Genomic DNA, 144,179 nt, shown 5'->3' on the forward strand with positions numbered 1-144,179 from the left:
GCTACTATTGTTAACCAATATTTGTAAATTGTTGTTATGGCTCATATATTGTTGAGGACTGAATTTTACAGACTTAATGTTCTGTACTGAAGATGAAAAAATGCATTTGAATTATTTAATCCATTCCACTTATGGTATTCTGTAATAGCCAACTGTTCAGGATAATGTAGGTTTTGATATTGTGATGGGAGATTTTGCTAAAACAAATACCCAAAAGCAAGGAAGCAGTTTTGGAACTAGGGAATGAGTAGAAGCTTGGAGAACTTTGAGGTGAATTCTAAAATAAACCCTAGATTACCTTGAAGGGATCATTGATAGAAATAGGGATATTAAATAACATTGAGTAAAACCTCAGAGGGAAATAAGGAAGAGTTTACTATAATCTATAGGAAAGGCAACCTTTGTTATAAATTGGCAAAGAACTTGACCTAAGTGTATTATACTATTTTGAGGAGGACAGGATTGTAGAACTTGAAAGACACAGAATTAGATTTTTCACTGAGAGTTTTCTAAGCAAGGCATTGATGAAAGGGAATGGTTTCCTCTTACTGATCATGGTGAAATGCGAGAGAAGAGTGATAAATTATAGGAGATGTTAAGTAGAAAAGAACCAGAAATGGACTTTTGGAAAATGTCCAACTAACCATATTGGGGGGAAAAAAAGAAAAAAAAGGAAAAAAATAATATGTTTCAAGAAAATTGTTAACATGGTGATTAAACAAACATTTGATAATGAGATTAGTATGGCTGTGGAGGCCAGACCTAATAATCCATATCAACCAAAGCCAGACAGAGCAGTAGAATTATCCCCCTTGAAACACTGCCAACAGGGAATAAATAAAAGAGAAATGGGACAGAATGATGGAAAGTTTTGAGCACATGTTTAAAGAAAAGGGAAGAATAACTATAAAATGTGGTTAAAAGGACATTAAGATTGATATTTCCATCACAGGCCAAGAGGACAAGACTGTTTCCTCTACAGTTTCAGAGAGTAAGGCCACCTCCATGGTTTCAGCAGAACAAGGGACCATCATGGCAGACTACCTTGGTGGGACTGTGAAGAAAGCAGTGAAGGCAGGAAGTGCTTTATGAAAATATGGGATGATGCTGCTGCCTAAGTGGACCAGGAGAGAAGGGCATTAAGCCAAAAGGGTTATTCTCCAGACTTATGTTCTAATGAAATTTTCCTTGGTAGATTTAGAACTCCCATGGTTTTCACCTCCCCTTTCTTCTTTTGAATTTCTTCCCTCAAAAATGAAAATGTCTGCCCAATGCTTGTCCCAATATATTAAAGCATATAATCTTCCTGGTGTATCAGATTCTAAACTGGGAAGGAATGTTACCTCAGGACAAATTATGTCTCAAGTTTCACTCACGTATATTATTTAGAGTAGAATTTGGCCTTTAGACTTTAGGGTTCTTGCTGTACCAAGTTAAGACTTGGCTGCCATTGAGATGGAATAATTGCATTTTTTTATTTGTTCTAATTAGTTATACATGAGAGCAGAATGGATTTTGACGCATTGTATACAGATGGAGCACAGCTTCTCATTCCTTTGGTTGTACATGATGCAGAGTCACACCAGTCATGCAATCATACATGTATATATGGTAATAATTTCCATCTCATTACACCATCTTTCCCACCCCCATACCCCATCCTTTCCCCTCACTTCCCTATGGCCAGTCCAAAGTTCCTCCATTCTTCCCTAGCCTCCACCCTCAATATGGATCAGCATCCACTTATCAGAGAAAATATTTGGCCTTTGTTTTTTGGGGATTGACTTATTTTGTTTAGTATGATATTCTCCAGCCCTATCCATTTACCTTTGTATGCCTTAATTTCATTCTTCTTTAAGATTGAGTTGGAAGGAATGTATTTTATATGTGAGAAAGACATGCATTTTTTGGAAGACAGGAGCAAAATGTAATGAACTGAATGTTTGTTTCCCTAAAATGTATATGTTGAGGTTCTATCCTCCAGTGTAGCTATACAAGGAAATGGGGGCCTCTAAATAAGTAATTAAGCTTAAATTGGGTATTTCAGGTAGTGTCATGATCTAAAATAACTAGGGTCCTTATAGGAAGAGACACCAGAGAGGTTGTGTTCTCTCCTCTCTCCCTCTTTCTGCTAGGTTTGGATACAAGGTGTCCTCTCAAAAACCAGTAAAAGTGGAGATATTCAGAAATGAAATGATTTTGAGAGCTATAATCTGATAAGTCCATCCTAGTTTGAATAAGCTAAGTGGTAACTCTAGGCAGATAGGACATGGTTGGAGGAGGTGGGTCACTGGAGGTGTGCCCTGGAAGAGTTCTTCTTCCTCGGGACTCCTTCCTCACTCACTCTGCTTCCCTGTTGCCATGACAGGAGCTGCTTGTGTCTACTGTACCCTTTACCCATGATATTCTGCCTTACCTTGTCCCCATAACCATGAAGTTTGCCATCTATGAACAGAACTCTGAAATCATAATCTCCAAATAAACATTTTCTCCTTTAAGTTGTTCTCATTAGGTATTTGGTCACAGCAATGAAAAGGCCACATTAAGACACAAGAAAGTAGTCATCTGCATGTCAAGAATACAGTTCTATCTAGAAACTAAATTGACTAGAACCTTGATCATAGACTTTTAGCCTTCTGTGTTAATACAGGACTGTTCAGAGATAAAATAATTGGGTTGTGAAAGAGTGAGAAAATAAATGTGTTGTGTAAACTTGTAGTCTATTTTATTTTCTTCAAACAGTTCCAGTAACCTAATGCAACTTTTTATAATATTTCTCATAAATGTTTTTGTAAAGATTTTATAAAAAACTTGAAAGATCAGAACTAAGTTCACATTTTATGTAGGGGGAATTAAAACTTCCATTAGTACAAAATCTTCTTCATAATGATATGGATTTTTCCTTCCTACCTTACCTGGAAGAGAAATGCAAGAAATTTCCCAGAGGAAAAGAATTGACAGGGGTGATGTGTTTGTCAGTTTTCCATCACTGTGACAAAACACCTGAGATAAACAAGATGATAAAATATTTATTTTGGCTCACAGTTTCTGTGGTCACTTTTCTCCATTACTTTGAGCCTATGGAGAGGCTAAATATTATAGTGGGAATTGTGGTAGAGGAAAGCTCCCCATATGATGGTAGTTAGGAAGCAAAGGAGAAAAATATGAAGGAGCTGGGGGGCCCAGGATACCCTTCAAAGGCATCTTCCCAGTGACTTAACATCCTCCAATTGGGTCCCATATTCTATGATTTCCAAAACTTCCCAGTAGCATCATAAGCTGAGTTCCAAGCCTTTAATGCATGAGCTTTTGATGGACATTCAATATCCAAACCATACCAGGTGGCAATATTGTGAAAAACAAATTTGGAAGAAAATTGACTCTCAACAGGAACAAGATGCCAATTAATTCCTCCATGTTTAAAAGTAGATTTTCTGGCTCCTTGGTTTCTTAGCAATTATCTTCAGTGTATCAGAGAAATTTATAGCTAGCAAAGTGGGTGGTAATGTTAGTGTTCTAAAAAACTACTCAAAATAGAAAAATGACCAAGAAATTATATAGAAATTTTGAATCATTGATATTAAGGAAAGTTTAGACACATCTCCAAAAAGTTCACATCAGAGAATACCATAAGGAGAAGAGGCAGTTATCTTATTTTAAAACACCATGAATTTCAATTTTATATTTTATAAAGTACCAATTCAAAATTATATAGAACGAAAACCAATAGAGTAGAGTTAGGGGATCAGCAGGGAGGAAGGTGCAATGGGAAGCAGGTAGTGATTGGGACTGAAATGGAGAAAACAATTTGTCATGGTTTCAATGTGAGTTGTTCCTCCAAAGCTTCTGTGTTAATACAGGATCATAGAGAGAGAAAATAATTGGGTTGTGAAAGTTGCAACTGAGTCAGTCTATTCTAGTTTGAATGCACTGACCGGGTGCTAGCTATGGGCAGTGGGGCATAGGTGAAGACTGGTGAAGGTATGTCATTGGGGGACATACCATGGAAGGCTTGCCCTCCCCTGGACTCTACCCCATGGTGTGCTGCCTCACTTTGAGCCCATATTTATGCTGTGGATTGAGACCTCTGAAACCTTGAGCCCCAAATAAACTTTTTCTCCTCTAAATTGCTCTTGTCAGGCATTTTGTTCACCATTATTGAAAAACTTACTTAAACACTATGTTATATGCATTTATGAATATGTCACAATGAATCCAACTATTTTATATAACTATAATACATACACATACACACACACAAATATACATGCACACAAACAAAAAAACAGCATTTGACAGTAGAATCTGTGCCCTCAAGTTGGTCCCATTTAGTAAGTATTCTGTTATGTAGGTAAGAAACCAGTCATGGGAACTCACTCCGGTGTACCCTTCGGCTGTATTTTGTGGAATCTTAAAATTGGGTATAAAATGTATGCTTTGTCCTGACACCTGACTTCACTTTCCTCTATCCTGTTCTCTGCAAGTAGTTATTTGTTTTTTTTTAATGTACACTTTATTATGAATCCCCACAAAACCAATTCTATTGTATAGATATTATTAGTATCCTCATTATTTAAATGACAAAATACAGTTTTAAGTTAGTCACAAAAAAATAAATGACAAAATTGGAATTCAAAAGACTGTTCAAAACCTACTTTCTCATTTATAAAAGAGTAGCTGAGAATGGTACAGTAAATCTTCATAAAATAAAACAATACAAAACAAAACAAAAAACTTAAATTTCACCTGCGTTCATCCAAGTTTGTCTCTGGTTTTCTTTGAGCCAGCTTTACACAGTCCAAACTAGATCAGCCCTAAACAACATCATTAAGTAAAGGTTGTTTTCTTGCTTTCTTAAAAGTCTTTGTATTCACTTATTTGCTTTTCCCTATCTATAGAAGATATCTGCTCTACTTCAAAGCAAGTTGCATTATGATTTAATTCTTATCCTTCTCTTTTTCTTGTCCAAGTATATATTCAATTTGAGAGCTAAAAATCGATACCAGACAATAAAGAGGACTGATATAAGCCTATGGTCTTAACTTTGCAAGAAATATTTACATTTGAAAGTTTCAAACCCATAAAACAACAATGAATTTATAGGGAAATCAATCATTAAGCTTTGGATGGAAATGATATTTCAGGATGGATAATAGCAATCCCCTCAGGCAGTCCAGAAGTGACACAATTCATTATAGCAGTCAATATTTCTGCACAAATTAAAACAAAACTGGGTTGTCTCTTTGGGTACTTCAATATTCTGATGGAAGTATGTCAGCTACACTGAAATTACCTCAAATCCAAAATATGCAGCTGAATCAAAAATTGATGTGAAATACCACCACTAACTGGATTAGCTGGACTCTTTGGTGAAGCATAGTGTAAAAACAACCCCCCTACAAATTATTGTTTCTTGGCCTGATTTTATCTTATCTAGATCTGTTGTAATTTTTCTAGTTGACTGGCATTCCCTTGATCACAATAGCAAATTCTATAATTACCTGCAGCAAAATCTTATCTGTATAGCTCAAATTGGAGATAGCAATGTGAAATTAAAATGTTTCACTGCTCTTAATTCCTATGTATTTGTACAGTCTCTAAAAACATAAGGAAAGGTGCCCAAAATGGTATCTGCGACTTTCTTGAATGTTGAACCTCAGTGTAAAACAGGGCAGCCTTCTCACTATGCCAGACCTCCCAGTTGAGTTTTTCTGATGACACATTGATGAGGCTGTTATCCATGCTAACTTGCAGTTTTCTGAAATTGTGTACAGAATATTTCATACCCCCATCATTCACAGCAATGCTGCAACAGGAAGATTATAGGAACACTGCTGTACGCTGCCTAACCAGTAATTAAACCTCTCTTAAAAATGAATAGTGCATTTTTAATAGTTTCTCTGGAGGTTTCATGAACAACATATGTTCTTTTAAGCAAGAGCTCATCTTTCATCAACACCTCAATTCACACCAAGACTCAGCGGCTTTTTTCAGTTGGACGCCTGCACATTATATCATCCATCATCTTGGCACAGCAGCAGTAGTGGAACAGAGGTATTAACCTGTCACAGTGTGATTCACTGATTTTCAAAGGAGCTTCAGTTTGGTTACCAGATCAGAGCTATAAAGTGTATGGTGTATGTGTTTGTGCATGTACACAAATATATGCCAAACAAGGCTTTAAAATTCACGTTGACAAAAAAATCTCAGAGTATATGAAAAACAGCTCAAAGCAGAGCTAATATTTAAGCAACTTAAAACAGAAACAGGCATTTAAGTAATAATATTTCAACAGACAAATATAGTCTAAGGTGTGCATGTGACTCAGGAAGCCATCCTTGGCTTATAGCAATTACTAGTTATTTCGGCCCAGGTTGTGATGTATTTTTATTCTATGACAGAATATATAAGAGTATGAATATGGGTGTCAGGGAATCCGGTTTTGATATACTTTTAACTAGCACAATTTTACAGAGAGTTTTGAGAATTATTTCTTCCAGGGACCTGGAAATTTATCCATAAAACAACTACACTGATTATAATCCTGGCCCTTCCTATGTGTCTTTTTTTTTTAATTTATTTTTTTTATTTGTTGTTCAAAACATTATAAAGCTATTGACATATCATATTTCATACAATAGATTCAAGTTGGTTATGAACTCCCAATTTTACCCCAAATACAGATTGCAGAATCACATCTGTTACACATCCACATTTTTACATAATGCCCTATTAGTAACTGTTGTATTCTGCTACCTTTACTATCCTCTACTATCCCCCCTCCCTCCCCTCCCATCTTCTCTCACTACCCCATCTACTGTAATTCATTTCTCTCCTTGTTTATTTTCCCATTCCCCTCACAACCTCTTATATGTAATTTTGTATAACAATGAGGGTCTCCCTCCATTACCATGCAATTTCCCTTTCTCTCCCTTTCCATCCCACCTCATGTATCTGTTTAATGTTAATCTTTTCTTCCTGCTCTTCCTCCCTGCTCTGTTCTTAGTTGCTCTCATTATATCAAAGAAGACATTTGGTATTTGTTTTTTAGGGATTGGCTAGCTTCACTAAGCATGATCTGCTCTAGTGCCATCCATTTCCCTGCAAATTCTATGATTTTGTCATTTTTTAGTGCTGCGTAGTACTCCATGGTGTATAAATGCCACATTTTTTTATCCATTCATCTATTGAAGGGCATCTGGGTTGGTTCCACAGTCTTGCTATTGTGAACTGAGCTGCTATGAACATCGAAGTAGCAGTGTCCCTGTAGCATGCTCTTTTTAGGTCTTTAGGGAATAGACCAAGAAGGGGAATAGCTGGGTCAAATGGTGGCTCCATTCCCAGCTTTCCAAGAAATCTCCATACTGCTTTCCAAATTGGCTGCACCAATTTGCAGTCCCACCAGCAATGTACAAGTGTACCCTTTTCCCCACATCCTCGCCAGCACTTGTTGTTTGACTTCATAATGGCTGCCAATCTAACTGGAGTGAGATGGTATCTTAGGGTGGTTTTGATTTGCATTTCTCTGACTGCTAGAGATGGTGAGCATTTTTTCATGTACTTGTTGATTGATTGTATGTCCTCCTCTGAGAAGTGTCTGTTCAGGTCTTTGGCCCATTTGTTGATTGGGTTATTTGTTTTCTTATTGTTTAATTTTTTGAGTTCTTTGTGTACTCTGGATATTAGGGCTCTATCTGAAGTGTGAGGAGTAAAAATTTGTTCCCATGATGTAGGCTCCCTATTTACCTCTTTTATTGTTTCTCTTGCTGAGAGAAAACTTTTCAGTTTAAGTAAGTCCCATTTGTTGATTCTTGTTATCAACTTTTGTGCTATGGGTGTCCTATTAAGGAATTTGGAGCCCGACCCTACAATATGTAGATCGGCGCCAACTTTTTTTTCTATCAGACGCAGAGTCTCTGATTTGATATCTAGGTCCTTGATCCATTTTGAGTTAAGTTTTGTGCATGGCGAGAGGAGGGGATTCAGTTTCATTTTGTTGCATATGGATTTCCAGTTTTCCCAGCACCATTTGTTGAAGATGCTATCTTCCCTCCATTGCATGCTTTTAGCTCCTTTATCAAATATAAGATAGTTGTAGCTTTGTGGATTAGTCTCTGTGTCCTCTATTCTGTACCATTGGTCCACCCTCCTGTTTTGGTACCAGTACCATGCTGTTTTTGTTACTATTGCTCTGTAATATAGTTTTAAGTCTGGTATCGCTATACCGCCTGATTCGCACTTCCTGCTTAGAATTGCTTTTGCTATTCTGGGTCTTTTATTTTTCCATATGAATTTCATGATTGCTTTATCCATTTCTACAAGAAATGCCGTTGGGATTTTGATTGGCATTGCATTAAACCTATAGAGAACTTTTGGTAATATCACCATTTTGATGATGTTAGTTCTGCCTATCCATGAACAGGGTACATTTTTCCACCTTCTAAGATCTTCTTCTATCTCTCTCTTTAGGGTTTTGTAGTTTTCATTGTATAAATCTTTCACCTCTTTTGTTAGGTTGATTCCCAAGTATTTTATTTTTTTTGAGGATATTGTGAATGGAGTGTTTTTCCTCATTTCCGTTTCAGAGGTTTTGTCGCTGATATACAGAAATGCCTTTGATTTATGCATGTTGATTTTATATCCTGCCACTTTGCTGAATTCATTTATTAGTTCTAGTAGTTTTTTTGTAGACCCTTTTGGGTCTTCTAGGTATAGAATCATCTGCAAATAGTGATAATTTAAGTTCTTCCTTTCCTATTTTTATGCCTTTAATTTCTTTCGTCTGTCTAATTGCTCTGGCCAGTGTTTCGAGAACTATGTTGAATAGAAGTGGTGATAGAGGGCATCCCTGTCTTGTTCCAGATTTTAGGGGGAATGCCTTCAATTTTTCTCCATTGAGAATGATGCTAGCCTGAGGCTTAGCATAGATAGCTTTTACAATGTTGAGGTAAGTTCCTGTTATCCCTAGTTTTTCTAATGTTTTGAACATAAAGGGATGCTGTACTTTGTCGAATGCTTTTTCTGCGTCTATTGAGATGATCATATGGTTCTTATTTTTAAGTCTATTGATGTGGTGAATGACATTTATTGATTTCCGTATATTGAACCATCGTTGCATCCCAGGGATGAATCCTACTTGATCATGGTGCACAATTTTTTTGATGTGCCTTTGTATCCGATTTGCCAGAATTTTATTGAGGATTTTTGCATCTAGGTTCATCAGAGATATTGGTCTGTAGTTTTCTTTCTTTGAGGTGTCTTTGTCTGGTTTCGGAATCAGGGTGATGTTGGCCTCATAGAATGAATTTGGCAGAGCTCCTTCTTTTTCTATTTCCTGAAATAACTTGAAAAGTATTGGTATTAATTCTTCCTTAAAGGTTTTGTAAAACTCCGCTGTATACCCATCTGGTCCTGGGCTTTTCTTGGTTGGAAGTCTTTTGATTGCTTCTTCTATTTCATCTATTGTTATTGGTCTGTTTAAGTTGTGAGTATCCTCCTGACTCAGTCTGGCCAAATCATATGACTTAAGGAATTTATCGATGTCTTCACTATCTTTTATTTTATTGGAATATAGGTTTTCAAAATAATTTCTAATTGTCTTCTGTATTTCTGTAGCGTCTGTTGTGATATTGCCTTTTTCATCCCGTATGTTAGTAATTTGAGTTCTCTCTCTTCTTCTCTTCGTTAGCATGGCTAAGGGTCTGTCAATCTTATTTATTTTTTCAAAGAACCAACTTTTAGTTTTGTTAATTTTTTCAATAGTTTCTTTTGTTTCAATTTCGTTGATTTCTGCTCTGATTTTAATTATTTCTTGCCTTCTGCTACATTTGCTGTTGTTTTGCTCTTCCTTTTCTAGGGCTTTGAGATGAAGTGTGAGCTCATTTATTTGTTGGTTTTTCCTTTTTTTGAGGAATGACCTCCAAGCGATGAATTTCCCTCTTAAAATTGCTTTCATTGTGTCCCATAGATTCCGATATGTTTTGTCTGTATTTTCATTTATCTCTAAGAATTTTTTGATTTCCTCCTTTATGTCTTCTGTAACCCATTGATCATTCAGTAACATATTGTTCATTTTCCATGTGATGTAGGATTTTTCCTTCCTTCTTTTATCATTGATTTCCAGTTTCATTCCATTGTGATCAGATAAAATGCATGGTATTATCTCCACCCCTGTATATTTACTGAGGGTTGCCCTATGGCATAATATATGGTCTATTTTTGAGAAGGATCCATGTGCTGCTGAGAAAAAAGTATATCCACTTGATGATGGTTGATATATTCTATATATGTCAGTTAAGTCTAGGTTGTTGATTGTGATATTGAGTTCTATAGTTTCTTTATTCAGCTTTTGTTTGGAGGATCTGTCCAATTGTGAGAGAGGTGTGTTGAAGTCACCCATAATTATTGTGTTGTGGTCTATTTGATTCTGGAACTTGAGGAGAATTTGTTTTATGAACGTTGCAGCACCATTATTTGGTGCATAAATATTGATAATTGTTATGTCTTGTTGGTGAATGGTTCCTTTTAACAGTATATAATGTCCTTCCTTATCCCTTTTGATTAATTTAGTCTTGAAGTCAATTTTATTCGATATGAGGATGGCCACCCCTGCTTGCTTACGAGGACCATGTGCGTGGTATATTTTTCCCCAACCTTTCACCTTCAGCCTGTGTATGTCTTTTCCAATCAGATGTGTCTCCTGGAGGCAGCATATTGTTGGATTTGTTTTTTTAATCCATGTTACCAGCCTATGTCGCTTTATTGGAGAGTTTAAGCCATTAACGTTTAGAGTTACTATTGATATATGGCTTGTACTTCCAGCCATGTTTGATTATTTATCTTCTTCTTCTTTTTTTTTTAATTTAGTTTGTTTCTCCATGGTTAGCTTTCCCCCCACCCTCTGTCTTTATAGAGGCACTTCCCACTGATGGTTTTGGTTATTGTTTTTCATTTCTTCCTCATGTAGTGTTTTGCTCAAGATGCTTTGCAATGCTGGTTTTCTGGCTGCAAATTCTTTTAGCTTTTGTTTATCATGAAAGATTTTTATTTCGTTGTCGTACCTGAAGCTTAATTTTGCTGGATACAGAATTCTTGGTTGGCATCCATTGTCTTTCAGTGTTTGAAATACATTGTTCCAGGATCTTCTCGCTTTCAGCATCTGTGATGAAAAATCCGTTGTTAACCTTATTGGTTTACCCCTGAATGTAATCTGCCTCCTTTCTCTTGTAGCTTTTAATATTTTCTCTTTGTTCTGTATATTGGATATCTTCATAACAATGTGTCTTGGCGTTGGTCTACTGTGATTTTGTGTGCTCGGTGTCCTGTATGCATCTAAAATTTGTATATCCGTTCCCTTTTTTATTTCTGGAAAGTTTTCTGTAATTATTTCATTCAGCAGGCTACTCATTCCCTTGGTTTGAATCTCTGTACCTTCTTCTATCCCGATGACTCATAGGTTTGGTTTTTTTATGTTATCCCATATCTCTTGGATGTTTTTCTCGTGGTTTTTAACCAGCCTTTCTGAGTTGGCTAGGCTCCTTTCAAGATGATATATTTTGTCTTCATTATCTGATGTTCTGGCTTCTACTTGCTCCACTCTGTTGGTGATATTCTCTATTGAGTTTTTAATTTGGTTTATCGTTTCCTTCATTTCTAGAATTATTGTTTGGTTTTTTTTTATAATCTCTATCTCCTGATAAAGATGCTTAACTTCTTCTTTTATCTGTTAATGTAATTCATTTTCAAAGTGTTCTTTCACTGTTTGGATTTGCTGTCTCATATCTTCTTTAAGGTTCCATTCCATTTGTCTAAGGTATTCCTTGAGTTCTTTATATGACCATTTTTCTGCTGACTCTAGGTCCTCCTGAATATTTAGGCTGTCCTTCATTGTTTGTACTCCTTTTCTTCCTTGCTTTTTTATGCTGCTCATGTTACTTCTTGTTCTGTTTGACTGCTGAGTTTCTGTTTACTCTTATAGATTTATTTGATGCTTGGGAGGAAAGATATTAGAAGGGAAGGGAAGAAGTCACTAAAGAGAGTGAGAGTAGGCAGGTAGAATTCAAGGAAGGGGGAATAAGAAAATTGAAAAGAAATGAAAAGACAAAAGGAACAAAAATAACAAAGATTAGATAATAAAGAAAGAAATAAAAGATGAGAAAAAAAATTTAACAAAAATAATAATGATAATAAAAAATGAAAATTAAAATTAAAAAAATAATAATAATAAAATAAAAAATTTAAAAAAATAGAAACATTGAAAAAAGTAAAAGAACATCAACAAATAAAAATTGAAAATGAAAGAAAAAGAAGGAAAAAAAGAAAAAAAAAGAAAAAGAAAAAAAAATGATAATAATAATAATAATAAATGCAGTCCTAGAGTTCTATTAACTTCTCTTCCAGTAGGTGGAGCTGTGCCCACTGGGCCAAGCTTCTCCTCTCAGTAGGTGGGAACCATTCACTGTGCAGCAGCTCTTTCTCCTAGACTGGGCTGGTCTCCAATCCTGAGTGTCTAGGGCCTTGTCTTGTGTTTCCTCAAGCCAGGCCGTGCTCACCTGTGGCGCTCACCACAATACTGTCTACACGCCAGGTCTGCTGCTCCTGGGAGCCCTGTTTTCATGAACACCTGGGCTCACTCTCCCTGTTTGCCTCCCTCAGACCCTAAGTTTGTAGAGCTTGGGGCTGAGATCCCCCAGCGAATTTGCTTGCCCTCCTGTAGCCACGCCCCTGGTAGCTGGTGCAAGAGCCCTCAGTTGTCAGCACTGGTGGGAGCGGTAGCCGGGAGTTCTGCGCCGCGAGTCCCGCGCCACTCCTGATTCCCTCGGTCTGGTTATTGCGTTCACAGGAGAGCTGGGAGTCGCCCTTAAGGTTTCCCCGCTGTGTGGAGAGAGATGACTAGGGGATTACACACCTGTCGCGCTGGTTTCAATGCAGTTATCTCCTCCGCCCGTGACGCCATTTCTCTGCCATGGTGGTTTCCCATGCAAGTGGTGACCGTTCGTTCCCTTTGCCGGGTGACCAATGCAACGGGTGGGTCCTGACTGTCTCTCCCAATCCCTGTTTCAGTCCTGTGGCCACTGCCTATGAAGGCTCGGTTGGCTTTTACCTCTGTAAGTTCCTAAGGGCCTACCAATTATTTCAGTGGGATCGTTAGTGCTGAGTCACACGAAGCAGGCGAACCGGAGCTTAATTGCCTCCGATTCGGGCTCTGTGTTTGTGCTCTGAGGGGCCCAGCCTGTACACCCCAGATCCACGTCAGCTCAGCATTGCCTAGTGATCCTGAGCAAACAGCATTTAGACAGTTTACGGCTCCCTATGCCCGCGCAGTTGAAGATGTCAGAGACTTGATCTCTCTGCGCCTGCCACCATGTTAGATCTCCTCAGTAATATTCATGTTGCCCTTACAGCTTCCTGGCATAAGCAAGTTCTTGGGATTATACAAACTGCTGCTTCTGTTTCCAGTCCAGATTTCTAGGAATGAAACCCTGCCGCCGTCGCCTCCGTCTCTGGGCCACGCTCACGGGCGCTGCGCTCGTGTGCGACCGTAGCAGAGCCGCCCTGGCCTCCGCAGCTCTTCAGCCCGGTGCCCAGCCCCTGGGGCCCAAGCGGCTGCCGCTGCGGCTCTCCGTCCCCCTCCTCCAGAGCACGGGTCCCCTAGCAGGGGGGTGCAGAACGACCCCAGAGCAGGCTCTGCCCGAAGGTGCAGTGGCAAACAGGCCACCGAGGCGCTCGAGGCTGCAGTCCAGCCTTCGGAGGACAGGGCTCGGCACACAGCCCAGCTCCAACCTCTAGGTGCGGCTGCCGGACAATGCCATCAAGACAGCAAGCAGAAAGCAAATGGCGGCTCCCGCGGAGTGGATTTTTGGCACAGAAACCACAGCCCCGCCAACAATCCCAATCCACAAACTCTCCCTGTATAAAAAATATTCAAAAAAAAAAAAAAGAAAAAAAAAGGCGGGGCGCACTGAGCTTTCTTTGCCTCGGGTACTTACAATCCACTGCTGATTACACACTCAGCTTCTCTGCCCGGAGCGAAGCGAAAGAGGAAGCCCCTATGTGTCTTGATCAATTTACCAAAGTTGTCTGTGTCTCTGTTTCCCCCTCTTTAAATTATTAATAATATCAGAGCCTAATTCATATAGATATTGGGAGGATTACATAGTTCTCTTTTTGGGAGGATAGGACATATATAGTGTACCATACTCAAGATCATCAAAAAGGAAGCAAAAGTAACTCAATGTGTCATTTCATATAATAGTATGAACCAATCCTTTTTCATTCTGGTTACTACACATATGTATTTTGTCTGGGGATGTGGGTTGTTTTGGATTGAATTTTGTCCATCAAAAAATAGTTGAAGCCCTAATCTACAGTTTTTTTAGAATGTGACCTTATTTGGAAATAGAATCTTTTTGGAAATAGAATCTTTAGATAACATAAAGTTAACTAATTAAAGTGTCCCTTAATTAAATATGATTGGTATTCTTACAAAAAGAGAAGATACATAGAGAGAAGATTGCCCTATGAAGATAAGGCAGTGATTGGAGTTATGCTGCCACTGGCCAAGGGATGCCTGAGGTTATCAGCAGCTGGAAGAAGAAGAAAATGGTCTGTGCATAGAGGACTCAGAGGAAGCTTGCTTCTGAGGACACCTTGACTTTGGACTTCTGGTTCCCGAATCACGAGACAATAAATTTCTGTTGGTTACCTACTTAGTTTGTGGTAAGTTATTACAGCAGTCCTAGAAAACTAACACAGGGAAGTTTCTGTCTATTTGCTAGTGATTTAAAGAATCTCACAGCAATGTAGCAGCCAAATCAGCCCTTAATTATATCTTAGCTGTATTGTTCCTTTAACATAATGATGGGTCCAAATTGTTAGCATTTCATTCACCTTCGTGCTGTATTTTTTGAGATATCATATAACCTGAAAAGACATTAAAATGTATTATAGAATACAAATTTCCCTACACTAAGATATTTGAAGAGATGAAAGTGTTTGTTATCTTGATTTGATTATTACACATTGTATATATGTACTGCATGACCACGTGAAACCCCTAATGATGTATAAATATTATGTCTCAACAAAAAATGTATTAGCAAGAATTTTAAAGATAGTGCTCTTTTGATTAAAATTAAAATTATAAATATCTATGTCACTTATCTGTGAGGCTGTGGTCTTTCTCTTTCCTAATGATGTATAATTTCATGTTTTGTTTTATTTTTAATCTTATTTTTATAGCAGTTACGTTTTATGTTTTGCTATTTTGTTGTAACTCTCAAAAGTCTTAGGCTAGGGCTGGGGTTGTGGCTCAGTGGTAGAGCACTCCCCTAGCACAGGTGAGGCACCCGGTTCCATCCTCAGCACCACAAAAAAAATAAATAAACAAAAATAAAAGTATTGAGTTAACCTACAACTAATTTTTTTTTAAAAGAAGTCTTGGGCTCGTTTTTATGTATAACTTTGTTTTTAATAGTTTTAGTCATTTTTTATTTAGGTAAACTTACAGTAATAATAAATAAAAATAAACTTTTAAATTGAAATACAGTAATTTTATTTAAATATTTAAACTAATTGTTTTAAGAAATTAGAATTTTTATGAATCTTTTGTTTAAGAATCAATATGCACATGTATATAAATGATATAGACTTTGTTGTCTTTTAAATAGTTTATATATTTTATTGTCATTAATTCTAAATGTCCATCAAAAATTGATTGAGTATATTTCCAATGGAATTTTTCTTCATTATTTTTGATAATTTGTCAAGTTAAAGTATGATTTTCTAACAAATTATAGTGTGAAATTTTTAAATATTATTAGGTTGTACATTTTAATAATATAGAAAATTTTATTTAATTTTGAAATATGTTGGTTTTTAAAATTTTTTAATTAAAATTATGAAAAAAAAAGTTCAGAGCTAAATAGAAAATGACTTAATTTTATAAAAATAAAAAAGAAATGAGAGTCATCTACCTTAAACACTATGGCCTTAATTGAGAGAAGTCTTCTTTGTTCATTTTTTTATTAATACCAGAGAAAATTACAGAAGTCATTTATGCTCTGTGGTTGTCAAACCACAATATTTGTTCTCAAGATTCTCCATTCTTGAAGACTGAAGATTGTTTGCATAAAACATTTTGCTTCCAGACCACTCAAATGGGTTGAAGAATGGCAATGCTCATATTTTAATTATAGTCATACTTGTATGCATGAATAATCTAAGATGTTATAATCTTTTTAAATTTCATAATGCAAACAATTTTCCCCATATTTTTTTACATTCATTTTGCCATTGACTAAAAATTTATTGACAAATAATGAGCATAGAATCAGCAACCTGATTAAATTATAAAATTAGAGAAGTTTTGCTTACCTGTGAAAACATCACCATCATTAAGAACATATATAGTAATTAAAGATGCATCACCTCCAAACTTTCTTTGTTTCCTTTTGTTTCTGATCTTATAGACCTCCTTGAGCCTCCTCACTCCAAGAATTTCCTGATCTGCTTCCCATCAGCTTGGGATACTTCCTTTATTAAATATTATTAGAGTCATTCAGTGTACACTCCATGTTCTCCCTGTTTTTTCAGAATCTCTCTCCCAGCATAACTGTTTCAAGCTTTATCCAAGTTATCACTGTTCAGTGCTTCATTCCTCTTTGTATTAGTGAACGCAATTTATCAATTCTTCTTTTACCATTCATTTTACTTGATCACTACTTGTGATTACATTTAAAGCTATAATGAAAATTAACATGGAAAATGCTCTCCTCTTGAGAAAGTACCTAGGAGTGGGATGGATGGGGCTATAGTTTGAATATTTGCCCCTTTAAAACTCATACTGACATTAAATTTATATTGCAACAATATAAGATGTGAGATATTTTAATGTGCAATTAGACCATGAAAGCCTTGCTCTGATAAGTGGTATTTGTGCCATTTTAACAGGATGAGTTTAGCTCCTCTTCCTCTCTAGTCCCTGCTGCCTTCTGTCATGTGATGACAGCAGGACAGCTCTCACCAAATGCCAGTGTCCTGTTCTTGGACTTCTCAGCCTCCAGAAGAGTGATAAAATACATTTATTTTCATTATGAATTACTCTCAATCTTTCTGTTATACCAGCACAAAATGGAGGTAGTTTTTCAAATGTTTGTAACATTCTGTATTTCTACTGACAGAATAGAGATTCAGAGTTGCTCTACATCCTTGCAAAAATCAGATAGAGTCAATCTCTAATCACATTCTAATTGATGTAAGAGAACATATTTGTATCAAACTTAAAATCCTTTATATAGGTTAATACTTTTTTGTAGTACAGAAGATGATCTATCTTGGTAAATAATCCATGTACATTTGATGAGGATGTGTATCCTGGTGTTGATTGGAATGTTTTATACGTGCCACTTGGCTCAAGTTGGTTGATAGAAGAGTCAAGCATTCTATATACTCACTGATTTTCTGTTTACTTTTTTTTATCATTTATGCACAGGAGTTTTTGAAATATTCAGCTATGGTTGACAATTTGAATGTTTCTTCTTATACTTTTATCAGTTTTGCTTAAATATTTGGAGCTCATTTATTCATGCATGAATCTTTACAATAATTTTATCTCCTTGACAAATTTACATCCTTCCACTATAAAATGGCCTTCCTATTCCTGAAGATATATTTTGCTCTGGTGTCTTCTTTGTATAAAGATATAGACATTCCAAAGCTCTCACATCCATCACATTGCTGTTAGTGTTGGCATGGTTTCTTTTTTTCTATTTCCTTTTGCTTTTCACAGATTAATGTCTTTACATTTGAAATAGGAGTCTCGTAGACAGCGTATAATTATGGCTTGAGATCTTGATAAGTGCACAACAAATCAGTAGCATGTGCTAATTAGTACTCAACTGAATACTTGAGAGGTACTTTGAAAATCTCCCAGGTCCTCTGTAAAGTTTTGATTATTTCCAGAATTCTGCCTTGTAAACTTTCCAGATCTATCCCTACCATTTGACTCCACTCTTAGCATCTCACAATTCTTTAATAGTTATCTCTTGAGGAATCTTCTAGGTTTGTAGTTGTAGGAAAAAGCAGGCCTATGCCATATTTTCTGGCTGGAATTCAGAATCAACTTTTAAATTCAATACAGGTTAGGCAAGCCACAGAAGCAGAACCTTTACTGAACATAATTTGAGAAATGACTTTCCAAACCTTCTTAAAGTAATGGAGCAGCCATAACAGTATATATCAAGAGTCAGAAACATATGAGAAAATGAAAAGAAGAATGATGGAAAAAGTTATATTCATAAACAAAAAGACATATACTAGCAATGTACAGGGAAAGTTGATTTACCTAATAGTGGTCCTTATATCAGAATATCAAATCTTCTAATTTCATTTAATGCAAGATACATTCTACTTAGACTTCCAATATGATTTTATTAACTGCTGTACTGTGGAATTAGGATACACACAGATTTTAAAAAACAAAAATCCATTTGTTGTAGGAAAAATTTGACATAATTAGTGCAATTAAAAAAGTAAACATAATGTGTTTCTTTATTTCCAATTATCCCTCTTTTGTTAGTTTTCTAAGAAACTGAGAAGAAACTTATTACCTTTGTCAAAACAAGGCTTATTTTGTAAGCATCAGTATCTTAAGACTAATGTAAACATATTTTTATTTTTATTATTGATTCCTGGGCCCCTTCTTCTAGAAAGGCTAGTTTCTAAGAAATCCTTATGAAATCACCAGAAATGCAAGTCATGACAAAATCTTTTACTTGAAAAGTCAAGAAAAGTGACCACATACTTAGCACTCTAAGGCAATTATTATTTACTTATATGAAACTACAAATGGAAATTCTGTAAGAACTATACTTTGAATTTTAGAAGCAATCAAATAATCTTGGTTCATTTAAAGATATCTCTTCTTATTTGAAGATGTGCATGAATCAGTAAAACCAAATGAACAATGAAATGAAGCTGATAATCCATGAACTTACTCCAATGGGAAGTTTGTTGCATTAATGCCAACATTGCTAAATTTCTCTAAATAGATGTAATAACAGTGAAAATATAAACACACAATATTTATTAGTTAAAGGCCAGATACTGATAAAAGTTTTAGGAAATCATAATATAATTCTTGTCATGTGTGAGCCTACTTGTGAAGTAATTGAGCTTAAACTACATAACTGCTGAGCTCCCTCCATGGGCATTGGCCCATGTACACTCTGAAGCACCTCATATTTAAGCAGAGCATGTTGGGTGGTAAGATGCCTATTCAGTGCTGGCATCTGAGAGAGGATGCCCAGATAAGTATGCTAATTCATGAGACACCCTCACAGTTCCTGATGTGAAAGTGAGCATTTGACTCAGTGGACAAGGTTTCTTTATGAAACAATAATTTCCTGAATTAAAGTGAATCACAGGGGGAATATATCAAGCAGGTTCTTATGTGTCCACAGCACATTCTAATTTCAAATCATGCAGTGTTCCTTTCATTGTAAGTGAAATAACATAGCAGTTATTTCATGGAGCAATGAGTGGAGTCTCCATAGAAATGGCTATTGTTATTAAGTAGAATATGCTAAAAAGTTCACTTGACCAGTATAAAATATCAAAAGTTTTGTTAGAGCTTTATGGCATACTTTATTAGCTTGTTCATCTCATTTCATATTGTTTTTCAAATTATTTTATATGCTTTTTACTAGATTTCTCAATATACAAAAAGTGTATTTTGCTATATTGGTTAGGTGCTCATTTTTCTTCTTTATTGTGAATTGAGTATTGAATTGAGTATTTAATTGAGTATTGAATTGAGTAATTCTGAAAGGCATCTTATATTCACTGACTTTTAATAACCCATTAAGTCTATGTCTGTCATGTGATGCACTGTACACGTGTGCTACATTTTCATGTGGAAAATGAATACAAAAAGTAAAAGATCATCCATGTTTGTGTTTGTGTGTGTATGTGTGTGTGCATACTTCTCTCTTTCTCTCTGTATATAATACTATAGTGTTATGTCTTAAAAAGAGACAATTAAGAGTACATTATATATAATTATGTTGTTCATAGGTATGGAAGATAAAGCCCAAGGGTCTGATTTTGGTCTCCTGATATGTCTACAATTTCATTTCTTCGTCTATGGCCCAGACCTGTGACTTGTTCTCAACCATAGAATAAGGCAAAGGTGATAGACATCACTACCACCAATTACATCTCTACATGTATAATCTAACTTCCTGCAAACACATTCTCTCCTTTTCTCCTTTTCTGACCCAAAACTTCTGAGGGAGTCTTGAAGTAAGTGGTTGTGTTTAGATGCCCATCTGGCAAAAGATGTAAAGCAGTTGCTGGACCCTGAGGATAACTTCTGGAACAAAACTAAAATCCTCACTTGTAAGGAAAATAAAAAGAGACACAGAGACAAGATGCAGAGGCAGGAAAAAAACGATGGAAGAATGGCAGAAAGGCCAAGATGCCAAGCTTTATTTATATCAATAGGTTACTTGAGGTCATTGGCATCATTAGTATATATTGTTCATTGTATTACTAGGCAGATTACAGACTTAGCAACATGCAGCTTATTCCTCAGTTACATACTAAATTGCAATGTGCAATGTTAGGAACTTTGTGTAGCTCTTAAGAAAGTACATTGTATAAAGTTACTGTTCTGTGGATGGGTTTAGGCTCAGTGAAACATTGTCCTTGTCTAACAAGAGAGTTCCTTTATTCCCAGGAGCTGTGTGCCTGAGATCAAGGTCAAGGATGATAAGACTCTAATATAGAGCCACATCATGAAGAACATTGTTATAGCAGCCAGGCATTCTGTGTCTTTGCACAAAACTTTTCCTAGCAGCAAGGCATTCTGTGTCTTACACAGAAACTTCCTAGCCACCAAGCATGCCACAGTCATGAAGCTATCAGAGACTTCAATTCCAAACACAGAACACCCTAGACTCACTCATGCAGTCACAAGGGAATTAATTCTATTAACAATTGAGGGTGTCTGGAAACAATTGAGCCACTGATTACCCAGTAGCCACAAACAACGATTGCCAAATATCTCTATTTCTTCCCTATTTTATCTGTTCTTCTCCCTGTTTCATGAAAATGTCAACCACAATTATAATTGAAGGTTTTGTGGGATAAATCTCATGTGGGTTGCTTATAAGTTTTTTTTGTATTGCTTGTTTTCTTGGGTTATATGTCATAAGATCCTTTATGGTGGAATGTGTACTAATCATATTAAAAATGTGGAACACTATTCATAAAAAATAAATAAAATACTGCAAAGGCCCTCTTCCCAAACATAATTCAGCATTTTAATAGGTGGAAAGAGAATATTAAAATCTCCAATGATTTATCTGTTATTGTGGAAAGACTTTTGCTTGGTCCTTTGTGTGGCTTCTGATTTTATAATTTTGAAACAGTAATAAAAGCATTCTTACATTGATATAAGTCAATCAATGCCCATCTCCTGAAACCTGGAAAAGATTTTCTAATATAATGTTATGAATAGGAATAAATTTCAACTCAATTTACACAAATATCTCAATAATTTGGACAAAGCTGATGATATTTAAATACTGTTTTAATTATATTAAGAAATTATTTCCTTATTAATTAACAAAGAGAAATTATAAGGAATGCATTTTTATTTTAAAAGATCTATTTTCAGCATCTAGTAGCCTGTATGCATTTTTTAACTTAATATAAAATACCATTAATAAATATTTTAATATTAAGATGTTCTTATCTTTATGAAAATCATTTTATTTGGCCATGATATATTAGTGATTCGTTAGAGCTTTATGGCATACTTTATTAGCTTGTTCATGTCATTTTATATTTTTTTCAAACTATTTTTATATGCTTTTTACTAGATTTCTCAATATACAAAAAGTGTATTTTGCTATATTGGTTAGGTGCTCATTTTTCTTCTTTATTGTGAATTGAGTATTTAATCTAATTTTAATTCTGCTTGTAAGTTTGTATTTGAAACTACATCTATCTTCCAAAATCTAGAATGAATTAGTAATATAAAATAGCATGTTACTTTTATCCTTAACTCTCTATATTTTATTGGAAAACAAAATAATTTTAAATGCCAATTGCCACAATAAATTTGTTTTTTTCTAAAATTATGTACCTTACTTCAAATAAATTATATAATTAACATATGCATTAATTATTGAACTACAAAGAATAGCTTAAATATCAACCCTAAGTTTAAGTAATTTCAATATTCACCATTTCTTTCATACTTCAAATTCTTGAGGTCCCTTTGTAATTTATTTCTCAAAATGCCAGAATGCATATTTGATAAATTAATTTAGCAGAAATGAAATACGTTCTATCCCCTTCCATCAGTTTCTTTCATAATTGTGCATTAGCTGACTGAATATATATTTTTACAATATTTTTTGGAATTTATATGTGTGTATGTCAGCACATGTATGTCTAACAACTATTCACCATCTCAATTTTATACTTTAAAGATATAATATTTAGACTGCAATAGTAGCAGTGATACAAACTGACACTAAATTTTAAATGTTAAAGTGTAGATTAAATGTTCTGTCAATTTTGCTTGTACCAGAGAAATCTGATTCCCAGTTAAAGTTTGGATGTGTGGAGAGAGGTGGATTTTGTTATTTTCTATGTGAATTCTTAAAAAGGTTTCTCTTTCATTCTTAAAGAAAGGGAAAATATCTGGTATATTGCAAATATGGGTTGGTAATTTTTGGACTTTTCCAGTTTAAAGAATTTTTTTCTGTAATTTTAAAAGTAATTACTTCGTTTATATTTCCATGTTTTCAGATACAATTATTTTTATAAATGGCTGAGTTTTTAAATCAGTTCTTCATACAATTTCATGTTTTTGCACATCTTTTAACCTCCATGAGCTTTGTTATAAACTTCTACTGAACTCATTTTCTAAATCACTGCTTCCTTTTATATATTCTTCACCTAATTTACTTGATATTACGTATTGCAAAAGATTGAATGATTATATAATCTTTTTTTTTAAAAAAAAAAAACAGCCATTACCCAATTGTGTCATCATTTGTGACACATTGAGAGTTACTTCTGGTATGCTATGAAGGTATAATATAGAAAGAATGAGGTTGTGTCAATAGGGTCCTGCAGATTGTGAAAGCATTCCTGCAGATACTGATGGCAGTCTCTTCATCTTCTATCACATACCATTCAGTTTACTTTTAGCTTCATCCAGTGTTCCTCTGTGGATGCTGTTTTTGTTGTGGTTGTGATTTGGGGATTGAACCTTGAGGGAAATCTCATAGTTCCAAATCCCTATCAAGTCTTCCCCCAGAAAATGGCCAATTAATATGTCTTTAAGTTCCATTTGAACAGTATGAGAACACTTCTGGTACATTGTATCACCCTTCAATATCCTGCTCTAGTTTTAACTGGAAATGAGAGGAGAGAAATATATAGATGCAAATAGAAATTTTAAAATCTAATCATACTCCTTTAAAATAAATATTGATAAGTATCCCCATATGCAGAGTTTATTTTAATTATTAGATTTATTATCAAAAGAGAAACAAACAACTCATTCTAAAAGAAGAATGATCATGTCTTTCTCAGGTTTATGAAAAGTTAGAAAGTAGATTTATGACTTTGAAAGGAATAAAGAAAAGAAATAGTGATTTTTTTTGACAAGAATAATTGCTCTGAAGATTATAAAGCATAGATACAGAATTGACTAATTTTACTGACATTTGTTATATAAACTTTGTATGGAGCACAATATAATGTGGTGAAGATACAATGATAATGTGATCTTCATGACTAGTCACAGCACTGCACTGTCATTCAATATGCACTGTTCATTGTCTTTTAACTAATTCCTCCATGTATTCTAAAATTTTAATTAAGACTTTGCCATCTGAATGTTATAATTATACTAAGAATATTTTGCTTAATATCCTTTATCATTTTAACAGCTTTCTTTCTTTCAAGATTAAAATGATTTATTTTTAATACTATCTGGTTGAAACTCCAGTGACATTCTGTGTGACTGTTACTTTGAACATTACTTGCTTCACTAAATCCAATGAGATCTCAGCAGATGGAATCATTTTTTTAACTTTCCATGTCTAAGTGGAATAGGATGATTTTTTTTTCTGAAGAAAATTTTCCTCTACTGGAATTTCAGAGACATCGAATAATTAGAGCAAATGAGTTATTTTATGCAATATTTTCACTGTTCATAGCTATTGAGAGATGTTGAAAATGGAAAGTATAAGTACTGTAGCATAGGATTAAGAAATAATACTGAGTTATTCATCTGCAGTTCAGAGTAAATCTAATTCTCTATAGTAATGATTGCCTGACTAATATGGGATTATGCATGGTGCCATCAGGTAGACTGAAATATGTTTCAGAAAACCAGGGCAACTGCATTTCACCAATGTGCCATTTTGAGGGAGATGGAACAAATGGGTGAATGTTGAATGAATGCAATTAATTCCATAGGAAAATACATTTTAGCAAAAAAATAACAGTAATAAAGAATCAAATGGAAAGCAATTCATGGTGATGAAGTTTGAATTAAAGTGCATTGTTATGGCAAAATGTGGAAGACTAAAAATTGTCAATATTTGTGAATAAATGTCAACACATCCCTAATGTCTGATAAATAATCTTGGAAACTTGAAAATTTATGAAGTTGTATCATGAAAAGTCCCAGTTAGGTGTGAAATATTTTACTTTACTTACTTCAAGTTTCATTTCCAGGATTGGTAGAGATCCTTTTGAGCCAACTGCCAAAAAGATCAATGATAAATGGACCAATAAGTTACTCATTCAAAAAATCCAGAAGATATCTTTATACCCATCCTACCTTCAGTAAATAGCTTAATGAGATATTTCAACATTCCCTTTCCATAATATTTCAAAACACTACTTTCAGTCTTTTCAAAAGGCTATGAAATTCATAGCACTTTAAAATTCTCATACCACCTCCAGGATACCACCCTTACAGCCATCTTGAACTTTGTGGTGTCTAAGAGTGCAATTGTAGTAGCAATAGGATGATTCCAGAATAAATTGCAGATCAAACTTTGCCCAAGATTTCTCCAGATTATTCCATTATCCATGTTACATTATCTTCTCTATTTAGTCACCAAAATGATCATAAATCCTTATGGAATGTGATTCTTATAGATGAAACAAAAGAAATAAATCTAAAAGTTCCAATTCTTCTTCCCTTCCTTCATTTGTGGGGAAAAATACATTTATGGAATTATATACCACTTCAGTCTTTTTAATTAGCATTGGTAATTTAGCAGTAAACAAAAAACAAAAATGAACTGAGCTCATGGAATTCAAATTGTTTTAGAGGAGATAGAAAATAAATGATGAAGAACATAAAATTTTTAAACACTAAGGGATGAGGAGGAAAGGAATAAATCATGGAAGGAATATGTATGAACCTGAAGTATTAGAATGTATAAGGAAAGCTGCTTTACATATGGGGCTCATAGATCATGGTTAGGATTTTGACTTTGACTCTCAAAGTAAAAGAAAAAAACATTAGTAGGTTTTGTGCAATGAGTGACAATCTGAAATACATTCAATACTGATATTGTTCACAATACTTGTTGAGGATTCATTTTATCTTTATTATGAAACCTACAATTTATAAAGTTAAATTTTCAGATGTATATTGTAACTCCAAATTTTGGATGTACATTGTATAATTTAAATTTATATAACATTTCCATAGTTTCTAGAACTTACATTCTGAGCCAAATGTGGTAGTGTATGCCTGTAATTGGAGATTGGAGCAGGAGATTGGCAAGTTCCAGTATAGCATTGGCAAATTAGTGAGACCCGTCTCAATATTTGACAAAACAAAAACACAGAAAAGAGTTAGGCATGTAGCTCAGTGGTAGAGCACCCCTGGAATCAATATCCAGTACTAAAATTATATATACACATATACATACATACATACATATATATATATACTAAATATGTACTATATATTTTATATATTATATAAAATATATACTATATATATATATATATATATATATATATATATATATATATATATATATATATATATATATATATATTTCTGTATATAGCATAGAATTACTGTATAGCATAGAAGATAAGGTTTTAAAGCACATATTCTACAAAGATACTTAGAGGATTTTTTAAACGCTATACAGCAAAAATTAAATAACAAATTAGAAGGACTATGAATTACAAAAGTTTTTAAAAAACCAAAACCAATGCCCATAAATACATCTTCAACAATTTGTACACAGTAATCAATAATTAATATTAACTTTTCATTTCACTTTTACATTTATGGTTAGTATTTTTTTATTCTAAGAAATGGTGAATATTTATCCTGTGTCTTTTTTTATTAAATGCTTACAGTTTTAGCTTGCTTTTAAATCTATGTATCATTTAAAGATGTGGGGTGTGTGTGTTATTTTAAAACTAGGTACATGTTTACTTCTATGAGGATATTTAGTTGTTTAAATGCCTTTCTTTGAAAAACATTCTTTTCATCACTCAATTACTGTGGCACTTTTGTGGAAAGCAATATTCATTTATTTACCTTCTCTATTCTGTTACATTGAATGTCTAATCTGCTCTAGTGACATTGCTACGATGTTTTTATTACTGTGAAAGTTTATAGGATTGGAAAATCACTATTACATATAACTAAATATATTGTGTGATATTTTGTGAGAATGATCAAGAAGGTAAAATTGCAGGTGAATTTGAAGGTAAATAAGGATATGTGCTTTTGATACATGTGTGAGCATGTGTATGAATTCTTATATTTTATATATGGTGATAGATGTTTTTGTTTGTGTTTCTTAGATTGACTTCTAGGTATTTGAAGATATTTGAGTTATTGTACATGGGACATTTACATTAAGATATTTTCTAAGTCTTCTTGACTTACAAACAAATGGATATGGACTAATTTAACCAAATACAATTGATATAATTGTTCTATTCAGCTGACTTGCTAATCTCAAATATGAAATCAACAATTTATCTACATATATATTTCTACATACAATCTTAAGTACAAAATTAATGAATGCTTTGTTTCTTGCTAACAACTTTAAGCTAAATTTATTTTCTTCGTTAATTGCTCTAGTCAGATTCATCAATATAATGTGAGATAAAAAATAAGATGGCATGAATCCTTGTAACTTTTTACTATGTTGAAAAGAAACTCAGGTTAATGTTTGTTATTTTGCTTTTTATTCTATTTTCAAAATGCCTTAAGCAAAAATTTAGAAAATATCTTCTATTACAAGTTTTCTATAAAAATTATTTTTCACTTATCAATGTTGACTTTTGTTAATGCTTATCTGAATTTATTAAGGTGTGCATATGATCTCCATCAATATTCTATTCAATAAGGCAAAAAATCCAAATGGATTCTGAACACTTAAAAAATTTGAACTTCAAAGTTCATTATATTTTGCAAATTGCGATTAGTTAATATTTTATAAATGAGTTTACTTTTACTTATGTTAATTTTTACTCCATAAAATCTAAATAAACCCTTTAGCTTCACTTTCTCTTAATTGATGTAAAAATCACTAATTTTGGAGGTCACACCTGGGCAGCCATTATTTGTCTCTCACTAGCTTTGCTGTGGATAATACCTCTGATGAATGGATTATGATGAAGACTGTTGCATAGGTTACCTTTCAGGGACCTGAACAAGTAAAACACTGACTCTTTTCTTTGGCCTACAGATGTTAAATGGATGGTTGGAATGGAATGAAAATTCTTGGTGACTCTGTCTTCATGTTATGTCAGTCTCCTTTATCACCTCCTGATCCTGCAGGAGGATCACAATTTCAAGGTCAGACTGGGCAACTTAGCAAGATTCTGTCCCAAAATTAAAAGGCTGGAATTGTAGCTCAGTGATAAAGAACCCCTATGTTCAATCCCCAGTAGTACCAATAAATATATAAATAGATAGATAGATAGATAGATAGATAGATAGATGGTTAACGCTACTATGTGAAGCTGCCACTGAAATTATTAAAACAGTTGATAAACATCAAAGAATGTTTAACTATAGTGTGAAGTGGATTTATCATTATTATTAACACTTTGGCAATGCATATATTATAACATTCACATTCAGGATTCTAAAAATCAATTTCATTACAAATACTAATAATAACATTCCAATTTATAGATCTTTGTATACTATAACATTTTACAGAAAAAGTTTCACTGCTAATAAAAAGAAACAAGTGATACATTTTAAAAACTGAAGTAATTGAAAAGATCAGAGCCATGTGTGCTGTAAAATCTTGAATTAAATGTTGCTGTTATTTTCTGGTAGCGAATAGAAACTCTTGCTGCTTTACCTAATTCATATTACATTGTTAGAAAAATATTAAACCCAGAAACTTATTAGTAGAAGTATTTTTGATGGTACTAAATTCAAGATGCTAACTTTAAATATTTTTAGTCAAACTTTGGTGAACAAGGACTTTTGTAAGGAGAGACTTTATTCAAAGCATTTTTCGAGGGGGAAATGGAACCAATATAGTAGGGAGAACCTGTGACAACTCTGACCAACCTATAAAGAGTTCAGACAAAAGGCATTTTCTTTTATAAAGACCAGTAAACACAGCTAGAATGAAAAGGATGTGGGAATGAAAAGGGTGTGTGAGAGATGAAAGCAGGAGTAATTAGATAGAGGATTAGAAAACATGTTACCTAGACGCCAATCTTTCCTGTCTTCTAGGATCATAGTATTTGAATCAAGTTCAGCAATACTGCATTGTCACGTTCTTGAAATGAGTAATAATTTGATTGATATTATGGAAGTTGGAAATATAATATTCATTTTAATAAATTCATTTTAATAAAATGCTATTGAGGGGAAATTAGGACACTATAGGTGGCTGGGGTGTGGATTTGATCTCAGTACCACATAAAAGTAAACTAACAATATAAAGATGCTGCAACCATGTACAACTAAAAAGTATTTTTTAAAAATAAGGACACTATAATCTAAGTACATTTTTTTAAAATGAAGAGGTTTTTTGTATAATCTGAAGTAGTAACTACTTAATATATCTACCATAATCTCTTTCTGAAGTATCAGCTTAATGCAAGTAAGCATTTAACAAGTTGTAGGGCAATTATATTAAGGTCAAGTTCTCTGAATAACATTTAAATGTGAAGCTCTTTGTTTATGACTAGCAAAGAATTTATATATTTTATTTTCCATATTGAAAGAGAAAAATTTCCATTTGATTAAGATATGTCTGGGAAATATATTGGGGTAATGCTCTTTTTTTTCTGTAAAGAGTAATCACTTAAGTTTTCTAAGTATGAGACTATTATAGAAATAGAAAAAGCAATCATGAACTTCATGTGGAAAAATAAGAGACCCATAATAGCCAGAGCAATCCTTAGCAAGAAAAGTGAAGCAGGAGGCATCACTATACCAGACCTTAAATTATACTACAGAGCCATAGTAACAAAAACGGATGGAATTGGCACCAAAGCAGACACATAGAGCAATGTTAATGGAATAGAATACACAGAGACAAAACTACAAAAACGCAGTTATCTCATACTAGACAAATGTGCCAAAAAACATACATTAGAGCAACAATAGCCTCTTCAACAAATGGTGCTGGGAAAACTGGAAATTCCTATGTAACAAAATGAAATTAATCCCATATCTCTCACACAGAAAAATCAACTCAAAGTTCATCAAGGATTTAGGCACTAGAACACAGACACCGCACCTAATAAAACAAAATTTAGAATCAGACCTCCACCATGTCAGTTTAGGAACTGACTTCCTTAACAAGATTCCTAAAGCACAAGAAGTAAAATCAAGAATTAATAAATGGTATTGAATCAAACTAAAAACCTTCTTCACAGCAAAGAAAACAATCAATAGCATAAAGCGAGAGCTTGCAGAATGGGAGAAAATCTTTAGCACATGCATCTCAGATACAGCATCAATCTCCAGGATATATAAAACTCAAATACCAAAAAAACAATACCCAAAAGTTGACCCTATCAAGAAATAGGATAAGAAACTGAACACTTTACAGAAGAAGAAACACAATCAATAAATAAATATATGAAAAAATGTTCAACATGTCTAGCCATTAGAGAAATGCAAATTAAAACTACTTTAAGAATTCATCTCACTTCAATGAGAATAACAATTTTCAAGAATACAATCAACAATAAGTGTTGGTGAGGATGTAGGGGGAAAAGTACATTCGTACATTGCTGGTGGGACTAAAAATTGGTGCAACCATTATGGAGATTCCTCAGAGAACTTGGAATGGAGCCACCATTTAACCGGCTATCCCATTCTTTAGTTTTTACCCAAAGGAGTTAAAAATAGATACTAGAGTGACGCAGCCACATAGATGTTTATAGCAGCTCAATTCACAATAGCCAAACTATGGAACCAAACTAGGTGACCTACAGCAGATGAATGGATACAGAAATGGTGGTATATATGCACAATGGAAAATTACTGAGCCTTAAAGAAGAATGAAATTATGGCATTTAGAGGTGACTAGATGGAGCTGGAGAATATCTTTTGAAGGGAAGGGAAATAAGTCAATCCCAAAGAACCAAAGGTCAAACATTTTCTCTGATATGTGAATGCTAATTCACAATAGAGGGTGGGGGTGCTTAGGGAAGAATTGAGGTACTTTGGATTAGGCAGAGGGGAGTGAAGGGAGGAGAGGGAAAGGGGGTATGATGGTAGGAAGGATAGTAGAATGAATGGACATTATTACATGTATGTGCATATATGATTACACAATTGGTGTGATCTGCATCATGTACAACCTGAAGAATGAGAAGTAATACTAAAAAATAAAAGTATTTGAGACAAAGAAAATGTAATCTAGAACTTTAGAATAATGATGTTAGCATTTTTCAGGTTAAAAAGGCTACAAATACAAATGTTGGTTTTATTTATAGAATAAAGGAAAATGTCAGAGAGTCAGGGAAGGGATAAAATGGCAAGAGGAGCAAAGGATTGCTTTAAAGTGATTAAAATGTTGTATTTCTATATTATGTCTATACACATTTGCCAAAATTCAGAACTATGGATGAAAATGGGTGATTTTTACTATTTGTAATATGATTGATATAAACAATGTTCTAAAACAAGCACAATTAAAAATATTATTCTTAACTTGAATTTTCATAAAACATAGCATGTTAGACATGTAGAGGTTGCATGGTAATAAAAAGATACTTGCAGCACAGATTCACATGGGGATGTGCTTATTCATATGATGGCCCAATATCACCTGCCCCCTCAGAAACATAGATCTGTTTTTTTCTCACAAACCTGAACACGTTCAACCAAAATTCCAGAATTTTTCTGGGTCTTATGACATGGAAGTGTATATATATATATATATATATATATATATATATATATATATATATATATATATTTTGCCATAGTTATTAGCAAGTAACTTCCAAAATCCTTAAAATAATCTTGGTGTCAACTCTGTGGTGTGTCCACTTTTTCTACAATGAAGACACTACAGGGTCTTATATTTCTTTTTTAGAGCCTTAATGGAACAAATATACAATCACTCATTAGAGATATTTGTAAGACACGCTCTTCCTGAAATAACCAAATATATCTTTGACAGGGAAGAAGTGATCAAGATGCAAGTTCGAATAAGATATTTTTAAAAATTTAGAATCAACAAAATAAGAAAGCAGTGTTGTTTGCTCTTTTGTTTTATGGCCTGGACTAGTGGATACTGATGCCATCAACTAAACATCAGAGAAGGAGCAGAGGTGGCAGGTGCTGGGAGGAATGAGGCTTTTGCTTTATAGACATTGCTATCATCTACTGGTTTCTCTTTGCCCTCTCTTAGTTCTTTGCTCTCAAGAAATGTAACAAGACCAGTATCAGGAATCTAGAAGATACAAAAGTTTGACAATGAACCAACTAAACCAGCCAGAAACTGGAAGGCTGAAGAAAATTCTGCTGCATTTTTTTGATTTTTCTGTTTTGGTAATAATTATTCTCAAGTTCATTTTCTATGTCCTTTTAGTGGTTATCTTTTCTTGACCTCTTTTCTTTTTCCCTTTGCACTCATTGGTAGTATTCCACTTGAATTCTGTTTTCCACTTTATTTATTATACATAAGTAGATAAGGACACTGTTAGCTTGTAATCTTAAATTATTTCCCTACTTTAGTTCTCTTTTCAACTCTTATTCTACTTTATTTAAATATTATATCCTTGATTTCATGGCTTAAGTAATTCATTTCTATCGCATGAAACAAGCTATAAAATTAGTTTTATTATCAGTTTCCCTTCACATTTACCAATACTGTGAATTTTCATTATTCTTTGCAAACCCGATTAGATTTTTTTCATTTTGTTGTCCTTGCTGATTTGCATAATTGCCATGCTATTGTTTCTTAATCATGCTCTTGTGCAAAGTGATATGCTGTAAACTTCCAATTTAGTCCTCTGCAGAACCAGTGTAAATACTTTTTTTTTTTTTTTACCATTTTATCAATATAGTGTAAGGGCTAAAAATTATGTTAGATCTACCTTTATGGAGCCCAGATGGATAAGACCTGACATTACATTGCATTTTGCTTTTTTTTTTCCTTTTTTTTTTTTTTTGGTATGTTATATACTTGGTCATCCCATTTTGATATCCTATCATGATATTGACACTGGAGCAAATTCGTAATGAGGTATGAGGTTACATAGTTAATACTTACCTTAGAAGTTTGTCCTCATATTTACCCCAGTCTACTCCTTTCTCTCTCCTATTTATATAAGTTCAAAAAGTGAAAAGGATGGCACATTTATTGTGTTTGACAAAGTCTTTATTTGTGCAATACAGGAACATAGAATCTCACCTGAAGCTCTAAATATCTTTTTTGTCCCAATTTCCTGATTTCTCAGAGTATCTAGATATATTTATTTTCTCTTCTCCACAGTCCTTTTTGTTACTTTTTATTGTAGGAGAATGAACACTCTATGGTTATGATGACATTTTTTTCCATTTATAGTCTATTATGGTTTAGATATGAGATGCCCTCCAAAAGTTCTTATGTGAAACAATGCAAGAATTTTCCAAGGTGAAATGATTAGACTAGGAGAGACTAATCTAATTGCTGTCAGTGGTTTAACCCATTGTTTTGGATTAACTGGGTGGTAACTATAGGCAGATAGGGTATGGCTGGATGTAGGTCTCTCAGGAGTGTGCCTTTGGGGTATACATTTTGTCCCTCTTGAGCAGAGCTCTTTTTCTGCTTCCTAGATGTCAGGTCTCAATCTTCCTTTCTCTGCCACACCCTTCCATCTAGATGGTGTTTCTCACCTTGGGCCCAGAGCAATGGAGTCTATGTACTGAGATCGCTGAAACCATGAGTCAAAATTAACTTTCATTTTCTCTATGTTGTTCTTGCAGGTATTTTAGCTACAGCAATGCAAAAGTTTACAAAAGCATTGTCTAACTCTTAAAGTAAGCATAGTTTTATGTCTCAGCAACAAATTTTGTAGACATTATTTAGACATACGTGGTGTTTGGTTACACCTGATTTTTTTTCTTTATTCATTGGTGCATATCAATTATAGAGACTAGTGGATTGTATTGTGGCATCTTCATATGTGTATGTGTGTGTGTGTGTGTGTGTGTGTGTGTATATATATATATATATATATATATTATAATTTGGTTATTTACACTCTCCAACACCTCCCCTTACCTTTCCTTCTCCCTCTTCTTAATTTCTCCTTGTACCCTAATGTTCTCCCTCTACTCTCTCCTCACCATTTTTTTCCTTGTAGTTTCCACATAGTAGAGAAAACATGGGATACTTCTCTTTCTAAATCTGGTTTATTTCACTTAACACAATGTTCTCTAGTTCCATCTATTTTGCTGAAAAATACATAATTTTGTTATGTTTTTATGGCTGAGTAAAACTCCATTGTGTATATAGACATCTTCTTTATCCATTCATTTGTCAATGGGAATCTAGGCTGATTGTATAACTTGGCTATTGTGAATTGAGCTGCAGCATACATGCATATGCATGTGTGTGTTTCCAAAGTATGCTGACTTTCTTTCATATAAATACCTAGGAGTGTTATAGCTGGATGATAGTTCCATTTTGAGTTTTTTGAGGAATCTTCACCTTGATTCTCAGGTACCAACATTGTCTAAGAGTTCTTTCTCCCTGCAAATCTGCCAGCATTTATGGTTATTTTTAGTTTTGATGCTAGCCATTCTGACTGGGATAAGATGGAATTGCAATGTACTTTTGATTTGCATTTCCCTGATGGCTAAATATGTTGAATATTTTTAAACATAATTATTAGCCATTTGCCCTTCTGAAAAGTGTCTATGCAGTTCATTTGTCCATTTAATGTTTTTTTTTTCTTCGTGATTTTGAGTTCTTCATTTATCTGGACCCTCTTTCAGAAAAATAGCTAACAGCTGGGTGCAGTGACACATGTCTATAATCCCCGAGGTTCTGGAGGCATAGACAGGAGGATCACAAGTTCAAAGCAAGCCTCAGTAAATGTGAGGTGCTAGGAAACTCACTGAGATTCTTTCTCCAGATAAAATACAAAATAGGGCTGGGGATGTGGCTCAGTGGTCCAGTGCCCTTGAGTTTAATCCCCAGTACCCGTCCCTGCCAAAACATAGAATAGCTGACAAAGAATTTCTCCCATCCTGTAGGTACTCTCTTCACACTATTATTTCCTTGCTTATGCAGAAACGTTCAAATTTGATATCATTGCACTTATCTATTCTTGGTTTTATTCTCTGATCTATAGTTGCCCTATTTAGGAAATTATTTTGTGCATCTATATATTGAAGTGTTTCTCCTATATCTTCTAGCAGTTGAAAAGTTTCAGATCTTATGTTTAGATCTTTGATCAATTTTGAGTTGACTTTTGTACAGTCTAAGTGATGGGGATCATGTTCCATTTATCTACATACAGATCACCAGTTTTCCTATCACCATTTGTTAAAGAGTCTGTTTTTTCTCTATAATTGACATCCAGTTTAACTCATTTTATATAAAAGAAAGAGTAAAGACAGAATTAATAGAACAAATAGTGTATAATTTAAATAATAGTGAATGGAATTTTCCAACTCAGTTACCTTGGGAGCAGGAATTATTGCTCAACCAGACAAAAGTCATAGAACTGTAATGAATTGCAGGAGGCTGTTATTTGAATGAAATTATGAAACTGTGAGAGCTTCCATGAGCAATGTTCTGAATATCAAGTAAATTCAGTTTAAAGTGTGGCATCTGAAGAAAGCATCAAGAAATTCAACTAAGGAAAAAGACACCACTCTTCCTATTAGGGGAGAAATGTTTTTTTCTTTCTTTAATACTGTTAAGAAACATGGCATTATGTAAAAATGTGAATGTGTAAATGATGTGATTCTGCAATTTGTATTGGGGTAAAAATGGGAGTTCATAACTCACTTGAATTAAATGTATGAAAGATGATATGTCATGAGCTTTGTAATGTTTTGAACAACCAATAAAAAAAGAAACATTTTTAAGGACATACTAAATGTCAGAAATTTAGTGTATCTATGATGGAGACCATAAATATTATTTCCTACCAATGTGAAATCTATATTCTAACAAGAAACTACTGATGTAATCTAATAACTTTGTGTCTATCTCCTTCAACTAAAAGATCATGATGCAAATGCCAAATATTTACTATGTTATCTCTCTTCCTATATCTACTGTAATTGAGATCTACTTGAAAGAGAAAAAAGTACCTTTAGTGAAGATCATTTTTTTCCACAAAATAAGAAAAAATTTTGTTGAAACTTTTCAAAAAGCTATTTCTCACTATACTCAGAGTGACAACAAAAGTATGCAGAACAGGAGTTGTCAACTCTTATTTACATATAGAAATTATTTTGACAACCAAGTCGAATTTACCCCTATGATACAGTAATGCAGAACAATAAATAGGTACACCACATTCGTGGGGAAAAAAGATAAAAAAACGTATAGTCATTGCAATAGCTTCCCAAAAGAAAAGCATTTGTCACAATTCAATTTCCTTCATAAGAAAAAGTTATTTAGAAAATTTTCAGGAAATTAGATGAGAGGGAAATATCTTAGCATTATAAAAGCTACATATGACAAACTCACACCTAAAAATATGCTCGACAGTTAAAAACAGAAAGTATTTCCTTTAAAATCAGGAACAAGAAAAAGTTGCAGAACTATTCAACATAGTTCTGGAAGACTATGAAAATGAAATAAAAATTACTCCAAATCCAAAGGAGAGGTTAAGTTGTCTTGGCAGATGAGAAAGTCTTATATATAGCCAGCCCTAAGGACTCAGAACTGATAAAAACATTTGGTAAAATTGTAGGGTAACAAATCAACTTATGAAAATCAAATTGGAAGTATTACACTTCTTGGTATTGAAACATATTACAGTGCTACAGTAAGGAAAATAGTAACTCTGGCATAATACTAGAGTTATGAACAATGTATAAGACTGGAGAGTTCAGAAATAAATCCATACACTTATAGTCAACTTATCTCTAAGAAAAGGGCCATGAATGCAAAATGGGAATAGGATAGTCTCTTTAAAAAGTGATGCTGGGAAACCACATGTTCAACTCAGAAGAAAGAAAGTGGACCCTCATCTTACTTTATACATAAATCAACACAACATGGGTTAAAAACATAAACTTAATACCTGAAAACATAAAACAACTGGAAGCAAACATAAGAAAAAGTTACTTATTTGTTTATTTTTATTTTTTATTTTTTTGGTACTAAGATTGAACTATAGATGCTCTACCACTGAACCATATCCCTGGGCCTTTTCATTTCTTAATTCGAGACAGGGTTTCTGAGACTGTCCTCAATCTGTGTTCCTCCTGCCCCAGCCTCACTCAGATTACAGATATACCACCACGCCCAGTGAAAATAGCTTTTTACATTAGTTTGCACAATGAACTTTTGGGATGTGACTCTACAAGCACAAGACAACAAAGCAAAAATGGACAAATAGAAACATATTCAACTACAACTATTCCATACAACCAATAGTAAAGAAATAACCTGGGGAATGAGAGAAAATATTTACAAACAAATATCTGATAAATGGTTAACATCAAAAGTATGTAAAATATTCAAACAACTTAATAGCCAGAAAACAAAATAACACTATTTAAAAGTGTGTGAAATACCTGAATTGTCATTTTACCAAAGAAGATTTATAGATAGTCATTTGGTATAAGAAAAGGTTCTCAAAAAACACTAATCATCATAAGATGCAAATCCAAACCACAATGAGGGTGAGGGGGTGTGAGGAAAGATTGATAAATGGGCACAAGGTAGCAGTTAGCTAGAAGTAAGAAGCTCTGATGTGTTAATATACCACAGGACGATTACAGATAATATCAATGTTCTGCATATTTCCAAAATATAAAAGAAAAATTTGAATGCTTCATCATAAAGAGTTGATAAATGTCCAAGGAGGTATATATGATTAAACTAATTAAATATTCTACAATGTATATATGGATTCACACACCACAAGGGACCTCATTTATATGCATAGGCTTTAAGGTTTTTTCTTGTCTTATAAATAAAAGAGGGGGGAAAAACCTATGAAATGCAGCCTCACTGTTGCTGGAATAGTTATTACCAGAAAGAGAAAGGATAACAAATGTTAGCAAGGATAAGGAGAAAACGGAGCCTTATATGGAGCTGGTAGAACTAAATGTAAGTTTATAGAATCAATATGGAATTGAGTATGGCAGTTCCTCAAAAAGTTAAAAGTAGAACCACTATTAGATCAAAACAACTCACACTGGATATCTATCCCAAGGAAATTAAATAACAATTCCAAAAAGTTACCTACATTTCTGTGCTTATTACATCATTATTCATAGTGGTCCAGATAGTTAAGAGAAAAACTATCCATTGCTCATCAAAAAATGGGTTGATAAAGAAAACGCAACATGAGATCTAATGTCTAATGTGGTAATTATGGTCAATAATACTGTATTGTGCACTTGAAATTTATTAAGATAATGATCTTTAATGTTCTCACCACAGAACAATAGTAACTGGCAGGTGATAAGAGAAGTCAATTGACTTAATTGTGGTCATCATTTCACAATGTACACATATATCGAAGTCTTACATAACACCCCTTAAATGTCTAAAATTTTTCCTCAATTATACCTCATAAAGTTAGGAAAAGTCTACTTCTCTCAATTTTTTATTTGTAGTAATATTAATTACACAAAATGCTGAAATAATAGTACAATAAACACTATACAATCTATATTAAAATATACTAATTTTGTAGTATATGTGTATATTCATATATAACACAAACATACTTTTTTTTTTTGCAGTCACCCAAATGTAAGTTCTAGATATGGTACTTTACCCTAAATACTTGAGCATAAATTTTCTCAAAGTAAGAATTTTTCTATATAATGAATGAAAATGCCATTATGACCAAGAAAATAAACAATAACTTACTAACATAACTTAATATTAAATTCTTACTAAAGTTTTTACATTTTTTTTTAAAATAAAGTTTTCATTTTATTCTCTGGTTTTATAAATTCTAAATTTGTTCCATAGAGTTTTGCTGTTTCTGGCATAAAATTTCCAGAAATCTCTCCTAAGATATTATGTAAGGATTTGGAATATTTGATAAATAGGTTGTTTTCACCTGATTTATAGAAAATGTTACAATTCATAGTTTTATCCTTCTTGTCTTATCAAGTCATATTGCAAATATCAGTGGTATATTCACTAAGCAATAAGAACCCCAGCAATATTTACTAGATTCTTGACATTTGGTACATTAAGAAAATTTAACTTTCTTAAAATTTTGTCAGGAAATCTTTTTAACTGTGGTTCCAATTATATCAAAATTATATCAAAACATAGACTTGAAGTCTCACATAAATCCCACAAAATTTATTTTATATATATGTCACTAACTTTTATAACTAATAGTTTCCTGACTGAAATCTTTATCAGTAAAACTATCTTATAGTTAATGATATTTTTCTTGTTGCATTACATATCTTTATCCCTGAAGAAAGCTGAGTTAAACATATTTAATATATTACAAAGTTTTCCAAAATATTCTGTGAATACCAATATATTGGGGATGAAAATTGTCATTGGGTGCTACAAGTCAAATATATAATGAAAGTGCTGAAGAAAAGTAGCCCACTTTTATTCATATGATCTTAAACTTAATAGAATTATCAATAAACAAATTATCTGAAATCCACAGTGAATTTTAGCAAATTCTACTAGTTGTAGAAAACTATAATTTTCAGATGAATGTATAAAGACATTTTAGTATCAATGTTACCATGACCTGTTTTAATATAATGTTAATGTTTTCTTGCTTCAAAAGTTGATTTCAGATATTGAAGTGCAAGCATTATTATTCAACATCATTGTCTAAACATCAAGAATTACTAAGAATTTTGTTAGTTTTAAGGATGTCAATATGAGTTTATTTGTTTTAAGTCTTCAATATTTGAAATAATCTACAAATAAGAATTCATAATCTACTACATCTTATTCATTTTTCAGTTCTTTTTCTTTACATTTCTTAAACTAAGTTTCATTATAGAAAAATGGTAAAATTTAGTTTATATTGTGTATGTGCAGAACTCTCAGATGACTGAGTAGTCATCACAATGAAACTCAGAGACCAAATCAATTGAATGCTATTTCTTTTTTGCTATTAAAAGCTTTGAGTTTGTGAATTGCTACAGCATAAGCATTACTCATTATGCCACATTTTCAGTATCTCTTTTGGTTATCTATTTAATAAACTAAAATACTTAAGCCCAAAGGCATACTGCTTATGAATGTTTTAACTCTCCATGATCTGATTATCTATTGCTGCATAAAAAAATCACATGAAATCTAGAGTTTCAAAATAAGAATTATTATTTTTGTTCACAGTTCTAGGAGTTAAGTGGACTCAATGGGGTACTTCTTCCTTGGGGGTCTGTCAGATGATTGCGGTCAAGTAGCAGTTTAATTTGAAGTCATGTAAAGGCTAAACTCAACAAAGCTGCAAATTTAAGATGACTCACTCAAAAAGTTCACAGCTGATGCTGGGGTTCTTGGCTAGGAGCTCTGCTGAGGCTGTTGACTGGATGGTACCACATGATTTTATTTGTGGCATGAACTTCTTATAACAAGGCAATTAAATTCTGATAATGTTCCAAGAAACAGAAAATGTAAAATAATAATCTCCTAAAAGTCTACAAAAAAGTGCTATTTCTCTTCTATTCTGTTAGTCAAAGCAATCAATTGCCTGCCATATCCAAAGAGAAAAGATGCAACTCTCACCTCTCATGAGAAGGATTGTCAAATAATTATTGTCATCTTTAACCCACTACATACAAAGAGGTTACATCCTAAAAGTATCCTATAAATTGAATATTTTCCTTCATGCCTTTTGCTTTAGCAATAGTGACTGTATGTTCACTCTTTAATGCACATGTTTACAGTGGTTATTTTCTCTACCTGGAATGCTTTTCTTTTCCTTCTGATACATTTTTAAAGACCTGGTATAAAGGCAAATACTATTATATCTACTAGTGAGTCTGATGAAATCAATGAGAAAGCAAATAAGAAAATCAAAGGAATAAAAATGTTAGGGTCTAATGTTAGAAATATGAGTCAACGTTCACTCTTCCTTATAATGTGCATTAGGGCCTGTGTAAACCGTAACTTTGTTTTAAATATTTTCTTCTCAGGTGTGTTCAACTTGAGTTTAACAATTAGAAATGTAGTTCCGTTTGCTTGCTTACTTTAGTTAGTACATAACAGGGATTGCCATTTTATTTTTAAAGGATGAGAATGTAAATGCAGGCCACATAATCTGTGTCACAATCACTCGTCTCTGCCACTGAAGCATTAAAGCAGCTACACATAATGTATGAAAGAATAAGTGTGGCTGTCTTAGTAAAACTTTGGTTGTCAAAACAGGTTGTGAACAGTGAAGGGCCACAGTCCATGTCTTGAGACTTCCTTATTATATAACAAAACAATATAAATGTTGAAAGAGACATTCTAGTCAGTTAATGTGTACTACAGGAGTGGGGGAAATCACAACAACAATGGAAAGGAAAAGATAATAATATTATTCCAGACACTTGAGATTTCATTTTCAAAGTATTTTTCCCCTCAAAACTAGAACGAGAGAGAGAGAGAGAGAGAGAGAGAGAGAGAGAGAGAGAGAGAGAGAGAAGGAGAAGAGAAATACAGCAGAACCTGTCAAGTTTACTTTTCAATTTCTATAAATTTCCTTTGTCATAAAGGTGACATGACATAATGCATTAGAAAGAACATTTGATACTGATAGGAAATCTCATGTTAAAATATGATTTCTGCCCAAATTTATGTAAAGGTGGAATTGAAAGTTTACCCCATCTATTTGATTTTATTTTCCTTAGACCTGAGAAACAATGTAGTGAGCTTCAAATCAGATAATTGAGGTAAATTAATTTAATGTAGCCTAACTTCTTGTATGAAGGAAACTATCTTCACAAAGTTGTTCCAAATGTATTTTAATATATCATTTAATCATTATGGAAACAATAATAGGTTAATTAACATTTAAAAGATGATTTTTTTTAAATTAAACTGATTGGTACAAAAGAGATGTTTACAAATTTTGAAAAGAGTAGGGTTGGTCCCGGAGAATATTTCCATGTACCCTGTACAAAAAGGAATGGAACAATAGTTTGGCCTAATGAGATCACTGGTCTTTGCTTGTCCTAGATAAAACTTTTCTCATTCCTTTCACTAGTAAGAAAAAAACAAAGAAATATCACAGCAAAGCAAGACAGTAGACACATGACAGTATTTTCTTCCTTTTTGATTACAGCAGTTCTAACTTTGTAAATGTTTAAAAGTGCTGTGATTATTATTCTGTGCAATCTGAGTGGTCAGAAATTTGAGAACACATTTTCAAACAAAGTTATAATCATTGGAATTTGGAAGATAAAATCAAAATAGCTAAAGGTTCTTTGTTGCAGCTGTGTAGCATTAAAAAGCAAGAAATAACTACTAATTACAATAATTAAGACAGGAAATTGAGAGGAAACACTCGGGTATATTGGGATTACCAGTGTTTTATTCAAAAGTACTCTTTAAATGATTTTTTAAAGATTATTTAATTAAGAGGAATAAATTTCATGATCACAAATTTGAATCAATTTAATCAGGGAAACAACCATGTGGAAATTGCTGTGCAGTAAATGAGAACAAGGGTTAGTCCAACATTTAAAATCTGTATTTTAGATCGAAATGCAGATTCTTGGGCTTATTAGCTAATAATTAATTATTGTAAAAATCTCAGAGTTTGGACATTTTTCCTCAACTAACCAGTTATGAACTCTTTTTACTACAACACTATTATTCTAGAAGTTCCCAAACTTCCTCTGTCCCTGGTGCCTTTACCATCTTGGTAATCTTTTTCATAACATCTGTTGGACAAAAGAAATATTTAAACATTTTTAAAATGTGGAGTTTTTTATGTGAAGTCCTATTTGCAAAAGTTTCTAAAAAATCAACCTGTTCAACCTCCATTCCTGTCTATGAGTCTAGTAAAATAACTGTGTTGTATTATAATTTATTTTTCCAATATTTCCCTTAAATATCATGAATTTTCTTTTTTATGCTGTAAGATTTTTAAAAGTTTGAATATTTTTTAAATGAATGAAATAATACATATAATCTGGCCAGTGTGTTCTATATTAAAGCACTATTACTGCAGAGTCTTACTGTAGACCATTGTTTTCTAATAAAAAACTACAATACATGCACAGCATATCATAATTTTTTATGATGTTACAATTCAGTGGTCTCAGTAAATATATGAGTGTCCTAAAACACACAGCTCATTAGAGAAATGCTGCCAGTTTGTAAAGAAATATGAAAATCAGCAAGCTTAAAGGTCAACCTTGATCAGTAGAAGAATCTTAATCAGAAATGACACAAATCCTAATTACTCAAAATCACAAGTATAAAAAAATATGAATTGGGAAATCTGGGATAGAGGAAAAGATTTTCATTCATAGATTTTTTTAAAATAGGGTTTTTAAAAAGATTATAATGATTGAATCTAATTTTTAGTCACCTTATCTATAGTAAACTCAGTTTGTGAAAAGCTGAAAAGTAAAATAATATAGTTATCATCATTTTTTTTAGACTACAGCAGGGAAAAGTGAATGATATTAGGCCTCTGCTCTCTAGGCTACTAATTTTCAATATTCTACAATCTAGTATAAAGCACTTAGGTTTTTACTCCTGAGTAAAAATGTCTATCATTTCTTAGGGCAATAATCTCTTTCAATATTTTGGCTGAAAGGCACAAGAAAGAATAATTTTATATTCTGATGCATCAAATATGCATATAGATAAACAAAGGTTCACACACAAGCTCAAGCTTTCACAGTGACCTTGCTAAAATAAGCTTATACATGTACTACTCTTTAGTGTTTTATCTACTGTCATGTTCATTGACATGACTATTGCATCTTTTTCATCAGAAATACTTAAAAGGAACCATTAACATGTTACATATACTAAAATTAATTTTATCTAATAAGTTTGAGAAATGTTTGCTTTATCTAAATTTGGGCTCTTCAGTTTAATGTTTGAGCATTTGCTTTGAAGCCAAGACATCCAACATTGTATATAATATTAGCACTGTCAAAAATTATGTGTTTATCTCTGAGACTGCTTCTTTATTTATATCTATGCTACCAGAAATTAACATCTGGATTTTCAACACACATAAAATTATCTGATGAGCGAAAAGTGCTAAATTTCAGGAAAAGTCAATAAATATTAAACGATATTGATGCTGAGCAGTCTTGAAAAATACAGCATTTATTCTGAAATAATTTTGTTGTTGACTCTCTTCTTGATTTTATCTTTCTCTATTAATTTTAATCTTAGCAATTCAACCCATTAAAAAGCTGTGATGAGCCCAACGATTTGATTTCTGTTTCTGGATTAAAATAATATCTCTGTCAGATGTATTATCAGGTGTGAAAAACTTTGTTAACAAGGATAATTAAAACAGTGATCTGATGAGATAGAAACTTCTATGAAGTGACGCTTGTATAACCCTAAGCAATCTTTTATGGAAATATCAAAAGGAATCATTGGGTCTATATGTTATACCCATTCAACAATTATTTTCCACACATCAAAACTAGAAACTCCATGATCTGTCAGCTTTCATGAATTACATAAAAAATGTGTATTTATAAAGAAAAAGTGTCCTGATGTGTTCTTATTTTTATATTCCACATTTGGGACACAAAGTCCTGCTTCTTTGATAATATAGTTTATATCAGCCCAATAATTTTGTGAGGAACCACTAGAAAAACCAAATAGGGGTGAAAAATTTTTTTTTAACTTTTGTTTTTTTAAAGGCAGCAGATTGTGACCAGGTCTTACGGTGTCAAAATCACAATGGAAGAGGAATAACATTCAAACAGTTTGGACTTCGATGGCACTTTTAGGATTTGAGCTGATTCTTCCATCAGATCTCCTCACTTAGCAAAGCTATTTTGAGATTAATCCATTTTGTGTGGTGCAATTATTTCTATTCTGTTGGTTAGTGGCATCTGCTCCATGATCGCATCCTGGCTTATTTATCCATTTACCTACTGGAGGCATTTGGTCTTTTTCTGTATTGTATTTGGTTCCTATAATTAAAGCTGTTTTATACATTGAGGAAAAATCTTTCTCTTAAGGAATTTTCCCATTTCATTGGAATTTTTGAATCATTGTCATGAAGTTGTTTCTAAGTTTAGGAAACAGAGTTTAGAATGACTGCTGAGATCAGCACCTCCTAGTATTCTTGCTTTCTGTAATCCTCTTCACTTGTGTGGCCAAGACCTGTGATCTATGTCTAGAGAATGGTAAAGTTAAAAGAAATATACAGATGTAGAGTTCCCTCTCACAAAGCTACACCATGAAGACTTCTGCAGGCAGTTAAAATGGAGCAATGGTAGGCTCTGTTCATGAATTACATTGGTAGTCATGTAGGAAGAATAATTTAATAATGAAGAAATTCTGTAGGCTACAGTTTAAGGTTCAACTTCATTCTTTTCTTTATATTACATTCTTTTATAACTATGATGTTATAACAGTTTTGTAATTATTATTTAATTTAAATGCAGAAAGACCTGGGTTTTCCATTTGCTATCACTTGTAAAATCTAAAAATCATAGTTAATTTGCTACAATTGTTATTTAACTAAGCAATTCATTAGTGTTAATTAATGTTTGTTATAAAGCAAATATAATTTATTGTGAAATTATTAAATCATTACAATAATTGTGGTAAATAGAGTATGGTACCCAAAATGAAGGCATGTAAAGATTGCTTTTGATGAAATAAAAATGGTTAACTCATGCTGGATATGAGAAAATGATATTGCCACTGCAATCCTTTTCCCTTGTCCATCACTATATTTTACAGACCATGCTTAAAGATTGTTTTAGTACATAAGAAAGTTTCCTACATGCAATAAAAATGAAATGAATTAGAATACATAATCAGTAAAAATTCATAAAGTTTTCTGACAGTCTCTGCTGTTACCAACAGTGGACAATATAGTTGTCACTCAGTCTCCATGAAGGATTATGCCAACACCCCTGAGTATCTCCAGATCTATGGATGCTCAAGTCCTGTATATAAAATGGGGTAGTATTTGAGTACAACCTACTGTATTTGAGTACAATCCCACATACACTTTAAATTATCTCTAGATTACCTATAAACCTAATAATTTTAAACCTAATATAAAGGCTATATAATTTATTGTTACACTATATTATTTAGGGAATAATGACAATTGTTGAGAGCCACAGCCGAAGGTGCCCCAGCAAACTTCCAGCTGCCAGCAAACTCCCAGCTGCCAGCAAACTCCCAGCTGCCAGCAAACTTCTAGCTGCCAGCTGATGATTGGCTCATAGTGGCCCCAGCAAACTTCCAGCTGCCAACTGATTGGCTCCTCTTCAGTGATGCTCATTGGGTTGTTTCCCCGCCCTTTCAGACCATGGAGCTGCTCACTGGGGAACTTTTTTTGGCTCCGCCCATGCGACCCAGCTAATCGGCCTCAAGAGCAGGAGGAGTGGGGGAGGTTGAGAGGCTTGTGGGAAGCCAGTGGTGGCAGTTTGGCTCTGAAGGTTTTTCCTGAAGAGCTGTGTGGTTTGGCATGTGTGTGTGTGTGTGTGTGTGTTCTAAAAGTAAAGTTCGTTTCTTTTGACAAGTGGCTCCTGAATAGTGCCCAGCCAGACTGCGGCATTTGGTGGCCCGCATGGGGAACTACTGAGGGTAAGTGATAAGGTAAACTGCTCGCCCCTGAGGGCAGGGCGAGAGGATGGGTAGCCATTTTAAGATTCTTCTTTTATTTTGTTTCACTTTTGTTTTAAGTTGCCTGTCCCTGGAGATGAGTGAGATGGAAGAAAAACCGCTCACATTTGAGGAAAAACTATTTGCATCTGAGGAACAGATAGGGAGAAAGGATGGATGGACATTTCAGGAGGATAGAAAGGCTGATATAATGATTTTGTGTTGTTCCATTTTTGTTTCATTCTGTCTCGGTTTTGTTTGGTGTTATCTTGTTGGGTTGTATTATAGTAGAAATATGGGATCAGAAATTAGTAAAAAAACAAACTGAAAGAGTGTTAAGTAAATTGTTAGAGGAAGGAGGCATCCCAGTAAAATCAAAAACAGTCAGGGCATATGTTGATACAATACAAAAATGTAGCCCATGAATTTTTAAGGAGGAGTTGTTAAATATATCACAATGGAACCATCATGGTGAAGATTTAAAAATAATAGAAAAGAAAAGCCCAGGGACTCTGCCAGTTGGCACATTGCCATTGTGGATGTTCGTATCTTGTTTGTTTAGTCCAAAGCCTTCAGTTCAGACAATGGTAGAGGAAGGAGAAGACATATTGATTCAAGTAAAAGAGAAGGTCTCTCAAGTTAGACAGAGGAAAAGATTCAAGTAAAAGAGAAGGTCTCTCAAGTTAGTCAGACAGAGGAAAAGATTCAAGTAAAAGAGAAGGTCTCTCGAGCTAGTCATAGGAAGAAAGTTTAGAGCAGAAAAAGCCATCAGGGGAAAAGTTACAACAGGAGACTACTACTAACACCTTTCTATCACCAAAGGGTGTAAGTGTCCAACCAAGAGTGCCACCTCTACAGGATACTGCTACTAACACCTTTCTATCACCAGAAGGCATAAGTGTCCAACCAACAGTGCAACCTCCATATGCTGGGAGGTTCCCAACCCCCGCAGTTGATAGTTGGGATCCTGAGACAGGATCTCAAATGTTAACATGCCCTGTATTTGAGCAGGCAGGAGGGCAGTGAATTCACCATGCTTTAAATTTCAAAAAAGTGAAGCAGTTAAAAGAGGCTGTAACAACTATGGTCCTCAAGCACCCTTCACTGTAAGCCTGGTCGAATCCATTACCAACTTGAACATGACGCCAGCAGATTGGGCTAATATGTGTAAAGCTGTGCTAAATAGAGGACAATACCTGTTATGGAAGGTTGCCAATGAGGAATGTTGCAAGGAGTCGGCTAGGCGAAATGCAGCAGCTGGTTATCCTCAGAGAAACCTAGATATGTTGTTAGGAAAGGGACCTTATGAGGATCAGCAGCAACAAATTGCATATGATCCTGGCATATACATACAAATTGCTGTAGATGCGGTTAGGGCATGGAAGACTTTACAAGGACATGGATGTTTACAAGGTCAATTATCTAAGGTAATACAAGGAGCTAATGAACCTTATGCTGAATTTGTAGATAGGCTTATTCAAACAGCTACCAGAGTTTTTGGGAATACAGAACAAGCAATGCCATTAATAAAACAACTGGCTTATGAGCAAGCGAATCGTTGGTGCACAGAAGTCATTTGACCATGGAAACATGAAGATTTAAACACATATATTAAATTATGTAGAGACATTAATGAACAAGGGTAAGTCGTGGCAGCTGCAGTACAACAGGTTTTACATGCCAGGCCAAAAATATGCTACAATTGTGAACAAACAGGACATTTTAAAAAGAATTGCCCCATAGGAGGAGGGTTTAACAAAACTAGGTATCAAAGGAATAGAACACCGGGTATTTGCCCACGATGCCGTAGAGGGAGACATTGGGCTAATGAATGCCATTCCCAAACCACCATAGAGGGTACTCCATTATCAAAAAATGAACAAGGACCAGGTGTCTATCCACGATATTGTGGAGAAAGGCATCAGGCTCCATTGCCAAAAAATGGACAGGGGGGCCCAGTGCTCCGGGGCCCAAGACCACAAATATATGGAGCACTGGAGGAACCCAGCAACCCCATCAGGGTAGTGCCCAGGACACATTGTCCTTTAAATCCCTCACTAGACAAACCAGAGGAAGCACAGGATTGGACATCTGCGCCTCCGCCAGAACAGTACTAACTCCAGAGATGGGAGTTCAAATCATTCCCACAGGGGTAAAATGACCTCTTCCCAAAGGAACAGTAGACTTATTATTGGGACGCAGTTCTTATACTCTAAAAGGACTTATGATAAGTCCTGGGGTAATTGATCCCGATTATGAAGGTGAAATAAAAATTATAGCCATTTCTCCAAGAGGTATATCAGTAATTTCACCAGGAGATAGAATAGCACAGTTACTAATAATACCCAGCCTACATGATAAATTTTCCAGTTGTACTGTAGAAAGAGGTTCCAAGGGATTAGGCTCCACAGGTGGAGATTGGGCTATGCTTTCTTTAAATTTAGATTCTCGCCAAATGCTAAGACTAAATATTCAAGGATATGAATTTAATGGGATACTGGATACAGGTGCAGACCTTAGCATCATCTCTTGTCAAGAATGGCCAAAACATTGGCCATTACAATAAGCCACTCAAACGCTTCGAGGCCTAGGAGTGGCGACTAATCCCCATAGAAATGCAATGGTATTAGATTGGAAGGATCCTGAAGGATGTGATGGAACTATACAACCATATGTATTGGATCATCTTCCCGTAAATTTATGGGGACGAGATGTCCTAGATCAATTAGGTTTGACATTAACAAATAACATCAATCAAAATGCACCCACTATTATGGCTAGACAAGGTTTTAGGAAAGGAAAAAGATTAGAAAAACAAGAACAAGGTATAGCAGCACCAATACAAATAGATCAAGGAACAGACAGACATGGACTGGATTTTCAGAAGGGGCCACTGAGACAATAAAAATTACTTGGAAATCAGAAAGACAAGTATGGGTTCCTCAGTGGCCCCTGACTAAAGAAAAGACACAAGCAGCCCATGACCTGGTCAAACAACAATTATTGGAAGGACATATACAACCTTCTGTATCTCCCCATAATACTCCCATTTTTGTCATCAAAAAGAAATGTGGTAAATGGAGATTATTGCAAGATTTAAGAGCCATTAATAATGAGATGGTTATTATGGGACCTGCTCAATCGGGGATTCCTCAATTGTCTGCTTTGCCAAAAACCCGGTATGTTTTAGTTATAGATATTAAAGATTGTTTTTTTTTTTTTTTCAATTCCAATTCATCCTGAGGATAGTCCACGTTTTGCATTTACTATCCCTGCACTGAATCATGAATGTCCCGATCAGAGATATGAATGGAAAGTACTCCCTCAAGGGATGGCTAACAGCCCAACTATGTGTCAAATTTATGTTAACAAAGTAATCCAGCCACTTAGAAATCAAAATCCTGAACTATATTTAGATATTTCACTATATGGATGATGTATTATTAGCACACAAAGATAAAAATACATTGCTAGAATGTTATGCCACACTTACAAACTTATTAAAAAATTATAATCTAGAGATAGCAATAGATAAAGTACAATTAAATTTTCTAATTAATTATTTAGGAGTTCTATTATCCTCAACCATGGTCCATCCACCAAAAATTCAAATTCAAGTAGATCAACTCAAATAACTTAACAATTTTCAAAAGTTATTAGGAGACATAAATTGGATAACACCTTATCTAGGTATACCAACAGGAGAGTTGGGACCTTTATTTGATATCCTAAAAGGTCCATCAGATCCAAATTCACCCCAAATGTTAATGCCTGATGTAAGAAATACATTAAAAATCATTGAAACATATATGGAAAATATGAATTTGGATAGAATTGATATAAGTTTGCCTTTATTATTTATTGTACTACCAACAAAAAAATATTCCTACAGGAGTATTTTGGCAATAAGGTCCATTATTATGGATACATTTATCTTATTCTCCTAATACTATTCTTACTAGGTATCCTGAGGCTGTAGGACAATTAATACTCAAAGGAATAAAAGCAGCAAAGGGAATGTTTGGAATTTCTCCCAATAAAATTATTACTCCATATACTATGGATCAAATTGATTAGTTAGCTAATGAGTTAAATACTTGGGCAATAATCATGTGTAAACCTAATGTTTCATGTGATAACCACTAACCATCTAATCCTTTATTGTCTTTTTGGTCATTGCATCCTGTAATTTTTCCAAAAATGACAAGAAAAACACGTATCATGAATGCTCCAAATATATTCACTGATGGGTCAAATAATGGTATAGCAGCATATACAACTTTTATATGTACTTTTACATTTGTAAATGTACTTTTACATTTTTAGTACCCAAACAATCAGCTCAAAAGGTAGAGCTTAATGCAGTATTACAAGCTTTTGTGATGTTTAAAGATTCTGTATTTAATTTATTTTCCAATAGTCAGTATATTGTTAATGCTATAGTATCCCTTGAAGATGCTGGTAGGATTTCCCCTTCCTTTACTGTTTTCTCTTTGCTTTCCACTAAACAAAGTCTAATCTAGGACAGAAAAGATCCATTCTTTATAGGACATATCAGGGCACATACAGAAATGCCTGGAGCCCTTAGTTTGGGCAATGATTTAGCAGATAAAACTACACATGACATACATATTTTCTCTACACTAGAAGAAGCTACAAATTTTTATAAAAAGTTCCATGTCAATGCTAATACTTTACTAAAGCATTTTAAAATAACTAAGGAACAAGCTAGACAAATAATAAAACAATGTCAAAATTGTGTGACCTTTTTACCACAAGTTAATCTTGGAGTCAATCCTAGAGGACTGATACCTAACCATATTTGGCAGATGGACGTCACACATTTGCCAGAATTTGGAAAATTAAAATATTTGCATGTTACAGTTGATACTTCTTCCGGATTTTTGATGGGCTCCCTTCATGCTGGAGAAAAAACTAAAGATATTATAGCTCATTGCTTACAAAATTTTGTCACTGTGGGCGTTCCAAAACAGTTAAAAACAGACAATGCCCCTGGTTATACTTCTACCTCTTTTAAACAATTTTGCTCATCATTTGGCATTACTCATATAACAGGAATCCCATACAATCCACAGGGACAAGGCATAGTTGAAAGAGCTCATCAAACTATTAAAATGTACTTATTAAAGCAAAAAGAGGGAATTGGGAAGGGATATATATTCCCCAAGATAAACTTAAAATAACACTCTTTACTCTAAACTTTTTAAATTTGGATTCATCAGGGCTTAGTGCTGCGGAAAGGCACATGTGTCCAAAAAATGTACATAAGCCCAAGGTACTTTGGAAAGATATTCTAACAGGACAATGGAAAGGTCCTGACCCAGTAATTGTCTGGAGTCGGGGTTCTGTTTGTGTGTTTCCACAGGGAGAACAGCAGCCAATTTGGCTTCCAGATAGATTAACTAAGGTCCTGACCCAGTGATTGTCTGGAGTCGGGGGTCTCTTTCTGTGTTTCCACAGGGAGAACAGCAGCCAATTTGGATTCCAGAAAGATTAACTAAAGCGATTTCTACAGACCAAAAAGAAGATGATTTGGCTCAAATCCATAACAACTGATATCCAAAACTCCAGTTTGGCTATTCTTACATCTGCGACAGAACTAGGATGCTTTTTTCAATATCTATTTTATTATTACCCTTTCCCATATCATGAAGTTCTATTTTGTTTTTTGAGCTCATACAGACCTAGGTTAATGTTTTGCTGATCAGTTCTATTTTTTGACTATAGAGTTTTTAAACATTGCAATGGAGATTTCACCTGTAAAAAGTTATAAGGCCTTTATTATTATGTTATGTGTTGTATGTATTATATTATGTGTGCACACTTGTGTTTTGTGTTGTATGTTTGTATGTATATATGTCCATATATCATATATGATGAGTGCTCATGAAAAAAAGGATCCAAATATATTTTTTTTTTATTCACGTGATTTAAATGGTTTAATTTAAATTGGGTAAACAGCTGTTGAGGATTGTTTTAATATGTGAACAAAAAAGGAGGTTAACAGATCTGTTTGTTTACTTTCACCTTTCCTTTTCATTATATTTAATAATTCTGTTCAAGATAATGTAAATTGTTAAGATAATTGTTTTCTTTTAGTGCCTTCTGGAATGTTACATAATTTTTTCTTTAGCCATTATTGCCAGAATTCCTATCTTCATCCCAGTGCTGGTGAAGACAAAGATAAAACCAATCTACAGCTTCTGCAAGAGCCTTCACTGAACTGCTTGCAGAACTTGCCTGGACTATGTATCACTTGTATGCATTGTGAACTCACTTGTATGCATTGTGAACTATCTGTTGGTGCAGCAACTTGTGGTAGTGTTGGGGTATTTTTGCTGATGGTGTCATCAGTGGTACAATTTTTCCAAAAGGAGCTGTCAATTGGCTTGGTGTATCCTCCTCCCTTCTGCTTGTGATGGTTGTTCAGCTAAAATTTGGGGGCCAACAGAGGTGAAGGAAAGAACCTCACCCCCCCGCTGGTACAAAGACCTATCCACAGGTGTGGCTGTATGCTGGACAGGTAGTCAATGACGGGTAAGATCCAATTGCAATGGTACCAACCTAAGACAGAATGCTGACGCCTTGAGGTCAGCTCATCCGATGACGGGTACAGATCATAAGTAGTATTGGACAACCTAAGGCAGGCACGGTCCCTAAGCCACATGCTTGTTGTTTAAACAGAGAGGGGGAGATGTTGATAGCCACAGCAAAAGGGGCCCCAGCAAACTTCCAACTGCCAACTGATTGGCTTCTCTGCGGTGATGCTCATTGGGTTGTTTCCCTGCCCTTTCAGACCATGGAGCTGCTCATTGGGGGCCTTTTTTTTGCTCCGCCCACACGACCCGGCCAATCAGCCTAAAGAGCAGGAGGAGTGGGGGAGGTTGAGAGGCTTATGGGAAGCCAGTGGTGGCAGTTTGGCTCTGAAGGTTTTTCCTGAAGAGCTGTGTGGTTTGGCGTGTGTGTTCTAAAAATAAAGTTCGTTTCTTTTGACAAGTGGCTCCTGAATTGTGCCCAGCCAGATTGCGACAGACAATAAAAGGATCTGAATGTGTACAATATAGATGTAATTGTTAAAATATTTTAAGTTTTTTTATATTGACATATAAATTATGGAGAATCATGTGATATATATGTATTCTGTATATGTATAATTTATAATATATTATATATAAGGTTCAAATCATGGTAAGCATATCTACCTCTTCAGACATTGATCATTATCTCATGCTGAAAATATTAAAATCTCTTCTATATTTTTTAAAATTATGGAATTTATTATCATTATCTCATGCAATACTGAATATTTTTGATCTTCTTTTGGATTCCTGAGTGCAGATCCCACAGACACTAAGGGATGTCCATATTACATTTTAATTAGTGACAAAATAGTTTTAAAAGGATTTTGAAACAACTTATGTGTAATTTACCATATTACTGAATAGTTGGAAATGCATATCTTAATCTCCATATCATTATAAATCTTATGTTTTTCAAAGATAGTGATAAATCAAAAGCACTATATGTAATAATAAACATATTTATAAATATTATTATATGTAATAATAGAAAGTTAATATTATGCAATGATTTGTACATCATACTGTAAGTCTAAAAAGTAATATTATTTAGTGGAGATAGTAGATGATGTACCAGCATTACCCTCTCTACTGCACTCAATATTATTTGAAGTAATAAAAGGTATATTTTAGGTAGGAAATAATTCAGTAACAGCATTGAAAAGAAAGTGTGTCATCACTGAAAAAAAAAAAAGGTGTTGAACAAATATTACCTAAACCTAAAACCCCCAAGCTGAAAAAAAAATGTAGGCGTTAGTATGATGTCAAAGTCACAATGTCTTCTATTTAACTAATTCTTGAGAAAAAAAAAATCCATATGTGTTAGAGTTTATTGAAGTAGAGCATAATACAGGAAAATATCCAAATTATGATTGTATTGGCACAAGGTGAACTCATGTATTGTGGTAAATTAGGTATTTTGTTATTTGGTAAATGAGGAAAGTGACCTCAACTGCTGAGAGTCATAGCCAAGTAGTAATGATGCATGGCATTTTTGGTTGAAAGGTGAAGTCAGCAAGTCATTGAGATGATATGATTATGTTAATATCTGCAATCAAATGGATATTAGACCCCTGCTGTCCGCCTAGGCCTGCTACTTTGGAGCTCTAGCAGGACTCCCGGAGAGTTCCCATTGGTTGGGGAAGTGCGGTAGGAGGGATTTCCGGAGGAGGGATTTGTCTGTTGGAGTAGTGTGGCCCGGGAGAATGCCATGTGTGTAGTTCAGCATATTTCTCTGGAGAGTGCGTGGCATTGTCTGGAGTTTCAGAAATAAAGTTTGTTCCTGCTTGAGTGGCTCATGATTTTGTGCCCAGCCAGACTGCGGCACTCAACCAGCTTTCCATCTACTCCCAGTCTCCTTGCAGTACCTCCATCATCAGCACCAAGGACTGCCTGTCTGGAGGTGAGGAGTGATACTCATCATGGTTCAAATATGCTTTCATTTTGTAATAATGATATTGAGCATTTTTACATGTTTATTTACTATTCTGATATTTTCCTTTGTGAACTACATATTAAAATGTTTTGTTCAGCCTAGAGATTGTATCTCCTTAAATCTATACCTTCATTTTTAATACTCTTAATGTTGTCTTTTGAGGAGCAGAAATTTTCAATTTTAATGGAGTACAATTTTTGGATTGTGACTTTTCAGTGTGTTTAAAGAAATATATTATTAGGGCCAGTGTATGGCACTTGCCTAGCATGCATGAAGCCCTGGGTTTTGATCCCTACCACATCCATCCACCCACACATACAAAATAAATAAATAAATAAATAAAAACGATGAAGATTTATTATCATACAATTGGTCATGACACTTATTTTCATAAATTGAGTATCTGTGCTGATGTCACTCATAGTATTCATAACATCTTTTTTTGGTTCTTGATAAATGCTTAGGGATAAACAAAAATGTATTAATTATTATCAAAGAACCAACATTTAGATTAATTTGTTTTCTCAAATCCGTATTTCCTCCTATTTAATTGATTTCTGTTATCTTTTACTGCCTAACTTTTACTTTTTAATTTTTTCTCTTTTCAATTTCTTGAAGCAGAAACATGCTTTTATCATTTTTAGTACATGTATTTTTTAGTGTAGGTATAAATTTTGCTCTGAACACAGGTTTAGCTGCATTTCACAAGTTGGGAAGTGACATAATTGCATTGTAACTGAATTTAAAATTTAAAATAGTGTTCATATTTAATTTGTGGTTTCTTCTTTGATTTGTGGAATATATAAAAATGTGTTGCTTAATTCCCTTGCACATGGGGGATTTCAAATTTTTTTTTTGTTAGTGAATTTTGGAATAACTCAATGTGGTAATTGGATATATTCTGTATTTAAATATTAAAAAACGGGCTTAACTTGCTATTTTTCTTTAATATTCTTTCTTAGATGTTGATGGACCTTATTTTATTCATCTATTAATATGCCATTCTGAGATTCCAATGCAGTGCCCACACATACTGTGCAAGTGCTCTACCATTGAGCCCCAACTCTAACCCTTAACTTGCTATTTTGATCAGCTTTTTGGCTGCTGTGACTAAAAGATCTGACAGAACAATTTTAGAGAAGAAAAGTTTATTTGAGGGCTGATGGTTTCAGGTTTAGAAGGCTGGCTCCATTCCTTGGGGCTTGAGGTGAGGCAGAACATCATGGCAGAAGAGTGTGGCAGAAGGAAGCAGCTCACATGAAGATCACACAGAAGAGCGAGCAAGTGAGCAAGAGAGAGAGAGAGAGAGAGTGAGTGAGAGAGAGCGAGAGAGAGAGAGCAGTCTCCACTTCCCAGATGCAAATATATATCCCATACCAGCCTCCAATGAACCACTTCCTCCAGCCACACCTCACCTGTCTCCAGTTACTACTCAGTTAATCCCATCAGGGATTATTTCATTGTTTACCTTAAGCCTATAACCCAATCATTTCTACTCCACACCTTCTTGAGTTTTCTCACACATGAGCTATTTGGGGACACCTCACATCCAAACCATAACACTTGATTAACAATTGCAGGCATGGACTAGTATTTTCAGGTATTCATTTTTCAGGTATACAGTTTTCAGGTATACAATTTTCTATGTAAAGCTGAAAGTATGTGTACATACATGTTTTTGACTGTGGTATAATAGTGTTTAAATCCTCTAAGTTATTACTATAACTGTTCAATCATCTATGCAGTGAATTGTGTTAAAATTTAAGATTATGATTTTTATGTCCCTATCTTGTTTGTTACAATTGTTGCTTTGTGCAATTTGAGACTGTTATTAGATGCATATGAATTTGGTATTATCTTGCATTAATTTATTTACAGTGCCAAGGATTGAACCCAGGGGTACTTGGCCATGGAAACACATCACCTTATCTTTTTATTTTATTATTATTATTTTTTTCTTATTTTGAGACAGGACCTCACTAATTTGCTTAAAGACTTGCTAAATTACTGAAGCTGGGTTTGAACCTGTGATCTTCCTGCCTCAGCTTCCTGAGCCTCTGGGATTACAGGCAAGTGCCATCATTCCTGGCTCCCATTATCATTTTGATATGTACTTCTTTATTTTAGTAATACTTTTTACTTTAATGTTTACATTATTGAATATACATACATCAATATAAGATTTATTTGTGTGGTATTCATGTTTTTTATCTTTTCATTTTCAAATTTTCTGTTACTATATTTTAAAAATAGCTGCCACAATAGCTGAATTCCCTGATAAGATGTCTATGTTTTCCTTCAGAATTTTTATATTTAACATTTAGGTCATTGATTAACTTTGACTTAATTTTTGTTGATAGCATAAGTTCAGTATTCAAATTAATTCATAAATATTCGATTGTTCCAACACCCTTTTTTGAAGAAACTATTTATTTCCCAATTAATTAGTGGTGTATCTTGATTGAAATCAATTGCCCATAGATGTGTGGATTTACTATTGGACTCTCAATTCTGTTCATTCAGTTTATTAATTTATTTGATCTTCTCAAAGATTTAACTTTACTTTTGTTGATTTTCTGCATCATTTTTCTATACTTATTTTATTTATCTTTTCTCATATTTTATTTTCTTCATTTATTTTGCCCTCCATTTTTAGTTCCAAACTGGAAAAGTTATTGACTTGAGATCTTTTTATTAAAAGACAAAAGACGACATTATGCTGTTTGTTTTCTGTATGTCTTATGAATTTTTTTTCTCAGTGCCGTCTTTTTAAAATATTCTGTCATATGGAATTTTTATATCATTTCATTTCTTTGCAAATTTAATTTTTGTGTATTTTCATATTTGTTAACATGAGAATTATTATTAATATATTATAATAATATAATTAATTTATAACAATCTAACTTCTATTGATACTAATTTGACCTCAATAGCCTATAAAGACTATATTTATATCATCTCTCTCTCCCATTATATTGTTATCGTTACAACTTATATCTTTATACCTTGTGCTCATTAACACCGAATTATGCATTTTCTGTTATTCATATAGGAAATAGAAGTGCTAAAATTTGAAAATAGAATAATATTGACTTTATCTGTGCTCTTGTCTTTATCAGAGTTCTTTATTTATTCATATGCCACTTAATTTATTATTGATTGTTCTTTATTCAAGCATTTAGGGCTCCTTTTAGCATTTCTAATAGGGCTCTCTCTTTCATTATTTTATGAGATTTTTCTACTTTATTCTTATCTCCTGATTTATGAACATATGTCCACTGTTAATCTAGAGAATCCCTACTACATAATGAATTGCTTCTTTTCTGCTGCTTTTGAGATTCAACCTTTGTGTTTGACTTTTGACAATTTGGTTATAACGTGTCTTATTGAAGATCATTTATATTTACTTTCTTGGAGGTATTGAGCTTCTTGAATGTGTAAACGTGTTTGTGTGTGTATTTTAACCAAACTTTGAGAGGTTTTGTTATCATTTATTTAGAATATTCTTTATGTCTATTTTCTTTCTTCTCTCTAGAATTGCCTCTATTCTCCTATGCTGAAAGGTGTCACAATGCATATCTCTTAAGTTCGTATTCTTTACTTATTATTATTAGAGCTATAAAGTTATACATAACGGTTGGGTTCATCCCAACAAACAAACATGCATGGAAATCAATCTCAGTTCAAGATCCCCTTTTCACTCCTCCTCCTCCCTGCAGTCCTCCCTCCCCTGTTCCATTCTCCTTCCTCTACTCTATTACACTTCCTTTTGCTTATGGATTAATGTGCACTTTATTGGTTTTTTATATTATCTTATCCTTTCTTTTCTTCCATTTTTTTTTATTTTTACTCCTGAGACAGCAATTACAACAGTTCAGTCCTCAAGTTCTCTGATACTACGTTATGCCTCATCAAAGCTGTTTTTGAATACATCTAGTGATTTTTTTTAAAAAATTGTATTATTCAACTTTATAATTTTAGTTTTTCTTTAAAACCTAATTTTTTTATCTCTATGGATGCTCCCTATTTGCCATGTGTTGCTCTTCCGATTTCCTTTAGCTTTCTGATCATGGTTTCCTTCAGCACTTTGAACCTACTTAAGACAGTTGGTTTGCCAGTCTTTCTCTAGTAAGTCTTACATCCATGCCTCTCTAAGGACAGCTTCTGTTAACTTCTTGTGTTAATGGCCATACTTTCTTGTTTCTTCAAATGTTTCAAATCTCCCTTGGAATCTGGACTTTTCTAAAATTAAAATGTGGTAACTTTGATAATCAGTTTTTTCTTCTTTCTTTAGTTTTTATTGCTTGCTGTGGTCTGTACATAATTGTTTGCTCTGTACCCTTCCTAAATGTTTTTCTTTTTTTTTTTTTTGTAAAGTGTGTATGATTTATTATCTGATGACTCTTAGACATCTGTTCCACTGCCTTGTGTTCAGTAAGTGCTTTTCCAGAGATGTCCTTGAATGCCAGGAACCTTTTTTTAATTTTTTTAAAGATGGAGTAAAAGGGGAAAAAAATTCTCCCAGTCTTGCCAAGTGACTCTGTGGCAGGGCATTTCTTTCATTTTTAGCCAGGCTCTTCATAATTCTGACACCCTAGCTTGCTGCTTCCACTGAGCCCACAGATCAGTAAGAGGTGAGAGTTTGCAATGTTCAGAGACTGCTTTAGGTGTGTTATGCTCTGGACATGAGCATGGCTTTCTATCTTCCATAGTACAAATGTGTGCTTTGAAAGTTCTAATTTCCCAAAGAAACTCTATCTCCTCTTCTCATGAATGCAGTGCACTGCAATTTGTTTGAAATATTTTGTTTTGCCTCGGGTAGCTGCAGATTACTTTTTGCCTTAACATTCTTTTAAAGAATGCCTTTCACTTTTCTATCATGAGAGAGTTCTGAATTGGACAAAACAAAGACAGGTACCTTGCCTCAGTCTTTCAAGTACAAACAAAATTCTTTGATAATAAATTTTCCTCTGCTTCCCCCAGGGACAAGAACCTTTTCTTCCATCCTGGGAATATGGACTTGAGTCTTCAATACAGATACAAATCCAGAAAGGACAGTAGAACAAGGGCAAATAAAAATGCCATACAATTTTCCTACTGTTTTTAAGTTGTCTTTTTCTTGATTAGCATTTCCTGTTTGCTAGAAGCATTTTACTGTTTTGCAGTGACCTACAGAGTTTATTCTGATAGTTGTTACTTGTATTCCCAATGGTTTTGCAGAGGAATGGGTCCAGGAGCTGCCTTCTATGCTATTTTTGTTGATGTTATTCACAGTACTTACTTTTATTATTATATCATGTGCATCTATTTAAAATGGTGCTTCTTTACATTGGAGCAATTTGGATTATAAAGTATGAAATAGAGTTCACAATCTCCTAATACAACTACCCCTTTTGACGACTTGGCTTTGGAAGGATTTCCTTAGAATACCAGGTATTCGTGATGAATGGTTTGAAAATCTGTGATATTACATTTACAAATAAGAAAATTGAGGCCCAAGGTGAAACTTTTTTAGTACTACAAATAGGAGCTGAAAAGTCTGGAACTCAATCCAGCTTTTTTTGACTTTTATGTTGTTCTTTCCACCATACTTTTTACGCTACATTTACCCTTTGCACTTGATCTTAACCAAAGGCCTGGAAATGATGCCAACTTAAACCTTTTGAATCAAGAACCATAGCACTAATGAGTTTCCATTTAATTTTGAAAATAAGAATGTGCTTGTATGTCATTATTAAGGAAATTTAGAACAAATAACATATCAGTGAAATAGTAAGCAAGTCAATAAGAATTCAGATGAAGTCATTCTGAAATAAAAACTAAAGTCTGGTTGGCAACATTTGAATCATTTGTACATTTGTGTTCTCCAACATTTTATCTGGTCTACATTTTACTCTGAAATTAATAAAAAGATCTTAAAACTGAATTGCCCTGAAAGGTGAATCTAATAAAATTTTGATAGCAATACAATGCCCCCCAACTTTTTTTTCATGAATTATCTACACTTGTCACAAAGATTCTACTTCATTCAAATAACAGGGGATTTCAAATACCCTTTTGGACCTCTAAGGATTCTGTGCCTATGATACATCCTTTCTCACATCCTTAGCTCTTCTAATTATCACACTTTTGTCAAGAAACTTCCCTTTAGTATTTTGAAATGTCCAACATCTGTAGTCATCGTGGCTGATTCTGAAGAGTTAGTTATTACTCTTGATGCTATTTATTATTGCATGTGATCTATAAATTTCTTACATCACTTATCCAGCTAACTTGACCATGTCAGGTACTTTATAAATATTATTTTCTGCCATGCTGATATTGCTATTTCTGTGCTGATTTTGTCCAGTTAAACTTTTACAAATCCAGTAACACATTGATAAACAACTTTGGAAAAGGAGTGGCATTTTAGAGATTCAATTAGAAATAGACAGTATTTCTTTACACATTGCTTTATATATTTCGTTTTAATAAGAGAATAAATAATAATAGATGAAAATACATATAGAAGATTCTTATTCTTATATACCGGGGCTGGGGATGTAGCTCAGTGGCAGAGTATGTGCCTAATGAGTATAGTACTATGTTACAGTTTTTTTTTTTTTTAAGTAATATTCCTCTGCTTTAACCTATGTACACAAACATGCAATCAATCCTTAATTTCATGAATTTCATTGGAGATAATAATTTTAAATTGTTCATTTTGATAGAACACAAATATGAGTTTTAAATCATTATAGAGAATTTATAAGTTATTTCTAAATTATTTAAAAACCAATGGACTTCTCTTTTGTATTTCAAAGACTCATCTCCTCAATTTTCTGCTTTATAATCATTTCTCACACCACCTTAGTTCTTCACAAGTAATATGGCATTATATATTCTGTCTAAATACATATAAATGTGGAAGATATTCACATTTCAATTCATTCTGAGATTGTAATAGTTCCTTTTTCTAGGAATTCTATTATCTGTTCAAAACCAGATCTTTGTCAAAATAGCCTTGAAACTGCTATTCAATATTCATTCACTGAAAATTGTACAATGAGAATATCACTGAAATGTTGTGCAGAAGGAACTAAATGTTCTGTAATCCATCAAGAAAAGAGAACTTTAAAAATTTGCTAAATGGGTATGTGCATTTCCAAAATGTTTTTTATTGTTTTGTATTATAGTGTCTTATACCACTAACAAGTAGTGAAGATTCACAAAGTGCTAGTTTTCATGACTAGTGAAAAAAATCAAGTGTTCTCTGTGAACACAGATCTTGATGGTTCTTTGTTAATCACAAAACAGTCCAACTGAATTTGCACATGTTTTACAGAAAACATTTTGGGAGAGATAATTTTAACATTTAAAAATATATGTTATTCTCACTGATTTAAAAAAAAAACTTTGGGAGGGAATTTGTTTATCCTTATAAATAAAAAATAATAATACATAGGAGTCTATTGTCAATGTAATAGGGAAATTACTTGAGTATTATTTTTAAAGAAAATATTTCACCCCCTCAAATTCAATCACATTTTGGAATAAAATTGTATGGTATTAATTGGCTTAAGGAATTGATTCTTTAATTTTTACATTTCATTTGTGATAGTTCTGAGTAAAGCCATTTGGGTTCAGGGCTCAATTTTTGGGAGGTGAGGGGGCTCAGGTTTTGATTAGTACTTTGAAAGTTTTTTATTCTGAATAAACCTTTCAACTTGCTATTCTTCAAGTTAATTTAAACAATACTTCTAACAGGAATTTGACTTTTTCTATGCTCCATAATAAAAACAGGAGGTTTTATAACTGAAATATTCCCAGGAAATGAATATTTGACATATTTTAAAAAGCAATTAACACATGCAAAAAAATGGTGGTACTTTGGCTACCACTACTGTCAAGTTACTAATTCTAAGGATGATGCTTTCAGATAAAAGTTTCTTCTTCAATAATTACTAATTTAACATTAAGAATGTGAAGAGCCTAAATAGTTCCTGAAGTTCATAGATAAGGCAAGCTGTTGTAGTAGAGAGAGACATCTATTTCAAAATTCTTTGCTATTAAAACCAGGATTGTTGCCATGGTTATCATGCACACAGGATAGATTTAATGTGTGGACAGATACAAAAGATGACACTTGTGATACTGAGTCCAATGTATCCATCTACAGCACAGGCCATGATGACTAGCCACATATTTTTTTGTCACTGCACTTTTGGAAAAATTCGGCTTATAGAATGCATAAAGATATTAAAGATGTACAAAAACATAATACATTTAGGGAAATTGTTTGGAGTATAATAATATGATTTACATTCATTTTTAATAGTTTATTTTTGATAATTTAATTTTTTCTTGACATAAAATTGTACATATAAATGGGGTACATGTATACAATGTGAAATGGTTAAATTAGGTTAAATATAGATGTCTATCTTCTCAAATACTTATCATTTTTTGTAGTTAAAATATTCAAAAATCTTTGTTCTGCATTTTTTTGTATGTATAGTACATACTTGTTACCTATAATAACAGCTGAAAATATCAAGCAACCTTATATTTGGGGTATAATTATGAACTATTCTATTCCACTGGTTTTATGTCAATTTATACAGCAATATTCCATCTTCTTAATTACTGAAGGTTTAAATTAAACCTATAGTAGTCTTCAAATTAGAATTATAACACACTTTTTTTTATTCATTCATTTATTTATTTAGGTTCTAGATCCATTGTTTTAATATAAATTTTAATATTTACTTTTTGATCTCTACAAAAAATATCCTGCCAAGATTTGTATTGAGACTGATCAATTTAGAAAGAATCAACATAACTTGGAGTTTCCCAATCCATGAACACAGTTCATTCTTATCTCGAAATTTAAGTACTCCTTTGATTTCAAACAACAATGATTTGTAGTTATTTGGAAAATACATACTGTACATATTTTGTGGATATATATATATATATTTAACATTTTTATTAGTATTTGTGCATAGTGCTTTTGTTGTTTTTTCATTTGTTCATTGTTAGCCAATGGACAATCTATTGATTTTTGTGCATGTAACTGATATTCTCTGACCTTGCTAAAGAACTTCTAAATCTGAAAGTACTTGCTTAATTTTAAAAACATTATTAGTTTTTGTAGCATTTTTTCCTTGACTCTTCAAATTTTTCTAAACAGATATGACTAAATATAGTTTCATTCCCTTTTCATAAAGCTGCATTTAATTTGTTTTACTTACTTCACTGGCTAAAACATTCAGTATAACAGTGCATAGAAATAGTAAAAGTGAATGTTAATGATTTATTTCTAAAATTACAGGGGAATATTCAATTGTTTACTAATATGAGATAAGTTTTAGATTTTTCTGGAGATGCTATTTATCAGAATGACAATATTATCTTCTATTACTAATTTGCTGAGAATTTTTAGGAACAGTTAGTATGGATTTTCTTCAGATAAATTTACATAGCTATTGATGTGATTGGACTTTTTGGAAGGTGTACTTTGTCTAGTCAAGAAAACTGTGTTTTCTTTTTCTACTTTTTTTTTCTATTTTGAAAAGCTGTTGTATTTTATTCAATTCTATTTTTTTATATGTTGATCTGTTGATTTATATTTATTGAAATTACAAGGTCTTTTTTTTCATTTAACTCTTTCAGTGCTAAGCTATTTGAATATATTTTCCAATATTAGGTTATATTTGTCCTTGCAATAAGCTCTAGGTTTGTAATACATCAAACATTGTTAGATTTTAATGGTTAATTAAAGTTATTGTTTAGAAATTTAGCATCTAAGTTAGTGACAAGATTGGCTTTTGCTTTTCTTCACAAATTTGTAATATTTATTATTTTTTAACAAATCCTAACCATTAACTTATTTGAACTCTGCTTATAGTAGGAAGAACACATATTTAATTTTGATCATAAACTTTTTTGTTTTTTTTTCGAAGTACTTTAATTTTCTAAATTAATAGTCCTGAAGCTAGTCCTAGTCACCAGTTTGCTCTTACACACACAGTCAGTACTGTTTTATTTGTGTATATGTTTATTAATTTCTTTACTCAGTATTTAGGTCTAAAAGGTAAAATAATGATTTCATAATCAATCATGTGACTTTAGATGAGTGACATAGAATGGCTTCTCCCCCAAAAGAGTGTTGTATCCCAGAACAATGGGTAAGAAGAGTTGATTGAGTTAAATAATTGACATTTACTACAGTTCAAGTTAACTTCATTAACAGCTCTCAGGCAGGAAACAAAAGTAGGATGCGATAAATTTAACCTCAGTTGGTGCTCTGGTTAACTTCTTGTGTGTCTGTCTCATTGTTTTCTTCATGTGTTCATATGCCTAGTTTGAGGGGCAGAGTATAAAGATTGCCCTGAACTTATCTCTTCTTTTACCTCTTACAAATTTTTAATTCCTCTACAAACAACATTAATAAAAAAAAATGAAAGCTAAAAAAAAAAAGATTGATCACAGCATTTGCTAAAGTCAGAGAAGTGAGATAGAAGGATGTTTTGCTTATTGAATGGAAACTTTTCTGTTGAGTTTTATTTTGTCTACCATTTATCTGTTTAGGCCAAGCTATTTGTTTTTTCAATCCACATAAAAATATCCCTAGTGTTCTTTTTCTTTCTCCCACTCGCTTTTTCTTTCTTTCTTTTTTTTTTCCTGTGATGGAATAGGGTCTTGCACATGATAGCCAAATGCTCTACCACCACTTTGAGATACATGGCATTGGGCCAGGAGCTATAGTCCTGCCAGGAGCTACAGCCCCAGGCAGAAAGCCCTTTATTTCTGTTTCTAGAGACACAATTTGTTGAACAATCCAAAGAAACTGACATATAGAACAGTTAACATGAAAGTGAATGTTGAAATTCTTTCGTTTACGACAAGTTCTAACCTGATGTCTCACCTTAAGAATGGTAATAGAAATATAGGAAGAATATTATTCAGGAAATTTGTTGATTCTTAAACTTTTAAAAATGTTTTATTTCAGAATATTTTTCATTTTCAAATGATAAAATGTTTCATTTTAGAGTTCATTTCAAAAAGTATTTAAATGTAATAAATGATTTTTTAATATTGTTCAGAATTAACCATTTATTCATAATGTAAATTATGTATAAGTCAAGAGGGTACTACCTTGAGTAAATCAAAATCCATTAGATTTTCCAAGGGTGAAATTATTCAATGTATTTGGAAGGACCAGTTTGAGCTTTATGAAAAATTAACCTATTAGAAAATACTTAAATGTCCAAAAAAAAAAAACATGAAATGAGATCAATTTGTGAGTCTTATTTGAATCCAGTCATACATTTGGGTGCATATGTAACAGTTCACTGATAGGAAGAGCAGGGAAGTCATTCCCATTTGATTCCTCTGGTGGGAAGAATGGCAGTATACTTTGTTACTGTTTTTTAATTTTGCATTGGGCTGTCATAAAGTTACATAGCTTCAGGCTGAGTTATTTATTTTTATTTGAATGGAAAATCGGTCTTGGAAAATTACTTGAAAGAAGCTGTTATATATCACATAAGAAATATGATAGTATTTGACAGCATTAAGGGCAGATGCCTACCATGAAACTTAGGTAGCCTCGAGAACCCTTCTTCAATCCCAAACCTTGCAGTCATGCTAGAAAGAGTTCAGAAATGTTGCTCAGAGTAAACAGGCATGAGTTTATTAGAGGGATCAAGAAAAGAGAAAATGGGAGTTCTTCAAGGGACAGAGTGGATGCTCTCAGAGAGAGGAGGACAGAGCACATTTGCCCTCCAGTTTTATTGGCAGCCCCAGGGAAGTTTCCAGAAAGTTCTGCCTAAGTCTCTACTGCTTGTCTTTTGGTGAACAGCACAATGACATTGAACTTTCATGTTCCCACTGTGCATGACAACTCTAGATCACTTTGCACCATGCTCACCAGCTCTAATTGAAATCCTTTAAGATTTTGAGGTTAGGAGGTATTATCCTTATCTCTCCCTGAATTCTGGGGTCTGGTCTTTGTAAGGGACACAAAAACTCCCCTGCCTCTGGGTAATCTGTTTTTGTAGTTAACATTTTGGGCATGTATTTTTCCTGCAGATAACAGATAGAAATGCAGCATATCCTGTTGACTAAAGCCTGGCAGGGATGCAGGTAAATGGCTTTAAAAAAAAAAAAGTATGAAGTGGTCAGCACAGTGGGCCTAGTTTGTAGAGTCCCTTAACCCCATGTTCCTAGCACTCACATCTATCTGTTCTCTATCACCACTCATTTAATAATCACAATAGTAATAGTAATAATAAGCTTTATGATTTGACCAGTAGGGAGATGTTAATAAGAATTAGACATTTCTGGGCTGGGGATATAGTTCAGTTGGTAGACTGCTGGCCTTGCAAGCACAAGGCCTTGGGTTCAATCCCTTCCCAACCCCTCAAAAAAAGAATGGAAAAATTAGACATTTCTGACATTGTGAGCACATGGCCTCTCTGCAGCCTCAGTACCACATGCCAGTTATTTTGTATATTTTTCATTAAATCCTGTTGTCATAACCATCAACAGCCATATTTAATCACTTACTCAGGTTTAACTTTGATTATTTATCACTCATTTTTGGACTATGCCTACGTATATTTTAATAGAGAAAATAAAGATAGTTTGGAATGAACTGTAATTTCTTTCTTTACACCCAGCTACTGTTCTCTCTTTTCATTCTCAACACTAGTCTTCACCTTCTGATGAAAATGGATCTTTCCTGCTATCACAAATAATCTCCAGTGCTGATTATCTTGTATAATATTGCTTCTATACTTTTCAATTCCACCATTTGCTGTTTTCCAAAAGCAATAAACATGCTTGATTTTTTTAACCATTTTTTTTTTTAAACTCGGCTTTAGTCATGCATCAAAGAAGGTGGTACAAGAGGGTGGAGAAAATTTGAAAGTACATGGGCTTTGATCCAGATACATTGAAGATCATGTTACAGGTCTGTCTTATTTTAATATTGGAACACCCTAAAGAAACTTATCCTGTCTGATCCTTAGCTTATCAATTACCAAACTGTGTACTTCCACCTTGTGTTCTTGCATAGATAAATATCTACACGAAAATCTGATAGACATACTCCATCTGCTCTATCTGGCATTACATAAACACTTCCCAGTCATTGCCTGAGCTCTGGAACTTGGGAGCCTTTTTTTTTTTTTTTTAAGTTACATTTTCACTTTGGTCTAGGGATGGGCCTTGCTTTTGTCTTTGTGTATTACTTGAGATGTGTCAATTATCGTGAATATATAGCACTTGTTTGAATTCTCTGAGGCAGGCTAGCCAATTGCTGAACCTGATGAGGTTGTGGGAATCCCTGAATTCATAGTCAGTTGATGAGAAGTGTAAAAGTCCTGCCGCCCCTCAAACTTGTGTTTGGCATTTGAAACGAGGAAAGTGGATTGGAAACTGTACCTTTGTGGAGCCTCCACTAAATCTGGGCAGTTTGTGGAAGACTTGCATTACACTAGACATTTCAATGCATTAGACAATTTTATAATTATAAAATTTTACTGGGAAGACATATTTTAGTCCACATTCTACCCCACATAATTTCATATTTTTTATCCAAAAATTGTCACACAAGATAATTAAATGAGGGAAAAAAGGCATTTAAAGCCAGTGAAATGTGTGGCATTTCATATGCATTGAATGTACAGGGAGAATTTTAAGTTTTGTAAATGATTAGCAAAACAGAGCTTGTAATATACTGGTCCTCCCCTCCCTCAGCAACAAGAAAGATTGACAGTATTGACAAGAGCATGACAAATTATTTCACTCACCTGTTTTCAAAAGGTTGAGCTGATCTGAATTTAGAGTTTTGAATTCATTGACGTTTTATGCTCTATCACCTGGAAGCATTATAGAAGTTAAATTAAAAATTACCTAAGCATATCAATAGAGATATTTTTGTTAGATAATGCTAATGAAATTGAAGTATACATTATTCTTAATGAAACTTTGAGTAAAGTGGGAGAAAAAGAGAAACAGAAAATCACCATTTAATCACATAGTAATGATTCTCATGGACTAGATCTACAAATGGTTGTTAAAATTACTGTGCAAAAATTTAAGAAGAATAACTTTATGACCTCAATTATCACACCTTTGATCAGGGCTTGGTGCCTAGATGCAAATTGAGATTAGCTCCTAGAATAGGAAGATGAAAAATGGGTGAATATTCTATAAATTCCAAAATATTATTAAATAAACAGCTCAGTAGGATTATGCTAAAGTTAATCTTTTAATTTTAATAATTGCTTTATGATGATTTTAAATGTTAAGGTGAGGAGAGGCTGAATGAGGGTTATGCAAGACCTATTATATTTGCAACTTTGTAAAATTCTAAAAATATCTTAAAATTTGAAAACTAAAGAGAAGCACAACTTATTCCTGATCACTAGTGTGTGGTGCTGAGAGAATAGGATGGACTCCAAAGGGCACAGTGAAACATTTTAGAGTGATGACACTGCCCTTTTACATGTTCATGTCTTTATTATGGTGCTAATTACAGGACTATATTTGTTTTAAAAACCCAACCCACTATATATTTAATTGGGTTAATTTTTGTATGTAAATTATAACAACAAAAATGTAATAGATTGCTATGTGTATACAACTGTGGATTCCAAGGTAATGTGAGATTTTTTTCTTTCTTACCACAATGGACTCTTGGTTTGGAATAACTTATTCTACTTTTAAGTCTTTTAATTTGTTGATGTCATTTTAATTTATTCAGTATCATAATCCTCCTAAAATCTAATATAAATACACACAACTAATATGTTACAGGTTGATTAAATACAAATTCAGAGAATATGTCAACATGTCCTACTTTTTTATGTGTTTTGCGCCAGATTGGCATCTAAAACAAAGAAATTATCTTTATTCATTAAGTCCTATTACACTTATAACAAAAATAACTTACAGCGTCCTCACTAGGAATCAACTATAGCATTTAAGCAGTTTATTTGGCATATTATATAAATGTCAGAACAATTGTGAGAGATGGATATTTTCATTGTTTCTAATTTAGAGATATTGTTTCCAATTAGCAGAGTAAATTTTACAAGTATTATGTAAACTGACAAATTCACTCAACTAGTATATGCTGGAGCCTAGATACAAACCAGAGTCTAGGGCAGCATTCTAATGACCAAATACTGTTTTTTGCTCTTTTTTTTTAACATGTGATCATATTTAGTTCTATTTTTATCAAGCTCATGTACACACTAGTTCTAATTCCACAAAGCACAACATTTAAGGTATTTTCTAAATGAATAAAACCCATAATTTCTTTCATTTTTTTATTGAATACTTATTAATTCTGAAAAACACAACTGAAGATTGAGGCAATTTAATGAATTTAATTTATCAATTTTTACCATAATAATACCTAATCTCAAAACCATAATGAGATTATTAAGCTTTTTATTTTTTGGTTACAAAATAGCATCTGGGATTAATGGAGACCTCTCAGAGGGTAAGTAGCATGTTCAAATCTCCACAGATCATGAAGTTCTTATTTTCTTTTTTATGTTGCTTCACTTACATCTGATGTCCTATGCAATATTAAAATATCTTTGGTTAAAATCATGAGTTTGAGGATTTCAAACCAGTACTGTTAAAAAAAAAAAAAAAACGACAAAATCCATCAAGGTAACAAATTCAAGTATTTAATTTTTGTACAAGAGACAGAACATAAAATAGCTTTAATTAAGACATTTTTAGTGTTGTTTTACTTGATATATATTAAATGATAGAAATCTTTAAAACTAGTGGAAATGCCATAATGCTTGTTTATGTCTTAAGATAGTAATGGAATATCTATGTATTCATATGTTTATTTAGAGCTGAAAAAGGAATAAAGTCCCCAAGTTGCATTAGATTATATAAACCTCCAAATATTGATATTTTTTCACTTGTACATAAGGAGTCTAACAATATCACTTTTTGTTTGTTTGTTTGTTTTGTTTTTGTGTGCTGGGGATTGAACTCAGAGATGCTTTGCCACTGAGCCACATCCCCATCCCTTTTTATTTTTCCTTCTGAGACAAGGTCTCATCAAGTTGCTTAGGGCCTCGATAAAGTGCTGAGAGTGGCCCTGAACTTGCAATACTTCAGCCTTAGCTTCTGGAGTGGTTAGAATTACAGGTTTCACAGGTGTACCACCACACCCAACTTCCTTTCTTATAGAATATTTTTTTATTTTAACATGAGAGAAACTGGATGAGGCCTGTGCAAGAAATCTGCATTACATTTGCAACATTGTGCAATCTTCAAAGATGTAAAAATATGAAAAATTTTTAAAAGGCTTAACTTAGTACTGGCTGTCAGAGTGTGGTGGGGTGAATTAGAGGAGTTAGACTTATTTCTAAATGTTATGCTAGATATATATTTATTCAAGCACTATTTTCATAGTTATGCAAATGAGCTCTGGGTGTATATTTTATTAAATTATAAATATATATATATATCATTTATTTTGATCAACATATACTGTTCTACTCTGCATATATACATAAAAATAAGGTTTCTCCTTATTACAACGTAATATGTGTTGTATGTTGGTTAAGAGCAAGAATTCTAGCCACTTTTACCTTTATTTAGAACCTTATTTCTCTATTTTCCAGCTAAGATACCTTGGTTCAGATCTATAATCATTCACTTGAAAATACCCTAATCTGATTATTTCTTTCTCTGCCACACTCATCTAGCCAAATCGTAACTCAGGTTATACCCAATTATCTGCCTATTTCATGCCTCCACCCAAGTAGCTGACTGCAGCTGGAGCAAATTTCTTCAGTGATTAACTGGTCTCACCCTTCATGGTGGAAATGGATGTCAATCAAATATTCTTGCTGGGATGAAAAGCTAACCTCCTTGCTTGTCTCAAATTTTAATTTCCTCTTTTTTTTCTCTAGGATGCATGTATCCTTTTTCTCCAGTACATTAAATGCCACATTTTTTTTCTTTTCCCAATTAGAAAATCTTTTATACCTCCCTATTTTAAAATACAATATTCTATCCTATGTATCTATGTCTTGAAAACATTTATGTTGTTGAATCACATTTTTTGAGCCCTGTATAGACTTTTCCTACCTTTGTCTTTCAAAATATCTTTGGCAATGGTACATCTTGTAAATGTGTTCATGAGTTTTCATTCTTTTTTGAAATGTTTTACTATCATTGAAGTGTTAACTTATGATGTTTAATACCATTTCTGATGGTTTAAGTTAACCATTTAAGGTATTTTTAATTTTTGGTTTGTCCTTTGACTTTTCTCTTTTTTTTCCTTCTTTGAATTGCTTAATAATTTTGTTTTTACATTTACTCATGTATAATGGTTTTCTTCTTTTTTATTAATATTATAAGTGTAATCATAAACTAATTATACCTATCTCATTATTTACAAATACTAAACAATGCTAGAAACTGACTAATTTTTAAATCCATTTTTATTAATCCTCACTTTACTCTATTGCTGTTATAAATTTTACTGACATATTTATATACCTAAGATATTATTTTTAGGTTGTTTCCGTTAATATTGATTTATTTTTATCTGATTTTAATTCTGTCAGTAATTTCATTTGTTCTTAGAGTTGGATGAGTCTACTATGTAAGATCATTTTGTTTCAGCTTACCAAATATTCTTTAATACTACTGTAAGGCAGATCTATAATGCTAAATTCTTTGGTGTTGTTTTGAACTAGCCTTTACTTTTCCTTCATTTCCAGAGGGTGTTTTCAGTACCTTAGATTTTAATTTTAAGAAATCTTGGTCTAACATCAGTCATCCTGACATATCTCAGAGCAGAAGTTCCTTAGATTCATGGTTATGAAGACAATCACTGACTTAAAAATAACTGCATCTCTAGAAAAAACTTTACTGTTCTCTATCTGGAAATCTATACTACTCTTTTTCTCTGTGCCAAAATTAATATTATATTATATTATAATATAATATAATATAATATATGATATAGACTAGAGCATATATTAGATATATTAGAGATGATTATATATGATATATACCTATGATGTGTGTCATAATAGGTATATTTTTTTCTACTAGAATAAATAACAAACATCTCAAACAGGCAAAATAAAGAATTATAAATATTATTATTCCTATGCAAAAGAAAGTAATCAGATAGCCTTTCATTTATGTATTCTTATATAAAGGAAAAAAATTGTAGTGTCTCTTCCGCTTCTTACAGAGACACTAATCCTACTGAACCAGATTTCTATCCTTTTGACCGCATTTATCCTTAACTATTCCTTCAAGGATCATCTCCAAATACATTCACCTTGGAAGTTAGGGTTTTAAAATACAAACTTATGAGGAAATAATTCAGTCCATAAGTCATATTTTAAGATGGGCATATACTTTAATGCAATGTGAAGTTTTATTGGGATAGTTACTTGTTTATAAGCAAAACATATTGTTACTTTCTGCTTTACTTTGTACTCTAAGAGTTTACCTTTTTTGGGGATTGTACCAATTGCGGGTCTCAGTTCTCACGACTAAGAGGTTCAGGGGTCACTCAAGTTAAACTGGGCTAACTGGGCTTCACAAAATAACCACACAAGAGACACAAATACCTTTTTCTTTGGAGTCACTGTGATGGCCCCTCTCACCTTAAGGGTCGGCAGAAAGAGAGAGAGAGAGAGAGCACGTGCTGACCCCTTTTATTGAGGAGAAGCTATTCAAATGAGGCAAGGGGTCAGGTTTCAGGGGGCCGAATCTATCTTCATGATGTCCACAGTCAGCAGGTTGACTGACACCTGGGTAAGAGAAGGGGATGCACACAAGGCACTTCCATGGAAGATTCTATCCTAAACAGGGCAAGGGGCTATATTACAAAGGAACAGGTGAGCATAGCTTCACCCATGGGGCTGTAGCAAGACACACCCATGTACGAGATACCGACCCTCGAACCCAAGAAGGGTGGGGAAAGCTCTGCCACATTTCTGCAACTGAGAGCCTCAGCACCCAGCCTGGGAGTGTAACCCAGTCACGTGTAAGGTTGGTCTCCCACAACCAATGTAGCAAACCTCTTCAAATTTAAGTCTCTTTAGTAGCAACACCCAAATAATCTTGAAAATATTAAAATTTTTCAACAATAACTTATGATTTTGTGTTGCAGAACAGTTTTATACCTATCCTTAATAAAGAAGAGAAGATGATCAGGGATTTAACATTAAGGATCAGTTTTATATCTATCTTCATTTTAATAGTTTATTTAGATTTGTGTTATAAAACATATGATAAACATAAGGCAATTTTTTTATAGTGGAAAGAATTGAGTATGCTTTGACTCAACAAAAATATATGTACATACATACATATACATATCTATCTATCTATATATACACACAAACAATGGGAATAAGAAAAAAGATATTTTATTCTCTAAAATATATCATTAAACATTATAAGGCAATAGAAAGAAATGAAAAAAAATATTTATAATACATGTATCAGAAAAAACTTGTATCCTGTTTATATAAATAACTAATCAATAGAAAAACAACTCAGTTGAAAAATAATCACTTTATAATATACTTCACAAAAGAGGATTTTGAAACAATTAATATAGATTGGAAAGGTGCAGTTTTACTAACCATTTTTTGCCTATTTTATTGGTTTTAAGAAGTTATTTTTGTGGAAGTAATTTATGTACCAAGTGTTTTTTAAAAATATATATTGCAAATATTTTCCCTATGTATGACTTGCCTAAGCATTTTCTCAAAACTGTTCTTTGAATAATAGAGATTTGTAATTTTGAAAAAAAATCTGTCTACCTCAAGTTTGCAGATGGTAGCCTGCAATTTTTTTTATTAGTTACACATGACAGTATAATGATCTTGACAATTCATACATTTGAATCAAATGGGGTATAATTTCTCATTTTTCTGATTGTACAGGTTGCAGAATCACATTGGTCATACAGTCACCTATATACATACAGCAATAATGTCTATTTTATTCTGCTGCCCTTCCTAGAAGACTTGTAGGTTTTGTTTTCATCTACAATATATCCTGAATTAATATTTTTGTATTATATGAAGCATTTGTCTACATTAATTTGCCACTGTATGCAGAAAATGTGTAGAAATGAAGTTTGCTGTTTCCCCTGAATGGCATTAACTCTGCTGTTAAAAATCAATTTACTGTTATGTATCAGTCTATTAATTGACTCTTCCTTATTTCACTAATCTTTTTGCCTATAGTTACAACCAGAATCTTACTGTCTTAAGCATTTTAACTTTATACTAAGCCCAATACTTCTAAAGTTATAGTTGGGCAAGTATATTTTTATCTTTTATTTAAAGTGCATTCTGGTTATCCCACATCCTTTACAATTCTATATAAATTTTAGAAGAAGCTCATTTGCCCAGAACAGATTCTAAAATGTTTTCATCATATTAAATGTATAGATCACTGAGACCCAAATAATAATGATCCTTCCAACCTTTTAATCTGTATTCCTCCCAATTGGTTTAGATATATATACTTTTTAATTTGGGGACAATTATGCTATGATAAAGTCTCACACATCTTTTAATAAATTTATTTCTAGCTCTTATTTATGCTATCAAAACAGGTAGTTTTTTTTTTTCTTTCCAGAATTCTTTTTGTTTTTGTTATTGGTGTTTCTTTATTGCAGCACTGGGGATTGAACTCAGGATACTCTACCACTGAGGTACATTCCCAGCCCTTTTTATTTTTTATTTTGAGACAGAGTTTTGCTAAGTTTTTGAAGTGTTCCCTAAGTTGCTATAGCTGGACTTGAACTTGAAATCCTTCTGCATCATCCTCCCAAATTGCTGGGATTATGGGTATGTACCACTACATCCCAGCTCAGGACAAAAGTATAAAACAAGCCACTGTTCCACCAAGAAGAAGTAATGAGCAAATTGTAGTGTATGCATATAACAAAATACATCTCAACAATAGAAATGAACAAATGAATAATGCAAAAATGTGCACGATTGTGTAAATAATATGTTTAGCAAAAAAGCCTAACTCAAACAGTATAATATATATACAATACATACAATACTCTAAGTATGTTTATATATATATATATATATATATATATATATATATATATATATTTGTATACACACATCCATTGAAATGTATTCATTTCAAGAATAAGTAAAACTAGCCCATGAAGACAGCACATAGCATTCTGTTTGCCTCTGGTTGGGTAGAAGATTGCTTGAAAAGGAGTACCAGTGAACTTCCCAGGATGCTAGAAATAGTCTATGTTTTGCTTGTGGTATAACATTGATGTATAATTTTGTCAAATTTCATCAAACTGCACACTTCTTTTCATTTTACCAGATGTAATTATACAACAACACAAACATACTCTTATATAAACAAAAAATTTTAAATGAAAATAAAAACATAGTTGAAAAGAGTTAAAACAGAAAAGTAAACAACCTCACCATTTAGTCTGAATGATGGATTCAAATCCTTGTACAGAAAATCTGATGAGCCATTGTTTTAAAAATGTACCTGGAATTTGTCTTACTAGGGAGTGATAAGACTCGTGGACATGGAAATTAATGCCATAAAGGAAGGAGTTTCACCCACAATTCTCTAAACGCAGGAAGCATAGCAAAAAGTGTTATAGTTTTCTCAGAAAGAAACAGCTGGGTAAATGTGGGGTAGGCAGGCTTTAGGATTGGATAGATTTAATAATTTTAGTTAGCTCCAGGGTGTAGAAGATATGCTGTTGACAAGGAGGAGAATATATCGGGGAAAAAGTGTAACAGCTCTGCAAGAATCTGGTAAAGGTAGTGGTTGGTGATACAGGCTTTGGTTTGCTTGGTTTGCATAGAAAATGCACACTTACATGGGACTGATTTTTTTGTTTGTTTAGAAATTAGTTCATTTCTTTTAGAAATTAGTCTGTCAGTAAAGGGAGACTCTTCTAGGTCAGCAAGACCAAGTTTATAAAATATAGAAAAAGATGTGATTAATACAGCCAACAAACCATGCCTAATAGTTTGGATTTCTTCAATATGGGTCTACATATCTTTAAACAAATGTAAGGTTTATGTACTGTTAAGCCTGACTCAAACAGTATAATATATATATACAATACATATGAAAAGCTTCAAAAGAATAATCAAGTTTTGGGATTTTATAGCTCTATGGTTTGAGGGAAAAAAAGAGCAAGAGATATTAATTCCTTTGGTACCCACTGGGACCTATGGGAAAAGAGGTTTGCGATGAAGCCAGAGACTACATATGTCCCCATTGTTTTCCCCAGATGTACTATTTTACAATGGTCCAAATCACCTTTGCTGAAATGTTTTAAGAGATCAAAGAATGAGCTCCACTTTTAACAAAGCTATGTCATTTTGATTCAGCAAGGCATTTTCCATAAAGTATTAATGTACAATTTTTGCTTCAGATTCTCTTTCCTACTTAGGGAATCTAGTTATTATGAGGAGTGGGATGGGGACCCATATGCTGAAGTGAAATAAGATGGTCACTGCAAGGAATGATAGAATGGAAAGACATCTTGGAGTTAGATTATGTACTGCTTTGAAATAGGCTCTTCAAGTCTTACTCCATGTGAGAAAACGAACTGAACTCCTAAGTAGGCACAAATAGATCGATTCTTCTTTTAATGTCAAGCTTGTGATTCTGTTTTGAATAATCACTTAGAAATGAAAGAAAATATTAAATACAGTGATGTCTTTGATTTCTCAAATATTTTTCATTCCTGATTTATTTGTATCACTTTTTCTTCAGTTATTTTCTGGACAATGACAATGCTTTTCATAAGAACTAAAGGTTCAGGTTAATTTTCTTTTATAAACTCTGGCTGGGTTTCCACATTCACACAAGATATTTACATATAATAAGCAATAGTATTTCAGTCTCTAATGCAGCAAAAATATGCCAATCATTTTTTAGCCCCTTTGATCTCATTTAAAAAAAACCGGTTGAATATTTTTGTGAAGATTATCTAGTGCATACTTGAATAACAATCAATGTACTTTCTGTAAAGCCCTTAATTCTCTACCATTTGTTCCCAAATGGTGGAGAAATGTGTATGTGTGTGTGTGTGTGTGTGTCCCTAACTGGTTGTAATACTTCTATTTTTATTGTCTATTTATATTCTTGATTACAGAAAGCTAAGAAATAAATGTTAAGTACAATATTGAAAATAAATATGTCACTTTCCAAGTAATAAAGAAAATGGTCCATAAAATGGACGATTTTGATTCTATGTCTCTGTAACATGCAATATAAATGCATTTTCATCTGTTCAGGTGACAATTCAGGGGAGATGCAGGAGTGACCCAAATGAGGCTACTGCTTAATGTATTACTTTGGATGTTAAGATGGATTTTGAACTTAAACAGATTTATTATCATAAATACCTAGAAAGGATAAAGGGACAAGTGCTGGGAGCCATTAGCCAAGTAGGTATGACAATTTCCTTGCCAGCGTACCCCATGTTGCTGACATGTTGCAGTGACATTGAATGTAGGTGACCTTGCTCAAGGACCAAGGCAGATTAGGGTGTTCCCGGTTTAGGTTCCAGGTTTAAGGTTTAAGATTATTCCTGCTGGGAATAGGGCGTATCCTGCTGCCTGAGTTCCCCTTGAGTTCTCACGGGATTCAGACAGTATATTTTGGGAGACAGAAGCCCAGTGGAGGGAATTTGGGAAGAGAACGTGGATTTCCCCAGAACGTGATTGTAGACGGCTGGTGTGAGTTCGGGAATAAAGAGTTGCTGTTTGAATCTACAAGCGGGGTGGTGGCTCGTGATTGTGTGCCCAGCCAGACTGTGGCAGACAAGGAACAAGGGTACTAAGGTAAAGATTTTGGACCAAAATGTAGATTTGATAAATATAAAGGAGGGATAGAGGGAGAATAGTGTAGGAAAAATTTTGAACTGTTAAGTCCATGGGTGGACTCAAGCAAAGTTTGCTTCTTAAGCAAATTGCAGGTCAGGAAGAAATGCCTCCATTTGTTCTGTTATTGATGGAAGCATCCTGGAGAAAAATTGTGTTTGGCATGAACAGTGTAATGGACCCTGAAGAGAAGCAGTTGGAAGCTGTCAGATAGTAGTGAACAACCATGAATACCATAGTCCACCTCTTTTATTGCACATATTTTCTTTACACATATGTGCTGAAGAGCCCAGCTATGGTTTCCATGAGACTCTGGCTAAGGGAAACCAAAAATATTGATGATCCCTGTTGTTGCCATTTATCAAGGAATAGAAACTGTTCTTCACTGTCTCCTTCTTCCAATATCTATTCTAAATTCTTCTTACCCACAACTATCATCCTTCCTAAAAGACCTAAGTCTTGGTAACCATATGCTTATCAGGACAGGGTTACTACATGAATCCATTTACAGCTAAAACTGAACAGGTGAGTACTAAGAGATGTACAGAAGGATAATCAGTTCTGCACATATTTTTTCCTGCCTACATTTAAAAAAATTAGCCCCATCCCTTTTACTGATCAGAGTGTATTACTCCTGCCAAAACGGTGAAACTTCTTTTAACTGTATACTACTGTAGTTTGTTTCCTGTCAAGAGTATATTGTATATGGTGATCACCACCTTTAATTTTCAGAGTCCAAAGTTGGAGGACTAGAACCACAGAGTCCCCCAGAGATTGATCTAGATATTGAAACAATGCTGTGATACCACTGATTCTATACCTTAGCTCCTGGAACCATTTATTCTTCCTGTTGGGGACACAACACTATACCTAGGTCTTTAATTGAGTGCAGGCATTGACCCTGAAAAATGGTATTCCATTCTTGCAGAGAATATCTCTATATTGAAGATTCATCTTTACCTTCAATTGTTTGCTGTAGTGTTTATTCATGCCATTAGTTTCATGATGTATAGGTGTGACATCACCAGTGTTGTTTAATGGTCTTTTGCTCACATTCTACCTAGTTTGGAATTATACTCTTGTCGACCAAGCATTCTAGAAACCTGGGGATAATGACTCTGTCTGAGGCTCACTAGGCAGGAAAGGTGAATACATTCTTGGAATGGAATGAATCACTGACTGTTGCAGAATGAAAAGAATTAAATGTTGTCAATTTTTAGGGAAGTGGCTAATCAATCTCTTCTTAAGAAATAATGCCATATGAAGGCTCAGCATTGGTCATTTTATGAAATTAGAATATTCAAGGCCAGTAGTAGTTATATCAACCCTTAAAATCTTTTGTAGATAGCCTCCAAATTGCTCAACATTATTTTTCTTTTAATATATCCACCATGTTTGTTCTGAAATAGATAAGGGCACATGCTGGCTTAAATAGCCTTCTGTGTGGCCCATGTAAATTTGTGACTTGTTGGCTCCAAAAAATTTCCCAAATTTATTATAATAAGCAACTTAAGAATATTGGTTACTTAGTGTATAATGACCAAGCTTTTCATCTTTATTCACGTTTAGTAACATTCCCGAGGTTATTTTTGGAGAGAGCAGTACACGGTATAGGTGGCACAACCTTGCTCTATAATCCAGGCACCTACATTGTGATTTTCCCAGAGTGCATTTCTTCTTATTTCAACTATTCCAATGTTGTACACTTTGCTTAAGAGTTTGAAGGAAGTGGCAGAGCTGCTTGTACTTCAGCCTGGACCTAGAGAATCTTCTCCTGCTCAGGTCATCACTGAATACAGTATCCTCTGTGTTACCAAATGTATTGGCAGAAATAGTATTCCCACATGTTGAATGTATTGTCTACAGAACATCATAAATGTACTAAGTATTGTACTTCCTTCTTTGTAGGAGGGGATGCAGGATGCAAGAAACATTAATTTGGCTTTTACTTTAGATGCAGAGAGCTTAGTATACTTTCAAAAAATCACTTTCTGAAATTATTAATAATATGAAATCTTTTTAACATGTCTGTAGGATTTACCTTTGTATTGTGGTCTACATGGTGCTTCTGATGGTTTTCTGCATACTTTTTGCTTCCTCTTCTAAGTCATCATGATGTCACTAGTGTAGTGTACCAGTGTGGTGCTCTACAATTGACTAGATAGCTCAAATCTCTTTTAATGTTATATATCTGAGAGTAAGAGATGGAGCAAAAGCAAGAAGCAGGTAGTATTCTAAAGCCTTTGTTAATATGCTCTAACAAAGATACAAAACCTGGCATGATGTCAGTTTAGTTGTGCTTGTGATCCTCTGTAGTCATTTTTAAAGATCTATTCAATTTCTTCATGAAAAGACTGGTGAAGTAAATAGATTTCTGGAGAATGATAGGGATTATTGATTCTTTAGATCTTTAAGGATGGCACTAGTCTCTATATCTCCCATGGAATAAAAAATTGTTTGAAGTTACCGTAGTAGCCAAGAGTTAAGGGATGGTAGTTTCAAAGCTTATTATTGAAGAGCTGATCGATCTTATAGGCCAAGAACCTGTTTAGGGCTTATTCCGGTAGTCGAGTATGTCACTACCCATTGTGCACTCAACAACTAAGACATGATAATGAGGTAGCTCTGTAGAGACACTGCACCCATTATAAGGAGAATTTAGACATCAGTTCACTATAGGATGATGATTTAGTGCCCAAGTATCATATTTTTTTTTCTAAAATCCTTAAAATATCTGAATATTTTCTTTTCCCACAAAAAAGCAAAATTTCTCTCATTAGTTTTTCCTTGTTATCATCACGTATGTGAAAGTCATTTTCATCCTTCCCATCCCAATGGAAACTGACATTATCTAGTTTTGGTTCATTGGTTTACCTAAAAAAATTAGCCAAACCCAAAACAACACAAATACACCTTTACATATTGAATTCTACCAGGCAATGTCAACTATGCATTTACTCTCACACAATGAGTTTCTCTAAATTTTCTGTCCCCCTTTTCTCCATTTTTTTTCATATATTTTCCCCCCGATTAAAGTTCCTGCTCTTTTAAACTTATTGCATTATGTATTCTTTGGAAGTGTCTGTCCCAGTTAGTATTAATAGTATTTACAGTAAGATATGATTGAAGCTTACCTTTTGTGTTAGTTGTATATTTTTAAAAGAGCACAAATTGCTTAAATTAATAGGGTCAGTCTCCTGGATGTCTTTCTTTTCAATGTCACTCCCCAAATTCCTTATCTCTTTACTTAAAAAAACATACATAAATTGTTCTCCTTGCCTGATAAAATTATTCACTCTTCAAATAACTATTGATCATCTGTACTATTTATGAGCTATGTGAGCTTTGGGAAATATTATCTGTTAAATGAGGATGATAATAGATTTGGTCACATACTATTATGATTTAATTATGTAATATATGAAAAATGTCAACCACATATCATATTTGATTGACTGTAGGATATAAAATCTTCACATTTTAAGATTACAGACCCTGGAATTAATTTGATATGGTGTGACATCTTAAAATTATTGCTAGTCAGTTCATATTTGTCTTATATTTTTATGGAAAAAAATACATTATCACCCTCCAGTAAAAACTTTAAAATGTCAATATAATTTATGTTTGATTCAAAGAAATACAGTACAAGGCTCTTGTAACATTTAAGTATTTTTATGTTTCTAAATATATATAAAGCAAATTTGGAATAGTTTAAACAAGGAAAAATTTATTAACACTTGGAAGTGAAAGCTTAAATATAGTATCATTATTAGACATGGCTTTTTCTGGTAGTTCAAAGGACAAAGATTCTCTTTATCTTTTTATATCTGCCTTCTGCATAGTAGTCTTAATCTTCAGGATGCTATGGTAGCTTCTGTTTCCAAATACACACACAGCATGCGTAATTTATCCAGTGGCTTCAGGATGTTCTCTCACTGTATAAAAATAGTTCCAGTCCTGAAATGATCACAGCACATTATACTTCTTGGTATCTGTGCTCTTTTTTCACAGAAATTAGAATATGTCATCTAGCTTATATTTTACATTAAATAGTTGGTTCTTGTTCTCAGTGACATCACTGTGCCTAAGGAAATACGTTAAAAAGATTAAGGCAAATAATTGAGATAAGTGGGCTCTCAGGATGCAAGAAAAAGAGACCTTATTAGAGGGAGACCCCAAACTACAAGTATGACCATGCTTATCCTTTTAGTTATTTGACTAAAAACTGCAGCACATGCTTGTAACAGATCAACTAGAACAAAAATATAATTGTTCTAAATGTCACCAGATTCAAAGACATTGTGCCCACAACTGATTTATGGCTAGACTGCTTAACTAAAAAGAAATATTCTGAACATCAAATATAAAATAATTGTCAAGGTATTTGATTTACAAAGGAGGTTCCCTGAGAAACTGCACATTTTTTTTTCCCCATGAGAATTAACCCTAGCTGTGTCACTCATTTTTTCTTCTCTCAGAGGGGAATGGTGCCCACACTGTCATTGGACTGTGAATACCTTGACTTAAATAAATTTTTGCTTGTGCTATGCTTTTGGCATGTCCTAGAATTATTTCCAGCAGTGAAAGTCAAGAACATGTTCAGACCAAGTTGAGTTCCCATTGGCCACATTAAGGGGCATCTCCTTGGATTCCTGTCCTGTGATGAAATGGCTACATCAGAACTAATACTGAAATAAATCCCACACAAAATTCATTCATTCATTCACTCATTCATTCATTTTATCCTTACCATTCTTCTGAAAGTAAGGTTACCACGTACTTCTATGTAGATAAATCTCACCATTAATTTAAAGTCCTCATCTTATTCAAATATTCTGCAGTATTCATTTAAATCTTTTACTTTATCCTACTAAAAATACTTGTTTTATTGAATTTTCAATGCAAAAAATTCTCCTGATTTTTCTCCCTATAAGACACATAGTGTATATGCTCAAAACTGTTTTTTTCTTTCACAAAAAGAAGTCATAATTATTATATTGGCACTTTCTAAATGGTGACTGTTGAGATCCTTAATGTTAAATCCCTGATCATCTTATCTTCTTTATTCATACTTTTTCCATTGCTGGCATCCTGTAGTACCAGGGCCTTAAATACTACCTCAACACTAATCAATCCAAAATGCAGGAAACCATCCCTGATCTCCATTATTACCTGCAGATTGATATATCCAATAGTGGATGTGACAAATTAACTTGGAAAATAACTCTATTTCAAACTAAGCATGGCAAAAATTTAACTCTGATGTTTCCACTACTTAAAACATGTTCTTATCTGCAAAATTAATCTAATCTTTAGATGATGGCAACATTAACTCATTTAAGAGTAGAATCCCACATCCAACTGAATCCCAAAATCAAATTAATGTGCACGTCTACTTAACTGCACAATCAAAATATATTCTGAACACAAGTCACTGCTTTTCCAGTTTCCACTGTAACCAAAGTGAACATCTCTTATCTGCACTATGTCATTTAATCCCTCCAAGAACACTTTCTGAAGTTTCAATATATAGAATAGCCAGAATAATTTTTTCTGTTAAAAAGCATATTTTTTTAATTGGTTGTTCAAAACATTACAAAGCTCTTGACATATCATATTTCATACATTTGATTCAGGTGGGTTTTGAACTCCCAATTTTACCCTAAATACAGATTGCAGAATCACGTGGTTACACATCTACATTTTTACATAATGCCCTATTAGTAACTGTTGTATTCTGCTACCTTTCCTATCCTCTACTATCTCCCCTCCCCTCCCCTCCCATCTTCTCTCTCTACCCCATCTACTGTAATTCATTTCTCTCCTTATTTATTTTCCCATTCCCCTCACAACCTCTTATATGTAATTTTGTATAACAATGAGGATCTCCCTCCATTACCATGCAATTTCCCTTTTCTCTCCCTTTCCCTCCCACCTCATGTATCTGTTTAATGTTAATCTTTTCTTCCTGCTCTTCCTCCCTGCTTTGTTCTTAGTTGCTCTCATTATATCAAAGAAGACTTTTGGTATTTGTTTTTTAGGGATTGGCTAGCTTCGCTAAGCATAATCTGCTCTAGTGCCATCCATTTCCCTGCAAATTCCATGATTTTGTCATTTTTTAGTGCTGTATAATACTCCATTGTGTATAAATGCCACATTTTTTTTATCCATTCATCTATTGAAGGGCATCTGGGTTGGTTCCACAGTCTAGCGATTGTGAATTGTGCTGCTATGAACATCGATGTAGCAGTATCCCTGTAGTACGCTCTTTTAAGGTCTTCAGGGAATAGTCCGAGAAGGGCAATAGCTGGGTCAAATGGTGGCTCCATTCCCAGCTTTCCCAGGAATCTCCATACTGCTTTCCAAATTGGCCACACCAGTTTGCAGTCCCACCAGCAATGTACAAGAGTACCCTTTTCCCCACATCCTCTCCAGCACTTGTTGTTGTTTGACTTCATAATGGCTGCCAATCTTACTGGAGTGAGATGGTATCTTAGGGTGGTTTTGATTTGCATTTCTCTGACTGCTAGAGATGGTGAGCATTTTTTCATGTACTTGTTGATTGATTGTATGTCCTCCTCTGAGAAGTGTCTGTTCAGGTCCTTGGCCCATTTGTTGATTGGTTTATTTGTTTTCTTATTGTTTAATTTTTTGAGTTCTTTGTATACTCTGGATATTAGGGCTCTATCTGAAGTGTGAGGAGTAAAAATTTGTTCCCATGATGTAGGCTCCCTATTTACCTCTCTTATTGTTTCTCTTGCTGAGAAAAAACTTTTCAGTTTAAGTAGACATGATTCTATACCTAGAAGACCCAAAAGGGTCTACAAAAAAACTACTAGAACTAATAAATGAATTCAGCAAAGTGGCAGGATATAAAATCAACACGCATAAATCAAAGGCATTTCTATATATCAGTGACAAAACTTCTGAAATGGAAATGAGGAAAAACACTCCATTCACAATATCCCCCCCAAAAATAAAATACTTGGGAATCAACCTAACAAAAGAGGTGAAGGACTTATACAATGAAAACTACAAAACCCTAAAAAGAGAAGTAGAAGAGGATCTTAGAAGATGGAAAAATATACCCTGTTCATGGATAGGCAGAACTAACATCATCAAAATGGCGATATTACCAAAAGTTCTCTATAGGTTTAATGCAATGCCAATCAAAATCCCAATGGCATTTCTTGTAGAAATAGATAAAGCAATCATGAAATTCATATGGAAAAATAAAAGACCAAGAATAGCAAAAGCAATTCTAAGCAGGAAATGTGAATCAGGTGGTATAGCGATACCGGATTTAAAACTATATTACAGAGCAATAGTAACAAAAACAGCATGGTACTGGTACCAAAACAGGAGGGTGGACCAATGGTACAGAATAGAGGACACAGAGACTAATCCACAAAGCTACAGCTATCTTATATTTGATAAAGGAGCTAAAAGCATGCAATGGAGGAAGGATAGCATCTTCAACAAATGGTGTTGGGAAAACTGGAAATCCATATGCAACAAAATGAAACTGAATCCCCTCCTCTCGCCATGCACAAAAGTTAACTCAAAGTGGATCAAGGAGCTGTATATCAAATCAGAGACTCTACGTCTGATAGAAGAAAAAGTTGGCTCCGATCTACATATTGTGGGGTCGGGCTCCAAATTCCTTAATAGGACACCCATAGCACAAAAGTTAATAACAAGAATCAACAAATGGGACCTAAAAAGCATATTTTTAAAGCAGCCTGTTAAAGGTATAATTCAGATTATATAGTTTCCCTGTTAGAAACTTCACAATGTTTTCCTGATCACATTTAGGTAAATGCAAAGTAATTCCTATATCCTACAATAAATTACAGTCCACCCCCTTTCTTAGTAATATCACTTATTTCCTGTGCTCCAGTCATATTGACTCACCTGACATTTTATAAAAATAGCCCCACTTATTCCTACCAAAAGTCTTCACGGTTGCTTTCCTTCCATTTGGAAAGTTAATTTACTCACCGGTTCATTACACAATTTGATGCTTTATAGCTTTTAACTTCTGCACTACTTCAGAGAAATCTTCCCTAATATCAGGTTTAAATAATATCTTGCTTTATTTATCTTTAGCACACTTGTCATAACCTAGCATTGTAGAGTAGTATTTGTTTGTAGATTGAGTCAATAAAATGTAGGACAGGAGTGAAGGATCTCTACCTCTTTTGTATAACATTCTATCTCTATTGGCACTTAGATATGAGCATGAAACATAATAGGCATATAATTTGTTGATTAAGTATATAGAATTCATTGCTCTCCAGTTTAGGCTATGTGCTATTTTAAGCAATATTTTGAAAATTCTCATTATCTATTATTTTTCCTTTGGCAATGTTGAATGAGTAAAGCATATCATATTATTGTCTCCATTTATGGATAAGTAATCTGAAAAAAAGGGGAAGGAATTTGTCTATTCTTCCCATGCTCCCTCTCCCAGAGGGGTGGGAGGGGAAGGGAGAGGGCATGGGTTAATTAATGATGGTTGAATGTGATGATCATTGTTATCCAAAGTATATGTATGAAGACACAAATTGGTGGGTATACTATGTATACAACCATAGATATGAAAAATTGAGCTCTATATATGTAATAAGAATTGTAATGCATTCCGCTGCTATATATAAATAAAAATAAATAAATAAATTGAACAATATTTTTAAAAAAACAAGGCAATAAAGATTGTGTTTGGAAATGGAAAAAAGGGGGAAGGAAGTAGAAGTTTGATATGTAATTTGATTCTTAACAATAACCAGGAGAAGTTGGTATGATGAGCCATAGCTAAGAAAACACCAAAACCATGATTAAGTCATAAATCTGTCTGTTTTAAATAATCTGGTTTTCTACCATTTTGTGATTACCTGTAATCAATTCACTTTTATTATAGCATATTGTCTCCTTTTACATAGTCTCCATGCTACCTCAAAGGATGAGGCAATTCAAGACCAGCCTACATAACAAAGCAAGACCCTCATCTCAAAAATAAATAAATAGCCTTTGTAACACCCATTAAAAGAATGTCAGTTCTGTGGAGATTAATTCAACTCCTTACTTACATTCAAAAGGAAAAATGAGGAAGATATTCTGCATGACAATCTCTCAAAAAGAAGAACCTTATAAAGTGCTTTATGAAGCTATTTCAAAAAAATTATTATAATTAGATTCTCCTGAATTTTTGAAGAAATATTAGATATTTTACCATTTTCTGAGTTTGATTTAAGCTTACTTATGATTTTTAAAGGGTTAGATTGAACAATGTCATTTGAGGTGTAAATTATATTAAGGCATTTCTTAGGCTGATGATTTTGAAGAACAAACAGTTTTAGAACTCCATGTAGTAAAGTGAGATTTTGATACAATAGGTCTGTTTAAATGAAAATTTATCTCAGGTAAACTATAGTCTGACTAGATGAACGGTTGTATCTACAAAATGATTTCTACTATGTGAAAGAAACAAAGCAAGAGGTTTCAAACCACCTGACTTCAGAATATACTACTGTACTCTAATAACCCAAATAGCCTGGTACTATCATAAAAACAGACGCATGAACTAAGGAAGCCTAATAGAGAACCTAGAAGGAAACATGCACCTATGACCAAATGATTTTTGAAAAGGCTACAAACAACACTCATTAAAGAAAGAACAGTCTTTTTAACAAATGGTCTAGCGGAAATCAGATATTCATATGCGGAAGAATGAGAGTAGACATACATCACTGTTAGGATCTGGAAGTATGAGACTTCTAGAAGAAAACATAAGGAAAACACTTCAGGATTTTGAAATGGAAAATATTTTTTTTGAGAAGATCCCAAAAGCACAGAAAACAAAAGCAATAATAGATAGTGTTATATAAAACTAAAAAGCTTTTGCACAGCAAACGAAATAATAGAGTGAAAAGAAAACCTACAAAATAGGAGAAAATATTTGCAAAATATACATCTGGGAATGTATACTTTGGAATCCAGAATATATTCCAAAAAAGAAAGTATAAAACTCAACAGCAAAAGAAAAACAAACTATTAAAATAAAAAAAGGTTGGAGCAGTAGATCATGCGATCATGCTAAGTGAAATAAGTTAGACTCAGTCAAGGGTCAAATGCTTTCTCTCATATGCAGAAGCTTGCAAAAAAAAGGAACAAAAAGGGGAAAGTTAATACAAATAGAAGAGAGATCAGTAGATACAGGAGATCAAGAGTGAGGGACGAGGGGGAAAAAGAGTTAGAACTAGGCAATGGAACTGACCAAATTATACTATATGCATGTATGAATTTATCACAATGATTCCCACTTTTATGTATAATTAAATGTACCAATTTAAAAATTGTATGAATAAATGGAATGATTACCAGAAGAAAAGAAAAATAGTATCCATGGAGGAAGGAGGGGAAATACTAGGTAATAAAATGTAACAAATTAAGTTAAATGCACATATGAATATGCCACAATGAAGTCCTCTATTGAGTATAATTATCATGTGCTAATAAAAGAAAAAAAAGCAATAGGCTGCTTTTATCAGCTTTGCATTGCTATGACCCCAAAAAATTTTATTTTGACTTATGGTTTCAGAGCTTCAGTCCACACTCCATAGCTCTGGGCTCCAGATGAGGGAAAACATCATGGCAGAAAGGTATGGTGGAGGAAAGCAGCTCTGGACATGGCCACCAGGCAGGAGAAAGAAAGAAAGAGAGAGAGAGAGAGAGAGAGAGAGAGAGAGAGAGAGAGAGAGAGAGAGAGAGAGAGAGAGAGAGAATTCTGCTCAATAGAGACAAAATGTAAACCCCAAAGCCATACCCACAGTAATGTACTTCCTTCTGCCACACCACACCTGCCTGAAGTTACCACCCAGTTAATCCATTATCTTATAGCTCTTGTTATCTTATCATATCACCTCTGAACATTGTTGCATTGCCTTGCCTCACAGATGAGTTTTGGGAAGACACCTCATATCTAAACTATGGCATAGGCCTAAATGGACATATAGGCCTAAATGGACATTTCTCAAAAACAAACAAACAAAAACAAAACAACAACAACAAAACCCTACAAAATGGCCAACAGATATATGAAAATATTCTTAACCTCAATTAGTGAAATTCAAATTAAAACCAATAAGATATCCCCTCACCCCAATAAGTATGGCTATTATAAAAAATGCAAGTGACAACAAGTGCTAGCAAGGATATGTAGAAAAGGGAACACTTGAGCACTGTTGGTGGAATGTAAGTTAGAAAAGCCTTATAGAAAACAGTATAAAGCTTCCTCAAAAAACTAAAAATTGAACTACCATATGATTCAGCAGCCCCATTAGTCTGTGGGTTTCCAAGGAAATGAAATCAGTATATAGACAAGACACCTGCACTACTATGTTTGTTGCCACACTGTTTGCAATAGCCAAGAAAGGGGATCAACCAGCATGTCCTTCAGCAGATGAATGGATAAAGAAAATGTGGTAACTATACACAACAGAGTACTATTCGACCACAAAAAGAGTGAAATTCTGTAATTTGCTACAAAGTGTATGGAGCTGGAGATCCTTATGTTAAGGGAAATAAGCCAGGGATAGGAAGACAAATAATGCATGATGTCAATCACATGCAGACTCTAAAAAAGTTGATCTCATAGAAGCTGAGAGTAGAATGGTGGTTACTGGAGGCAGGGAAGAGTCAGAGATTGGGGAATGGGGAAAAGTTGATTAAAGGGTACTAAGTTACAGTTAATAGGAGTATAAGGTTTGGATGTGCTGTTGCAGAGTAGGGTGACTATAGAAAACTATGATGTACAATACATTTCAAAGTGCTAGAATAAAAAACTTTAAAAGTTTTCAGCATTAAGAAATGAAAAATGTTTGAGGGTATGTTCAAACCAATTTAAGTATTACATAGTATATAAAAACATTTCATGGTACCCATTGATATGTATAATTTTTGTTATGTTTCAGTTTAAAAATATTTAAAAAGTCTGTGTCTTTGTTTTTTTTTTGTTGTTGTTGTTTAATTGTGTCAACAGAGGAGAAAAAAATTGAAATCTTCAATTACAGTCATGGTGTTGACTTTTTCTTTTTAATTAGGTCAGTTTTTGCTTTATGAACTTTAAAGTTGTATTTTTTTTGCCTATGTGTTTTTTGCTTTGACTATTTTTAGAACTTTATTTTAATATGCCTTTTTGTTTTTTAACTATTATTTTATAACAGATTATAATTGTTTTGCCTAGGGATTAAAGTTTACATCTTTAACTTTTTGTGGTGTTCTCATAGAAAATAATTACTTAGTGTAAAATATAGACACTAAATTATAGTCCAATTAACTCATTCATCTTTTGTTATAATTGTTATTTGTAATACATATAAGTACATTACAAACCCTATGAGACAATGTTATAATTTTAAAGCATTGCATTATAAATTAATTGAGGAAAATGGCCAAAAAGTATTGTCTTTCCTTTACCCAGATACTATATCCAGTGTTTAATAATTTTTTTCTGAGGATTTTAGTTTCCATTTGATATAATTTCCCTTGGGCCGGATTTTACCTCTATATGTTACACACACACACACACACGCGCGCGCGCGCGCACACACATACACACACTTGCACATGCATATATATATATGTGCATGTATGCATATACCTATATATGCATGTGTCTGTGTGTGTGTGTATAACGTATAGAGGTAAAATCCGGCCCAAGGGAAATTATATCAAATGGAATATATATATATATATATATATATATATATATATATGTATATATATATATATATTCAATATGATTGAATTCTGGGTTAACAGTTTTATCTTATCTTATGGTTTATTTCTTTCTTTAAAAATGTTGTTTTATTCTCCTTTGGCTTACTTGGTTTCTGATTAAAGTCTAGTCTTTAATGCTATTCTTATTTCTTTTTGTGTGATGTGTAATTTTTCTCTTTCTGCTTCTAAGATTTTTCTTTTATCTTTGGTTTGATGCACCTTAGTACAGGTGTTTTGATATTGTGCTTGGTGTTCATTTATCATCTCATATCTTAAATTCTGTATTTTATCAAATTTGAAAAAAATGTGGTCATGATATTTAATATTTTTTTACCCTCATACACACTTTGTCTCCTCTTCTGGTATTCCAATGTTAGACATATTTGAACATCAATATCATTTATAACAGAGTCTTGGGACTCTTTCCTTTGCTTTAATTCTTTCCCCTTTCTGTTCATACAGAATAATTTCTCTTCAGCTGACATCAGTATCTTTCATTTCTCATGTCCATAATGGCTGTTAGTCCATTTATTTTTTTTTTCATTTTATTTAGTTCTTTTAATCATTTTGTTTTCTCTGCTGACATTCCCAATTTCTCTGCTTGAGGTTTTGGATTGAAAAAAAAAAACCCTTTCTTTACTTCATTAAAGATTGATTTTATCTACTTTCGTGTGTTTTCAACATCTGGTTCATCTCTTGATCAAATTTATTTTCTTTTTTCTTAAAATTTTAGTCCATTTCCTTCGTTTTCCTTTTTGGGGGTTAATTTTGGATTGCATCTTGAACTGTATGAACTTTAAGTTGTAGGTATTCTGGATTCTGCGATTTTTCTCTCATAAATATTTTGTTTTGATAGGTGATATTCCTGGGTAGACTTGAGCAGCAGTCTCTGCTGTTCTGGTCTTAGGTCAGATCTCTTATCTCCAGATGTCCTGCTTTAGACTACTTCTGTTTACATGTGGTTCAAGAGAGAGAAGTAGGACACAGATACCTGGGATCCCTCTACACTCTTCTTTTCTGTGATAGCCTCACTTTTTTCACTTGTTCATGGTGGCTTTCCTTTTGTCATTGCATAGCCACAGCACTGTTTTCTGAGAGTTTCCTCCTACCTTACCACTGCTACCCAGTCCCAGACTAAATGGGAAGTAACTTGTATTATCTCCTGCCTCTTCCACAGGCAAGTTTTTCTGCTTGCATACTTACAGGGTAACAGATGCTAGCTCTGTTGAAGTGCTGTCTTTGGCTGGACTACTTTTAGAGATCATTGTGCACAGACATGTGAAAGCATTCATCAGGGGTGAAAAACTGGATGTAGAAACTCTCTTGTATTTTTATTTTTATTTAAGAATTCCTCCACTTTCTTCAACATTTACGGTTTTCTGAAATCACATTTTTGGTGTCTTGATCCAGAAAAATTAGATGTTTTGCTTCATATCCATTCTTCTTGAATGACTATAAATTCCTCATCAAACTTTATCTTTTTCAGTTCACTCTTCTTATATTTACATAGTTTAATTTGATATTATTTCAAGGTCTTAGAGATGGATTTTATTTTTCTCTCTTTAGGTAGATAATGTACAATAGGATCCTATTCTATGAAAATCAGATGGATTTTTAAATAGTTAAAATCCTTCAAAAATGTTTTATTAGTTTTGTCCTGGATAATTAAAATACCAAGGATCAAGAATATTTTTCTCATTTTATATTTATTTATTAACTTATTTATTTAATCTATTTCTGGTATCAGGGATTGAACTCATGGATGCTTTACCACTAAGCTACCCTCCCATTTATTTTTATTGTTTATTTACTTTTTTTTTTTGAGACAGGGAATCTTTAAGTTACTGAAGGTCCCACTAAGTTGCTGAGACTAGCCTCAGCATCTGAAGTTGCTTGGGATTGCCAATATATGCCACCATCCCTGCTAATTCTTATTTTAAAAACTTTGTTGAGATGCATTACTCATACCACAAAATTATCTAATTTATAGCATTAAAAATTTTAATATAATCAAATATTTTCAAAAACATCATCACCATTTAATTTTAGCATGTTTTCAATACCACAAAAAGAAATTTTGGCTATCTTTCATTACTTGTCATTCTCAATTTTCTTCCCTCATCCCAGCCCCAGGCAACCACAACTCTCCTTTTAGTCTCTGGATAATTTTATACAAAACATTTCAAATAAATGGAATCAAATAACATATAACCTCTATGACAGATTCACTGAGTAGTACTCATCCATGTTAAATCATATATCAATACTTCATTCTTTTTTATTTATTGCTGAATACTATACCATTGTCTGGGTGCAATAAATTTTATCCATTCATTTGCTGATGGAAAATTGTTATTTCCTTTTTTTATCTTACTAATGCTTATGCTATAAACATTAATTTTTTTTTCATTCAGACTCACGCTTTCATTTTTCTTGGTTATATCCTAGAGAGTGAAATTGTTAGCTTATACGGCAACTCTAAGTTTTAGCATTTTTAGAAACTACCAAACTGTATTCCAAAGTGGTTACACCATTTTACAATTCCCATCAGCAATATGTGATGGTACCAGTTTCTCCAAGTCTTTCACAGCATTGATTAATTTTGTGATTTCAGCCTTCTTAGTGGACAGGAAGTGGCATCATATTTGAGTTTTGATTTGTATTTTCCTAATGACTAATGATTTTGAATATCTTTTTGTATGTTTACTGATCATCTGTATATCTTCTTTAGAGAAAACATTTGGCTTATTTGACTTTTATTGTTGAGTTGTATGGATTTTTTATAGTCTAGATTTTAGTTCCTTCTCAGACATGTGACATCCAAATATTTTGTCTCTTCTGTGAGCTTGGTTTTCATTTTCTTTATGACATCCTTTGAAGCAAAATCACTTTTGATTTTATGTGGTCCAAGTTACATAGTTTTTCATTTGTCATTTGTGCTTTCGGTATAATATTTAAGAAAGCATTACTTAAGTTCACAAAGATTTACTGCATTGTTTTTTTCTAGCAGTTTTATAATTGTAGTATTTACATTTAAGCCTGTGTTCTATTGAAACTAGTTTTTGCTTATGATGTAATATTGCAGTTCATGCTCAGTCTTTGAATGTATTATGCAGTTGTTAAGTCTATATTTGTTGTAAAAAAATAGGTTTTATCCCATTCCATTCTCTAAACAGCATTGTCAAAACAATATATTTAATCAAACTAACTCAATAAATTACTTTATTTCTGGTATTTCAACTCTGTTATGTGTGACTATGAGATTATTTTTATGCCAATCCTAATCTCTATTACTACTGTGTGAAATAATCTTTAAAATAATGAAATATAATTGCTCCAACTAAGTTTTACTTTTTTTGGTAACAGGGATTAAACCCAAAGGTGATTTAGCACTGAGCCACATTCCAAGCCCTTTTTCTTTAGTTGCCAGTTTAAATGTCATTTCTTCAAACAGTTCTTCCCCAGTGACTCAATCTTAGTAAAGTTTACCATGTCATTCTTACATAGAAATACTTTATAGTAGCCTCTTTTTGACTTCAGAGCAATTTCTCACAATTTCTCAAGTATTTACAAGTAGCTCAACTGAACAGAAAACAGATTCCAGAACTAGAAAGGCAAATTTCTGGCTTCAGCCGCAGTTCTGAGGAAAGGAAACCTGTTTTGGGGGTTTGTTGAACATTACTCAATATTATTATGTTTACTCTTTGCAATTTTTGTCTCTTTTATTCTATAATTTCCTTGAGGAAAAATACATGTAATTCTTCTTCTCTGTTGTTTGTTTCTATCACAGTAGCTGATATAGAGTAGGTGGTCAAAATTTTTTATTGTTCTTCAATACATGTGTGCACTAATTGATAGTATAGACAAGAATTTGAAATTCTTCTGGTTATAATCCAAAAACTACTTTTGCTATTTGTTTTTACCTTTATATATATATATATATATATATATATATATATATATATATATATATATAAATCTATGTTCCATGATTTTTATTTTTTTGGATTATATATTTAAATGGAAGTTCCATTTTGGTTATACTTTTGCTTAAGAACAGAGTGGAGGGTGGGTGGAGAAAATAGCTAGGGCAGTCAGCAACTTCCCTTCAATCTGTGTTCTCAAAATACATCAATATTCCTTCAGGGATTTATCATTTCAGGACACATTTTTGCAGCATCACCCCAACCCAATTCCACATGAGCAGAAAGTCTGAAGACTTTAAAGTATAGTTCCACATAGTTCAGAGTTCTTTGCATTGGTTATAGTTTGGACTTGTTTTATCATTATGCAGATGACTTTTTTAAATAAAAGATTGTAGGTATACTAACCAGGATCTTTGAATAAATTAAGAAAATATGGCACATCCAGGTGCATTTACACTGGAGTCATGTTTGGGCAGCAGAAAGGAGGCTACATTTTTGTTCCAACTGTCCCAAACTATACAGGTATATGTGCTTGTTTTGAAAGGTTATAATGTTAATTGCTGCCTTTTTATTCTCCTTCTCTTATCTCATCTGGAGGCAAATTTTATAGGTTAGGATCTGGAATATTTAAAAATAAAGATGGCATGTCAATATGCCCCACCCTCAGCCTCTCTTCCCTTGACATTATGTAACATAAACAAGTTTCATTAATGATGGAGATTTCTTTTTAGTTATTAAATGTTTTGATGTACAGGGAGAGAAATAGGGCTCAAATTAATTTAATTCAACACCTTTTTAATAGTTCACATACATTTGTTTTGGATGGTAAGACCTTTGCAAATGAAGAATGATTGTATTGAGCCTATCATTTTATAAACATTTAATAAATAATAATGTAATGTCTAAAATATTTACTAAAAACAATACCACATCAAGCCCATGTGCTGACCTTAAATTCAAAGAAAAACATTTAAATTTGAATATTTTCATAGCAATATAATTTCTTTATTACAGTTAAAATTAAGTAACTAAATAAATCATAATGCATAATATTTTTTCTACTTTTACATTTAAGAATTTAAGCATGTCTATGCCTTTAATGTAATAGAGTTCAACAGAGTGAGCTTTTAAAATCTTACTTAACACTTACCAAAAGAATGTGGTCAAACCACTTTGAAGATAATCTCCACTATCCATTTTAGCTTAGTTTAAGTGATTTGGATACAATAATCAGATTTTTTGAAGCTTTCAGCTGATTGATCATGCTGTCATTTAGTACTCCATCATAGGTGACTTTCTACTTCAAAAGAACTTATTCAATGTGACCCTTGATACGTGATCTCATTTCCACATTAACGAGAAAGAGTTGAAAGTTAGAGGAAATTATATATTAATCATGAGTTATTTTATACCAGTTATTAATCTAGAGTTTTCCTAAAGTTAGTCAACTTATTTATTTGTAAGTTATCTGTGTACATGTGTATGTCTTCTATATACATATTAAAATATCAGGAGCTAGTGGCAGCGTGCGTGCTTAGTGTGCGTGAGGCCTTGGAATTAGCACCAAAACAAGCAAACAACATAGAAATCAAAATCATCTAATGCTTATTTCTAGTTTAAGTTACTAAAATAGTATCTACTAAGCTGGGCACAGTGGTACATGCCTGCAGTCTCAGCTAATTGTGAAGCTGAAGCAGGAGGATTACCTAAGCCCAGCAATTCAAGGGCAGATTGGCAACAAAGCAAGACTCTGTCTCTAAGAAAACAAACAAATAAAAAGAAAAAAAAAAAAAAACAAGAAACATAGAATTCAACTGAGTGCTTGTGGTAATATGTGGCCTCAAAAATAATGCTATTTAGGACATAGTCTTTCTCTGTGGTTTATTTCTTGCTTTCATACTTTAAACTCTGATTATGATTAGGCCATTTCTATTAAAAACTAAAAAAATGCAGGGAAACTTGCAGCAATGATATTATAGGCTATTTGAAAACCTCATATGAAGCTACTCATTGATTCCTATAGGAGCCATAATTCCCAGATTGATGTAACTCCTCAGGATGGTTATGCATCTGCGCCCTGTAGGCACACAACCTGGATCCAATCCCAGATCTGCTCTTTAAGTAATATTCGACCTTGGCCAAGTCAACAGCCTTTCTGAACCCGAGTCCCTGTCTGTAATTGGAACTAGTGGTAATGATTCCCTCAAAAAGCTATTGAAATTTATAAGCTACATTGAATTTTCAGAGTCTTCACACTCTCATGTAATCAGATCATCAAACAGAATATTTCCTGGTTCTCAAAATCTAGTGGTACTCCTTTCCCATCATTATGTCCCAAAATAGCAATCATTCTGATGTCTGCAAGCACAAATTGATTTTTTCTGCTTCCTACTTCATGTCATTGGAATTGTGCACAATATGCTACTTTGAATTGGACTTCTCATCCTTAACTCTATACTGAGATTCACTAGATGCATATAATTGTCAATAGTTCATGAAGAAACTCTGGAGAATGTGGTGGGGGGTCTTGAATAAAGATTGTGGGGACTGGAGTATACTGTATGGAGTGTGCATGGAGTACTGCATACATGGCATAACTTAAGGGCATCTGAGTGGCAGGCCACTCTCCTCCTCTCGTGCTAGGTGCATGAGCAGCAAACCACTTACCCTGTAGGTACTGCCTTGGGCGTGAGGACAAGTGTTGCAGTCCCTGTGCTTGCTCCTCTGCCAGCTCCTTGATTGGTAGCTGCAAGGACAGTCAGCAAAAATTGCATTGGTGGCTACCTGTAATCTGCTTAGCTACTGCCTGAGTATATATACATGGTACCTGCTCAATAAAATCAGACCTGCTCCTGCTTGGTCTCTGGAGGTCTTGATTAGTGACTGCAGCCATACTCTCCTCTACCCTGTTCTGTGGACCTTCTTACTGGATGAGAGAGAGTCCATGCGAAGGATGTATCAATATTTGCCTGGAATCTTATATGGTGGGCCTTACAGTTAAGAACTTAAATAATGATGATGAGACTTCAGTTGAGGAATTATTGATAGGTGCTGTAACAAAGTTTTTAGGTAATAGCAAAGAAGAAAATATATCAGAAAGTTTTCTTGGAGAAATATAAGAAAATAAAAGGGAGCCCTACAAGTTTACAGTTTTTAGCAAATATTAGTTGCCATAACCTATCATTTTAATAATGAATTAATTTATAAGCTTAGACTCCGAATTGATCTGGAAAATGTAGCTATGTTTTGTGTATGTGGTACAGGCATGTTTGATCAAGGTAGAGATAACATTTAGCTGCCATTAAAGCAGATGTACTCAATGGGCAAATTTATTAACACAGAAGGAAACTGTTAACTTTATAATCTGAAATTTACTTACATATATTTTCTACAATCCAAATCTCTGTTTTATTCTTCATATTCATAGACATAAATATTACCATTTATTTTCATGGGAAATTAAAAATCAGCACATTTATAAAGAGCTGAAGTCAGTTCAGAAAAAGACATTTAGAATTTGTTTTGTAGGAGACAAAAAAACTATTACATACTTATGGAGTATGTAAAAAATAGGTTTTATATGCATTGGTTTTCTAGAGTTTTGATTAAACTTAAAGGTAGTAAATATTAGAAGAATAAAATTATGTGATGACATACATTTTATTCAATAACATTTAATACACAGTCATTTATTAATCATTTACTAAGTTCTAAACTTCATGTCACATACTAGAGATAAAGAAGTGAAAGGTTCAGAGTGTGCAGTTTGTTGGGGAAATAAAGGTAAATCATTACAGACCATATGATAAGTGGTATAACAGGTATACAGAGGGTCCATTGAGGTGGTACCTAATCTTGACTGAACATATATTATCAATCAGAAAACAGAGTTTCTAGAGTAGAAAAGTCTGAGGTATAAAGCGGTGACTGGAGAAGGCAGGAACATTTCAGTTAAATGAAGATGATTTATAAGAATAATGATTTGGCCCTTTGAAGAGCCCAGTAATTTTGCTTCATGGAACACAAGACAGTGGTGGTGACAAAAAGCTGCAGGCACTTGTCTTCATAGGGTCATGAAGGTACTCTGTCAGAATAGGCATTTGAGCTATTAGAAAATAGCTCTGGAGACATCTTTACAGGGCAGCAACATAAATTGGGTAGAAATAACCGTCATCCCAGTGTGTGGAAAACTTATTAGTAGTGAGCTGATGTGATGAGAAGAAATTTATGGGTTATTTCAACAATAAAGGAAAACACTGGAAGTTTCAGTGCATGCCAGTGGCACTAGATTATACTAAGAAGGCAAGATGGAATTTCATCTGAACTTTATTACTAGTTGGAGAAGAGAAGAATAGCATGAAGGGCAAGGGAGCCAATGAAAATCCATAAATTCAATATAAAGTGCCTATTTGTGGAACAAAAACAATTGACTTTGAAGTTTTTTTAGGACATCATGCAACAAAATAAATTGTGTCCCACAAAATTCATGTGGAAGCCCTAACTCTTAATATGATGTTTCTTGGAGGGGCTTTTGGGAGGTAATTTTATTTAGATATGATCCTGAAGGTAAGGTCCTAATGAATGGATTAGAGTCCCTAACCCAAGAGACACCAGAGACACTTGCTTTCTCATTCTGAATCCACCAATACACATGCAGGAAAGGGCATGTGAGCACAGTGGAAAGAAATCATTTGCAAACAAGGAGAAAGTTTTCATAGAGGGGAAAAGTTATCTACTACCTTAATCTTTAACTTGCCATTCTCCAAAAGAGAAGCAAAAAAAAAAATCTTTTGTTTAAGCTATCCCATCTGTGCTATCTTGCTTTGGCAACCAAGCAGACTAAGTCACCCCTCAAGGGTTATTATAGACTGACTCATTCAGTTCCATTCCATGATCATTTTATTGGAGAGACTAAAAAGCTAGATGACATATTCTCTTTTTTTTAGATGACATATTCTTAAAACTCACTTGAATTAGCCCATATCTACAAGATTTTTCTAGCTTATTGGAGTATACATTTTCAAGAGTTTCTGATAATCCTCTGTATTTCAGTAGTGTCTGTGGTGACACATACTTTTTCATCACAAATTTTAATAACTTTAGCACTTTCCCTTTTTCTTTTGGTTAGCTTGGCTAAGGATTTATCATTTTTGTTTATTCTTTCAAAGAGCCAAGATTTTGTTTTTGTTGAATTTTTGAATTATTTTCTTCTGAATCTCAGTTTCATTGATTTTGGTTCTGATTTTAATTATTCCCTGTCTTCTACTAATTTTGGTGTTGATTTGTTCTCTATTTATAGGGCCTTGAGATGAGATGTAATGTTAGATTATTTACTTGGTATCTTTCCATTTTTTAATGCATGAGCTCAATGCTATGAACTTTCTTCTTAGAACTGCCTTCATAGTATCCCAGAGATTTTGATATTTTGTATCACTATTCTCATTTACTCTAAGTACTATTTTTTTTCACCCCTGATTTCTTCTGCTATCCAATCATCATTAAATAGTGTATTATTTAGTCTGCAGGTGTTAGTTTCTATATTTTATCTTATTGCTGATTTCTGATTCATTCCATTATGATCTGATAGAATGCAAGGGAACCAGGAGGATATAGAATTTTTCACCAGATCAATTTCAAGCAATAAAATTGAAAAAGCCATCAAAATCCTACCCACATAAAAAAGCCTAAGAAAGGATGGATGCTCAGCTGATTTCTACAGAACTTTAAAGATCTAATACCAATCCTCTTTAAATTATTCCACAAAAGAAAAAAAAGAGGGAATTCTTCCAAACTTATTCTATCAATGTTACCCTGATACCAAATACACACAAAAACACATCAAGGAAAGAAAACTTCAGATCAACCTCCTCTATGAATATAGATGCAAAAATTCTTGATAAAGTACTGGCAAATTGCATTCAGAAACATATTAAAAAGAGTGCACCATGATCAAGTGAGTTTTATCCCAGGGATGCAAATTTGGTGCACATAGAGAAATCCATAAATGTAATTCACCACATATTTAGAATTAAAGATAGTAATCACATGATTATCTCAATAAGTACAGAAAAATCATTTGACAAAATACAGTATCCATTTGTGTTTAAAACAGTAGACATACAAGGGATAGAAGAAACATACCTCAACATTGTAAAAGCTGTATATGAGAAACCCAAGACAAACATCATTCTAAATGGAGAAAAATGAAAGCATTCCCTCTAAAAATAGGAACAAGGAAAGACAGGGATTCTCACTTTCACCACTTCTATTCAATATATTTTGAAACTCTAGCCAGAGCAATTAGCAAAAAATATTAAAGCAATACAAATAGAAAAAGAAGAGTTCAAACTATGTGTTTGCCAACAGCATAATCCTGTATTTAGAAGACCCCAAAAATCTCCACCAGAAAAATTCTAGATGCATAAATGCATTCAGAAAAGTAGAAAAATTAACACCCACCCATATACTCCAATGACAAATTGGCTGAAAGAGAAATTAAGAAAACTATCCCATTCACAATAGTCCCCAAATAAAAATACTTGGCAAAAGAGGTGAAGGACATCTACAGTGAAAACCACAGAACACTAAAGAAAGAAATTGAAGAAGACCTTAGTAGATGGAAAGACCTCTCATGCTTTGAATAAGCAAAATTAATGTTGTCAAGATGACCATACTACTAAAAGTACATACATATTTAATAAAATTCTATTAAAATTTCAATGATATTCTTCCTAGAAATATAAAAAGCAACAATGAAATTCATTTGAAAAAATAAGAGGCCCTGAATAACTAAAGGCAATTCTTAGTAAGAAAAGCAAAGTAGGAGGCATCATAATACCAGACCTTAAGTTATACTTTAGAACTATATTAACAAAAATAGTGTGGTATTGACACCAAAATACAAATAAAGATTAATGGAATAGAATAAAAGACACTGACACAAACCCACATAAATAGTCATCTCATACTAGACAAAAGTGCCAAAAACATACATTTGAGAAAATATAGCCTCTTCAAAAAATAGAGCTGGGAAAACTGGAAATCCATATGTAGCAGAATGAAATTTAGCTCTTATCTCTCATCCTGCACAAAACTGAACTCAAAGTGACTCAAGGACCTAAGTATTAGACCAGAAACCCTGCATCTACTGGAAGAAAATGTAGACCCAATATTTCATCATGTTGGCTTAGGAACCAACTTCCTCAAGAAGTCCTAAAGCAAAGAAGTAAAATCAACAATCAATAAATGTAATGGCATCAAACTTAAAAGTTTCTTTATAGCATAGTAAACTATCAAGAGCATGAAATGAGAGCCTACAGAATAGGAGAAAAATCTTTGCCACCTGAACCTCAGACAGACCATTAATCTCTAGAATATATTAAGTACTCAAAAACCTACCACATACATACAAAATAAACAAATAACCCAATCAATAAATAGGCAGAGGAACTAAACCAAAAGTTCATAGAAGAAGAAATACAAATGGTCAAAAATATATGAAATAATGTTCAACATCTCTTGCCATTAGAAAAATGCAAATTAAAACCACATTGAGATTATATCTCACATTAGTCAGAATAGAAATTATTAAGCATATAAATAACAATAAATGTTGGTGAAGATATGGATAAAAGGGTATACTCATAAATTTTTGGTGGGATTGCAAATTGGCGCAACCACTCTGAAAAGTAGTATGTAATTCCTCAAAAAACTAGGAATGGAACCACCATTTGACCCAGCAATCTCACTCCTTCGTATATATCCAATGGATTTAAATTCAACACAGTACAGTGATGCAGCAACTTCCATGTTTATAGCAGAACAATCCATAATAGCCTAACTATGGATTCAATTTAGGTGCCCTTCAACAGATGAATGGATGAAGAAAATGTGGTGTATATACAAAATGAAAGAAGAATGACATTAGGATATTTCAGGATGAATGGATTGATCTGGAGATTGTCACATGCTAAGTGAAACTAGCCAATCCTCCCCCAAAAAAGGTTCAATGTTTTCCCTAATATGTGGAAGCTTTCCCACAATAATACAGATGGGATAATAGAAGTTCACAGTGGATCAGACAAATTAAAATGAAGGAAGGATAGGAAAAAGAAAGGCAGTGAAATTAATCTGACAAAACTTTCCTATATGGGTATTGGAATACACCACAGTGAATCTCACCACTGGCTACATCCACAAGAAATTAATTTTAAAAATAATTAATAAATATAACTATGGTGAAATGGTACTTGATACTTATATAGCTTCAGTGACAGAAAAATTATTTCTTAATGTGTTAGTACTTCATTCTTCCTGGGAGTCATTTAGATGTCCTTGGTAGAATGCTTTATATCAGTCCACCCAAAAGTCTGTGAGTACTGACTCTTGTAATATATCACAGAAAGATCAATAGAGAGAAGGGAATAGATGGTGGGCGAGAGGGAAGGGGAAGAAAAGTACTGGGGTCCTAATTAGAATAAGATATATTCCATGCTTGTATAATTATATCAAAATAAATTAGCTTGCATGTATAAATAAAAAAATTTAAAAAAACTCACTTGAGGTTAAATTTGGGGATAGGAATTAGATTTTAGTGTATTTGTATGAAATCTGAAAGGCAGAATTGAGATTAAACTCACTTTTCTTCCCATTTGTCTATTTCTATAGAAACCAATGAGGATTGAACCCAGACTGCAAAGAAAGTTTTCTCTGAAAAAGTTTACCAGTGCCTATTTTCCATCTTTATTGTGCAGAAGCAACATCTATTTTTTTCTTCCTGATCCTGGGATTATAGCTCTGAGTGCCCATCCTTAGGCTTCTTGGCGATGTAGAAGTATTTGAGTGATCACATCTGTATGTCCTTGATACTTAAATAGCTTCAGTGGCAGAAAAATTACTTCTTAATGTGTCAGTACTTTATTGTTCCTGGGAGTCATTTAGATGCCCTTGATAGAATGCTCCATCAGTCCACCCAAAAGTCTGTGAGTACTGACTCTTTTGTAATATATCTCATCCTGCATAAAGCACCGAGAGTAAATTGGCATATGAGTCCAAATGTTTTCTTCCTTCTCTAAAACTATAGGAAGAGCTAATATTCATTAAAGACTATGCAAGACACTGTTCTAAGTATTATACATACACTAACATATTCATCCTCTCAACAACAGTATCAATGAGGTAATGTTGTAACTTGCATTTTATCAATGAGGAAGTTTAGACACAGATAAATTACTTGTTCATTCAGGCATGATGGCTCACATCTCACATTCAGGCGTGATTATCTCACCAGTGACTCTGAGTACTGAGGCAGGAGAATCACAATTTTGAGGCAAACCCGGTCAATTTAGGAAGATTCTGACTCAAAATAAAAAATAAAAAGTACTAGGGATGTATCTCAGTGGTAAAGCACACCTGGGTTCAATCTACAGTACCACAATATAAATAAATAACTTGTCCAGCCACAGCAAATAGTGCATGGTAAATCTTGGAGTTAAACCCAGAATATTTAGCTTCTCAGTCCTTCTCTCTTCTATCACAATCTACTTCATGGAGTGCAATTTATGATAAGTACATTAAATGTATTTCAAGGAAGAGTTTAAGTGAAAAAAAATGAAATAACTCTCTCACACACATATGGTGATTTGAACTATAGAAGAGAAATTAAATCTATCAGGAGGATTAGTGCAAAAAGTAAAAAGAGAAGAAAGGAAGAACTATACTGAATATCAATGTTTAAGAGATAAGTAAGATAAATAACCTTTAAAGAAAATGGACCAAGAGCAGTCTTGATAATAAGGTGTCAAAAAAACAAAAGAAGAGTAACTTTTCAAGTCAAAGACTTAATACTTTAGTTTAGTAAGATAAAATAAATTTTAAATCAAATATAACAAGCAAAAAGCCCTTAGTGATTTCTGTAATGGTGGTTTCTATAGAAAGGTAGAGAAGTAAACAATGTAGATTGAAAAAAAAAGAAAAGAAAAAGAGAGATAATTTATAGAATATTAAAACAGTTCTTTCTTTGTGAACCTTGGTGAAATTGGAGGTTGGTAGAAAAGAACAACAATTGTTAATTAGTAAAGGAATATGTAAAGTACATATGTAGCATGAAATATAACATGAGTGGAAAGGGAAAAACATTGAAAAAATATTTTGAAGTGAAAGATGAAGAAGTTGAAGATACAGAAATAACAGGAAGCAATAATGAATAGAAGTCCCAGAGGAGATGAGAGCAAATGTAAACCAGAACCAGATAGATAGATAGATAGGATAGATAGATAGATAGATAGATAGATAGATAGATGCATGCATACATACACACACAAATGGGTTTATCTTTAATATAGTGGGGAACAATCAAATCTCCCCCTAAAATATGAAAGAAGAATGTGATAAGAGAAGCCTGGCTACAGTTTAGACAAATGAGGAAAACAATAGGAAAGAGAACAGAGATTAACAGTGAGTCCTGATGGGACTGTTGTAGGAATGGAAGGGGAAATGACCCTGGCACATGAAGAGCTCCAATTGGTAACAAGATCCTGCTGAGCCTGGAGGCCACTTTCCTGAATGAAGACAGCTTGCTAGCTTTAATAATTACTACCCAGATATTGAGAGATACATGTTCAGGAACTAAATATGTGGACACATGGGACTGATCATCCATACTGAATTTATTGGATTGGTGCAAAGAAAATACAAGAACCAAGGCAGTTTGGGCTATTCTCTGGTGAGTGAATTAAAGAATGAATTATAAGAATTAGGCTGTTGAAGAACAAATACAAGAAACACCTGATTGGTTAAGGAAAAAAATCACTGTACAAGAGATGAAAATATTGATAAGGCAGGAGAACAGAAATTTTTCTAGAAGAGCATGATAATTCATTTGAAAAATAAAATTTGAGGTCAGAGATGGGATGATGACAAGTCAAGAACTTAGTAACAGTAGTATAAAAAGACGAGAGATAAAGGTATACACTATGAAAAAAGATTACACAAGGACTATACATGTCTTATGTAGGATGAAGTCATGTGAAAGAAGGCTATAGAATATTCTAATTATCAGGACTTAAAGGAAATACATTGGAAGATTGGTAGAGGAAGGGAGTGAAAAATGATACCCAATACCCTGGCCAGATGCCATATGATTTTTTTAAGAGAGAGAGAGAGAAAGAGAGAGAGAGAGAGAGAGAGAGAGAGAGAGAGAGAGAGAGAGAGAGAGAGAGAGAATTTTTTAATATTTATCTTTTATTTTTTGGTGGACACAACATCTTTATTTTATTTTTATGTGGTGCTGAGGATCGAACCCAGTGTCCGGTGAGCACTCTACGGCTTGAGCCACATCCTCAGCTCCGCCATATGCTTTTAAATGTGAAAGACATTCAGTGGAGTGAAAGCAGTGGTGGAGAATTTGAAAAATTCAATTCCTACTTATTATCCTTGAACTAAATAAAGAATAGTAGAGTGAGTACTCAGGAAGAATGCTTGGACAAAATCATCTTGGAGGAATCCCACTTCTTATTAAGAACATAAAATAACTAGAGAATGTTCACATACACACACACACACACACCATACACACACACACACACCACACACTACCCAAACACACACACACACACACACCATACACAGACACACACACCACACACTACCCAAACACACACACACACACACACAGATGATTGCTTCCCATGGACTGGAAATTCTGTAGAAATAGTGGGAAAAGTAATAGAAAAAGGAATATAAATGGGCCTAGAAAGAGAAAAAAAAAGTCTTGAGCATGTGGATTTAAGTTATTAACCTAAGCACCTAGTCTGGACTTCAGGCAGTCAGGTGTAAAGGCAAATCATCTAATACATGGTGGAATATACTGGTCTAAGTTTCAAAATGGATGTTAATAATTATTTTCAAGTGCTCATGACCATTAACTGGCATTTTTTGAAACTGGAAGAGCAAACTCTAAAGCTTTACTGAGGGTGGTAAAATAAATATTGAGAAATTGCTTTGATTCTTCCAGAGATCCCAGGACTCATGAGCAACATTGGTTATTTCTTTGGGTGCTCACATACAGCATCTGCTCCAGGGATGCAATAGATAATCAGTCTTCAGGATCTGACTAAAGCAAGGTTGGATTCCACCGTGGCTGAGTTTTGATTACAGAATGGTAAAAACCAGAGAAGCCTGTAGTACAGAGGAGAACTCAGTCCTAGAGCCCTGTCCTTACATAACCAAAGTTCCTATTAAAGTAGCCAAAAGTCAGTGAAGCTAAACTTTCCTCACAGGAGCAATGAGATAAGGGTTAACTGAGCTTTCTGACTTAGATTGATGACATTTTTTTTTCTGGAAGTGATACTAAAAATATCAAATTCAAGCCACTGTAAATGTCTTACTTATTGGATGTAAGATAGAAAATAAGTCTATGGCTTAAGTATGTTGGAAATAAGAGAGCCTTTGACTTAAATCACACCCGGATTAAACCTCCCAAATGTATCCTATTTGCTTTCTAATATGGGAAAATTTATGCTGCAAATTGGATTTTTCAGATATATGTAAAATGGAGGTAATAAAATTATTGTGAAATAGGTGAGTAGTAGTTTGCCTGAAATATGGTAGTACTCAGTACATTTTGATTATCTTCTAAAACTGGATTATAAAATAACCAATAATATAAAATTTGATTTAACATACCACACTATCACAATGTGAAGCCAAAAAATTCATATAACTTTTTATTTTTTCTCATTTTTTTTTGTGCATGTGTGATAAACCAAAATTGATGAATCATTTTCATTATTAGCTCATTTTTTAGAAGGACTTTTTCCAGGAAGACCTTGAAAGGATTTTTGAGGAGTTGATAATTTAGAGAAGCTTATATTTTTAACTCACATAAAAATACTTTGAAACAATTATAGATTCACAGGAAATTGCAAAGATAAAACAGAAATGTCCTATCTATCTTTCCCCCCAGATTCCTATAACAATTACAGTTTGCATAGATATCATTAATAGCAAACCCAAGAAAGAGGCATTCTTTGGTATAGGTGTAGTACCAGACCATTTTATAATACATTTATTATAAAATATAACTACCCTTGAGTTAAGATGCAGAACCATAGCTTCACCTCAAAGATCTCCCTGGGTTACTCTTTATTAGTTACATTTTCATTTTCACTGTCCTTAACCCAAGGGAAGCCCTGGCATGTTTCCAGCCCTACTATATGATTTTGAGAACATCTTACAAGCAAAATCATAATTAGTGACTTTTTGAAAATGCCTTTTTAAAATCATCATGTGGCCCTGAGACACATCCAGTTGTTCCATATATCAATAGTTCCTTCCTTTTTATTGATGAATAGTATTCCACAGAATGATATATCATTATTGTTTAATCAGTCACCTAGTAAGAGAGGTTTTTTCCCCACTTTCTGGCTATTTGAAATAAAGCTGATACATAAAAACAATTATATACTGGTTTCCGTGTGGATTTAATTTTTAATTTTGTAGGATAAATGCTAATTACAACTTATCATTTTCATGCTTAGTTTTTTTTAAGAAACTTGCTAAGTATTTTTATAATTTTATATCCCCACAAATAAAGTATGAGATCCAATATTTTTGGCATCCTTGCCAACATTTGATACTATGAGCATTATTTTTATTTTCTTCAGCTTAATTGTGCATAGTAATAGATTTTATTTTAACTTGCATTTCCCTAATTAATAATGATGTTGAATATCTTCTCCTCTGTTTTCCTCTCATTCATTCATTTTTGGCAGAATAATTCATGTCCTTTGCCTATTTTTTAAATTGCATTGTTTATTTTTATTTTTTTTCTGATGGGTTTTGACTGTTCTTTATATATTCTAGATATGAGTCTTTTATCAGATAAGGTTTATGAAAATATTTCTCCCACTTTCTAGCTAGCCTTTTTAGTCTCTCAATAGGGTCCTTTACTGAGCCAAATTATTTAATTTTGATAAGGTGCAATTTGTCATTTTCTTTTAGTTGTTTATTGAAATTTTAGTGACATTCACTAAGTATGACATTAACTGAAATTGATGTATCCAATTATGTGTGCTTATCTACATATACCCTAATATGCTTTTATGTATACACAACTTCAATAATATAAGAGACAGGAGGGAGGATTATTTTGTTATTATAAGGAAATTATAATATTCAAGTAATAGTACAGTGCTACTTGAAAGTGGACTTGGATTAGTTGTAAAATATTGCACACTCTAGGCAACACTGAAATAAATAAAAAGAAAAAAATATAATTGATATGCTAACCAAAGAGAGACAAAATGGTATATGTATAAAATGCTCAATTAAAGCTACAAAGGGAAGGAAAATAATGGAAGACAAAAATCAGAGCAAAGAAAAAAGAAATAAATAGAATACAGTAATAAATATGGTAGATATTAACCCAACAATATCAGCAAGCATATTAGAACAGTGATCTAAATACTCCAAGGAAATACAATATACTCAATTAAAATTAGATATTATCAGAGTTTAAGCCAAAAAAACATGGCCCAACTAAAAATTGTCTTTAAAAAACCTGCTTAAAATATAAAAACATACATACAGATTAAAAGTAAATCAGAGGAGAAAGATATACCAAGCTAACACTAATTAAAATAAAATAGAAATTGCCAGTTTTAATCAAAATGGGTAAGTAGAGAATATAGGAGTAGTTAATTTCAAACAAAGCAGATGTTAGAATAAGATAAGTTATCAGGCATAAAAAGAGCAATATAATGTTAAAGAGTCAATTATGCAAGAAGATAAAACTTTTTAAAAATATGAATATACCTAAAAACGCAACATTGAAATATATGATGTAAAAATGAAAAGAACTGAAAGAAACAGATGGATCTACTATGAGAGTTGGAGATGTCAAAGTCCCTACACTAGGTTTGTACACATAGCCAGGCAGGAATTCATTAGGGCATAGCTGAACTCAACAATACCTTAAGTCAATTGGCTGTAAATAACATTTGTTCCCTACCTCATCCAACAAAAGGAGAAAGCATTCTTCTTATGCTTCTATGGAATATTTATTAAGCCAGACCACATTCTGAGTCATTAAACATATCTTACCAAATTTAAAAGAATAAAGATTATAAAATATCTGCTTCCAGAACATTAGGGAATCAAATTAGAAATAAGTAATAGAAAGATGACTGGAAAATTTCCCAAATACTAGGAGAGTAAAACACACCACTATATAACATATAGTTCAAGGAAAAAAATCTCAAGAGAAATTAAAAATTATTTTGAACTAACCGAAAATAAACACAACTTATCAAAATTTGTGGTATGCAATAAAAACAGGGCTGGGAGAAAAATTTATCACATTGAATGCATATGTTAGGAAAAAAGAACAATATAAAACTAAAAAACAAGAGCAAATCAAATACTAATTAATCAGATAAAAAAGAATTAGATCAGAAATCAATAAAGCTGAATGTAGGAACTCAATAAAGAAAATCAATGAAACCAAAAATAGTTCACTGAAAAAAAATCAATAAAACATATAAGATTCTAGCCATATTTAAACTTTCAAAAGAGAGAGAAGAGAAAGAGTAAGAGGACAGAAATTAAAAAATGAAATGAGAGCCATCACTATGGATCCCATGGACAGTGAAGAGATGATCAAGGAATACTATGAACAAGTCTGTACCTGTCACTGTGTGAGGTCTGAGGAGGTCCTCGGGAGGAGCTGGGGACCTCAACTCAGCCTTGGCAGGTTCTTAACTCACATCTCAGAAAGGATTTGCAGGGTGTGTGTGACAGAAGAGGCTCAAGTAGAGAAGAGACTTATTTGGGAAAGGAGATTTATTCAGGAAAGCAAACAGAGCAGGATACATTCTCAAAGGAGAAGGAATGTGCAGGCAGGAGAGAGACAGGCCTCAGACCTCTTCTTTTAAAATAAAAGTTTTAAATGGTGAGAATGAGAAGGGGGTGGCCACAGCCTAATGAGCTCAGTTGTTTTGATTGTGGAGCAAGGAGGGGGCCGCAGTTGTCTCCTTCTCCTGAGAACCTTCTGGTTGGCATCAGTTAATACATAGGGTTTGGACTAGATCCATATTATGGATCTCGAAACATCTCTCTTTCCAGGCTTCTTTTAAACCAGCCTAAAAATTATACTCTATAAGCAAACAAGGAATATAGCCAGTAATTAATTAGGTATACAGTACTCTTAAGATTTATTGGCCCTTTTAAGGATTTAGGCCTGGAAGCAAACAAGCCTGAGGGGTGGAGGTGAGGGCATCATGGGCATTTTAACTTACAGGCCCTGTTTCCTCCCTTGTCTCCTTTCTACCTTTGCTGATTTATTTTATCCTATCTCATATCCACACCTCTGATCCCCTAGATGAAAGACAGAATCTCCCAAAACTCACACAAGAAGAAATGAACAATATGAATCAGCTTATATACACAAATACATTATTTTAATAATTAATAACCTTCCCAAATAAAAACATCAAGAAGGATGGGTTCTTATAAGCATTTAAGTAAGTAACTGTCAATTCTCCTTTTGCTTTTGATTATATACTTTTATTTAATGAGTTGAGGCCAAGACATTAATCATTTTATATTGATCCATTTTCTGAAACTTTGCTAAGCAATATAAATACTTGTCATTTTTGGTAAAAAAAAAAAAATTCTTCGAATTCACATTATCATTACATATAATTATATTTTACATAATACATATAATAATATAGGGATATAGAAGTATTAATAATAGTATATATATATATATATATATATATATATATATATATTTATACATTTATATAATTGTTTTGAAATACTGGGGATTGAACACTGAGCTATACCCCATCCCTGTCATAGTAATATGAATAAAAATAAAATAATACCTCATATTTTTGAACATCTCTTATCTACTACATGATCAGATCACTGATTTGGGATACCCATGCTATAATATATTTAATATTTACAACAATCCTGTGGACTGGTTAAATTTTTTTTATTTCCTATATTCAAAGCTATAACTTCAAAGGATAAAATAATTGTTCTTACCACAATACTATATCAGAACCTGTGATGACCTGGTTTGTTTGAGTTTCAGGGATTTTATATTACAAACTTATCTGATTCCACTGGTATAATCTAATCTTTCAAAACAATTGAAGTTTATTAAGAAATAATTTGGTTATAATAAAAGAAAATTATGACTGAGTTTTGTGTCATTTCTTTCTGAAGGAATAAATATGATTTGAAACACAACTGAGTAGACAAATGATAAAAACAATAACATGAATTCAAAATTCAACTTCCCATTATTGTATTAAAGCTATTGTTTTTTAAAATTTTTTAAAGAAAAATTTTCAAAAATTTTTTCTGTAAGAATGATCTATCATAATAAGAGGCATGATTAATTTATTATAATTTTTAAATAAATTTTCAACATAACTTATTCTATTTAACTTACAGATTTTAAAACATAGAATGTAAGTAAAAAGCACTTCACATTTTCTGGTTTTACTTCTAGCTGATCTTTTCATGTGAAACAGAAAACAGCAAAATCAAAATCCTATTAACAGAATGGTGACAGGAAGTATCTGAAGTAAAACAAATCTTCTTGTTCTTATCACATTCTTTTTCCAAAATTGAATGTGATTTATAAAGTGACTATTTCTGTTTTTAGTGCCTACCTAAGATTATTTTAATACATACCTAAGACTATTGCATGTTATTTGGCCAATTAAAATTGTACATTAGAGTTTTTTATAGCTTTTTTCCTTCTTCACTTTACTTCCCTGGTGGGGAAGTTAGCTAGAGTTACCTAGAGTGATTTTCAGGCTGCAGAGTGAGCTCTGCAGTAATGGGAGGGCTCTCTGAATGTAGTCTCAAACTTTGACGTGAAGGTAAAAGCAAACCTTAATGCATCCTTCACTAGTGTCCCTGGGAACCTTGAGAGGAAAATACTAAAATTCTAATCAGTGATACTCTTTATAGGTCTTCTCCTTGCAAATGTTCAAACTAGTGAAGATCAGAGCAAATGAGATGCTTTGCAATTCCTTAAATATTTTCATTAAATAGGGCTTTCAGTGTGGGTTTTCACTACTAACTCTTCCCAATCTGTCCTCTAAAGACTGGTAATTTCTTAGGTGTTTAGTAAATGCCTATTTTTATTGGACAATTGACTAAGATGAATTTTATTAATTTGTGATAATCTGGATTTTTTTCTCATTTTTATATTTACCGAAACCTACAATATATAGTAAACAGTTTCTTCAAAAAGACACATTTATGGAACTCCTAAAACATGTGATTTTAATCCATACTCTGACACAGTGAAGTAACTATGACTCATCATTTTATAAATGAGAAGGCTACAGCTCTAATTAAGTATCTTGCTTTAAGGGATAAAAGAAAGTTTGAACTTGGATCTTCCTACCTTAAGGCCATAGTCTTTTCACCCCACCATGTTGCCCAGGTATGTGTGATAGGTACACAGGCATATCACAGAACAGTACCTGTGGTATTGTGGCCTTTGTGACTTTTATCTTCTTTTGTGTTGACTGGATCTATGGTTATTGTCTCAAAATGGAATATGGCAAAAGTGCTGGGCTGTCTTTTCTAATATTTAGTAATAGAAAAGATGGTGGTTTTTTGTTTGGGTATTCTCATTTTCTCTTCAATAAACTACCTGCCTGTCATGAGGCAGCCCTATGGACAGTTCCACATGAGTGAATTCAGAAGGGAGCTGTTTTGAGGCCGCTAAGAGACATATGAGTGAGGAAAGAAGCAGAACCTCTCCCTGCTAAGCCTTGGAATAACAGCTGTCCTGGCCAATACCTCCGAAGAAGTCACTTGAAGGAGCCTGATAAAACCCTCCAGTTAGTCTCCTCCCTTATTTCTGAACCACTAAAATGTGACCAAAAAAATGGACTGTTTTCAGCTGCTAAGTTTGCTATAATTTGTAATAGAGCATAAATAATATAAGTTTTAATTAAAAAAATACATTCCAAATAAATAAATGAATAGATGGATAAATGAAAAGCTGGGATTTATTCGAGTCCTCTATAACTAACTTGAACATTGATAACAAGAAAAAGAAGAAATTCATTACAAAGAATGACAAATAATTAGAAAATCACATTTTATCTAACCTTAGGATTTGACACCAACAGCTATTATGAAAACAATTGCATAGAGAAAGGGATTTGGTTTAAAAACAAGGAAAGTTTTTAAACAGAAATGATTATAAATAGGTTTCTGAAGAAAGAGTTTCAAACTCAGACAGCCTCTTATCTATCTAGAATGGTTGAAGCCTGACGCCTGAGGGCTGGATTAGATGAGGTGTCTTTCACCCTTTGATATTATGATAATTAGCACTTATTGAGCCCTCATGGGGTGTCTGTCCCATGCTAGGTGCTACTTGAAAGCTAGTCTAGACATGATCCTTTTAACTTGATAGAGAATACTCCATACATATTAATTTAAAAGAATCTTTCCAGCTCATTTCATTTGTGACCTCTTGTTTTTCTGAATGTGCTGCACAAATTGTCTGCATAACTCATTTGGCAATCACTCATGTACTGGCTTGTGACATTAGTAGAATTGTTCTTTTATTGATATTTAATTCTTCATGTAAGGAAATCTTTCTGACTCATTATATCTTAATGTGATTCTCTGCATTTTTAACCATACAAAACCATGTAGTCAAAGCTATAGGCAATGAATACCAGATATTTTTTGATATAATGACCATAGAAACACCACACTGCTATTCCATTTTAGCTCTGCTCTGCATCTGTGCCATATATTTTTGAAGTCCAGATCCCACATTTGCATTCTCCCCTACTGTTTCACTTGCACTGACTTATAGACCTCTAGGTCACATATCATTCCAGGAAGATTTTGGATTCATGGTTCATTGTCATGATTCTTCATGATTTCAATATCCATGCTGCTGGGAAAATATAATTAAAAATTAAATCTCCTCCCATGCCAAGAAACCTCTCTATGTAACTAGTAGAAAAAGAAATAGCTTCATTATTATATAAGTATTAAACCAGAATGTAACACATATCACAGGCAATCTGCTAAGAAGCTGCAAAGACAGACAGAAGTCTGACTCTTTTATATATCCTAGCAGATACAATTCATTACTTAAGTTTTTGAGATAAGCAATTACTAATCCTCAAGTCATAGGACTCAATGGCACCATTAGTCACACATAATTCATCCTTTAGATTCACCTGATAATTGGACTGACCATATGTGCTTGTTAATTGATTTTATACAAAGGAAAATCACACTTTCAAATCTTCATGACAAAATGTAGTTTTACAACTTGAAGCAAGAGCCCCTGAAATTAGACCCCTACTATCATTCCACAGAAAGTCTCTCTCACAATGTTTATGTTACAGAGAGATGGTGCCCAAGCCCCAGGCATTCCTGGATCAGAAGCTGGTGAGAGGCTTACTGAGTATCCAAAAAGATTTCTATGCATTTCAAAGAGACAGAAGGAAATTAAAGTTAAAAGTTTTCTAGCACAAATGCTGTTGGAAAGAAATGGGGTCAAGCCTCTTCTCTTATTTTCAACAGGAAGAATTAAGCCTCTCATTTAAAAATTTTATTGTCCTTACAATACAGATAATCCTTCCAATGCATGGGTCTCTCTGAGTATGTCCAATTAGTATAGGTATTCACTCCTCAGGTTATAGCTTTAATCTCATACTTACCTAACTATAAATCTCAATGATTCAGTATCAACCTTCCCATTCTCCAACAACTACCTTCAATTTCCCAACTCATGACCTCATGTACAGCAATTATAAAGCATCTTTGCCTTCATCAGGACCTAAAATCCACTGACGTATCCTTCATCCCCCGTATATCCCCACCTTTCTTTCTAATTATCTAGCTTTGAATCCATCACCCTTCATTTAAACTCTCTCCATGCATATATTCTTTACCATTTTTTATTGTTGTTTCAAAATACACTTATTGTATTAAGATCTGAATGGTTACATTTGTTTTAACTCCTTTATCTATTAATCTTCCTTCTGCTCTAGAGATTTGACTGCCACCTGTGAAGTCCAGCACTTTGTTCTCAGGTGTGCCACAGCAGTTGAATGTGACTACGTGCTGGCTGGCTCATGACCATAAACCTCAAAGGGGACTTTTACACTACCAAGCAGTCCTATCATATGGCTCCAATCCACTCAGTATCATTTTCTAGATGAGCATTTTATTCTTTCTGCTCTCTTTCAACCACTTTTTCCACTCAAGGTTTTTTGTTTGTCTATTTCACAAGGAAATAGAATAATCATCAGAAAACCGCATGTGCTCTCAATATTACTGAACTATTTGCATTTTCACAAATGTATTATTCCTAACTTCTGCTTACCAAGAATGGACTTTCAATATTGCTTTCGAAGGCCCTCACCTTCTCTTGTGCAGTTAATTCATTTCCTCTCTCCTAGTCAGTTATATCAACTCTGAAATCCCTCCATCTTCTGTATTCATGTCAGCATTTACACTTGCTATAATAAGTACCTTGTAATAAGCACCAAAATAATACAGAGAAAATGGAAATTGTAGTTTGAATTGCTAGTTTCTATTCTTAAGGTACTTAAGTATCTTAAAAGTCAAAGCAACATACAATAAAACAAAAAAGCAAAACCATCCATCTTCAAGTCATATTGTCTTGAGCTACTATTTTCTGATCTCTAGCACACTCAACTCTGAGTTTTCCATTTCTGTTGCCTCTATTTTCCTCTACTCTTTTTCTTCCACACACACACACACACACACACACACACACACACGCTTTCTTATCCATACTGTTCTAAATATTACTCATCAAGATTATTAAAGACATCACTTTGCCAAATCACCTTGTTAGTAATATTCTCCAGACTGCTTTCCTTGTAGTTATTACTTTACCTAAAATCCGCCAATATCTTGCTGTCTTCCAACTAAAAGCAGAAGACTCAACCATGGTGTACAAGGCCCAAATAATACATGTGGTCCTAGACTCAGTAGAAAATGGCAATTTTAGTTTTAATTGCTTAACTAGTTTCTATTCTTAATTTGATGATTGCATACCAAGAAAATTAATAGATCATTTCTTAAAACATCATTTTCTATATTTCCCTCAAGTCAAGTACAGTAATGGCTCTATTAAGATAATGCTATACTGTTTAATAGCTTCCACAATAGATCTTGTTCTTTTCTCTTCAGAACTATCTCATATCATTTTTCAACTTCCCCATTAGAATCAATCAAGCCTCTTTTCTCATGTCCTAAATATGCCATGTCTGCCAGCTCCACTGCTCTCAATATTCCCCCAGCCCCAGAATGAACATTTTCTTCATGCTGACTTGTATCCTCTGCATACTTCAAGGTCCAGGTTAATTTCAGATGCTCCTGTGGTTATGCCAATCCATACTGATCTTTCCCTTCTCCAAACACCTATTAATCTTGTCATTAGTGTGCCTGCAGAAATAATAACGGTTGTTTTAGTTTTTATACAAATGTAAAATTACATAGGTATAAATATTCTTCCAGCCAGAGAATCTCCACCACATCGTCCTTTTCCAGTGAACCTAGAATTATGCCAGACACAATGCAGAAGCTTAGTAAATTGAGTTATCGACTAAATGTTCTAGCTAAATGATAATAATGGGTTGAATAATAATTCAAAAAGAAAATTCTTATATGTTCAGAGTGTAAAGTCATTTTGGTTGAGACTTTTATATTGATTCAAAATTTTATCGATAGCATCAAATAGGAAGAAAAGGAAAGACATTAAATTTTCCCTTCTTGCAAATTAAGTCAGTGTTCTGTTCTGGGGAAAACTTCTCATGTGGCCTTTACCTCATAATCCAATTCAACTTATGTAATAGAAAGAATTAGATATATGTATTTTTTTAAAGTTAAATAAGGATTATTACTGGAATTGGTGTTTTATGAGGAATACTGTAGAATTTTTCTATCTTTCTCATGAAGAAAGGGATAAACATCCTGAAGCCTAGTTATTGGAGGAACGTAGAAGATGGAGAGAGAAGTATTTTATCTTGTGTGGTCATCAAAGTAGGCCTTGGCAATAGTGTTTGCAGGAGCTTACTATTTGAATTCTTGAACAATTGGGGTATTCTTTTGCTTGGAGGATTCTGAAGTTGCAAAATAATACAGAGGTACTGCTGGTCTCTGGTTAAGGAGAAAGGGCAATGGAGAAAGCCTGCACTCCCACTTTTTAGCATGGTAAGGAGAGACGAATTCCTCATGGACACAATAGCCAGATGGACACAATAGATAGTAGCCATGCTTGGAGACAACAGGCTAGAGAGGAGTCAGGCTGAAAGACAACTGAAGGATGACTGCTAGAGACTACAGCCCACCTGTCAGAGACTTTTGCGGTGTGGAAATCCTCATGGGGACTTTTGAAGAGCTTTTGTATACACTTCCTGAAAAAGACACATCTAAACGGATGTTATAAAAAGAACATTGGCAGCCAAGCCAATCATTAATATAAAGGATGAAATTTTATTACAGGAGGTACTAAGAAAGTATTATTTTTGGAAAGCTGTTTTCATTTACTGATTTTTTTGACAATTTTAACATATCTGCAAGTTTACCTGGTATAAAGTAATTTTCAAAACAGCATGAAAGCAGTTGGAGTCAACATTTTATTTTCACATTAGAAAAGGATGATGTTAACACCAATATGCATAAGTTAAGAGGAAATACTACTAAGTATCTAAAGTTACAGTAATAGTTCTGTTGACTTGGCTTTTATGCATTTGGATTTTTATTTATCGGAAGTGAATATGTATACAAAATTCAAATAGAAGGAAAAAAACCAGGCCGATTTAGCAATACATCTCAATAATATTTATAATTCATGGTAAAGTAATTCTAAAATAATTATATAAAGTTATTTTATAATGATATATGTTTTACCATATATAATGATATATGGTAAAAGATAAATAATTTATGGTTGCCAACCTGATTAATAAGTGATCTTTAATCTAATAGTTGCCTTTCCTTCTCTCAAATGTAAATTTTAAGGGGTTAGCGGTGTAGGTCAGTGATAGAAGAATTTTCTTGCACACGTGAGACCCTGTGCCACCCACTCTACATCATTTAAGTTTGGATAACTCTAATCAAGTTTTACATCAATGATAAGGGAAAAAAGTTCAAATGAGAAAAATGAGTAAAAGAAATCCATTTCTTTTACCATTATATACTGACTCATAAAAATATTCTTCCCCTATTACAATGAGCAGGAAATCCCAATAGCAAGGTTCTTTCCTATTCTCCAATATCTTTCACCTTGATAATTTACTTTATTTACTATAAGCAAACTCTGCTGTCCCAAGAAAACTGAAATATAACATATTGTTGGCTGCCATTCTTTCCAGACTGACTAAATCTAGAGTTGATTGACTGCTTCAGGGTGAATTTCATTACTACCTTTAAGCAATGAATTTATTTCTGGATGCCCACTCTTCCTCTACAATACAAAAAGGATTTTACTTTGTGTCACATCCTCTTCTGAAGGGGTGATACATGTTCCCAAGATATTTTTCTGCAGAAGGATACATTGTCTCCTGGCTAGTTTCCCAGTCTCATACCATACATAAAAATAAGAATAACACTATTGCTTCTGAAATATTTAAGTCTAAAGTGGTCTTGGCTGCCTTATATTCTGGAAAGTCAGCCAAATCCTGTGCTGATGTTTCCATCGTGGTCTGTCATCCCCTTGTTTCATATTAGATCAAAGGCTGCTGAAGTGGCTAAATTAGATTAGGTACTTTGCATTCTGCCATCATCAATACCATTTGGTTTCAAACACAGTTTTGTGGAGTGCAGTGATTTAAGAGCTCTCTACCTTCATTACAGCTTACAATTAAAAATGTTTTACAAATTATTATAGGCCATCTGTACCCACTGGGGCTCAAACACAGAATTTCCTGGAGAAAACAAATGCCTCTGGGGTCTAAATTTCTATCAGGGATATGAGAAATTTTGTATCCCGCATGACCAAAGACTATGTTATGTATTTTTTTTTCACCAGAACTAAACAATTGTGCAGCCGGTCAAGCTTAAAGAAACTGTAGACTAACTTTTTGAAAGGGTCTAAAATTTCCAAGTTTTCTTTTTTTTTAGAGAAGCTTATCTCTGCCTGGTTGAAAAAAATATGACAGTATACAAGGATGGATGCACAGGACTGAATGAAACAGTAGCAGAATAATCACAGTGAATTGGAAAATGATTCTGACATATTTCCATCAATACTGACTCAATCAGGCAGTCCCTAGAGGTTTCTAGACTAGCATACCAATGTAAGAAATGCTCTGCCATTTCAGAGAGCATGGGAAGGATTTTTTAAGATGGTTTCTCCTGATATATAATTCAACAATCTCAACAATAGGTACCTTTAATGAATACTTATTTAAATGTCCATCCTCAGATTCAGATACTTATCTCTCAAAAGCATCAGTAAACAAAAGCTTATGCTTTAGAGGAGAGATGAGGAACCAGAGGTCTGTGGTTCCTTCAAAACAGTCTTCTAGAGGGTTTAGTGGGAGGGAAGGCTTGCAACAAGCCCTGAGGGGAAGAACGATTTTAGATTCACTTTTTCCAGGTACATAAGCTTTAAGTGAGTAATCTGGAACTTAACTAAACTATATTATAAGAAGATATGCAGTGGAACGTTTCTACATTTTAGTTCTGACATTCATATCAGGCTGGGATTTCTAGACACCAGCAGGAACTGTAGAAAAGAAGGGTCAAGAGCCCTGACTTGTGATTTTCTTGAATTACTACTTTGGTACTGCTCTGGTTACAGTGCTTGTTCTTGCCCTTTGCTCTCCCAGGTGGAGGGAAGATGCAATCTTTCAAGCACCTGCAAGTATCTTCCAAACTAGAGAAAGACAGGAAAGCACACTTTTATACTACTACATCCCAGTACCTGGCACAGGGAAGAAATGCCTCCGTTTATGATTTGGAAAAGAGATGAGGAGAGAGAGAAAGAAAGAGAAGTGAGAGATAGCAAATGTGTGTGTGTAAGCAAGAAAGAGTAGAAATTTGAAAAATAAACTATGTCAGCTCCAATCTCCCATCTATGAACTGTAGGTCTCTTTCCATATCAAGTGTTAGTCAGTTTTTCATTATTTTGATCAAAATATATGAGAAAATATACTTAGAAAAAATTTTATATTTTGGCTCACAGATTCAAAGTTTTCAGTCCATGGTCAACTGACTGCATTGCTTTGGGCCTGAGGTAAAACAGAACATCATGGAGGAAAGGTGTGGCTGAGAAAAACAGCAGTCAGGAAAGAGAGAGAAAGAGAGGAGGAGGAGGAGGAGGAGGAGGAGGAGGAAAGGGAGGGGAAATGGGTACAGGATAAGAAATACCCTTTGGGGACACCCCCCCCAGTGAACTACTTCTCTCAACCGTGCCCCACTGCCAGTGGTTTCTACCACTTCCCAGTAGTCCTTTCAGGTATAAATGGAGTAATTCACTGATAAAGTCAGAACCTCATGACTCAATCACTTTGCAGAAGTCCCACCTCTAAACTTGATGTATTAGAGACCAAGACTTCAACACATGGCCTTTGGGACACATTCCAGATCCACACCATAACAACATGTAAAATGAGAATCATAATGGTATATTTTTTGTAGAAACCATTTCAAGAGCTAAGAGAGATAATGCACATGAGCTGCTTGAATTCTAATGCTTCATGGATATAGAGTTAAGATATTTTGAAAGATGTCCTTCAGCAAATATTTTCAAATTAATATCAGTGTTCCCCTGAACCAATTTGTTTCAAAATATGTTTGAAATTTAATATGTATTAAGTGTTGTGTTTTGTTTTTGGAACTGGGAATTGAACCCAGGCATGGCGCAAGAAAAGCACACAGTCTACCACTAAGATCAACCCCCAACCCTTAGTTCTTTTTATTTTCAACAGATTTACCATAAGAGGAAATACTTGCAAGACACTTTCACTGAAAAATCAAGGACTCTCCCCTTGTACCTTAAAATTTAATGATTTTATAACATCTAAGTGGTTCTTAATTATTGAATTTCTACATCTTCATCATCATACCTTCTTTTCCCACAGATACTTAGGTATTAGAATCATTAATCACTAACTTTTTAAAAAACTTATTTATTTATTTTTACTTTGAGATATGGTGTCATTGAGTTGTCAAATATGGCTTTACTTGGGATTCTCCTGATTAAGCCTCCATAGTTGCTGGTCTTACAATTTCTACAGTTTGTGTGCCACCCTACACTGACTTCTTGACAGCTCTATGATGCCTCTCTATGATCAGGACCATAAATCATTTAATAGGTTTCCTTGAAGGAAAACGTTTGAAATATTATAAAACAATGGCTATATTTAAGAAACTGAGTAAGGTCAATTGATCTTAGGAAGGACGGGCTACATAGTGCAATAGTTCTTTACAGTAGCAGGTCTAAAATATGTACATGAAATTAATATCATAGTTAATTCCTCAAAATCTACCTCAAGTTTCTTACCCTCGAATTTGATAAGGGGCAAAGGACTTGAATCAGGGCTTAGCGCTTTTTTCATCTCTGACACACTTGCATCTAAGCTTGCATGGTTTATTCATTAAAAGCGCTTCTCTCATCCCAAACTTAGGAGAAATTTTTTTCTGGCTTAAATTTGCTTGGAGAGAAAGAGAAGAAAGCACTGGTAGAGATTTGGTCATTATTATCTTTCAAATATTTTGACTGTCATGATTCTTTTCTTTCTTATTCAAGAACCTAGTCTTTCTAAAATCAAAGCTCCGTGAGGACAAATACCTGTTCTTAAGTCTCGACTTTATGCTAATAAATCTCCTTGTTAAGGAAAGAAAGGTCAGATAGCCTGGTTACACCATGAATAGGAAGAAGGCCAACTTAAACAAGAAACCCTGAAAGAATGGTATGTCTACAGTATTACTTAGCTATATCTGAAATTGAGACTGCAGAAAATCCCAATGCAGTTTTATGTTCAAGAAGTGCTTACTGAACTGAATTAAAATATGCATGGTATGATATATATTTTAGAATAAAATCTATTTTAAAAGATCCTCCCTTGATGGTATCACAATGTATTGATGTACTCTCTCTTTTAAATTTATTAAATAAGAGTGAATATAAAGGTTCCCATAATAAGTATGGATTTTGTTCACCAAATAATGAAGTCAGTGAGGAACTCATAAATTGCAGAGTATAAATTACTACTGCTGAAGGCTACCACTGCCTAATATTTTTTTCTTTAAGAAAGATTTAATTCTACCTACAAGCTTATGTATTTCATGCACAAGAATTTTGAATGTTCTTTTCCCAAACCTTAGTATATTTTGAATGTCTTGTTTGCAATTGTATCCTTTTATGAAAAAATAAATCGTAAATAAACAGATGAAAATATAATAAATTTTCTGCATTAACTTGTCACAAACTATCCACTATATTGGAAAAAGTATATGTATATTTCTGACTCTTTCATTTGGACTTCGTTATTTTCAAAATGTCTATGTATTTATATGAAATTCTGAATGCACATTTGTGCATTGAAGTAAATATCTCATTTTACCTTCAAACCATTCCCTCAAAGTATTAAATAAAAATCTATACAGAGTTTTGAGTACACTGTATGGCTTGTTACCATCAATATAACTGATATTTTAATGTTTTTTGTGAAAAATCATGTATCATATTTTCTCTTAACTGTCTTCATTAGTTTTAAAGTTAAAGATATTAAATGTTGGAAATGTTTAAAATAATAAAAATTTAGAAAAGTTTTTGGCATATTAATTAAAGTAAATAGTAAGTAAAGCAATAAATGACATAGGAAACATAGCAGTCTCTCACTCATTTCTATTTCCAAGGTCAAGTGTTCTTGGTAGTTCTATTGCAAGGTCTAGCACACATCTAAACGATGTTTGTAGCATTTTTATTTCTTGATATATCAATTTGCACAATGTTGCTCGGTTTTACTTTAAAATATGAGGATTTCACTTTTACATTCATTGTCCTCCATCTCTTCACACCCCCCATTTGATGGTTACATTATTTTAAATTTTCCATTTTAATAATCTTTTAATTTAATATTCTAATTAAATTTGTTTTATTGTTCTTTTTTCATAAAATTGTCTTTTTTTTTCTTTTCTCCAGTAGTGTGGATTGAACCCAGGTCATTGAGCATATTAAGTAAGTGTTGTGCCACTGACCTACATCTCCAGCCCCAATCACCACTTCTTTTGGCTCATTATTCTGCATAATATTATTGTTTTGTACTTCCTTGCATGTCTCCTCCATGACATTTACTCAATAGGGTGAAATCAATAGCAATGACATTCTTATTACTCATAATTCTTTCATTTTCATAATAATGACTTAAAACATATTATCTAGCAAAAGCTATTATTATTTTTAAGGAAATGTTTTCCTATGTAAATGAAACAGTCCTTTTAATATGTATCAAATTTAATTACCATTGAACTACTTAAGAAAGAAAGAAAATAGTAAAAATCAACTGTAGACCAAATGTGATCAAAAGATCAAATGTATTCTCTTGGATTATACTTCAGTGATTATTTAAAAATGTATCATATTCCGATTTTATAATTTAGACACATATATTCAGTTTTTATTTTGATGGCTATTTTGCATTTTTTAAATTTCTATTTAGTTCTTCCTAAAACATACCTGTTTATTTTTAAGTACGTTATTTTATTTTATTTTTTATTTCTATGGTGATATTCTTACTGTAAACTTCTGAATTTTGTTTTTTTTTTTTTAGTCATGGTAGAATTTTTTTTTTAATGTGGAATGTAAGTTTGGATTACAAACTCTCTTCAGGAGGAACTGAAAGAATCCCAAATAGCCTAAGTGAAATATTTGTTTGTTCAAGAAGAATTAGATTTGCTTGTATAAGTTTTTGGAAGTTTATTAGAGACATGTTAAATTTCAGCTTTATGGTATACAGCTACAAAGCCAGTTCATATTCAAATTTCAAGCTTTCTTCTTTAGCCCAGGCCAATAACTAAGAATTATTTATTTTCTTCTGATTTTCTTATCTACCACTTTTTTCTAAGGTATAGCTTTAGAAGTTGTAATGGTTAATCTGAATTGTAGATTTGATTGGATTAAGAGATGCCAAGGACAAGGAGGATTAGGGGTGTGTCTATGAATGATTGGCATGGATAGCTAACTGAAATAGAGACCCTCCTAAGCATGGCAACACCATTCAATAGGGTGATGGCTTGCGTGAAACAAAAGTTGGAAGAACAAGGAAGCAGCAGCAGATGGCAAGCTCCATTCTTCTTGAATGGATTCTTGATTGTTGCTGCAATCCTCTGAGGATACTGGACTCTTGCTTTTTCACTTTTCCAAATCGAACTCTGCCAGAGATTCTCCATCAACCTTCAGTCTCAAACTAGGGTATCACCATTGGTCCCTCTTGTTCTGGGGCTTCAGCCTCTTGGACTTCGCAGCCACTGGTTCTCTAGCTCTTCAGCCTGCAGATGGCCATTGTGGACTATCCGGCTTCTGTTAGTGTAAGCCAATCTAATAAGTCCCCTTTTTATAATGATCTTCCTATTGATTCTTTTCCTCTGGAGAATCATAACACAGAAGTCTTGTATTATTATAAAAATATCTTTTTCTACTTTCCATTTTATTCAAGGTCTAATTATCTCTAATTATGTATAAAGAAAATCCCTAATTTTCCAAAGGCAACAATTCCTCAGCAGACACTGGGGGGTCAATCAAGGTCACCTGTTTCATTGTTTATTTTCCTAATCTCTAAGTTCTTTCAAATATGGGTATTTATTAAAAATATGTAACTTAACAATTTATATTAACAGTTATGGAACTTTATTCTGGCAGAAGAATTTTCAGTGTATTTTATACACAAATTTCCAGAAACTGAAATCACTCTTGTTTTCTTGCTTTACAGTTGTGTCTACTTTGAAAATCCCTCACCCTCTGTCCGTAACATGACTCACCTAATCTCCCAGGATTCAAAATTTAGTAGATTAGCAAGTTAAAAGAAAAAAAAAGAAGAAGAAGAAGAAGAAGCACAGTTTGAGATTCCTATCTATATTGCTTATTTCCATTCAATTTCCCCCACAGAACTAGTATTAAAATTCACTATATCTCTTAAATTTTGAAATTCTTTTTTATTAGATAACTTCAACTATCTCAGACAATCAGGTTATCTCATAATATTTAAATCAAAAGTCTTTTAAGAAAGGGCACTTCAGTTTAAGAAACAATGAAAATTGTTCCTACTCTTGTGTGACATCTGTCCTAGTGGATGAACTGTTCACTTTTAACAATTTTTCATGAATGGAGGAGTCTATCCTTAGGTTAAAATGCCTACCATATAGTCATGTTCCTTTATGTTTTATTACCAAACCCACCATAACTGCAATTGCTTCAACAAAGAGTAAACATGTATGAAAGAGTTTTGAAAAATTATTTTTTACAAAGGCAGTACTTTCAATTTTAAATAATACCTTGCTGGCATTAGGGTTTAATATTCTTCTACTTTTGCAATTTTTAGTTGGCATAATATTTATTATATTTATTATTTATTTTAAGTCTCATTTGTTAGGTAGTAAGTAATTATGTTTTAAAATACATTCACACATTCACTGATACCCTTCCTCTCAGGAGGTGGAGCCTGATTTTTCCATACATGGACACTAAACAACCCAAAAGTGACTGTAATTTAGATGTTCTAGACCACACATAGAAAGCACATGGGCCTCTTTGTTCCCATTCTTGGGTCATTCACTCTGAAGAAATCCAGTTGCCATTTCCTAAAGCAATTTCCTAGTTCTCACATTAGAAATCACGTGATATATTCAAGGTAATAAATTAATTAGCTCCTTTGGCCACAAAAAAAAAAAAAAAAAAACACAAACAAACAAACAAACAACAACAACAAAAAAAAAAAAAAAAAACAAGGAAGTGAGGCTTCTTGCCAAAAGCTACGTGAATGTTGTGTTTTAATTTGTGTTTACTTAAAATTCATTATCCCCAGTTCTGGACCATGATCCTCTATACAGAGGAGACAAACTGGGTTTAAATGGGCTGGCTGCAACATTAGGCTAAGAAGAAGGTGGCAAAAAATCACACAACACAGAAAGTAGTGTCCACATAATGGGGCAGGACAGCTCTTGGACTTTAAGGGTCAAGCTGCCATGCTGAAAAGAGAGAGCCATGGAAAGACAGAGCTGAGCCCGCATAATGGGGACATCAAAGGCAAGGATAAGGTTTCAAAGGCAGAGTCTTGCTTCCTGATGTCTTCTGGTCAGCCGATTGATTGACACCTTGGCAGGCACACCCATCTCAGGTGCTGTGTGGGATTTTAGGCAGAGCTTGATGGGGAAGTTCACCTGCATCAGGTGATCAATCCCTGAAGGGGTGCTACAGGGAGTTATCAATGCCAAGATTTTGGAGGGCTTTGAAGGAAGGCCTCTCCTCCAGGACCCTCCTTGGTTTGTAGATAGTGGCTAATCTCTGTCTCTTCACATTGTCTTCCCTCAGTGTGTGTCTGTCTCTGTGTTCAAATTTCCTCTTTTCAAAAGGACATCCTTCATATTGGATTATAGCTCATCCTAATTATTACAATAAGGTTATTTCAGAATAAGTTCCCTTGGCTACTATGTGCAACAGTCCACACAGAGCCCTTGGATGGCTTGTGACACCTGGTAGCTTAGAAAGGGAACTTATTCTATCTACAAACCAAGGAGGGTCCTGGAGGAGAGGCCTTCCTTCAAAGCCCTCCAAAATCTTGGTTATGAACTTCTTACCTCCAGCACCATGAGACTATACATACCTGTTGTTCCAAACCACCCAGTTTTGATCTGTTGTTACTGCAACCTGAGGAAACTAAAAGTTATTAAGTGAACCATTTTGGGGAGCAAATAACATCGTTACTACATTCCCATGAGAGAACTTGAGTTATTAAGTTAAAATGTTTATTGTTTTAAGCTAGTAGATAACTAACAAAACAGGCTTCATTGAGTACTATCTTTTAAAAATATTTTGCATGTGTAATCTATATTGTGATCTGTACAATTGAGAACTGTGTCCATTATTATTGTGATCTTTTGTCCTATTATTATTCATCAGTAAGCTCTTTCTATACAAGATTTTTAAAGATTCTTTGTAAATATTTCACTAGCTGTCAATTTGCCTTTTAATTTTTTTTAAATAAAAATAACTTTTTTGAAGTAAAGTTAACATACAATAAATTGTATATATTTAAAGTGTAAATCTTGTGTATATATAACAAGGTAATGAACATATCTACCACCCTCAAAATTTATTTTTGCCCCTTTAAAATCTTTCTCTCACACCCAGCCCTACTCATTACTTAATTTCCTTAGGCAACCAACAACTGATCTATTTTCCCACTGATCTGCTTTCTGTCACTATAGATTATTTTGTATTTTCTAGAACTTTATATAAATTGAAACAGTTAGTATACTTTTTTTCTGGCTTCTTTCACTCTGAATAATTATTTCAAGATTCATCTATGTTGTGTGTACTAGTAATTTTTTTCCCCTTTTTCTTGCTGAATACTATCCCACAGTATGTAGATACCACATTCTTTCATCACTATTGTTCATTTCCCTGTATAGGAATATTTGTTTTCAATTTTGGGGTATTACAAAAAAAATTCTGTTATAAACATTTGTGTACTAGTCTTTGTATGGTTATATTGCCTTTTAATTTTATTTGGAATATCACATGTACTTATACATCTTTGATGTTAAGTGTCAAATAAAATAAAGCTTTGATTTAAGTTCTGACTAAAGATTATACTTAAGACATCTTTTTCTACCATAACTTAAAATAAGACAAGTGTCTGCATTTAATTGTAATCAATAAGTATATGCTTTTGGTATATTATATGAAGTAACAAATCTAATATTTTTTTCTAATGGTTACCTTATTATCTCAGTATATTTGTTGAGCAATTTTATATTTTAAATTTTTGTATTATTGCAGTTATGGCATATTAAACTCATATAATCATGTTGATTTTTAAGTACCTATTTTCTTCCATTGATCTGATAATTTTGTAATTCCTTCAATCTCTTCTCTCACTGGACTTTTAAAGAAAGCTTGCATTTCAGAAGGAGATTCAGACAACGGGAGTTACTCTGGTAACAACTGTGCTTAACAAGCTGGGTATTACGGTGTAGATATTAGGTGTCACCCAAAAGCTTGTATGTGGGACAATGCAAGAAATTTCAGAGGTGAACTGATTGGGTTATGAAAACCTTAACCTAATCAGTGCATTAATCCACTTGAATGGATGACTTTGGTGGCAACTATAGGAAGGTAGAGCACGGACAGAGGAGGAGGGTCACTGGGGGTATGTCTTTGAGGTATACTTTTTGTTCCTGTTGAGTGGTGCTTTCTCTCTGTCGGCTTCCTGGTGCACTCTCTTGATCTGCTTTCCTCTGCCACACCCTTCCACCATGATGGTCTTCTTCACCTCTGGGTCCAGAGCAATGGAATTGGCCATCTGTGGAGTGAGATCTCTGACACCATGAGCCCCAAATAACCTGTTCTGCCTCTAAAATTGTTCATGTCAGGTCTTTTGTCACAGCAGTGAAAAAGTCAATTACAAGGCTGGGTCTAGCCATGGGAAGAAGCAGTGACAGAGCATAAGCACCCCGTGAAAGTACAACCCTACACACAGCAGTTAATCAGTAAGAAAAAGAGTAAATAAGCAAATGATTCTTTCCCAAGAACAGCAAATATTTGCATATGATTTTCCATTTTGTTTAAAATGCTTCTTTTCTTTGACATGGAACTGTCATCTTTCTCTTTGTGTTGTTGATATTGTTTATTTCTAGATTATTTTGCGTCCCTAAATATTTGCATTATCTGCTTGAATTGGTGACTTCAATAATCATAATTTATTTTTTGGAACCTGATTATTGAAATGTTTATTTTATACAATACTCATGCCTGTTTCTATTTTTGTGAAAATGTTATTATTCTAGTCTAATAATATGTTCAATAATTTACTAAATAAAATATCTCTCTTTACTGAAGAATAAAGACTATAGACTTGATCTTATAATTTTATGACTGACAGACCAAAAATATACATTTAAAATCTCAAAAAGGAAGAATGATTCCTCTATCAATGTCACATGTAGATTAAAAATCAAAACAGAGACAATTTACCATAGCTTTGCAATATTTAAAATATGCATTTGCAATTGCAAAATCTATATTTAAGATAGCATTATGCTATTATGTGCACAACACTAAAAATGGCATGCTCTGTCTCTAGAACTTGTAAAATGTTTGTATGGGATTTATTTAATTTCATTTGAATTATCTTGCATTATTTTCTTTATGCATAATAAAATACTATGATAAAATAGTTTAAATAATTTAAACATGGTGATTAATATTGATCCAGATGTATTTGTGTGCCTAAAATAAGAAAGATTTCAAAAATACAACAAACTGAAAGGGTAGAATGAAGGAAATGGATTACAGTACAAGAATGTCTGAAATATTGCAATACCTTATATTTTAAGAGAGAACTTGATATTTATAATTTCTATCAACATAAAAAATAATAGTTTTTAAATAGCAAAACCCAGATTTGCACATTATTTTCTTCATGTTGGAACCAATTATGTGATTTCTGTATTGTAATTATAATCAAATTTTCCTAATTTTGAGATACAAAAGAATCTCATTTTGAAAAGCTGGCACAGGTTTTGGAAAGTTAAGGTTATTCTATAATTTGTAGGTGAAATGAATTATTTGTAAACTATCTTTCTTTTTTTGCTTTTTTAAAATTTATATGATAACAGAATGCATTACAATTCTTTTTTTTTGCCATTATACATGAGCTCTCTTATTTTTTTGCATACAATTCTTAATACACCTTTATACCACAATTTATCATATCTCTGTTTGTATGTAAAGTATGTTGACATGAAATTCATATCTTCATACATGTATTTTGTATAATGATGACTGTCTCCTTCCACCATCCTAGCTATTCCCCTTCTCCCTTTCTTTCCCTCCTACCCCCTATTTCCTAACTAGAGGTAATTTTCCTCCCATGCTTTCCCTTCCTAACTCACTTTGAGTCACCCCCCTTATATCAGAGAAAACATTCAGCATTTGTTTTTTGGGGATTGGCTGACTTCATTTAGCATAATCTTCTTTAATGCCATCCATTTCCCTGCAAATGCCATGATCTTATTCACTTTTGGTGCTGAGTAATATCTCATTGTGTATAAATGCCACAGTTTTTTATCCATTCATCCACTGAAGGACATCTAAGTTGGCTCCACAGTTTAGCTATTGTGAATTGTGCTGCTATAAACATTGATGTCGCTGTGTCCCTGTAGTATGCTGTTTTTAGGTCCTTTGGGTATAGTCCGAGAAGAGGAATAGCTGGGTCAAATAGTGGTTCCATTCCAACTTTCCAAGGAATCTTCATACTGCTTTCCAAATTGGCTGGACTAATTTGCAGTCCCACCAGCAGTGTATGAGTGTACCTTTTTCCCTGCATCCTGGCCAACACAATTCTTATTACACATATAAGGCACAATTTGTCATGCTCTGGTTATACACAAAATATATTCACACCAATTCGTGTCTTCATACATGTACTTTGGATAGTAACGATCATCACATTCCACCATCATTTATAACCCCATGCCCACTCCCTTCCCCTCCCACCTCTCTGCCCTAGCTATTCCTCCCATGTCCCCTCTTCTTATGCCCACTATGAATTAGCCTCCTCATAACAAAGAAAACATTCGGCATTTGGATTTTTGGGATTGGCTAACTTCACTGCTAAGAGCCATAGCCAAGTAGGAATGACGCATGGCAATTTCCTTGTCAGCCTACCCAATGTTGCTTAGAGGGAGGACTCTCCATTGTGGAAATGGGCTTGCCTTGGACTCAGGTCATTTGCAGTGACATTGCATGAATGTTTGAGAAAGGTGACCCTGCTCAAGGACCAGGGTGGATCTGGGTTTAGGGTGGATCTGGATTTAGGGTGGATCCTGCTGGGAATAGGGAGTTTCCAGGTTTAAGGTGGATCCTGCTGGGAATAGGGAGTACCCTGCTGCCTCAGGCGCCCACTCCTTGAGTTCCCGTTGAGTTCTCCCGGGATTCAGAGAGTTTTTGGTATGCAGAGCCCAGTGGAGTGTGTGGATTTTCCCAGAACGTGCATGTACAGTGCCAGTGAGAGTTCGGGAATAAAGAGTTGCTGTTTGAATCTACAAGGCGGTGTGGTGGCTCTGTTATTTTGTGCCCAGCCAGACTGCGGCACTTCACTTAACATTATCTCCTCTACCTCCATCCATTTACCTGCAAATGCCATTATTTTATTTTCTTTTATTGCTGAGTAATATTCCAATGTGTATATATGTCACATTTATTTTATTCATTCATCTACTGAAGTGCATCTAGGTTGGTTCCACAGTTTAGCTATTGTGAATTGTGCTGCTATAAACATTGATGTGGTTTTGTCCCTGTAATATGCTGCTTTTAAGTCCTTTGGGTATAGACCAAGGAGAAGGATAGCTGGGTCAAATGTTGGTTCCATTTCCAATTTTCCAAGAAATCTACATACTGCTTTCCATATTGACTGCAATAATTTGCAGTTCCACCAGCATTGTATGAGTATACCTTTTCCCCCACATCCTCACCAACACTTATTGTTGTTTGTATTTATAATAGCTACCATTCTGACTGGAGTGAGATGAAATCTTGGAGTGGTTGTGATTTGCATTTCTCTTATTGCTAGAGATGATGAACATGTTTTCATATATTTGTTGATTGATTGTATATCATCTTCTGAGAAGTGTCTGTTCAGCTACTTGGCCCATTTGTTGATTGGGTTATTTATTTATTTATTTATGCTTAGCTTTTTGATTTCTTTATACACCCTGAAGATTAGAACTTTATATGATGTCTGAGGGGTTAAGATTTGCTCCCAAGATGTAGGCTCTCTATTCACTTCATAGATTGTTTCTTTTGCTGAGAAGAAACTTTTTAGTTTGAGTCCATCCCACTTATTGATTATTGATTTTATTTTTATTTTTTAAAGACACAGAGAGAGAGAGAATTTTTTAATATTTATTTTTCAGTTTTCAGTGGACACAACATCTTTATTTTATTTTTATGTGGTGCTGAGGATAGAACTCAGTGCCAGGTGCATGCCGGGCTAGCGCATTGCCACTTAAGCCACATCCTCAGCCCTCTTGATTTTAATTCTTGCACCAAGGGAGTCTTATTAAGGAAGTTGGGGCCTAATCCCACATGATGGAGATTAGGGCCTACTTTTTCTATTAGACACAGGGTCTCTGGTTTTATTTCTAAGTCTTTGTTCCATTTAGAGTTGAGTTTTGTGCATGGTGAGAGAAAGGGGTATAATTTGATTTTGTCGCATATGGATTTCCAGTTTTCCCAGCACCATTTGTTGAAGAGGCTATCTTTTCTCCTATGCATGTTCTTGGCATCTTTGTCTAATATAAGATGATTGTAATTTTGTGGCTTAGTCTCTGTTTCCTCTATTCTGTACCATTGATCTACTAGTCTGTTTTGGTGCCAGTACCATGCTTTTTTTGTTACTATTTCTCTAAAGTATAGGTCTGGTATAGTGATGCCACCTGCTTCACTCTTCCTGCTAAGGATTGCTTTAGCTATTCTGGGTCTCTTTTTTTTCCAGATGAATTTTATGATTGCTTTTTCTATTTCTATTAGAATTGTCATTGGAATTTTGATTGGAATTACATTAAATCTGTATAGTGCTTTGGAAGTATGGTCATTTTGATTATATTAATTCTGCCTATCCAAGAGCAAGGTCTATCTTTCCATCTTCTAAGGTCTTCTTTGATTTCTCTCTATAAGGTTCTGTAATTTTCATTATATAGATCTTTCACCACTTTCATTAAGTTTATTCCCAAGTATTTTATTTTTTGAGGCTATTGTAAATGGGGTATTTTTCTCGTTTTCTTTTCTGAGGATTTATCACTTATATGCAGAAATGCCTTTGATTTATGGGTGTTGATTTTATATCCTGTTACTTTGATGGATTCATTTACTAGTTCTAGAAGTTTTCTGATGGACTTTTAGAGTCTTCCAGGTACAGAATTATATCATCAGCAAACAGTGCCAATTTGAGCTCTTCTTTTCCTATGTTTATCCCTTTAATTTCTTTCATCTGTCTAATTGCTCTGGCCAGTGTTTCAAGAAATATGTTAAATAAAATTGGTGAAAGAGGGCATCCCTGTCTTGCTCCAGTTTTTAGAGGGAATGTCTTCAATTTTTCCCCATATATAGTGATGTTGGCCTGGCTTAGTGTAGATAGCCTTTATGATGTTGAGATTTGTTCCTGTTATCCCTTGTTTTTCTAGTGCTTTGAACATAAAGGGTGCTGTATTCATCAAATGCTTTCTCTGTGTCTATTGAGATGATCATATGATTCTTATCTTTAAATCTATTGATGTGATGAATTATATTCATTGATTTCCATATGTGAACCAACCTTGAATCCCTGAGATGAATCCCACTTGATCATGGTGCAAGATCTTTTTGATATGTTTTAATATTCAATTTGCCAGAATTTTATTGAGAATTTTTGCATCTATATTCATTAGATATATTTGTCTGAATCTTTCTTTTTCTGATGTGTCTTTGCCTGGTTTTGGAATCAGGGTGATATTGGACTCATAGAATGAGTTTGGAAGTGCTGCCTCTTTTTCTATTTCCTGAAATAAATTGAAGGGTATTGGGTAATTCTTCTTTAAAGGTCTTGTAGAACTTGGCTGTGTATTCATCTGGTCCTGGGCTTTTCTTGATTGGTAGACTTTTGTTGGCATCTTCTATTTCGTCACTTGAAATTGGTCTGTTTAAATTGTGTATATCATCCTTATTCAATTTGAGTAAATTATACAACTCTAGAAACTTGTAAATGCCTTTGATGTTTTCTATTTTTTGGAGTAAAAGTTTTCAAAATAATTGATGATTATCTTCTGTGTTTCTGTAGTGTCTGTTGTTATATTCCTTTTTCATCATGTATGTTAGTAATTTAAGTTTTTTCTCTCCTTCTTTTCATTAGCATTGCTAAGGCTCTGTCAATTTTATTTATTTTTTAAAAGAACCATCTTTTTGTTCTGTCAATTTTTTTGTTTCTTTTGTTTCAATTTCATTGATTTCAATTCTGATTTTCATTATTTCCAGTCTTCTGCTAATTTTGGTGTTGATTTATTCTTCTTTTTCTAGGGCTTTGAGATGTAGTGTTAAGTCATTTATCTGTTGACTTTTTTTTCTTTTAAGGAATAAACTCCATGCACTGAAGTTTCCTCTTAGAACTGATTTCATAGTGTCCTAGAGATTTCTATATGTTGTATCTGTGTTCTCATTCACCTCTAAAAAATTTTTAATCTCCACCTTGATATCTTCTGCTCCCCATTGTTCATTCAGTAGCATATTGTTTAGTCTCCAGATGTTGGAGTGGATTTTATTTCTTATTTTATCATTGATTTCTAATTTCATTCCATTATGATCTCATAGAATGTAGGGTAATATTTCTACTTTTTTGTATTTGCTAATAGTTACTTTGTGGCATAATATATGGTCTATTTTAGAGAAAGATCTATGTGCTGCTGAGAAGAAAGTGTATTCTCTCATTGAAGGATGAAATATTTTATATATGTCAGTTAAGTCTAAGTTATTGATTGTATTATTGAGTTCTATACTTTCTTTGTTCAGCTTTTGTCATTATCTGATGTTCTTTCTTCCAAGTGATCAAATCTGTTGGTTATGCTTTCTATTAAGTTTTTTATTTGATTTATTGTATCCTTTATTTCAAGGATTTCTGACTAGATTTTTTTCAGAGTCTTTATCTCTCTCTTCAAGTAATCTTTTGCTACCTGTATTTGCTCTCTTATCTCTTTGTTGGAGTGATCAATTTTTGCCTGTATTTGCTCATTTAAGTCATTATTTAATTCACAGATCATTTTAATTATGATCCTCTGAACTCCATCTCTGACATTTCATCAACTTTGCTGTGCATGGGTTCTGTTATTATAGTGTCCTGGTTTGTTTGGGGCACTTTTCTTTCCTCCCTGGGTTTTTTTTTTTTTTTTTTTTCATGTTGTCTATGTGTCTTCCTTTCTTGCAGTGTGGATCTGAGATATTACAGTTTCTTCCCTATATTCTTGTAATAACTGTGCAGACTATCTTTACCTCACCTTGATCTTGCTGGTGTCCCTCGGTATATGCTACTGCATCTAAGGTTGATGGTGGCAATAGCAGAGATAAATTGAGATAAAGGTTAAGGTGCCCCAAGATGGAAGCAATGTCTTACAGAGATGGGGCTACAAGAGGGGGCCTCACACTCCCTTTGGGATGCCTGCTCTGAGATGCAGCTGCTTGTAGGCCCTGTCTTTTATCAAAAAACTGTGTGGGGAAGGCTATGGCAATGACTGCAGTGTCTCAAGATGGAAGTGGGTTAGCTTTAGGCTCCCAAGTGTGGAAGGAGGGCAAACTTGAATCTACCCTGGACCTGGGTCCATCACAAGTTGGTGTGGACAAATCTGGGCCAGGCCTGACTCCTGCCAGTGGAGCTGTGGACCCGGGCCTACAGTGAGCCTGTGTCCCCCATGGGTTGGTGTGGGCGGTCTGGGCTGGGTCTTGGTAAACTATCTTTCATCAGGGCCATTCCAATTGCTAGTTTCTCTAAAGATAAAAAGGTGAAGTAGAGATGCCTCTTATCTAGTCTAGCATTTAAACCTGAAACAGAGAACAATTTTAAGGACTTAGAAGAAAGATGCCAGAAGGGATGTATTTGTACCTCTATTTCCTTTCTGTTATGCATTTTTAAATGATAAGGTTTGAGTTGATATCTTGTCCCAGAATACAGTGATAACTTGCAGCCAGGAATAAGTCATTATCTAGAACCACTGAGAATTATAATAAAATTAAAATTGAAATTTACAATTCAAAAAATTTATATTTAGAATATAAAGTGATACTATTCATGTTGCTACCTTCATTTAAGACAAAGCAAAATGAGGCTGAAATAAAGAGGTCAATATCTTATTTTTTAAAACACTTGTCAAAAATATGTAAGAGTATGCTTATCTATAAGTATATATTTTCTGGATTATAAAAGGAGAACATTTTAATTTCATAAAACTTAAACTGAAAATCAATATTTTTAGCTTATAACAGTTTAAAATAATAAAAATGGCAAATATATAATATATAATGTGAATTATTAATGTCTACTGATGGTTTTCTTGTATTAATATAGTTGATATTACTTCTTCATCCTCTGAAAAGTATTGAGCTTCCTATGAAGATGAATGCAGCATTGCTTGACTGCACATTAATGTTAAAGATATCATTACTTTGATCTCCAGGAATTCCTGGTAGCAAATATCATTAAATCATAACATCCACACACTGCCTTTTTAGTTCAATGAGATTCTCTAAATTTAACAGCAACAAATGTGATTTAAATAGCAACAGATTTTTATTTGAAAAAAAATGTGCCATAACTACTTGGTCAAAATTATTGAAATTCTAGTCTGTTTATTATTTCATTACCAGATTTCTGTGGGAAATTGCTAAACTTCATTTTTACACAGTCATTAGGAAGCATACTAAACATTATATTTTCTATACTTTTTAAAAAAATTTAAATTGGTTTATTAATTGCAACATGTTAATATGTAATAGTTAATTAACAGATTGCAGGATATGTGGAAAACTTTTTATTATCTTTGCAATTTTTTCTGTAAATCCAAAACTTCCTAAAAATCAGGCTTATTGTTAAACAACATTAAAAACTTGAACTGGGCATACCTGTAATAATTATTACTGGCATACCTGTAATAATCTCAGCTGAATGGAGGCAGAGGCAGTAACAAGAAAGTTGGAGGCCAACCTCAGCAATTTAGGGAGACCCTGTTTTTACCAACTTTATATTTTTTTTACCAAAGTATTTTGGAAACAGAATATGATCTGATTCTCACCTTTGACTCTACTTTAATTAACAACAATAATATTCAACAAGCCAAGTAAATGTTTTCTCTCTAAATATCCCAGATGCTTACTCTACTAAATATCTATATTTGTCTGTGTTTTCTTTTTTCCAATTTTCTATAATATTTTGAAAATAGAAAGCAAGGAATAGAAAAGAGTGAGAGATTTTTCAGACTTGACCTGCCTTGGGGTGGGGGGGAAACTATATGTTTGTAGGTTGAAGAGAAACTTCCAACACAGGACATTTAGGATATGTGTCTTAAATTTTAAAATTATTTATCCTATTTACTTTTTACCTTTTAGGTTTATAACAGGAACCTCATCATGTCTCTTGACAGCTTAGAAGTAAGAAATCTAATCAAGTTATGATGGACATGTAGGAAAAAATTGTGAAGATGCTAAGTGTACCAGGAAGGTCATAAATATTCTTTCTAGATCACCTTCCTGGCAATCTAATTCTTTCTTTTTTTTTTCTTTTTTTAAGATATGTCATAACTCTATAAGTTTCTAAACTGATGTCATGGCAAATGATTCTTTCTCATGAAATATGAACAAGCTTATCAGTAAATTTAATTATTTCCCCAGAGTTAAGCCCATTTTGCATCAATTTCAGAATTTATTTCTATAAGTTATAACTGTTTATATTTGTTGTATTGGGAACCAAAACAGAAATTTTAAAATGTTTGTTGGTTCATTTTAAGATAGCAATGATGTCATGAATGCATCATATGATAACATCATACAATTAACATGAAATTAGTTTTGATCACAAAGACCTCCTTGATCTGTCCTAAAGGAAAAGCAGGAGTTGTTATTGATATTTTGTTGTTGTTGTTTACCAGAATAAGAAAGAATATAATGAAGGAAGGTAAAATTATGGAAAATAATTCTTTTTGCTTTAACAACTTATAGGGATCTGAAGAGAATTTATGAAACATGTTAAAATCTTAACTAAGATTGTTAAAATTTGATAGGCTTCTTTACTTGATTTACTAACTAATGTACTTAGCTAAAATATGCAAAAAAAACCATTCTGTGTAAACTATCTAGATAATAGAGATTTTTCATTATACTAGAATAATTTGTATTATTTATTATTAGGGAACAAAAATAAGTATTACCTAGCCTGGAAATGTGACTCAGTGATAGAACACTTGTCTAGAATGAGTGAGACATTGGGTTCAATCCCTAGCACCACAAAAAATTAATTAATAATAATGATATAATGTGTTCATCCCTTATAAAATAATTGTTTCTTTCCAACTGTTTTAAATTCATTGATTATTTTCAATTTTTTCCAACTTTGCTTTAATAGACAATCAAGTATTATTTCTTAGGCACTTAAGATTCTATTTTAATTAAAATTCCAAATCTTCTCAAACCACTTCTTAATTTTTGCTTTTCTAAACTGAATCAAAAAACAAGAGGAAAAAAATGTTTACAAAATGTTACAGAGAAAAAAACCTACCTTTATAATTTTCTCCACAGGATTCTGAAAAAGCAGAATTATTCTTCTTTTATCTTAAAAAGAGAAAGAGGTGCTATAAAGGATTATGATTTGTGAGAAGCTTTCATCATGTCTCCTAATCATAATATGCTATCATATCAAGGAAAAAAGATCAACATTCTCATGAAATATTTTTATTAAGCTTTCCTATATTCGTCATTGTCCCAGAGGTCTCTTTTTAAACTAATAGTGGAAAGAGCAAAGATTTACTACAAGTAGCTTATTGTTTAAATTATTAAATATTTAATTGCTCAGAATCTTAATTCTTTTATCAAAATCTAGCAGATTCTAGGCCTCTAGTTCCTGACTGGTGATGCACACTAGACTTGCTCATGGAATTTTATGAAACTTCAGATGTCTGGGTCCTATGACTTATTGTGTCTTTTTATATAATATTTTTAATAAGTTGAATATATCACTATAAGTAACTGTATGGTACATCTCAATATTTTTCTTCAAATCATGGCTTTGAGGCTGACCTTCCATAGAAACATCCAATGTGTAGCGTGAGTCTGTATTTCCAGGATTCTTAGTCAAAAGCAGATGACTTCTGAAGACTATAACATTCATCAAAACTCCAACAGAATAAGAATGAAATACACAGGATTGATGGAACTGAGGAGGAAATCATTATTCTGATTTTATGTTTGAAGCATATTTGATTTACATTAGTTTTCTGTTTTATGTATTTGCAAAGAAACTTTCTTTTTCTCATGCTATTGAACTCATAATGTCAGATTTTTGTAAAATAAAATAAAATATTTTTAAATGATGTAAGGTTCTCAATGACCCCTACTGTTTCTGAAACTCCCTTTCATATTATTTATAGAAATATATTCATTTCAAGGCTTTGTTATGTTCTTTTAAAAAATCCATTCTCATTTTGACAAAATGTAATTGGACATATTCATTGTACAATCAAGATCTTCTCTGGAGTTTCATATTTAAGGATAATTTGCATTGAATATGGTGTGACCTGCTAGTTGTAAAAGATTCTAAGGCAACTTAATTTAAGAATCTAATACCTACAAGACTGTGACAAAAAAAAAAATGTTCCAGTTTTACAGGGCCCTAAGCTGTAAGTAAGATAATCAGAAAGTTTTTCGTGGCAACCCTGGGACACTGGCAAATTTGGAAGTAGTATCAAGAAGTGAACACACCCAAATTCATAAGAATGACAGATAAAATATTGTTGCATATTTCAGCAACTTGTATTCCTAACTTGGGGATACCTAATACGGATTTTTAGTGTTCAATTGTAGAGTACTTATAAAAACTTGCAGATTAAAGTGAATTTTGTGGCCATAGAAATTGGTCAGTACTATGAGGCCCAGATTTGTAAAATAAGTTTGGATTCCTACACGATTAATTAAAATTCTTGTTGAATCTATGTAAACAATCAGAACAAATCTATTGAAAGAAAAAGTTTGGCATACCAATTATAATATTTGAGATTCTTAATCAAAGGGGGAAGGACAGATATTGTAAGAAAAAAAAAATGAAAGAATCTGCAATTCAGCAAAAGAGACTATAATGTCCTGAATGGCATAGCCTTCCTGGTTATCAAAGCCTTTCATCATGTTTGAGCTATTTTTGAAACTTCGTAAGGCATAGAAAATTGATAACAATACAAATGATTCTTATTCATAGAAAGGCAAATTCATTATGCCCCATGAAATACATTTGGTTTTGATCAGTGGATACAAGCATTTTTATATCTATTTATAAATTGATTTTAACAAATCTTAATTTTCTATCTATATGTGGCTATTTAAATTTATTTTTGAACTGGTAGTAACATATTTTTGGTTCTCTGATTTATTACTGAGTTAAATGAAAAACTGAGGAAACATTTGCTTTATAATTTTATAAAAGCAATTGTTTTTCCTTGTAAAAACACTTAGTTTTTAGGAAAGTCTTATGTTTTCAGTTTGTTTTTTACTTCCTTGCTTTTGTGTGTGGCTTTTGGTAAAAATCAATGAAGGGACTGAATTTTATATCTGGTTCTACAGATAAAGTAAAAAAAAAAAGTTATATGAGTCCAAAGGTAGAGGGAACCACAAGAAATATAACATATATCAAGAATTAAAAGGTTTGGGGGACATTTTGAATTTTTCAGATTCTAAAATTAAGGAATTTAAGATCAACTTATGTAGATATCAGAGATTCAAGAGTCTCAAAGTCACATATACTTAGCTTTGTTTTTGCTATTTTTATTATTATTGTTATGACTCTGAAAAGTATTGTTATAATTATTGTTATAACTAAAGCAGAGTCTTGGCAAATGGCAGGACACAAAGAGCAAGTTAATCACAGGCTTCATTCCTGCTTCAGCCACTGACTTTGACTGAACACAGTAATTTTTTACATTCTTGAAATCTTAAAATGTCATCCAATGTAACTTGAAAAAACAATTAAAGTTATAAGTATAGATACCAGAAAAATATAAACAAATCATATCTAATTTATTTTAATGTATTTTTGGAGAACTATTTATGTGATATATCACTTTAACATAAATTATTTCATGAGAGCAAGAGGATTTGAAAATTTAATACAAGAAAATTGTAGCTACTCATAATTTTGATCTAAGTAACTTCTGTAGATTCACCCAGAAAAGGAAAACCAAATCTTGAGAACAAATCAGCTTCATTATAATTATTAGATAATATGCAAAAGAAGAAAACCATTAAGAACTGATAAACTTCATAGCAGTAGGTAACATGTATTGAGGGCTTATATGCTAGCTATAACTAAGATTTGGGTTTTACTTTTATAAAAAAATTTAGTTTGTTCAGGTAATTCGAAGCAGAACAAATTGAATTCATTTATTCAGCTGCTTTACTGAACATCTACTTTGCATCTACAAAGTGACTATTAAGAACATTTTTCATGGATAAGAAAACATATAGCCTAACTATATATAAAAATTGTTATAGGAACTAGTCAACAAATACCTTATTTTCTATTGTATATTGTATCTTATTCCCTATGGCCATGACCAACCCTACACACACACATGCAAATGCACACAATGTTACTAATTCCCTTGCCCTAGCTAGGTACAGTAAAATAGGCACACGACGTGAATAGTAATCAGGAATGTCCAGCCTTATGAAAAATAAAATGATAACAATGCCAAACTGTGGTAGGGATATTTTAATCATCCTTTGATTTTATAAATATAGACAAAGTCAGTGATTTCAAATAGATTTTTTGGGGGGTGGGCAGGCATGTATTATCTGCTTTGAAAACATAGTGAGAATTAAAGGCACCCACATCTATACACAATATATCTTTATTTTCCACTGTCTTCATCAAATTAATTTTACTCCTGGAAACTCTTGCTGAGAAAGATAATAGTGTTCATGCTAAGAATTTTCTGAAAGACATCTGTTATACAGCATATCAAAAAACAATTTTTAGGATCCTTTTTCTCAAAATCCTCTCCTTGCTGTGTCCACAATACTAAATTGCTCTTTCTGCAATTCTAATAAAGTCCCTGAATCAAAACACCCCCCCCCCACCTCCAAAAAAATTTAGCCTTTAAAACCTTAGAAGTACAACCTTCTCTCCTCCTTCCAAATGGTAGGAAGACTTCCATGAGGTGGCGCTTGCTCTCTTTATGGTAGGAATAAAGCCAGCATTTCCTCATGACTCAGCTTGCTTGATAATATTTTCTGGAGCCAGAATTCAACAATAGGTTTATCAAATACATAGAAATTGTGTTTAATACTTTGTGCTTTTAAGTTGTACCTAGAATATATAATCACTGGTTAATTTTTCTTAAAAAGTAAAGATAAAGCATTCTTGCAAGATGACTACCCCATGATAAGGTAAAGCAGTAGGCATTTTGCAAATATTACATTCTAACAATGAAAATATATTAAAATTTAAAGAACAGAAAAAGAAGATATTCAATTGTAATCTTTGTTTTTTAAGGTAAAATAAATTCAAAGT

The sequence above is a fragment of the Marmota monax genome, unplaced genomic scaffold (assembly GCF_021218885.2).
Source record: "Marmota monax isolate L192 unplaced genomic scaffold, Marmota_monax_Labrador192_F-V1.1 WCK01_AAM20220418_F8-fsc00308, whole genome shotgun sequence".
NCBI lineage: Eukaryota > Metazoa > Chordata > Mammalia > Rodentia > Sciuridae > Marmota > Marmota monax.